Here is a 110,000-nt window from a genome sequence, read left to right on the forward strand (position 1 = left end):
GGATGGGAGCAAACAGAGATGTCCACATTCCACAGACTTGCTCAGGGATCACTCATCGCTGCGTACACACACAATTGAATGCGCTCAGGAAATTTCTGCTGTTATGGCTGGAGACGTCAGCGCCCTGTGTCTTAACCCTTCATCCATCCCACCATGGAGCTCATTGCTTACCCCACCATCATACACCCACCACACTGTTTCACCTCCAACAGGTAGCGTTAGGGGTGATTTCTGAACTACAGCAAGGCCCACAGGCCAGGGTCACTCAGTTACACACACCTGGGTCCAAATGTTTGGTGGGGTCCGGCCTGGATCAGAAGCATGCCGATATTTTCAAACATTCACATTTTTTTCAAGCAGCCAGATCAAGAAGACTCGTATTTTTGCTATTATTATTATTGTTATTATTATTATTAATAATAATAATAATAATAATAATAATAAGCATCATCAACTGACCATATGGTGACCACTATGATCTTTTCCTATGAACTGGTTGTCCATAATAAGAGAGCATTTTGCAGAAACCTCCTACCTTCTTGTCCAAAGTTGAGATCTGACAGGTCAAATTCATATTACAGAAGAAATTACAGAAACTTCTAAAGCATGAAATCTTATCTGTTTAGTCACCATGACAACTGTGGTTAGGACTGAGTTTGGGACAGAAGCTGTTACAGAACAAGAGTTCTGAAGTTCATCTCATCACTAACTCCAGATCAGAAACATCCTAACTAGACTGAACCTCCTAAATACTGTCCTAACTATGGGATGAACCCCAGAGGGTCTTATCTTCTGTTTAACCGTCCGTTTCCATCGTTTTCTACAGTGACCGGCAGCTCAGTTCACTATAACCAGCATAATCACGCTGCATTAATCTACACTGAGCGCGGTGCTTTGACACGTGAGGTGTTTTTATTGGTTTGCTCTCTTTGCCTTCAGGTCTTCCCGATTTTCTGCTGTGAGTGTCGAATCTTCTGCATATCCAACGTTATGAGTCGTTTCATGGAAACGTCCGTTTTTCTGTCCCAAGCGTTTACAGATACGTTACACTTGAAAAAACTGATTTATATCTTAAAATGAAACAAGCTATTTGAACCGTTACACCTTTTTGAGCCTCAATTCAGCAATATTGGTTTTTAAATCAATCACATTGAATTCCAAGCACCAGAGAACAGCTCGTCCTCAGTCATGTGGGAAGGCTGAGGCCTATTTTGAGGGAAAAAATGTTTGTCTGCCGTTTTAACTGCAATCATTTACGGCATTCGGCTGACGCTCTTATCCAGAGCGACTTACCATTTGATTGTTTTTTTTTTACACAGGTAGTTGAAGGTGATGTTAGGAGTCTTGCCCAGGGACTCTTATTGGTATAGTGTAGGGGGTTTACCCAGGTGGGGGATTGAACCCCAGTCTACAGCATAGAAGGCAGAGGTGTTACCCACTACACTAACCAACCAGTCAATGCGTGAGTATGACGTTTATGATTTAAATGACAATGAAAATAAATAAATATTATCAAACATATAATGAAAGTGCCCTGCGATGGACTGGTGACCTGTCCAGGGTGTATCCTGCCTTTCGCCCAATGACAGCTGGGATAGGCTCCAGCACCTCCCAAGACCCAGAAGGAGAAGCGGCTTAGAATCTCCAAAACGGTGATTTTACAGGAGAAGCAAAAAACCTACTTTACTTTTAATGTAAGTCAGTGGAACTGGACGTCTTTCCAGGTCATTTTGGGTCACTTCTTTTGATCCGTTCATCGTGAAATTGACACACAATGTAAAGGCCAACAGGCGTTTTTCAGATTATGTCAAAAACTGAAAAATGGAGATGCGAGGTTTGAAAACGCTTGAAATGGGAACGTTTCAACAACCTCAGCTCAGTCCTAGAGAGACTTTGGTTTTGAGTAAACAAACAAAAAAAAAACCGTCTTGAATCAAGTGCAATGCTTTAAATGAGCTACTTTCAGAACAGGGCATTTAATATTAAAAAAGGCCACTCATCTAATAATAAACCGCTTTATTAACTCCAAAAGGAAACAGTTCATATGGTGCGTTTGTCTTTTCCCTTTACTTTACATCCATATTACATCCCACACAAGATCCGTGGGAAACAAACCGCACCTCAGTCGTGGAGCTGTCCGTCGGTGAACTCGGAGAAAGGAAGAATAAAACGGCTTTGCCTTGACGGCGGTGACTCAGAGAGGCTGGGAGTGACCACAGCACAATGCATTATTCTGCAGTGAGAAGTACTTTCAGTAGAACTTGCGTGTTCTCTATTGAGGAGAACATGTGCGGTTCTGCACCAGCAGAGCGTTCAGTGGATGCTGATGTCATGGTTAAGGTGTGGTACGCTGTGTGATGTGTCCTGGCCATGCAGACGCTGTGACCCATTTATCCCTCCCTCTCTCTCTCTCTCTCTCTCTCTCTCTCTCTCTCTCTCTCTCTCTCTCTCTCTCCCTCTCTCTCTCTCTCTCTCTCTGCTCTGCATGCCCGTACAGGTGTCCACACAAAAGGCTATATCTGTCTCCACATACACGCCTTCCTCTCATGTGCATGAAGGTTAGGCACGAATATATGTGTGCAGCCAAACAGAAGTGATGTAATTTAACAGGTTTAACTATTGACCGATCTGCAACTCTCACTCTCGCGCTGACCCGATGACTGAACTGTTGACTTTGCGCTCTCCGAAACACAAGCTCAGTGAGAATGTGGCTGGACGGGGTGCGAACAGCGCAGTTTAATGAACTGAGCTCAGTCATTACTTCACCATTTCAGGGTTTAGGCCATATGGATCACTGACCACTCCCGAACTGGTTATAGTGAAAATAATTGGAGTTTAAACCAGAATTGCACAATTTGGCTTTGAGTGACCCTTTACCTGAATTATGTTTATCAGTGTTTATGAATGAGCATTTCATTTCGGCACTGACCAAACGGCCACGTCATGGACCGAAACTTCATTAACAACTATTTTTAGCTCATTTTGAGCAGAACTCAAAATCTCTAGCCATGACTAGCAAACAGAGCTCTGAACACACAAAGTCATATTTTCCGTTAAAACACAAAAAAAGTTACTTAATTACATAAAATATTTTTCAGGCTTAATGTTCCACAGTTCCACAGGTAATGAACTCAAACACACTATCTAGCTACTATATGACCAGCAAACACTGCTCTGAACACAAAGTCATAGTATTTTCCGTTAAAACACAAAAAAAGTTACTTGACAACAGAAAATGTTTCATTAGTGACGAAAATGTTTCACACTCATGTTTTTGGGCTAGGATAACTTAAAAACACTAACTAGCGCATGACTAGCAAACACAGCTTTAAGCACAAACTCAATATTTTCTGTTAAAACGCAAAAGTTACTTAATTCCAGAAAACGTGTTTGGGTCATTTCTTACATTTCTTAATGATTTTCAGACTCAAAAACATCCTCTAACTGCCCACCAGTGGGTATGATGGACGGTGATGCAGTCTCACTTATGCTCTAAAGGCAGGGGTGTGGCTAAAATGAGGCTCCACCTACCAGCGCTGTGTTTCGGTGGTGACATGAGGCCTCCACGCCTGAGAGTTTTCGCAGAATTTTCTGTTGGTCACATGACACCACAGTGTTGGAATATAAAGTGGCCTGGACCTCTGCGGTGGATAAATGACCACTTAAAGTGTCCTGAAGGAAACGTCCAGACGTTTGGCTGTCGTCTACTTTTACTTCACATCCTTCATGCTGCAGTTGCCGTGTTAGCGGAGGGTTCGCGGTGGGAGACTGTCCTCTGGGTGGGGTTGTTAACAGACCTCCACCCATCAGGATAACATCTGCTTGACAAAGCGCAGCTGATTAGACTCTTTCCTGGACAGATTGAAGACAGCAGTGTTGATGTATAGACTGGTCTGCATGGCTGTTACCGGTGTGACTGTTGAAGCAGTAGTTTTAAAACAGCAGAAAGTCTGACGTAGTCGGTCAGATGAAATGTTTGGTGCTTCTTTCATTTTGCATTGGAGCTACAAGGGTCTTCGGGGGACCTGTGGTCAAGGCTAAGACTGCCTATAGAACCACACGCACAAACACACACCTTATAAGCCACTTCTGGGTAGTGGGGGGGTGCTGGAGCCTATCCCAGCGGTCATTGGGCGGAAGGCAGGATACACCCTGGACAGGTTGCCAGGCAGATAGACAGACAGACACATTGACACCTATGGGCAATTTAGCATGTCCAGATCAGATCAGATTTATAGATATATTTTACACCCCCCCCCCCCCCCCCCCTTCCTTTGGAGGAGGACTTTATTCTTTATTTTTATTACACCATTAGAAATAAGGAAAGAAAAAAAGAGAAAGGGAAGGAAGAGAGAGAAAAAAACTCAACATTTACAACTTTTAAACTAATATAAGCACGAGAATAATCAAGAATAATAAATAACAGAGGATTGGGGTGTTAGGTGGTCAGTGCAGGTGTGTGTGTGTGTGTGTTAGTGTGACAAATGAAAGAGTAGATAGACGGACTAACAAAGATACAGACAAACATACGTGCGTATGTATATTGAATGTTTTCAGTGTAATCATGTAGAAAAGGGTTTAGCAGAATTTAATATTTCGTAGTCGTCGTATTTGTGCGTATGTATTTGTGTGTGTGTATAGATTGTGGTGTGAGTTGATATGTGTACTTGATGTATATGCGAACTAACTATAGCAAATATTTAAATATTCACTGAAATGAGGGGATTGATGAACAGGCTGAGACAGAAGTGGGTGGATTACGGTGTTAAGGGGTCAATATTTTTAATAAACGGTTCCCATGAAGGGCGGCACGGTCGCGTGGTGGGTAGCGCTGTCGCCTCACAGCGAGGAGGGCCTGGGTTCGATTCCCCAGCCGGGTGACTGGGGTCCTCTCTGTGTGGAGTTTGCATGTTCTCCCCGTGTCTGTGTGGGTTTCCTCCCAAAGACATGCAGTCAGGTCGATTGGACATGCTACATTACCCCTGGGTGTGAGTGACTGTCTGTGTCTGTCTGCCCTGCGATGGTGTATCCTGCCTTCTGCCTGATGACCGCTGGCATAGGCTCCAGCACCTCCCGCAACCCTGACTGAGAAGTGGCTTGGATGGTTGGTTCCCATGAAGTGTTGAATATGGCCATTTGATTCATTTCTATAGCACTTAATCTCTCCAGTGATATATGCGTTATGTCCACTTGGCCTGACTGCATGTCTTTGGACTGTGGGAGGAAACCCACGCAGACACGGGGTGAACATGCAAACTCCACACAGAGAGGCCCGGCCGGGGAATCAAACCCAGGCCCTCCTCGCTGTGAGGTGACAGTGCTACCCACCGTGCCGCCCCCCCTATAAAACCACGAAAAACCAAATAACCCTTTACATGCTTAACCTTTTACCGCATGGTGTTGCCACACGGCAACAAGCGCTTTGCTTTCACTCTCCGTCTTTCTACCAGTATCATTTGGGAAGCTGAAGGCTTCGTGTGTGAAACACTGCATATCTTTCTGATTATAATCCTGCCTGTTTAAGTTTGCTGCCTTCTTCTTCGCCTGGTTTCTGGCCTGGTTTCTGATGCACTCACAAATCGTGTGCATAATTCAATATTTATACACTTCAAGAGAAACTGAAGCAGTCTGGGGGAAGTTACCATTTCTTTTTCATAAATGAAACCACTGTAGATGCTATGGGTTTTATATAAAACAATAAAACATAATTGTTGCCATATGGCAACAGCATGCAACAATGGAACTGCAATCTGCAATGCATACAGTGGCAGTAAACGAGTACACTGTCATTTTCACATTGTTTTTACATTCCAAGCTGATTTTTTAAACAGTCGAGCATATGTGGCCATTATGCATGGAATGAGTTTCGTATTTGGATGATGAATATGATTACATGTGGTGACAGTGTATTGGTTGACGCATTATTATTCATGGCATATGCCAGATCCAAAGTTCCTTTGTTGCCTGCTGTTACCTTATGGCAACAAAATGCAATGTAATCCTCAATAAGTATTTGTTTTCGCTGCTTCATTGCTGCTTCATTTTCCTACTGATTATGTGGTTTCTGACACTGTCCAACACATTCGTTTATAAACGTAAACAAGAATATGGACAAAATTCAGGCTCAGAGATGTCTTATACTGTTTTTATACTGTGAAAATTCAATATTTGGCTGAACGTTTGTTTTTCAACCAGGTCATCATATTTTTTCATGTAAAGAAAGATAAGAAGGTGTGGACAATGGGTGAAACTTGATATGTGATATGAACGTCCATAACATGGGGCGGGTTGACCACCGGCTAAGTTTGGCTTTACACGACGAACCTTTTACACACATTTAGTTGCTCGAAACTTGCATTATACTCAAGTTCACTTGCATAAGGCATTAGGTAAAGCCTCCTTGACAGCTCTGAAACTCAGCTGTAAACGTCTGAAAAGGCAGACGCAGTTTGGACCCCCTACCACATCCTCTACAGGGCATAAACAGAAACACAGCATACAGAGTTCCACATAGAGGAAAAAATGGCTGGAATAATTGATGTCGTTTGATCGTTTGGTCAAACTTTTGCACACAACTCTACACACCAAATGGTGACATCCGACAAAAACATTTCATCCAAGTGAAATCAGTCAGGAGAGGCACGGTGACACCGTCGCCTTACAGCAAGAAGGGTCTGGGTTCGATTCCCCGGCCGGGCAACCAGGGTCCTTTCAGTGTGCATGTTCCCCCTGTGTCTGAAGTGGAGATGCTATACTGGCTCTTTCACAGCACTTAGAGCTTAAAGCTCTCTGCTGTTTACATGCAGCCTAATAATCCGTTAATAATCGGACTAATAGCTCAATCCCAACAAGAAAAACACCAAGAAATCTGATTGAAAGCAGCTGAAGACTAGTTTAGGCTCCGTCTTGATCTCAGCCAGTCATGGTTTCAGATTCGTCTTGGACTCAACAAAGGTGAGCTGTTCTTATAGCCCTAGTGACGTGAAAAAAAACAGGCATGTGCAAAAGTGTGTGCGCCCCTATGTCCAATTATGTGACTGTACGGTCTCCAGGCTTGGCCGACTAGCGGGACACACTGCATGTGATCATTAAATTGCCTTGTGCAGGTGTCAAGTTGCACAGAAACCGTTTCATGCAACTTGCAACCTGCAACTAGTTTCCGCATGTAAAACCAGCCCTTCTTTAAGACGCTGTTTCAGCTGACCGGCCGCTACCGAAGCCAAGCGTTACTCGCCACCGACGTCGGTGGAGCACGAAGTGGAGCGTCTCTGTCTGGCAGGTGGACATCAGCGGGGTCCGCTGTCCGTGTGAGTGGAGTGGGGGTCGAGGCCAACCTTCAGCAGGCCGCCCTTTCCAGCAGAACTGGACCCTTGCGTTCCATCTCCATGTCACCATTGTCTCCGCTCCATCCCTCTGTTGTGTTTTTCTCCTTTAACCGCTCTTTTGTTGTCTCTTTCTCCCCCCCCTCTCCCTCCTCCTCCCCTCCGATGGCATTTCGGGCCTCATGTTTGTCAGGACCCTAAATGAGTCCTGACTGGCCTGTGGGCCACTGGAGAAGCACAAAGGAGAGCGTTCCCCTCGCTACACTGGAGCCATTGTGGCCGCCGACAATGCACTAATTGGCGATGACAATTAAGCGCAGCCGACACTCAGGTTCAATTTGCCCTCTGCCCAATACAAATCACAGGCAAATGAGTCAGACCCAACGTCCACATAAACAACGGACACCCTCGTGTGCAACGCTGCAACTTGGACAGACTTTTTTCCCAGCTTTGTATCGTCTTTACTCTGACGAAGCTGTTGCTGGGAGCATGTTCTGTCGATCACTGACGGTAAAGAAAAGCCCTTTGACAACAAGTACAATACAATTCCATATATAATGTATGTCACAGGTGTTTGTAGTGAGGTCAAACTGGCCCACAAACACGTTCACATAATAAAGAACCTTTTGTTCATTGTATTCATACCAAAAAAAGAAAAGTTCTGGCATGAAAATTAAAGTCACTTGCATTCTGGAACATGCAGCAGGTCCAGATATGTGGGAAAGAATCCATTCAGGAGGAGACACGGAGGTGAATTTTCAACTTTGGCCTGTCAAACAATAAGAACTTAATGGAGTTTTGGATCGTCAGAGTGCCTCCGCTCCCGAGACGCACCGAAAACAACCAGCACTGCTCTACGGAGGCTACAGCACACACACAGGCTTGTTTTCATTACCTTGTCAGGACATGCGTACAGCTGCTTTAATTTCATGATGGATGGATCGACAGAAATGGTTCAATATATAGATCATTAAACACACACATATATACACATACACATTAAAAATATTTTAAAATACATACCTTACCAATTTGTAATATGTCTCGTGTATTATATATCGCTGCTGTCGGAAGAAATCCGCATATCTACATTTTTGTCATTTTCCAGTTTATGGCATAATTTGAGAATGCCTTTTGCTCTGTACATTGTGTGTAAATTTCACGATGTAAGAACCTAAAGAAACTTGGAAATTACTTGGAAAAAATTCTGGTTCCATTGACTTCCAATAAAAGTAAAGTAGGTTTTTTCCTTCTCCTGTAAAGTTATATATATATATATATGTAAGTATATTTATATGTCTTATGAGTTATATTTATGTAGGCACAGGTTTGTATTAACAGTACAGTACCTAGATGTAACAATAATACAATAATGTCCCATTCCATGTATTGCTATTATCAGAAATATCTCCATTTTGACAATTTTCCGTTTTTTGACATAATATATAAAACCTGTTGCTCTTTATATTATATACACATTTCATGATGAACGGACAAAGAGAAACGACCCAAAATGACTTGGAGAGACGTCTGGTTCCATTGACTTACATTTAAAGTAAAGTAGGTTTTTTCCTTCTCCTGTAAAGTTACTATTTTGGAGATACACGGTTTCCTTCCGGTGACAGTGACATATTATATACATGTAATCACATATATGTAATAATTTATATTACACACAATACTGTACAAGAGTCTATTTTAAGCTTTTTTCAGGAGATGCATATTTCTGAGAAGATTAGAAAACTAAAATAATCCAAACATAATGAAGAGGAAAGTCAAAGCAAGACAAGTGAAGGAGAAGAAAATTCTAAAGCTGGAGTTAAAAAAAAAATCATTAAATGATTGAGAAGAACAAGCACCTGGAAGACCTGGAAGACCTGGAAGACCTGGTAGATATCAAGACTACCACCGTCAGGTGATCAGCACTTACGGGAGATTACCCGGATCCCGGAGCAGAAAATACAACCAACTTCTAAGACTGAACTTAGGAGGTGTGTCTCCAGGTTTCTTTGAGAAGCTGAAAGTGAGTCTCCTGAAATGACTAGAAGCTGGAATAAAGGCAAAGAGCCACTGACTGAACACTGAACAGTGAAATTATACCCGCTGAAGCTTCTGCGTGACTTTCTGTTAAATGCGTTTTCTGCTCTTTTCTTCATGCTGAAAAACCTTGTCCTGACGCTCCTTTTTGACCGGAAAGCAAATCAATAAAATGAACTTTTGCACCGTAGTGTATACAGCCGTGTGCAAAAGTGCAGGCACCCCTGGTTAAGGTGTTTTGTTGATTTTCTAGAAGACCATAAGTTGCACATCCTTTACAGAGAACACACTTCTGCACATCTCAATACTGTTGTACTGAGTACCTGCTACCAATCCAGAGTGTGTCCTGCCTTCCGCCCGATGACCGCTGGGATAGGCTCCAGCACCCCCTCGCAACCCTGAGGGAGAAGCGGCTTAGAAAGTGTGTGTGTGTGTGTGTGTGTGTGTGTGTGTGTGTGTGTGTGTGTGTGTGTGTGTGTGTGTGGGTGTGTGTGTGCGTGTGTGTGTGCGTGTGTGTGTGTTTGTTTATTTGCTGAATTTAACATATTGGGGAAAACAGACAAACTGTGGCCTGTGCAAAAGTTATGGCACATTTTATATTTTATACTTTGTGTTTTTCCCCCATTCCTCCCAAAGTCCAAAGACATGCAGTCAGGCCAACTGGACATGCTAAACTGCCCCTAGGTGTGAGTGAATGTGTATGAATGTATATGTCTGTGTGTCTGCCCTGCGATGGACTGGTGACCTGTCCAGGATATATCCTGCCTTCCACCCAATGACTGCTGGGATAGACCCCAGCTCAACCTCAAAACCCAGAAGGATAAGCGGCTTAGGAAATGTGTGTGTGTGTTTTTTTTTCAAGGTGTTAAACTCAGAAAATGACTTGAATCCATGCAGAAAAAAAACAGACTCAAGGTTCTCTGTAGAGGTTGAATCACTTATAAAATCAACAAAACTTGGAGCTGTTCAACCTTTTATATACGCCTGTATTCGTCCAGAAAATGTACAAAAACAATCTCTCACACACACACACACACACACACACACAGGTGGAGGGCTAGGCATGTTCCGGCCCATCGGCAGTGGCTAGATCCTGGTGGATTACTGCGTGTCAGAGAGAGGCTTTAGAGCTCTGCAAGGCTGGGACAAATTGCTGCTTGAGGAGAGGAAAAAGGGAGGGGGCGGAGGAGGAGGGGGGGGCAGAGGGTTGACAAAGTAAACCAGGGAGGAGGCAACTGGGGTGGTCAACCACCGGCTTAGCAGAGGCATCTCTCCGTTAACAAACAAGGGAGGGCTACCTGTGAATGAGCTCCAGTCACTCAGATTAAACACCCCATTGGGTCTTCAGTTGCTCTCTTACGTCACGCGTGTTAAAGCGAAAGTTTGGGGAAAAGGCAGATTTACAGTGTTCACTTCAGCCCCCAAGCCCCCACCACCAGCCCACCAATCCCCACCACCCCCTCACTCAAAACGTGGTCGATCCGTCCAAATATGTGTGGTGTTTTCTTCTTTAGTGTCTGTAAAAACGAACAAAAGCATGGACGCCTTTCAGCAGATGACTGCGGCTACTGTTTCAGCTACGCAGTGTGTCCCCCGTGTTTATATAGGCCACGTAAGCAAGTCCACTCAGGATTACATAAAGGGGAATTCCACTTTCTGCATAATGACATCATTAGGATGTAAACAGAGTCATTTGGTGTGAAATGGTTCACTGTAGAGAAACTCAGACTCAGACGTCTTTACAGTGGTGGTGATGGGAACCAGGGGTCGCCATGACTACAACACAGAGATGGGCATTTTATGTAACATCCAAATCCACCAGTGAAGCTGCCCGTCTTCTGACTGTTTCTATGCAGTATTGATGATGGTAAAATTATAAATCTGAAAAATTATTTCGTCACACACCCCCCTACCTGTGCCCGTCCCCCAAGAGCGGCTTGTAAAAACACACGTTGAAGGCCAGTATCTGCCGACATCAGGCAGCATATTCATAACCATTCCATGTGGTGGTGGTGTTAGTGTGTGTTGCGCTGGTACGAGTGGATCAGACACAGCAGTGTCACCTCAGCGTCACCGCTGGACTGAGAATAGTCCACCAACCAAAAACATCCAGCCAACAGCGTCCTGTGACCACTGATGAAGGACTAGAGGATGACCAACACAAACTGTGCAGCAGCAGATGAGCTGTCGTCTCTGACTTTACATCTACAAGGTGGACCGACAAGGTAGGAGTGTCTAATAGAGTGGACAGAGAGTGGACACAGTGTTTAAAAACTCCAGCAGAACTGCTGTGTCTGATCCACTCACACCAGCACAGCACAGTCCATTTTATCAGCTCCACTTAAATACGGTTATGCTGGTTTGAGTGGATCAGACACAGCAGTGCTGCTGGCCTAAACACTGTGTCCACTCACTGTCCACTCTATTGGGCACTCCTACCTTGTCAGTCCATCATGTTAAGCTCATCTGCTGCTGCACAGCTTGTGTTGCTCATCCTCCAGGCCTTCATCAGTGCTCACAGGACACATTGAGATGTTTAAGGCGCTGTGTCTGATCCACTTAGACCAGCACAACACAAGCTAACACACCACCACCATGTCAGTGTTACTGCAGTGCTGAGAATGACCCACCACCCAAATAGTACCTGCTCTGTGAGGGTCCATGGGGGTCCTGACCACTGAAGAACAGGGTAACAGAGTATCAGAGAAACAGATGGACTACAGTCTGTAACTGTAGAACTACAAAGACCAGCTATACAGTAAGTGGAGCTGATGAGATGGACAGTGAGTGTAGAAACAAGGAGGTCATGCCTGACTGGTGTGTCCATTACTATATAAAGTGGTATGTAAAAGTTTGGGTGGTCCTGGTCATGACGTCTTGTTGGTTTTCTAAGTGAAAATAAGTGAACACGCCCTCTACAGAGAGAACTTTACACATTTGAATGTTTGTTTGCTGCATTTAACAATGAAAAATAAGACCATAAAAACGTGGCCTGTCTAAAAAAGTTACAGCACGTTTTATATTGCGCTTTATTTTTTTTCCAACATGTCAAATTCAGCAAATAAACAGAAACGGTGCAGTGAAATTTGCTGAAAGAAATGCCATATTTAAGATTATTCCCTGTAGAGGATGCGTCTCTTCACTTCTCAAGTCAACCAAATGGATAAACTGACCAGTGTTACAAACCTCTGCATGTAAAGAGAACTTCGGGTCGAAGCCTCGCTAATCAAATATATTCATGTAAAAAAAAAAAAAAAAAAGTTAGTACAAAAAGTCCGTCCCAAAATGCATCAGTTTACAAGAAATTACAAGCCTCGTGCTGTGGTCTCTGACAAGTCAAGAACCCGATACAAGCTTGTGGTTTTTAATGTGGGATTAGCAAGTGAGTCAGTGCTTGGACCCCTTTCTGGTCTGCCATCAGGTCCAAAAGGAAAACGTCGCCAGGGTTGTTTATAGGGCTCGAACGCAGGCAGTGATACATTTCTTCCAGTCGGGATGGTGGACTCACCTTGGACCCAGATCAGGAAAGAAGCTAATTCGGGCACAGTTCTAGCTCTGTTGCACCGAATCTGGGATTAATCCAGATTACGGATTAACTCTTCACACGACACGAGGATCTGGACTTGTTAAGTAACTCGCTTTATTGGCATCAGTGGCAAACAAACAAAAACAAAAAGACAAGAGGAAGAAACTAATACTGAAACACAAAATCTCTGTACTTGCATAAGAGGTCGTCTGGGGTATAGAGCTTTTGGATGCGAGAGAACGGGAAGAAGATCCAGAATCCGGCCCGGAAACAGTCAAATCGCAGTGAAGATAAATACAAACATAAATATAATAAATACCAATAAAATCATGCGCTGATATGAATATATGAGATGCAGCACTGCATGGTGAGCTGTAACAAGTAACGAAGTAAAAAAGAAAAAGACAACATTTGGTGCACTGAATGAGTGAAACCATGTATGTCCAGTCCAGTCCAGTCAGGTCCCGTTCCCTTCATCACACTCCCTTTCCAGTGTGTTTTAAAATCCCTGAAGAAAACATTACAACAGTGCTTATAATACAAGTTCAATCACCTTCTAGTCAACAAGTACTTCCAAACGTCAAGGCAAACAGTCCGTATGTGCACAATTAATCCTACCATCTCAGCTCAGCCTGCGAAAGTACAAGTCCAGCTCAGATCAAGCCAGGAGCTAATTTGGCTAGCCAGAGCCAGAGGAGCTTTGTTCTGACCAGCTAGCACAATGTTTCCCAACAATGTCAATGAACAATGCTGAGCATTATATTTCAGAGAAAGTGTCGCATTAATACAGCCACTGTGGTGCTGTGGAGCTTTATGGGATGGCAGATATTCAAACCCTTTGGTTACACCAAGCATTCTGTGCAAAGCATTCTGGCTCGTTTCTTCTGGAATCGAGATTGGTTAAGAGCAAAACGCTGCTGTCAGAACAAAACCTCGTATCTCCAAAATAGCAAGTTTACAGGAGAAGGAAAAAACCTACTTTACTTTTAATGGAAGTCAATGGAACCAGAATTTTCCCCCAAGTAATTTTGGCCCATTTCGGTTGGTCCACGCATCATGAAATCTACTCAGAATGTAAAGGACAACAGGTACTTTCAAACGGTGTCAAAAAACTTAATGTCAAAAATGGAAAACACAAGGTTTTGTTCTGACCGCAGCTTAAAAAGATGCGGGCTGTATTACAGAAACATGCCCTTAGTCCTAAATCAAGACTTGAAATGGTCAAAAAAAAAGATGTTTTAGAAATGTATTCTGTAGAAGTCGATCTAATCTTAATGCAGCACTTGTATCTTATCTTACAGCACCTAATCTCAAGTTTATCCCCAAACTACTCAATCAAGGCTGATTACCTGTCACCGAGGAATGGGCGATGCCTAAAGTGTGGAGATGCAAAAACATCACCAAAAAAAAAAAAACAAGGCAGAACTACAGCACAACGAACAGGAAGCTTGAAAACGTTATGAATATTGTGATTGTGCCTCCTGCTGTTTAACGGAGCATCATAGCTTCCCAGTTTCAGTTTCCATTTACAATGGTTGTAGCCGCCATGCCAGACATTCAAGTGCTGTATCCAGAAATTCCTTTATTGGGTTCATAAGGTTTAAGTGAAACCAGCATTTATGCTAACAATACTGGCGCAACGAATTCAAAACCTTGAGTTTTCCTTTATGTTTATATTTCCTTCCTTGTGGCAGTTTCACCTTTTGTTAACCCTTTATTATACCCTACCTGAACTCTAGGACACTCTCGTGAATTCCTGCCAGTTCGCCTATTTATTTTATTCATAAAACCAGGAAAAATCACATTTTTTTAACAGTACATACTCTCCCCAGCCCTCTTTTTCATTGTAAGACTAAAGCAAGCTGTTAGTGGAAGATATTAAAATGGCAAGACGTGTTTAGACAAAGAGAAATACATGCTAATTGGTTAGGCTGTTGTTTTGACTGTGGTAGCAGGCTAGTTACACAATTTAGCTGATTCCTATACAGTACGAACGGCCGTAAATCTATACCAATTTAGTACAACACATTAATGCTAATCCTGAACAAGATTTGTGCTTGCCTGCCGATTTCATTTCACTCGCAACGAAACAGAACTTGGACCACCAAGTTAGCTTTAGGCCAAATTCAGTAAACCAGCTTTATCACTGAGCAAAGATTTTCGAAAGATCTACATCTCAAACCTCGGGTATCGTTTGCTGCTATCCAAGTAAACAAAAGTACTTGAGCACTTATTTGAAACCTCAACAAGCATTTGCATATTCGAGCAACGAGTATTATACTGCACGTCACGGCCAGATAAAAATAATAACATTCTCCTTTTAACAGAAAAGCTAACATTGAAACAGATGGAAGGACAGTTTTTAGAAAATTCTGACTAGTTAGGATGCCTCTAATTGGATAAGCTTAATCTCCAACAGCTGTTCTCCTAAACTCTATCAAAACATACAATTTCAGAGCTGGGATGTTTCTGTAATATGGCCCGAATTTCTGAAGGCATTGTAGCATCAACAGCAAAGCGATACACACTCTTATGACATCTGTTTTGATCATTTCATCAGGAATAGACAACCCTGAACAACTGCAGTCTAAATCCGGACTACAAAACAGCTTCCCTGACCTCAGAGCAAGGGCCGATACCACATTCACAATTGTTTCTGAAGGTCAGTTAAGGGTTAGGCCCTGAAATGAACTTGGACAGTTTTTATCATCTTAGTCTGCTCCGATTATAAGATCACGTAGATCCCATTTGCAACAAACTTCAGTACTAAAGTACAATAACAGGAGAATGTCAACGGACCGATGCACTGGCTTTCAGTTTAAGGCAGGAAAAGTGTACGATACAGAGACAGGCTTAATAAATAGGATCAAATTCCGAGCAATTATCAACAACTGGCACAACACTTCTTCAATTCTCCACTGTACCTCCAACCAGACATACGTACCGCCGTCCACACGTGACCTCAAAATTATTCTTGGTGCAAATGTCACAAAAGAAAGAAGCTGCATTCAAGTGAGCACATCTGCTCTATCATATCAGAAAAAAAACAAACACTTCTTGTAAACAACTGTTTCGCAGAGCAGTAAACAAACATGTTAATTTTCAATATGGTAACAAAAGGTGAACTTCCACGGTGACCTAGCTGCATTTCGCAGGACCAATGATCGGCCTATGAGGGGACTCCATTGTTCCTTTACAGCGTCTAGAGTTCTTCTATCAGTCAGTACTGTGCACTAGAACAATAAATATTGTGTTATCCTTTAATGATCCTTCAAGTATCCTTCGAGGTCTTCACAATATCCAGCATCAATCGCTTAGTCCCCTACACATGATGATGCACACAAGGTTTTCTATGAACTTCTACACAGTTAGAGCGAAAGGAGTTAGAGTTGCTGGTAAGGTGTCCAGTAGGAGCCAAGAGTTGCACTGGCCTCTCCTCCAAGGGAAGCAGTAAAAGAAAGGTGGGGTTGGGGGATTTTAGATTGAGCTCAAAAAGGTCACTTAGCCTGGCTAGTTTGCATAGGGGGGGGGAAGGTAAAGAACTTCAGGCAAGAGCATCATTCTGCATTGTCAAAGCTTTGTCCCTTTGGAAAAGAACGATGAGAAGTGAGAGGTCAAATAAGGCAGCAAAAGCAAAATGAGTGAGACATTATTGCCAATGCTTAGTTCAAGTAGCCGGAAAACGGAGTGTGAATGCACACCCAGGGAGAGGCCCAACTGATATGGATCCAAAGCAGCGGTTGGTTGGTCGACGTGAGTAACGAGGCCGTCAGCGTATGGGTTTTCTTTTTGCGTTCTTCGCTAAACGGGCCCTACCAATGCTAAACAAAGCCCCAGAGCTAGGGACTATAATTTGGGACCTTGTGGCTGAGAGTCAGTTTGTAATCAGAGACCCAGAGGTTGGCAAAGGAGATCGAAGCTCAGCTGCATGTAGCCAGTGCCACTGAACAGTGATAAACTTTAGTTGCAGCTGTACAGGCCAACATGCCAATGCTGCCATTTGCTTCTTAGGTCTGCATGATGTAGCTATATACAAGATATAGCCATTTACAAGATAATAATTTATGATACTTTCCTTGAAAAAAGGTGGAGTTCCTCAAGGCTCAGTCCTAAACCCTTATGGCATTGAGCTTTTCTGTATTGTTTTGTTTGGGGAAGTGCAAAAGACTGACAAGGTGAAGAGAAAAATCATAGAGATGGTGCAGGAATGTGGAGAGGAAGATCTATCCATCCATAGTCACTGATAAAGTGACTCTAGGAACATACTTCTTAACGTCTCCATCATTCCGAAATTTTCCTTGATTGTTATCCGATTATTATTATCCTATTATGTCTTGATGATTAACATGATTCTATCATCAATACGAATTCCCTTTCGAAACAGGTGGGGTTCGTGAAGGCTCAATCCTCTGTTTTTATGACATTGAGCCATCTCCATCATCCATTGGTTTATCTGGGGTGCAAAAGACTGACAGTATGAAGACGTTGTGAAGGAACGTGGTGAAGAATATCCGGATGTCCATCCATAATTACTCATAAAGTGAGTCTAGGATAATACTTCTCGACTCATCCCTCGTAGGGCTAAGTAGAAGGTGCCAAGTACCTCCAAATCTGAGAGTAGCCAGGATGTCTGATTTTAGCACAGCTTGTTAATGGATTAGATGTTTTATTTGTGTAGAGAAAATTGCTTGAATTATTGGCCTTGGGCCCCCCACCCCACCACCAAGTGTGTTATTTGTTGTCAGACTACAAGAGCGTGTTTACGTGTGCCAGTATGTGAGCGCACTCCACTCTGTCTGCATTTGTCGGTTGGCCCAGCTGTCATTTGGTAGATGAAAGGCGAGGGCAAATTGGTATCATTATGAAACCTCTCCTCTTCAGGGACTGAAGTATTGTCTCTGTGTATCCATCTCTCAGGTGAGAGCGAGCAAGAGGGGAAAGAGAGAGAGAGAAAGAGTCTGCGGAAAGAGAGTCTCTGGAGAGAGTCGATTGAAAAAGGAAAACAAAAAGACCCTTCTGTTCCTTGTCGGCAAACACAGTGCTCTTCCGCAGGGCTCCACACTCATGGAGTCTTGCGCACACACAGAGAGATGCACAAGAAGCAACAGCTCTGGGCTGGTGGCGGGTCTGCTGGAGCAGCTGGAACAGCTGGAGGGTGGAGGCTGCCCAGCTCAGGTGTCCAGCTCGAAGCAGCTCAGGAGGTCGTCGTCTGCGTTCTCGCAGTGGCTGTGTTTCTTCCAGAAGGAAGAAGGCTTCTTGTGCAGCTCTCGGCGAACGCAGCGAGGACAAGGCTGCGCCCGCATGCGACACTCAGCGTGGAAGACGGCTCCACAGCCCTCGCACCTGAGGAAACACCAACAAACAGACTCACTGCGAACGCCTGCACACTGCAAACATGCTATCATTCGTAGTGTCCAACATACCGGTCCATCCGGAATATCGGCTGAAATTCTTATGAGGGTATCAGTTTTGTTATAGCCTTTATTCAATATGCCAAAAACAAGCACAGGTTAAGTAGCTTGAAGTAACACAAAGCATCATAACATTAGCTTAGGCCTGTACTGGGAAGCCCTCTGATACAGATAACTAAGGTTAATGGTTCAACGGTTTGTCTATCTTTTTTGTTCACTAATTTTAAAATGGTCCCTGGCCCTGAAGTGGAAAGGTAATGGTGTATGAACTGAAGCTTAATGTTTGTCAATTAAAAAAAAAAAACAATAATAGCACAGTTATTATTAATTTACACAATTATTATTAATGCGACTCAAACTTGCCCATTTGAGGGTTTGTGGCCACTTGGTTGCGGCCAGGACCTGGTGGCTTCTTCTCTAAAGCAATTGTAACAGCCTGATTTGCATGATGTTCTCACTTTGTTTTTCCTGAGAAACAAAGTTGTTTTGTCTAATGTCTGAAATCTGACACTGTGGTCTGAGAATGTCCTAAAACGTTCACCATACACTGTGTCTTTATGTACTGGCATGATTATCTGCCTGAAGCATACTTCTTAACTTCTCCATCATTCCAGAATTTTCCTTGATTGTTATCCTTATATATCCTTATGATTAATATCCTTATGTTTATTATTATTATCCTATTATGTCTTGATTATTAGTAAGACTCGAAGACGAATTCCTCTTTGAAACAAGAGGGGTTACTCAAGGCTCAATCCTCAGCCCTGATGACACTGATCTTTCTCTACATTAGATTATCTGGGGAAGTGCAAAAGGCCGACAGCATGAGGAGTTTGTGCAGGAACGTGGACAGGAAGATCTGGATGTTCATCCATAATTAGTCATAAAGTGAGTATGAGTATAGGATAATACATCTCCATTGCAGGGCTAAGCAGGAGGTGGCAAGTACCTCCAAATCTGAGACCAGCCAGGATGTGGGAGTTTAGCACAGGTTGTTAATGGATTAGGACATTACATTAAACAACATGCTGTGTGTCCTGCACAACTTTGTTGTTGACAGAGTGGACATTAGCAAGAAACTGTAAAGACTGGCTGCTAAATATCACTGGAAGTTGTTACTGGAGCAGAAAGTCAAAGCAAGTGACTTAAAGCAAAATGTTGGCACAGAATTTTTGAACAGATAAACCCACATTCCCACCCATTCACATCACAATGCATGTTAGTGGTGAATGTGTACTATATTGAAACTAAGGCATTTGACACGAGCTCCTCAGAGCACTAATATGGGGTCAACGTCTACTACAAATCTGTGCATTGTGGTAATAAACCACAGTTTATCGTATGGTTCCATCACCAGAGACCATAAAGTATTCAAAAAGCAGGTGCTGGATAATCAGCGTGGTGAGCAGGAGGAGCAGGTGTTTATGAGTTTACAGTAGGGTGTGTAGACACCTTCTGCTGCAATTAAATACTGGTAGTGCCTTAACAGAGTCTTCATATCACAACAGTTTCCCAGCCATGATGTGAACCACACCCATAAAGCTTTGGATACCTTCAAAATTACAGCACACAACACAGAATATCTACAGGTTCGTTACTCTCACACCTGCATACAGTTAAAAACTGACAGTTAATGTTGGGCAGATGTTTGGTCATGACTGTCATTCGGAATTTACTGGAATGTGTCAGCACTACAACCTTCTTATTATGGTCATAGTCTCAAGGTCAAGGTCTAGGCCCTTGGACTTAACCTTCAGTCTTTTCAGATTTTTGGATGCAAGTGTGGTTGAAGATCCTGAGATGCATGCTTGCCAAGCGATGGCTTCCTAAGTACCTGGAAGAAATACACTTTTTGGACGTTAGAGAAACTTTGGGTGTATATCTCCATACTGAAGAACTTCTTTAAAGCCTTTAAGTGCAATGCTTGTGGTGGGCCGAGGTCCAGAAGAACAAAACAGCCTATGGATAAAGACGACATTTGAAATTTAAAACATTATATGATTTTCTTGCTCAAGTATTTATAAAATACACCATGTAAAGTTACATATAGTCTAAAAAGATGATTTAACCAACTGATTGCAGGTGCAGGGCGGGGTTAAGGTAACTTCCTTATCAAATCAAATGTGCTCAATGAACTTTGAGCAGCCCTGCTCTATATTTAATAAACTAATGAAGATAGGCAAGCAAATCTATCAGGCACAATGAGAATATTTCCTGAAAGTATTGAGAAAATCTCAAGTGGTCAATTAGGCCAGTTTTTTTCTGACATCTGGTGACTGGAGGTGGATTTACTCTGTATGTTTTGGTCTGGATCTTGGTCTTGTCTTAGCTTAAAACTAAGGCGGGTGATATGTCGAAAATGTGATGTCAGAAAACACAAGGACCTTTTCATAATACATGATATGCATCACAAAATGATATTTTTCTAAAGTTTGAAATGGTGAAGCAAAAAAGGCAAAAGTGCCACTAAAAATACCATCAAAAACTATTTTCATACAATAGCATGACGATTCAGAAATACTGTCGTATTGCCTGGCCAGTCTGTCTCAGTGATTCCCTGCTCAATTAATTGTAATCAAACTTAGTGGTCAACTTATCCATCTCACAAGGTCTTTATGCTGCTATCCAACAGGAGCTCATCCAGGCGGGTCTGAAATCACACCGATGGGGAAATGTCTAGAATGTGTCTTATCAGTAGGAGAGGTGCAAAGGCACTGGATTAACTGTGCTCTGACACTGGATGGCCCCATCTGTGCTATGGAGCCTGGACATGCCACCATGCCATTGCCACCAGGGTGTGACTAACAGAGGACAGCAGCGGCTGAGTTGTCACAAGGTCCTTGAAGAATTCATGAGAAACTTTCCAGTGCAGGCCGGTGGGACAGGTCACTACCACTGGTAAATACAACATAGGACTGGAATAACTGGATTGAGCACTACGCTGTACTTCATTAGACTCCCAATTTGAGCTGCACCTTGCTTGTGTACATCCAATCTGCTGATCCACAATTCAGTTTAGCTATTCTCTAACCCTTCATGAACGGCTGGTTTCTGAACACAGAGCCCCTTTAAGCTGGTGGTGGACCACTCTTAACCTAGTAGTGACACTGAGAATGTATGAAAACCCCAGCAACACTGCTGTTCCTTGTACACTCATATCAGTGATGAGAATGGTCCACCACCCAAATATTATCTGACCAGTAATGTCCCGAACAAAGATGAAAGCGGCAGAAGATGGCTGCCCAATTGCTCAGATGGGCTACAGACTGTTACTGTGCCCCCATATAGTGAACCTATGAGACAGGCGGACCACATAAAGCGGCCAGTGAGCGGAAGTACAAAATTGATGTTTCCAACAAAGTGGATGGTGAGTGAATATCAATTAAGCATCCGACACGTTGGTTTTAAAATGTGCTGATGGTGAGTAACAGAGGAGCTGACCTCTTGGTGGCATTCTCCTGGAAAGGGTAGAGGATCTGGCCGTTTTGGCAGAGCTCACAGATGAAACCCTTCTCTCGGCACAGACTGCAGCTGTACACATGAGAACTGGCAAACTTAATCACTTTGGAGAGGAAGGGAGCTAGCTTGCCATCGATCACCTGCATGGAAGAGAGAAGGACAGGGGAAATAAAAAGAGATTGAGTGAGAAAGCATGGTGATACAATGAACCGTTATAACGAAATGGCACTCACAGATTGGCACTCATGAGAACAGATCTTCAAATGCAATGATGTGTCTCTACAAACAAAGACCTGAATTTTCCAGGCTGTGGTCTTTTCTGTAGTTCTTCATGTATTTTGAAAGCCAGACAATAAAAAGGCAGGACGGGAAAAAAAAGACGACACAGTTTAAATTTATTGATGGTGAAGAATTTTGAGAGTATCTCGGATTTAAAAAAAAAAAAAAAAAAAAGGATTCTTGAGTAAATCAGACTTTACCTCTAAATGAAGCGTTTTCATTCTGTACACGATGAGAAGAACTTGTTAACTGCAAAAGGCAATTATGCATAAGAAGAATCATGAACAAGCCAATAAGAAGTCTTAAACTTCAATGGAAGATGGTAAATTGTGGAGAAACACTGTCCACAAGGTCACCAGGAGTTAAGACAGATTAATAGCACTTAATAATAAGTGTCCATGGTGGGACCTTAGCACTGGTATCAGACTGGTACTCTGCATCATAAATTGCTACTGAGACAGAATAAGTTTCTTTGCTCCACACTGAGAAAGTCCTGCAATTATGACAATATACCAATGTGACCCTGAACACCAATTTCTTGTAAGACACTTGTACATAAACTGGCCATGTGTGGTATAGTTACCAGCAAATCCTGCATTTGAGATATTTTCCAAAACGGGGCCCAATGGGAACCGAGGCAAAAGAGCCACAGTTCACATCAGGAATCCAGATCAAAACTAATGAATGCTTGTGGGGCTGGAGGGGTGGGGGAGGGGGCTGGACAGGGCTCGAGGGTGGGTGGGAGAGCGGGGTAATTCCTTTTGGAGACCGTTTGCAAAAAATAATATGTGAATGCCATTTACCGGCCGGAGTAGTTAAAAATCGGCATTGGGCTTTGAAAGCAGAGGTTTGAAGAAGGCGCATTGTGGGCCTCTGAATGGGCCAGGGGAAGGGGCCCGGACCTCCAGTGCATATTCACCGAGGGGGAAGAGACAAGTGGCTACACCTGGCAGCGCTGTGGCGCACCAATTAAAGGGCCTGACAACATTCTTCAGCGCTTCCACAAGGAGCTGGCCGAAGAATGGCTGGAGAGAGAGTGGGGAGGGAAAGAGAGAGAGAGAGAGAGAGAGAGGGCCAGGGTGGATGGGGTGAGGTGGGGAGAGGAAAGAGAAAGAATAAAAGGAGGGACCACCACAGTCTCCCACGAAGCACATGCGCACACACATACACGAGTGAAGTGAGGAAGGTTGAAAAGGGCTTGTGTGGGCGAGGGGGAGTTTGAGCATTGCAGTCGTGAGTCTGAGACAGGAACTGAGAGGAACAGCCCAGCATGCGCTTCAGCAGCTGGTTACTTAACAAACTCATTCACTTGGCTTAGCGCCTTGTACCTATGCAGAGGGACTATCCAACTACTGTACAGGTCACTTGGTTCGTTCTGGAATCGATGGTGCAAAAACGTTGACTGCTGCTCAAACACTATTTTAGCAATGTTAAATGTTAATACAAGCAAAACCAACCCAAACATCACATCGGTCAATCTTAACAAGAAACTAAATTCCTTCAAATGTGGCCATTACCTCCCTACACTCTGATATTGGTGTTGTCCAACCATGCTCAAATCCAAATCTGGCGCACCTTGGTAGCCAAAAAGTAATAATATCCGCCAATATCCCCAAAAGCCACACGGCAGACATCTAAATACAGAATGTTGGAAAGCTCCATCCAACAGGGGAGCCTATAATGATTCATTCACCAGGCAACTTTCATTTTACACATAGTATCCATCCTGGGAAAAGCCCAGAGGCGGTACCCTCTCTGTCCGCCCACAAGGATCTCTGCTGCCCGACCCTGAGCAGAGAATTACACTGCTGGGTGTCAGGGGGCCGCTGCAACCCAGCAATCAAAGTGGCGGGAGCTAGTGCGCTCGCCGTCGCCTCGGTAACAATGATATATATGGCCCCTGATCAACTCTGACAGAAGAAGTAATTAAGCGTCTTAATAATTTAGCTGGGGCAGAGGAGTGGTGAGCCTGGGCCTGCCCTAGTGGAGAGGAACAGGGGAGCTGTTAATACACCGACTGTAACTTACTGACACCAAGCTAAGGCAGAGAAAATGGGCCTGAAGAGTACATGAACAATAATAAGCCTCGTGAAAAAAGAAAAAAAAACGATTTAACCTCTGCAACTAATCCAGTGTTTAATATGTAGCTGTATCACTCTCAGAGTAATAAAGATGAACCTTACTTGATTTCTACCGATCAACTGGTTTAGGGATCAATTGTTGGGCCTGCAAGCGAGCATGGATGGAGTGCTCACATGGGTCACAATGAACTGCACCAAAGGAAAAAGTTTGATTGGTCCACACCAAACAGGGTAGCACCCTTAAAGCCTAAGAACCTGTCCGTGAGTCCAGATATTCATTCCTCAGTACTGCAGCTCTCTTGTAACATAGTTCTTGAGATTTTAAGGGAGCTTAGAAGGTTTAAGGGTTGAAATGGTTTCTACACAGTTTGTACTTTCAAATGTGGTCAAATGCTCCTGAAATCAGCTCTTAAGATACAACAGAAGTTGACTGCAGTTTACAGACTAATGGCATAGGTGCCGGCCACTGCTTGAGCCTCGCGACCCCCCACCTCTCGGCTCTGTCCCGCATGCGCTTTGTTGTCCGCTGCCTAATCCCCTAAAAACCGCTGTTTAACGCGCGCTGCTTTATCCCCTCCTCATCCCGGGCCCTAATGTCCTCGCCTGCTCCATTAACCGGCAGAGAAAGGGCCCGGATTAGACAGATAAAAAGAGGGTGAGCTCTGTTTGGATAACACCCTCCCCGCCAAGCCTTGGCAAAACAGGATTACCACCAGTGAGCCAGCGTGTAAGGAAGTGTGTGGGCAAGGCAGGGACAGAGGGAGAGTGTGTGCGCGTGGTATCTAAGAGGAGTTTGAGGGTACATGTATCTGGACAAAGGAATGTAATGAAATGAAAGCACGGATGGGCGACCGCACGTATACGGAACATTTGATCACATTCGACCATGCAAGTCATGTGTCACAATATGTCAGAGAGGACGGGAAGGGAAGCGGGGCTCCATCGGTAATGAGCCTTTTCCTATCACGCCACAAGACCTCACAACTCGGCCCACCGCCTGGAGCTGACGGTGCAGTGATGGGATGTTTTAAACACAGGATCCAACACAGGATCACCGTGATGATCTCTGTGCTTGGTTAAAGTGAACAAATGAACAGGAGATCCAACGCAGATTTACAGGAAAGGAAAGCTTGCAGTATCCCGAGTGGTTGTGAGGGTTGACAGCTCGCCAGCAAGCACAGCGGGGAGTCCGTGTGAGAATCTGCAACTCCGCACGTATATGCGTGATGCCCCAACTCCGCTGAATGCCCCTTTGTCCCCCTCTTCCAGTTGTTTATAGGTCTTTGCCAAAGGTTGCAGTTGCAACTGGTACAATGCGCACAAAACAATTAGCATTTATATGGCACTCTTCATGCGGGCCATCTTTGGGCACTCTTCAGTCTCTTCTAGTTGTAAAGCCCAACAAAAGCCAGTGGCCAAACAAGGCCAGTTCCTGGGCAAGTCTTAGGCAAACAAATATGGCCAATGGGCTTGATGAATCCCCCCCCCACCTAAAGACAACCCTAAACTGGTAGCTGTTTGTTGTAAGTGAATAGGCAAGAGCATGTGCTTTGGGTCTATAGAGTTGCTGGAGTCTACTTGGAGATAGTTCAGCATTCAGTGACCTCGACATGGAGGGAGAACATTCCAGGGCCATAAAGGACCTGGCATTAAGCAGACACGCTAAAAGAAAATGGCTCTTTAATAAGGTAAGCCAATTAAGACCCTGAAAGAGAGAGCGATGTGACAGGAATGAGAAATGCCCAGATTTCCTCGAGGCTGAGGAAGTCAGCGAGGAGATAAAGAAAAGGCCTGGCAGTGAACGACAAGAATGGGGAGGAAAAACAAAAAAAAACAAAAAACAGCAGCATGCAAAATGAGGAGCTTTTTAGAGGAAGTCTCAACATAACTTATTTTACCAGAACCTTATAAACTCAAATCTGAGGTGGCTTTTTCAACATCATTCAAAACTGGTCAGATTTCTTCAGTCAGTCAGATGCCAGGCCTGGACATGAATGGGAGACGAATAAAAGGGAGACAGACAGATAGTTAGACAGAGAGAGGGGAAGAGATGCAGAAAGGGGGGAAAAGAACGAGGGAGGTGGTGTCAGGGAGTGGGACGCCGGGGAAAAATGAAGGCCTGTCACACTTTGTTTTTCCTGCCTGTTGCTTCTGAATGCTACTAATTAGTTAGCTGGGCAGGAGGGAACAGGCAAAGGGACTCTACCCTCCTGCTAGGAGAGAGAGAAAGAGGGAGAGAGGGAGAGAGAGAGAGAGAAAGAGAAAGAGAGAGAATACAAATACAGGCAAAAAAAAAAAAAAAAAAAAGTTAAGAGGGAGGAAAATGGGATGATAAGCTTTTTTTAAAACTTTGTGTTTGAGTACAAGTAACTGATTAATTGAAAAATAACGTGGATGTGTTGCTACATCAATGAAAAAAAACAGCCCACATAAAAAAAATTAAAAAAAACTTTTATAAAGCTAAATGCCTTCTGGTGACAAGCAGCAAGCAGGTGCCTGTTTTGCAAAACCACGACAAAAACAAACCTTTATAGTCTCCGGATTGAAAATCGCTTGTTTTGAAGCTGACCCAGCATTTCTTGGTGGCCGTGAGAGATTGTTTACTGCTTTGTTTCATGCGGGTCTCTTTTTGTTATAGCACTGTTTTGACAACTGCTCGCCCCTATGCGTTACGCAATAGTTTGAGGCTGGTCATTCTGTACATCAGTCATACAGCCACTTCTCGTCAAAGAAGGTGGTTCTTGGCAATGTGACAAAAGTTTGGAAAGGCAGTCTGGCAACGTTAAAGATCTGTCCCACTTGCGGTTTGAGGTTTTGCTTTAGTGCACAAACGTGGTGCATTTTCCGAATTCATCAACAGTGTACAAGCGCAAGTCCATTAGGGTCCAGAAAGATTTCCCAACTTCATGGAAAAGGCACTAGCTGAAGTTCTCTGTATGTTAACCGTCTTACCTGATCATTTCAAAACAGTGTTACGCCCTTTTCACACCCGATGCGACGTGGTGCATGTTACATTGTAACCACTCCGCAGCACTTATTTCACTTCAAATCACATCAAGAATTCAGTTTTGACTACCTGTCAAAGAGTTACAACTAGATTTGTTTATTTGTTTATTAGCCTAGATCATATATGTCAGGCTCCAAGTCCTCGCGGACCAAAATACTGCAAACTTCAACATGTTGCCTCAGTAGCACACCTGATTCAGCTCATCAGCTACATAGCAAAGTCTTCATGAATTAAATTCAGAGTGTTACATGAGGGTAAACACTAATATCCGCAATACTTTGGCCTGGAAGGTCTCCAGTTTGACCTGCCTGGCTTAGACAGTATATTATAGCACTGACGTTGCATTTCTTTACTGTTTCTGCATAGAAACATGTGTTGCACGCGTCACGTGCCAGAAATAAACCCAAAGCGTATTTTTGCACCTCACGCATGCAGCGCTGCGCCGCGTCATTCGGCATGGTTACCGCGTCTGGTTTGAAACTGGCTTTAGGACATCATCAACGCTTTACACTGTATGAAATACACTTAGCCCAGTAGCGTGAGGTCAGGTGTTACATAAGGTGTTTTTGCACATTTGAGACATTGGAAACATTTGGACACTTACCGCAGAGGACATGAATGCACACACAAACACACAGAACGCGATCAAAAACCTAAGTTACACCTATGAAGTACTGCACAAATTCAAAAACTACTCATTTATTCCATCTCCAGTTATAACAGCCAGTAGGCACAAGTGATTCTTTTTTCATCATAAGGGGAAAAAACGAAGCAGGAAACACATTTAGCAGAAAATGTGAATAAGAGTGTCATCAAACAAGTGTAATACCCCATTTATCAGTATTTAATGCACTCGTTTTTGCCTTTTTTACAGCTTGCATTCTTTTCCTATCTGCAGGAATATATTTCCACACACCCAAAGTTCAGTCTTAGAAGCTGGTTTAACATTTTTTGCTTCTCACAACCAAAGTAACACTTCCACTGATGTAGAGGTCTGGATGGTGGACCGTCCATTGCTCTGAGAACACCAGCAGCTTCTTTGTTTGATTTGTCTATTTGCTCTTCACAGTATGAGCTACTTGATTCGGCTTCTCACAGTGGAAAGATGAGTAGAAACACCTGTGGATGTTTTCCCGATCTGGAGCAGCTTGATTTACTGCTTTCGATCGAAGCTGAAAGCGTTAAGTCCATTTTATCTGATGGTGACAGTTCTGGTGGTCTACCAGGTCTACCAGGTGAGTCCCATTTTCTCTTGATCTTTTGGTCATTTTTTTGAACTCTAGTTTTTTCCCCCACTGATTTTTTTTCTTTCACCTTCCCCTTCCTCATGCAAATGGATTGCTTTATATCTAATCTCCTCAGAAACATCTGAAAAATGAATAACTTGTACTTAATGGCTTTTTTTTGACGGGAAATGTAGGGTGGTGAAATGCACAGCACTGTTCAGACAAGGTCCATGGTAACACATGGAGTGTCAGCATGCGAGAAGCTCTTACCTGCTGAAGGTCAGCCAGCGAGTACAGGTGAATGTGCTGTAGGAGGTATTCCCTTGGGAAAATCCTGCAAACCAAAAACAAAATCAGCAAATAAAACAAAATCTTCACAGCAGAGTTGCATCACAAATACATCACGTGGAAACACTGTACTGTATTACTGCACTGCACTGTCATAGACCTAATTACACTAAGATTAAGAGGACGCACAAACAAATCTACTCTCTCCCGTCCCGGGACAGACAGTATCCTACAGCTCTGTTTCCGTTTCCATGACAACATGAGTCCAAATGACTGGGAAATAGGGGTTAATTCAATTGAATTGGAAAAAGCCTGTGGAATAGGCATTTAAAAGCACTCTCCCTTATTACGGGTGAAGTGGGGCAGCTCTCGCCTTCTCTCTTTCTCTCTCACTCCATCTGGCTGGCTATTATGGCCCTCTTCACCCCTCTCCTCCCTTGAGCCTACTCTGCTTCCCTCGCTTGCTGTCTCTCTCTCTCCCTCCCTCTCTCTCTCTCCATCATTCGCCTACGCCTGCTCACATTACAACTCAAGGGTCCACGGAGGCATCCGGAAAGAGATGGGATGAAAGATGGGAGAGAGGGAGAGAGTGGGGGAGAGACAGGACATGAAGGGAGCGGGAAATGAAGAACACATAGGTAAGGTAGCGCTGAAGGGGATCGAACAGCAGGACGAGTGAGGCTGGAGACGGAGAAAGCAGATGGACGGTGTGAAAGACAGAGATGGATTCAATAATGAAGACACCAAGGGCCCGACGGCACAGACAGACATACCGAGCCTATCGCACCAGTTTTAGGATGCATTCAGGTGCAGAAGCCTAAATATGCCATTTCTCTTATTGGTGCGTATGCATTTTTAAAGGCTGTGCAGAAATTACACAAAAAAAAATGCAAAAGGCACCATAATAAAAGCAACTCGATATAGTAAAGCTTAGCCAAGCAGCAGCCAGTCGCATGGAATTTTCGTCCTCTCCTAAACTCAGGTGTAAATAAGTGGCCCAAACGCTTGTTGCTGAAAGACCTCCTTTCAAAATAGACGCAGGCGCAGCAGCTAGATGGAGGGTCAAGTATCAAACACACACTGAAAGAACATTTACCAGCAGAATGACATCAGTGCAACACAATAGCTTTATTTACCAACACAGCAACACTATTACAGCACAGCAACTCAACATGATTAATCTATTACAGTACAGTAACACGACTGTAACTGGGGATGCACCGACACCACCTATTCCTTTTGATATCAATACCTGATCCTTTAGTATCGGTCGATACCGAGTACCGGTATAATACTAACTCTATCTAACATAACTCACATAATAAGGCTTGATATTTACACAATTATTTAAAAATGTAAAAATATTTTATTTGGGTAAAACCTATGCTCTGCATTACACTCCGCTTGGCTAGACTGTTTACTTGTTGGATTATATTTATTAGATGCTTAAGAAAATGGACTTTTGTTTATGTACTGTATATTTACTATAGTATAGTAGAATATATAATTAGTAATAAGAGCCATGTTTAACAACTTAAGTAATTGTAAAATGTCTTTATTGTGCAAAACGGTTAAAAACTGCTGAACAGTTTAAGGTTAAACCTGTGGTGTTGACAGATTAGCGTACAGCAGTCTTCTCTGGCTCATAAACAGAGCTGAATGTTGTTTCGCATCCAAATTTCTCAAGCTGTTTGTTTCATACGTGCATCCTGTAAACTCGCGCTGCGTCTCTGAGCGGCAGTTCGGTAAATATCATCATCAGTGTCGGATGTCAGTATTAGCGGCTGTGTGTTTTTTCTGGCTTGGACGAAGCGACGGGCCCGAAACTCCACTGCTGAGTGATACAGCTGACTGAGGGAAGCAGGTGGGGCTAGCGGACGCACAGGCCTGGCTAGCAGGCTGCTATGCTAAAGGCTAAATCAAGGCTAAGAGATATCACCACACTGAGAGCCCGACGGTTCCTTCCCTTCTTTGAATAACATCAACTCTGACTACGAGTGACCACACAGCGCCAGATGCGCGATTACTGAAAGAAGCAGCTGAGCTATTCAGGGAAGATCTGATAGAATGTTCTTAACACCAAAAACTGCTGTTACAGATTCTGCCATGAGCATTTTTACTGCTGTCTGCTGTCCCACACCGCCGACTGTCCATGATACAGATCGGTGCAACTTTAATTATAACACAATATTACTATTACAGCACACACACACACACACACACACACACACACACACACACATTTTCTAAGCCGCTTCACCCTCAGGGTCGCGGAGGGTTGCTGGAGCTGATCCAGTTTGAAAGAGGATTTTTTTTGGTCATTCTTGAGTTATACAAGTCTTCAGCTGTGAGACCATACAGGGCTTTTGTTGTTGTATTCTGCGCTTCATAATGCAACTGGAGACAGACAGGACAGTCGCACTCGCACTCTCTGATTGGAACACATGCTGAATGTGGCTTGGTGGTGTTGTGCTGAAATAAGCATGGACATCTCTGAACGCCAAGGCAGCACATGTTACTCCAAAATGTCTTTTGGCATAAACGGTGCTTTCACAGATGTGCAATGCACCCCACACCATGCCAGACTAGCTTGTGAACTTTATCCTGGTAACAAAGTCGATGGTCCTTCACTTCTTTGGTTCATTATTTCCATAAACAAAATGAAAAGTTGACGTGTCAGACCACAATACATGTTTCCAGTGCACATCAGTCCATTTCAGAGTAGTTCAGGCCCAGAAACGTTGGCAGCGTTTTTGTTGACATTTGGCTTCTACTGCAAGGACTACAATCTTAACTTCAATTTGTAGGTGTAGAAATGAAGTGTTTATTGACAAAGTACTTCTAAGCCCATGTGATGATACCCATCACAGAAGCATGCCAATTTTAATACCGTGCTCTCTGAGGGATCAAAGGTGATTAAAGGCACCGAGTTGTGGTTTTTGGCCTGGCCTTTTAATGTACAGAGATTTCTGTGAATCTTTTGACTATATTTTACACGGTAAGGTGAGAAATATCTAAATTGTTGTGGTCAATTGTAGTTTAATGCGGTCCTTAAACTGCTGAAGCGAGCCTCGACCCATTCCTGCTTAAGATGAGGCCTTTCCTGGATGCTCCTTTATACCCAAGCATGATTGCATCATCTATTTAAGAAGTTTTTTTTTGGTTTATTAATATTTTACTATATTTTTACTTCACAAACTTTTTGGTAGATAAGGTAGAACATTAAACAGCTTGTCTTTGTACAGTTTTACTTCAAGTACAGGCCATTTGCAAATAACTGCTTTCTGTTTTTATTAGCATTGCCTGGTATTTTGGTTTGTAAATTCAATTCAAATGCTTGGTCAACAGCACAGAGAATCCATTACAGCCTCACAGCTGTAGGAAGCTGCATTGTACAGCAAAAGGAACCACCAACCCAGAGCTGGTCTCCATGCAGCACCCTCACTTTGGCAACTGTACTGGGGTCTGCTGGTGTTTCCTGCTTCAGCATGAGAGGCTGGGTAATTGGATCGATTAAGCATGCGGCCACTGGGAGTCGGTGAGGCTCCTCTCACAGCGCATCTCTCCGGCCCTCTCTCCGTTAATAGCTCACTCACTTCCACTCTGCAGCTGAGCTCTGTCATTAGTAGGCAGCGGTGCAGATGTTGGGGGGGTTGGAGAGGGGCTCGACTGGCAGCGCGCGAAAGGCCTCCTAATGACATGGGTGGGATGAGAGAGGGGACGAGCTGGCGAAACATACAGCGAGGGAGTAATTTAGCCTAAATGGGGGAGAGAGGGAGCTGGAGCGGCGGAGGATGCATGTGCCGAAAACGAATGCGAGCGAACGCGTGTGGTTATACGTGTGACGGAGCGCGTGTGCTGATGCAGGAATATTCGGTGGGTTCTGAACATGCACACTGCAGGCCAAGAGTATGGCAGCACGGAGTGAGCTCCCAAAATACTTTACAGTGAAGTCAACCTGCCAACAACCAACACAACACATGTTTATTGAAATTAGTTGGACCAAAGAAGTTTGTTCCAGAAGATTCCGTCAGTCTGCAGTGCTGTGCTCTTGGTGTGTTGTACAGAAAAAAGCCTTCACACTAGGAGTTAAGGAAGTCAAAATAAGCATGTTAATATTCATATTTGCTGTGAATCAAATACGGTTAGATTTCCTGCTAAAAAACAACAGGAATGATTTCTGTAGTTTTATATAAACACAATGAACAACTATCGTAAAGAAAATACAAAAACATCTGGGTAGATCTTGGACGGGGTGGGTGGTACGGGATGGCTTGCCTACCCTGGACGAAGCTGAAGTTAGCTTCGTATTCAAATTTTCCATTCCACCTTAAATGATGCAGTGGTGACAATCTGGAACAAGCGAAGTCGTCCTAACATTCAGGAACCGTTTGGGAACACTTCAGTTTTCCAGTAAGGTACGATACTGATGGGAAAAGAGTGGTACAGTGTGCTGACAAGCTAATACCACAAATACGCCAACTTATTTGTGAGGACATCACCCAAATGTGTCAGGTACTGAAGCACGGCCGGCAGCAGCTACTTCTCCTCACAGGATTTGAGCAGCCAATAAGCCCCAGTAGTGAAAGGGTGAAATAAATAATTTGCGTCATAGAGATGTAGAATCTGGGAGGTGGAGGTTTGCACTGGAGAGGAGAGGAATGAAGGTCAGTAGAGACAAGAAGGAATACATGTGTGTGAATGAGAGGGAGGCAGGTGGAAAGGTGAAGATGCAAGGAGTCGAGGTCGTAAAGGTGGATGACTTCAAATATCTTGGGTCAACCATCCAGAGCAATGGACAGTGTAGAAAAGAGGTGAAGAAGAGGGTGCAGGCAGGATGGAGTGGGTGGAGACGGGTGTCAGGGCTGATGTGTGACAGAAGGATAGCAGCAAGAGTGAAAGGGAAGGTTTACAAGACAGCAGTGCGTCCTGCTATGATGTCTGGTTTGGAGACTGTGGCTCTGTCTAAAAGACAGGAGGCTGAGCTGGAGGTGGCGGAGTTGAAGATGCTGAGATTTTCGTTGGGAGTGACAAGGTTAGAAATGAGCAGATCAGAGGGACAGTGAAGGTGGAGCAGTTTGGAGATAAAGCCAGAGAGGCCAGGTTGAGATGGTTTGGACATGTGTTGAGGAGGAATAGTGGATATATTGGGCAAAGAATGTTGGAGATGGAGCTGCTGGGTAGAAGGAGAAGAGGTAGACCTCAGAGAAGGTTTATGGATGTAGTGAAGGTGGACATGGAGATGGTTGGTGTGAAAGTAGAGGAGGCAGTGGATAGGGCAAGATGGAGGCAGATGATCCGCTGTGGCGACCCCTAAAGGGAGCAGCCGAAAGAAGAAGAAGATAGAGATGTAGACGGGTTCCAATCTGCACCACTAATTCTGAGTCCTGTATTTGCTAGGAGTGATTGATAAATCCCCTCCATAGGGTCAGATCATAGATGAGCTTGTAATTTTGTAAATTTAGGTTTATTATACACCGATCAGGCGTAACATCATGACCACCTCCTTGTTTCTACACTCATTGTCCACTTTATCAGCTCCACTTACTGTATAGCTGCACTTTGTAGTTCTACAGTTACAGACTGTAGTCCATCTGTTTCTCTGATACTTTGTTAGCCTGTTCTTCAGTGGTCAGGACCCCCATGGACCCTCACAGAGCACTCTGAGTGAGTGGATCAGACAGCAGTGCTGCTGGAGTTTTTAAACACTGTGTCCACTCACTGTCCACTCTATTAGACACTCCTACCTTGTCGGTCCACCTTGTAGATGTGAAGTCAGAGACGACAGCTCATCTGCTGCTGCACAGTTTGTGTTGGTCATCCTCTAGTCCTTCATCAGTGGTCAGCAGTGTTTTTGGTTGGTGGACTATTCTCAGTCCAGCAGTGACACTGAGGTGTTGGAAAAACTTCAGCAGCACTGCTGTGTCTGATCCACTCAGACCAGCACAACACACACTAACACACCACCACCACCATGTCAGTATCACTGCAGTGCTGAGAATGATCCACCACCCAAATAGTACCTGCTCTGTGAGGGTCCATGGGGGTCCTGACCACTGAAGAACAGGGTAACAGAGTATCAGAGAAACAGATGGACTACAGTCTGTAACTGTAGAACTACAGAGTGCAGCTATACAGTAAGTGGAGCTGATAAAATCAGTGTATTATATAGTTGGTCACAAATATGACCAATACTGTTATATTTTACAGACCAGTTAAAAACACAAAATTTAACTGTTGGTCTCTATATTTTCTCCTCCTTCCTGTGATGAAATGCAATGAATGACAGCAGCTTCAGCATTTGGAAACCGGCAGCTCAAAAGGTTAAGTACTGAAGTACCCATGCACATCCTTACAACATACCAATTATTCTGACGAATATTTGACTCTGTGGGCTCTTCTGGCCTCGGTAAGCCAGTAGCTGAAGGGAGTGGAGCATGGCAGGGCTCCAGTTGGCCCTACTCACAGCTCTGCCCCAGCACTCATTAGACCCCGCCATCATTACTGCACTAATCTCAGCCTAAACTGAGGCACGGAGGCAGGGTGTGAGTGTTTGTTTAGCTGGAGATGAACTTCCCCTTTTAATGTTTAGAAGAAGCTTAACTGTCCTGAGAGACAGACAGCAGAGTGGGCAGTACGAGGCTGGAAGTCGCGCCGTTACCATACGTTAGACTTAAGGTATGTCAGAAATGACGGTTTATCATGACCTACAAGACTGGAGGAGTTATCTAAGGCTCTGCAACACACACACACACAGACACACACACACAGACACACACACACTTGTTTTTATGCAATTTCAGGACATGGGGTCCAATATTTCTTGATATATTGTCGCTGTCAGAACCAAACCTCGTATCTCTGAAAAGTTAACATTAGAGAAGGAAAGACAGTCTAAACTTTATTATATCGCAGCTGTCGGATCAAAAGCCTCACATTTCCAAAGCGACAGGAGACTGTAACTTTACAGGAGAAGGAAAAAACCTCTGACTTTTAATGTAAGTCAATGGAACCGGAACGTTTTTCCAAGTCATTTTGGGCCGTTTCTTTTGGTCCATTCATCATGAAATTTAAACACAATATAAAGAGCAAAAAATCATTTTCAAATTCTACCAAACACCGAAAAACGACAGAAACAGAGATGCGAAATGTTAATGTAAACAAAAAATATGTAATATGTCCCAAATGTATTACATACGTCAACATGCCTATATAAAATGTGTCTCATACATGACGTATATACAAGTACCTACATGTAAAATCACGTCTCATACAAATTACATGCACATATAGGTGCCTACATGTAATGTTCCATATATATTTCTCACATTTGTGCCTATATGTAAACACCACCAACACCACCACCATGATGTCCACTGTGCATTACATACACACTGACCAGCCATGACATTAAAACCACCTCCTTGTTTTTACGCTCATTGTCCACTTTATCAGCTCCACTTACTGTATAGCTGCACTCTGTAGTTCTACAGTTACAGACTGTAGTCCATCTGTTTCTCTGATACTCTGTTACCCTGTTCTTCAGTGGTCAGGACCCTCATGGACCCTCACAGAGCAGGTACTATTTGTGTGGTGGGTCATTCTCAGCACTGCAGTAACACTGACGTGGTGGTGGTGGTGTGTTAGTGTGTGTTGTGCTGGTCTGCGTGGATCATACACAGCAGTGCTGCTGGAGTTTTAAAACACTGTGTCCACTCATTGTCCACTCAGACACTCACACCTTTTAGACGTAAAGTCAGAGATCAAATGATCTCTGTCAGGGACGCAAACCACTGAAGAACAGGGTAAAAGGGGGATATATAGTGGAGCTGGTAATTTTTCAGGTCCTATATATTGTCCATAAATTTTGTGATGAATGGACCAACAGAAATGACCCAAAATGACTTGGTAAAATTTCTGGTTCCATTGACTTACATTAAAAGTAAAGTAGGTTTTTTTCTTCTTCTGTAAAATTCAGCATTTTGGAGGTTTTGATCTGACAACAGCGATATGTGTGTGTGTGTGTGTGTGTGTGTGAGTGAGACAGACAGAGACAGACAGAGAGAGAGACAGCGAGAGAGACAGCGAGAGCGCGCGAGAGAGAGTGCGAGAGAGAGAGAGAGAGAGAGAGAGAGAGAGAGAGATAGAGAGAGCGAGCGAGCGAGCGAGCGAGACAGCGAGAGAGACAGAGAGAGAGAGCGCGAGAGAGACAGCGAGAGAGAGAGCGAGCGAGACAGCGAGAGAGAGCGAGAGAGCGAGAGAGAGAGAGAGAAATTTTGTCCTGAAAATGCACAAAAACAAACACACAGGCAAACGGGGGAGTTACGAGGGGAGTGTAAATGTATAAGTTCTGTGTTGTACTTCGTTGAGAAGAGAGAGTTTGTACGCATTCATTTGGCTCATTAATGAGCACAAATGCTCTGTGGGTACTTGGCCTTCCAGTGACGTTACGATGTACTTGGGGGGAAAAAATACTTTAAAGGCCAAACAGAAAAATGGAGCCCAAGGAGGACAAACAGCTTCAAATATTTTAAAACATCTGATAGAGCTAGAATGGTCTCAGCATTCGGCTTAATCTGGGCTAAAGAAAAGGAGATATGTATTGCACTGATGGGATGCCAGGGAGTTCCCCTTTATCTACTGTGAGATATGATGAAATCCTAATTTAATCCCTGGAGAAGTGCTGCTCTGCTGATTAGGCTGGTCCAGCCTATTTAAAGCAAGCATGCTATGTGAAAGGAAAACTGTACAGGTCTCCTTGTCGTGCCAGTCATACTGGGAAGCGTCCGTTTCTCTTTTGGGAGTTAAAGTCAATTTTATTTCATCTGTTATTTATTTATTAATGTCATTTGATCAAATAAGTTGTGTTGATAAACACTGTTAAAAAAAAAAAAATCACAGCCATGCAGTCTCGATAGGCAAACACTGACAGAGGGTCTTACTGATGAGCTCAGTGACTTTTTTTTTTTCCCTCTTGCAGTTTTCCCTTGGCACGGTCACCGTTGGCGATGCACATGGGTGCTCAGACCTGGATTTTTCTGTTATGCTGCTTTGTGACAACACCTGTTGTGAAAAGCGCCAGACTTGGTGTGGAAGAAGCCTGACCTCAACCCCATCAAACACCTTTGGGATGAACTACAGAGAAGCCTGTCAGAGCTGCAAAGGGGGACCAACACACACACACACACACACACACACACACACACACACACACACACACACACACACACATATATCTATATATCTATATCTATCTATATAAAATAAATAGTGATTTTCTGGATGTTTGTTTGTTTAACCATCTCCAAGCCTCTCCTTGAGGAAGCCCAGTATTATATGTAGTTAAAAAGCAGCTCCTGGTTTGACCAATCAGTGCTCAGTAAATTGAGCTCATGATGTAATTGATGATATTAACGAGTCTCTGTGGCGGCTGTGAAGGTGTCCAGGAAAAATATGGACCTGAGAAATTCTTGTTACTTTTTATAGTTTTTCTGTTTATTTGAATTATGAATACGACTTTATTCTAATGTATATTGTGATAAACTCACTGCTGAGGGAAATTGTTTAAAAAATGTTGCTTTTATATATATAAAATATATATACATCCATACATACATACACACACACACACACACACACACACACACACACACACACACTACCCTTTGTAGACGGTATCAAGGTGACACTGAGCCATAGCCAATCAGAATGGACCCAAAAGCAGATGCTGTCATCTTGGAAGAATAAGCTCAAAGCTCAAAGCCAGAGAGGTTCTATGCAAGACATGTACTACACGCTCATGTGTTTACTCATAGTGTTGACTCACTATGCTCACTGAGCCTTTTGGTTAAACCTCTCCAAGATTACACTCAAAGATAAGAGTCTGTCAGCAGGTAAAGGCTTGGCAGAAGAATAATGAGCGTGTTCATGTTTATGCGAACAATAGCCTTGGTCTTACATGCATGTTGAAAGCTCTTAGAAGTGGATGAACAAGGTCTCTGTACAAAAGAACCTATCCTAGAGAGCAAGCATGCAAATTCAAAACACATGGGTCTGAAAGTGATGTTTCCGTCAAATTTACATAATCTTCTCTCAGTCAGCCAACATGTGGCTTCTACGAGGCTAATGCAGATAACAAGCAATGGAAGCTTTCAGTTAAAGAGAAACCACATAAGCCAGCCCACACAGATTTCTTAACCCCTTGAATCACACACTTACTGTTGTTATTAGAGTAATAAAAGAAAATAATTCAGCCATTTCTTTAAATCATGTAATAAGCACTATAAAACATGGAAGGTATGGAGTTATGAGAGTGAGAAACTAAAGTGTGGGGCTGTATATTTAAGGGGTAGAGGTTGTCAGTTGTATAACGTCTGACCTGAAGTAAGTATGGGATGATTTAAGCAAGCATTTTGCACAGCGCCAGCCTGGTGGCTAAGGGTTTCTATTACTCATTAAATATATCAGCCTCATAGCTCCAGTGCAAAGGTAACTTGCATGCTAACTAGCCATTAAATGGCAAAAGCTGTTCAAACGGCTTGTGCAAACTTGTAGGCGCTGACAACATCAGAGTCTAAACCTCAATACCATTAATGTGTTTGAGATGACTCGGATCGCAAGAAGTAGAAAACCCAACCAGCCTCTAAGACTGGAAACTTGGATATGGATATGTGGAGAAATATCCTTGAAAAACTGAAAGCAAGCCTACAGAAAGGAATGGAAGCTGTAACAAATGCAAAAGGTGGACACAGGACCACTGGACAGTAGGTAAACAGAAAAGAGGTTTCTAATCTATGATTTCACTGTGTTAATCCAGCCTAAACAAATCAAACCTCAGACACCAAACATGTCTTGGCTGATGAGGGGTAAGGGGTGAATTATGGAAATTAGATTTTTGTCCAAACCAAAAATTAGAGAGTGTGTGTGTGTGTGTGTGTGTGTGTGTGTGTGTGGGCCTGCACGGTTCACAGAGATGCATTAGATCAGCCTCTGCAGTGTGGGCTGTGACAGCTCTCTCCTCTCCTTCTGCTGCTCAAAGTAAACACTCCCCATGCTCTCCAGGACCGCTGATGGGTGCCTGGCCCCCAGGCGATGGATGACCGGGGTAATATTTTAGCGCCACCGCCCTCATCAATCCTGTACTGTTTGGAAAGGCGGAGCATTAGCCGCTGCCGGCGCACAGCCTGGCCGTAAACACAGGGAACCCTGCACTGCCTCTAGCCGGGGTCACTGCCGCTGCTGCCCGTAAACACCTCAGCCTGATAAAGCCGCTGGCGCACTGTGCAGCTGGGAAAGCTCCAGAGGGGATGGAGAGGTGGACCACCGACAGATCCTCAGCCTGACCAAACCAAGCCGTGCCTCTGCCTTTGTTGACCGCTTCGTCTGTACTTCAAACAGGCACCCACGGCCTAGGTCACCGTGAAGTTCAAAAGACAGAAGAGGAAAGCGGCCTGGCTCGTTCAATAATTCAATGAGCTAAGCCCACATATATACTCGACAAGAGTGACAGCTGTGCCGTGACTGCAATTTGAGCATTTGTGTGAGTTCAGTTGCCAAATATAAAAAATGACGGTGGCTCAACTGTCTAAGAACGTTGTGGGTTGCGTCTTTTGCCTCCTTTCTTTGGGACCAGAGTTTGAATATCTGACATGGTTTGGGGTTCAAGAGATCAACACTGGTTAGATCCCCTTTTCTGTTGATCGACAGCAGTGCTTGTCATCTCTTACCTCACATACCCAAACTTGCTCAATCTAGGGACGGAAATTAGAAATCGCCTAGTGGACGATCGATGACTTTTAAAATCTTAGAATCACTACACAAGCAGTTTTAGACAAGGCTTGCACATTATTCAACACTTCACCCAGACAGAGATCTAGGACAATGTGCACCTGATATCTCACAGAAATAAACGCGATAAGTGCCAAACTGGAGCTTGAGCGATTTGCTATAGTCGTCGAGTCTGCACTGATCTGATTTAAAATGATCATTTTCATGGTCTTTCCATTGCTCAATAGCCTCCTCTGTTACGTGGGCTTACGCAGAATGTGAGGAGTGATTGCCAGCACAGAGAAGAATACCGACTGCTCCAAACCCAGCCAAGTAGCAGCCTCCGTCAAAATTCAGTCATCTTTTCTCATACAAACCCTTTGCCATTTTTGTTGTTTTGCTTGCTTGTGTCTCTCTTCCAGCCCAGGGCAGCTGTGGGCTGGAGGTTAGGGAACCGACCTCGTTACCAGAAGGTTGTCGGTTCGATCCCCTGAGCCGACAGGACGTCACTGAGGTGCCCTTGAACAAGACACCTAACCCCCAACTGCTATGCGAGCGCTGTGGATATGGCTACCCACTGCTACGGGGCAAGTGTGCTTGGTGCCCTCTAGTGTGTGTCTTCACTAGTGTGTATGTGGTGCCATCACTGCACGGATGGGTTAGACTGCGGAGATGAAAATTCCCCATTGCGGGACCAATAAGGTTCACTTAATCTGAAAGTATTTTTGTGCCCTCATTGGCTCATCGCCGTTCCTTCTACTTCTTGCAGAAGTGCTCACACTAAGATTCACTGCTTGAAAATATCGGGGCATCTGCAACAGTTTGCAGACTGTGAGAAAACTGCCTGAGGAACTGTTCAAATTAGACAAGCAGGTGTCATGGGCGTATCTAATGATGTTACCGAGGTTTTGCAGCAGACCCTCAAGTATTCATGTACCTACCTAGTCAATAATAAAATGCTACCTGAAATTTGAAAACCAATTGTTATCAAATCTCTTGGAAGTATACTTGTATCCATGGGGCGGCGGAGCTGCTGGCTACTGCCAGAGAGTGAGACAGGTTGTGACGCAACGTGGCCAAGTACTGTCTACTTTCACAGTGAGTGGAAGCCGGCTGGACAGGCAAATCGACCATCCACAAATTGCTGTTTTGTGTAATATACAGTATGTAGGGAAAATGCTAGTGTTCCAATATAATTCCTGGGTGAAAATCCAGTATGTAAATAATATCTAGTAATTTACACCATCCCTCATACCAGCAAACACAAAAATAGGTGAACATCCTCTTCAACTGCACTTTACCCTCTGAAAGAATCCACTGTTTGACTAATCCTTCCTTCCTCCTTGTCTAAAGTACACCATGCGTGATAAACTCTTTCACTTCTCCAGTTCTTTCTTCTCTTAGCGAAAGCTTAAACAAAACTAACAATAATCAACATAGAAACCCATTTGGAAATGGTAGTGGCTCCACAGTGTTTCAATGGGTGATATTTCATCACAGAGTGGTGTAGGCTTTTTCTACTTGTAGTGTGAATGTGTGAGGGGATAAGTGCGGCCGCATGGTCTCCACACATGAGAATGACCCTAAGGAGGGCACGGAGTATTCGTCATGGAGACAGGCCTTTTAGTGAGGAGCCCTTTGCGTAAACACAGTCCCTTTACATTTCCACTCAACCTAGGCCTCAGGAATCCACTTAAGATCAGACTCAGTAATCAGGCTCTACTTCTTCCATTTACCCTCTGTGGTCCTACAAGTGGTCAGTCCATACGTATCTTTTCTTTCAATGTCAGAATAAAAGCAAAGATGAGTTTTGCTGGTTACACCGAGAGTTCGGAACATTTGGTTGAGTGATAAAGCTGCTTTAGGACCCCAGTCTGCTGTTCATCACAGTTTGAGGAAAGGAAAAGGAAAAAATGTCAGGAATCAACCTATCATTTTGCAAAAAAGGTGATTATGGAACTGTGGCACACTTTTCCAGTGACAAAACAGGCCTGCAGAAATCAGCCCCTTCCCTAAACAAGCCTATAAAGTGATTCTAGACGTGGACAAACGCAAACCTGCTGAATACCCCAACCCAACTGAAACAGCTTCTTTTTGGATTGGTTTGGGAAGGCACTCACCGGCGGCGCAGGTCCTCTGCGACAGTGGCACGGCAGCTGAATAAGTAAGCCCTGAGAGACTGGAGTTGCTGCCGCAGTTTGAGAACGCCGGCCAGGGGTTCTGAATGCTCGTACAGGCACGGGTTCAACTGCTGCACATCCAACAAGGGCTCCTCATATATAAACTCTAGAAACTCCTTTGCCTGTTTGGACACCTGATCCAAAATGAACAGTTATTTCAGCATTTTTTAATGAACTTTCTAAGTACTTCTCTGTGTAAAGTTTTTGCAAATTTTCTATTTTAATTATACAGTATGGCATGTAGTACTGTGATGTAGCTGGTGTCAGTTTGATTATACCGTATTTATGCTCTTTGTTTTTTTTTGTGTTTTTTTTTGGTTTTGTTAAACATTTAATCTGATGCAATGATCTTCACTGCTCATTTCGACAGAGGTACGTCTTATAAATCTATAGTATCTTATGATCCTATAATCCTTAAGGCAGACATACTTGCAGATAAGATGTTAATATATTACTGTGTGAGACCCTCCGCCCCACACTGTACCATGCCCAAGAACTGAGCGAAGAGCATCTTTCAAAGAATCTTGGTCAGAGAGGCTGGGATGTCAGGACTCCGTATAACCCTAAGCTATATATTTGCACCGTGTTTCGACCTGGTACGTCAGTCAGGAACTGTGTGTGTGTATGTACCTTATGTTTGTTTGTGTCCCAGTTATGCAGCAGTCGAGCAGGAATGAGGAAGAGGTTGTCCTGGTGGCAGCTCTGGCAATAGTACCATCCACTGTAGCAGCATACTTTGGCCTTACCTCGTGACAAACCGACCGGCCTTTGACATCCTGCAAGACGGGAGAAGGACAAAAAAAAAAGACTTAGGCCTAGTCAATATGTATCCAGGTATTTCTGAAAATGCATTTTTCCAAAATTTACTTTCCTATTCACACCAACAATCTTTTCAGAAATCTCTCCTTTCGCACAAGAAGATAAAAAGACTGCTTTAATTACGGTGGTCATAGGCTTTTATCAATACTATTTACCCATCAGAAATATTTTTATATTACAATTATTATATTTTCTAGGAATATGTTTTATATTTATTTTTTTCTTTTCTCCGCAACTTTGGAGTTACACAGATGTATAAAGCTGAGATAATGCCTTTGTCTCTGAAAAAGACGGTGCCTTAAAAGGCAGCATATGTCGCTTCAAAATGTGTTCAACATTAATGGTGCCTTCATAAGAAAGCATGTTATAACCCCCACTAATAACCCCCCCATACCATAACGGACTTTTGAACTTTATGCTTGTAACAATCTGGCTGTTCCTTTTTTCTCTGGCCTGGAAAACACAACATCCATCATTTCCATAAACAAATCAGAAAGGTTGACTCATCAGACCACAAGCAACGCTTCCATTGCGCATCAGTCCATTACAGATGAGCTCTAGCCCAGAGAAGTCGGAAGTGTTTCCTGATGTGGAAAAAAATGTTTACTGTGCTTAGCACAGTCTTAACTTGCATTTATGGATGCAGCGACAGGTGGTGTTTATAGACAATGGCATTTTAAAGTATTCCCGAACCCATGTAATGACTTCCATCACACAACCAGTTATACTACCTTGTTATCTGAGGGGTCAGGAGCATTTAATTGTGTTTTCTGGCCTTGTCCTTTACTCAAACAGATTTCTCTAGATTCCCCAAATCTTTTGATAATACGATGCACCATAGAGAGTGAAATAAAATCCTTGCAATCCTTGAGGAATGTTATTTTCAAACAGTATTTTCAGTAGAAGAGCCTTGGCCCACCCTTACTCATAAAGGACTAGGCCCTTCCTGGATGCTGCTTTTATCTCCAAGCATTACTGTATCACCTGTTTAAGATTTTTTGATTCCATAATGTTCCTCATCTTAAATGAACCATGTCCTAAGTTTTGTGGAACATCTTGCAGGCATCAATTTCTTTGATGCCTGCAACATATTACATATTACAAGAAAACAATGAAGAATAGATTTATAAATCACTGTTGTCAGTTTTTCCTTTGCATTTTACCAAAAAAGGTTTGTACATGCATTTGCTTTGAACCAACTGCTGGAAACGTACCCAATTCGCATTTTGTTTGTTGTGGCAAATATGTGATTGTGAAAGCTAACAACTGTTGAATAAGCTCTAATAATGGTGATCTAGTGATCATGTAATAATTGTGACAGGCCAACATAGGCCTAAAATGCTGTTTTCATGTGGACTGCAGGCCAAAAACCGGTTTTAGAAATATCCACGTATCTTTGAATAGGGTCTTAGACAGCACAAACAAACAGACACAGATCCAACAATCAAGGTCAGAAGACAAATAGATAAAGCCCCTCATTAGCTATTGCAACAACGCCCCAGAGGCCAGGGTCAATGAAAGAAGTAAAGCTCACCCCATCTACTAATGTGCATTGTGTTTATGGAGCTGATAATGATTAAGAAAGGGTGATCACGTTAATACGGGACAGGTTAGGTGCTGTGTGTTAATGTGTCCAGGTTTATGGTGTGAACCTTGGTCAGACCAGGATTAGCAGACGCACTGCCTTTCAGACAAGCCGAAGATAAAACGGGCTTTGTGACTTTAAAAAAATTGTCCAACCACAATAAAGGGTACCTAAACGCCAAAGAGTGTCAAATACGCACAACAAGGGGATCCAGGGCCTATTCAATAAAAGCTGATAACCCCAAAGCATGTCTTGCTTTGTCTCCACCACTTCTTTCTTGTCCGTGTTTTCTTCAAACATTTGGTGCCTACAAGCAGGAGACTCATCCCACAGGAACCAAAACAGGTGATTGTGAGCCTGGCAGGTGTCCCTTATCCAAGCCATCTGGGAAAACCTGGCTGGGGACAGTGTGGTAGAAGAAAAGAGGAGAGAAAAGAAAAGACGGGAGGGCCGAGAGCAAGCAGGCAGACGCGGACTTGCAGTATTCTCGGTGGGGCATGGCGGCGGTTCCCTACTTCACAGGCGGAAGAAGAGACAGAGAGGAGATAGGAGATAAGATATGGGCGCAAAAACAAGGTGGCAAACAGTCTCCAAAGAGGGAGGCCTGCTGCTATCTACGGGAAAGATCTGCAAAAGGAGGAGCCCGAGAAAGAAAAGAAAACAAGTCACTGATTACAGCGTGTGCCAGCGCATGCTGTAGGTCCGATTTTGATGCATTGTCAGCGGGTAGGAATGAAAGGGACAGTATCACTTCACCGTAAGAAGGCTGGCTTTACATGGTGAAACTCGTGCAGCTGGTTGCAGGTTGGAAGCTGCATGAAACGAAGCCATTTAAAAAACAGCAAGTGGTATGCAACATCAGGGCTCCAGAATAACAGTGTCCCATTGACCTGGGGACAAAAAAAATAGCACGTGGGACAATGTTCAACCCTGCCAGCCGTCCATGCCCACCCTGAAAATCGTCTTTAAATTTGCTTTATAAGTAACACTCCTCCTTTTTTTCATATCACTCCGTTTGGAGTCTCTGAAAAACCTCAACTTGGCAGGCCATGTAGCCCTAACACTTTGTTCTATCTCAAAAAAAAAAAAAAAAATCGGGACACCCTACCCCTAGACGTGAGGGCTAAGGGCCAAGTGGTAGGGGCGAGGGGTGAAATGGGATTGGGCCTTGGTTTCCATTTCAGGAGTGTGTTTCTTTACAAGAAATAAACTGATGACTCTGTAATTTAGCTACCGAGCTTTTGATGCACGTTTGCTCATAACCATATATGTCTTTGTGAGCATTGTGTCTCTGAGGCATATAATTAAGGTACAGAGTCACTCGAGGCAAAAGAAATTTAGTCTAAAGTCCTAGTCAGTTAAACATCTCTGACTTGGAACCTTTTCAGTAGAATGATCAATACACAAAAAGCAATAAAATCAAATTCAGATATATACTGAAAAAAGTTCATCTTAATAACAGCGTATATATATGCGTGCCTTTCCTCGAGATTTTCCTTCCCCTCTTTCTGCTCTCTACTCATTCCTACCCATCTCCAAACCAATACGTAATGGGTTGTTCTAGCCAAGGCTGGAAGCTAGCATCATGTACTGCACTTCTCTGCCAATGTAAACCTGAGGTTTCCAGGGGCAGGGACCCCAGACTATAAAAAGGCAGAGGTGGTATTCCCCCCCTTTTGCTCTGCCGCTGATGGGTGGCTGATAGTAGGGCCGAGCCACAGGCCGCACAGTGGGGTGTCGTGTGTCACGGCTGCCCTGTAATCAGCGTCCATGTGCAGCAAGAACCCACAAATACCACCCCATTCCAAAAATAGCACATCGCAGAACCGCTCTCTTCATATTCACTTGTTGTTGAAACTATTATTAAGAAAGATTTCGCTAAAGGCATGGACTCGGCTACATAAAGTAAACAACATCATTTTAGGGATGTTTAACCCCTGTGAAGAGTTACTGCCAGCGATAATAAAAGCACCTTGTAATTTCTCACATGACTATGGAGTTAATTACGTAACCAAGTTCTTATATATGAGTAGTACATCACAATAATAACCGTAGGCTTCTGAGAGTTAGGGAGGTCAACATATACAAAATAAACCCTCTAGTAGGACTGTCCTTCCAAAACGTTATGAAACCAAATCACAGGACTTCAAGAACTTTTATAGATTAAGACATGAGTTTGGGTTCCCAGATCAAAATTTACCCTGTCCCGTCATCAAAACGCCTTAAAGCCCAAGCAATACAGGAGTTGTCCGATAATACTGGAACATTTCAAGGTGCAGGGAAAATGGTCAGTAAGAGTCAAAATTCCACCAATAAAGAACCAACATTTAATGGTTTCCCTGAGTTCCCTGATTAAAATCCATCCTGTTTTATCCTATCAAAATCCAAAAAGTTCTGTTTAAGGTCCGACAAACATACTGGTTGGCTGATAATACTGGCCAATATTAGGGTGCAGCAAAAATATCAGTATTGGCAAAAATCCCACCAAAAAAGAACCAATACTTAGTGGTTTCCTTGGTTTCCCTAATTACAATCCATCATGTTCCAAGCAAGTTTCTTTTTAGGGTCTGACCAATATATCAGATGGCTAATAACATTGTCAATTTTAAGGAGCAGGAAACAAAAAAAAAAAAAAGTAAAAAGTAAAATCCCACTGATAAGGAGCCAATATTTAACAGCTTCCCTGGTTTCCCTGATTAAACTTCCACCTGTTCCATGCCATCAAAAATAAAGCTCAGTTTGGAGCATGACTGACATTCGGTTGGCCTATTTTAAGGTGCAGCAAAAATCTTAGTGTCAACAAAATCCCACCAATTAAGAACCGATATTTAACATTTTTTTTTCTGGTTTCAGCCGATTTCCTGATCAAAATCCATCCGTTTCCGTACCTCAAACCTTGAAAGTTCTGTGTAAAGCCCAACCAATGTATTGGTTGGCCTATTATACAGCCCAATTTGAAGATGCAGCGAAAATATCAATATCTGTAAAAATTCCACTGGTGAAGAACCAATTTTAAACAGCCTGTTTTATGCTGCAAAGTCAGCAATAGACTTCAAAAAATGAAAGACCTAAACGGAATGGATCTACTGCCAGATAGGCATGTGAAAGTATGTTATGAAGAACGTGATGTAGGTCTTTCTAGGATGCTCCACACCACTTGACGCGCTAAAATTTGAATCTCTGTGGAGCCAAACAGAAGAAAAACAACAGCGATCAAAGAAGCCAGAACATGTACACTACATGTTTTAGTAGAACCGTCAACACAAAGAATGGATAAGAAACAACGGACTAATTTACGGACTGATTTACAGACTGACTTACCGAGTCAGTATATTCTCACTTCTATTACAGCAGTAGGACGGAACGGCACCAACCACAATTTACATTTTAGGTCATTTGGCTGATGCTCTTATCCAGAATGACTTACAATTTGATCACTTCACACAGGTCACCACCGTTAGTGTTAGGAGTCTTGCCCGAGGACTCTTACTGATATAGTGTAGGGTGCCTACACCAACCACATCCACACAAATTCCATCGTATACAATGATTAGAAGAACACATCATCAACTTTTTAATTGAACTTGTTTAGCTAAGCTTACGAAGTTGATCTCCAGTGATGCCACAGTCATCCAGGGCCCCAAGTCCAAGAAAGTGGGACTCTCTGGGAGGACAGGATTCCCCTCCTGTCCCCCATCACTCAGCATAACATGGGAGTCTTAACAGATGTAACAGTATTAGCGCTCAGTGTTCTCCTTCAATGAGTCTATTAAGCTGTCCTTTTCTGGCAGTTTGAAAAGATGTGGTGGTGTTTAACATCTCAAAAGGGAGCACATCCTAGAGTGAGGGTTCAAGGGAGACCAAGATAGTGGGAGGAGTTGGTAATGGCTAAATTGGGAAGAAAACCAGGGGAAAAAAGCAAACCCTGCTTAGCTAAAGTGATTATTTTCTGTCTGACCACATTAAATTATTGGCCAGTATTACGAACTGTCTGATTTTCAGGGCCTGGTTCTGTTGCTGGTGTGCTGGAGTGGACAGAGTGCCTCCGAGTTTGCTCTACGGTTTCAGCTTATGACTCCCAGAACACCCTTCATGGATGAAGTCCACCAGCAGATACAGTGCCCAGAACGTGTGTCACTTCTGGGAAGGAACCGGCCACAGCTTTAGCCCCACATTAGTTTTCATAGAAAACCCACAAGACGCAGCTCTGAATGTCAAAGCAGGTTAGAGAGCACATTAAAAACTGATGATTAGGTCCGGGTGCCGTTCAAATGTTTTTGACACCAGTACCGATACCTGGACTTCTTTTTCAACACCTTCTATAAAATTAACAAAAACGAAGGTGGGTGTGGTTTAAACCACACTGACCGCAATAGACCGTGGACTGATCAAAGAGTGCTGTTGTTAATTAGAGATTGGGCCGGGCCGATGCTCTATTGGTATCGGGACCGATATTGACATAATTCACTCATCCTATATTGGACGGAGAAGGCCAATCCACTTACTGATCCATACATCAGAACATGAAACACCACCAATCGGGATTCCAGTCCACGTCTTACCATGAACCCACGACAACTTCCGTCTGTGACTGAGTGAGCAAATGACATTAGCTGTTGGTTTTGACTAAAATGTCGTTTGTTTGGAGATACTAGGAATTGTAATGTGCGGAAGGCCAGCGTGCCGAGAAGCGGAAGTATGGCTGCGTCGTTTCACCTGAAAGAGAACCGTTTACAGACGCTTCCGGAAATGTGATCAACTTCCAGCAGACGACCCAAAGATAAAGCACAACTTCGCAACGTCACAACTAAAACGCAACGTCAACAATAATGAAGATGATATTTAAGTAAAAAGAGCTTTTGTATCAGAATGTGTTTCCATATCTGTAGTAGTCCATCACCATCGTTAATAACACAGATGCTGAACATAAATTAGACATTCAATCAGCAGTCTGGGTTTGGGAACAAGCATGGCTTATGGATGCTATAACTACTTTAGATACTGAAATTCAGAACCGAAGGTGAATTTCTCAACAATCACGGTACTGAAGTAAATCAATCGGTATGTGGAACTGCGGAAACGTCCTCTTTGCCAACTTCACAACTCCTCCTGGAGGCTCCTCAAGCAAACAGAAAATGACAGGAGAACATTTATGGTCTTTGATTTATGGTTGAACATATTTGCTGATGAAGGGGGAAATGAAATTCTAATCATCCCTTTAATACTGAACACGAATACTAATACCAAGACTTGATAAATACCACCTGATATTTTAGCTCCATTTTTAGCTTGTGCATGCACCAATTATATACAGTCAGTGGAGGTGGCCACTTTCATTCTTTTTACATTTACATTTATTTACATGTTCTTACATTTGGCTGACGCTCTTGTCCAGAGCGACTTACAATTTGATCATTTTACACAGGCAGGCTGAGGTGCTTTTAGGAGTCTTGCCCAAGGACTCATACAGCGTATAGTGTAGGGTGGTTACCCTGGTGGGGGACTGAACTCAGTTAAATGGAATGTAGTGGAGAAAAACCACCACCCCACCAATACCCACCCCCACAACTATATAAACAAGAGGGCTTGGTCTAGATTTCTGTTGTTACATTCACTGAAAGTCTGCCAAATATGCTAAATATCTGCATATAATAATGCTGATGTTTACAATAATGATCATATCCGGTGTAACAGCTATGTAAAGCTAATCAATAATCATCTTTAACCTGTCGTTCACACAGTGTGTACTATACGCTTGTTTTATAATTAGAGTAATTTTACACAAATCGCTGCTGTCAGAAGAACCTCGTATCTCCAAATTGGTAACTTTACAGGAGACGGAAAAAACAGGCTTTACTTTTAATGCAAGTCAATGGAACCAGAATTTTGTCCAACTCATTTCGGGCTGTTTCTTTTGGTCCAGTTGTCATGAAATTGACACATAATGTAAAGATTTACAGGTATTTTCAAATGATGTCAAAAACTGAAAAACGTCAAAAACGGAGATGCGAGGTTTTCTTCCAACAACAGCGAAATGCTCATCATCTACAGAATTATCACGATAATATCATCAAGATCAGAATTCAGCTTCAAAGTACCATGTGATGATGTAGAGCTTTACCCTATAGCTCACATGTTCCTTGATATGGTGATATAATCATCATTAATTAATGTTACACCCTAATATATGTGGTAATTATATCATTTATAATGACTACAACAAAACTACTCTCCACAGAGAGCATTTAACACTGCTAAGGTCCAGTGCTTCTCTGGCGTTCGTCTGGTTAAATACTGAAAATACCGCTTACTTGATGTGTTAGTATGTTTCTTCTGGACAATCTCGTTCATTTGACTCTCTACCGGACAGCAGGGGTCATGCACTGGACTTTTTTTGGATTCATTCACATGATCTCCAGCATTCGTTACCAGGCTGAAAGTCAAAAGGCAGAACCTTTTCAAGTGGCTTTCAGATTATATGCGTGTGCGATTAATCAGCCGATAATGGTCTGTTCAGAAAGCCGCAAAAAACATTCAGATCTTTGATTATCTGTGTGATTTAATTGACTATTAACTGAAAAATTGTAAATTTGAAGACCTGTAAAAAATAAAATGTTCGGTTAAAGTTCTAAAGAACTGAGATACGGATCACGAAGAGCCGAATCACCACGTGGCGCTTTGTTTAAGCCCTGACCTTGAACCGCAGCAATAAGCAACCGCTTAAATAAGGGAGATAATAATAAGCATCTAGATTAATGTTACCGCTCGTCAGGCTGCAGCATCATTTGTCATTAGCCAAGCGCCCAGATTAACAAACTGAGCTTTATTTTGAGCCAATCACATGGTAACCAATGAATGTAAGCTGGGCTGTGATTGGATGAGCAGCCAAATGAGCAACAGTTTTGAACGAGCTGCTAAATACTTCCAAATTTCAAGTACAAATGTAATGAACTAAACATGAGGCTCAGAATATTCCCGCGACTAGAGATCGTAACGCAACGTGCTGAGCTTTACTGAAGTTTGGCTTGTCTGAACACCAGCACAGAGAGAAAGCGAGCATTTACGATAAGGCTGAAAACGGGCTTCCTGTTCGCTAGCTTCCTTTTTTTAACTTTCCGTTCCACCTTAAATGGCGCAGCAGTTACAGTCTGATGTCTGTAACTATTTTAACACCATTTAAGGTGGAATGAAAAATTGAAATAAGCAGATCATCTCTGTTTTGCCCATTTGCCTCAACACACAACAACATGTTCCGTTTCCCATGGCTGAAGGCAACAACAAGGGAAGCGAAGTCAGACTTGGGAATGTTGTCTGGGACTACTTTAACCTTAAATGTAAGAAAACGCTTCCAGATTTTACTTATTTTAACATATCATTTTCTAACATTAACCGTCCTTTTTCTTTCGCTATCTGCTGACACAGGAACGACACTATAAGGGATTTTCTGGCCTCTTCAAGTCAACCCACTGTATAGTAGACATCACTTTGAATACATCGATGGAAAATCCACGAGGGAAATATTTGTCGATGTTATCAATACCCTTGAAAAACTGTTTTAGTCCTACCTATAATTAAGCGTAATCTTACATTTTACATTTACGGCATTTGGGCGACGCTCTTATCCAGAGCGACTTACAGTTTGATCATTTTTTAGTTAGGAGTCTTGCCCAAGGACTCTTATTGGTATAGTGTAGTTCAGTGGAGTGTAGTGGAGCTTACCCAGGTGGGGGGTTGAACCCTAGTCTACAGCGTAGAAGGCAGGGGTGTTAACCACTACACTAACCAACCACTAATCTTGTTTATAGCATGTATATTTGAACTAACCATAAAGTAGAATGATTTCCCAAAGGGAATGGTTAAATAAACAAACAAACAAACGGCGCTCCTGAGAATGAAAGACAGGTCATTTGCATAATGCTGGTTGGTATCGGCCATAATAAAGTGTCGTCAGCTATCGTCTCAGCCCAGAAATTCTACATCGGTGCACCCCTGGAGACTGAAAAAGAGAAAATAGGGGTAAACCTGGGGGTGTGGGAAAGCTAAGGTGTTTGATGTGCTCACTTCAGATCCACTTTTATGTCTAACAACAGCACAAACCCTAAAATGGTGCCTACTTAGGCACAAAAAGTGCACTTGTAGGTGCCGGGGGTACAATGGGTTTTTTTTTTTTTGGCGGAACAGGCGTGCCTGGCCTCCCAGAGAAGGTGCACGGTCCTTAGGGGAGAGAGGGAGCGAGAGAGGGTCTCTCTGTTCCACTTCGATTGAGGTTTCCCGCTCATGGCACTTTCAACCGTCCAGCCAGCGTGGCAAAGAAGCCGTGAGGTGGGGTGGGGACAGGGGGATACGGTGCTTTGCGGCAGCGCCGGAGTAAAGACAGCGGGCCGGACGCTTTGATGTGTCTTATTCAAGCTGACACCCTCTCCAAAAAAAGATGTGCACCACGGGTGAGCGCGAGGTTCTGCGAGTGTGTGTGAGGCGCTGGCCATCTTTTTGATGTAAACAGTGGTCCCTGAGCCCCCACCTGACCCCACACCTCCCACAAGCTCCCACACTCGCATCTATTGTCCCGTCTACAGCTGTAACCGTCCCATTTGATCTGCTGTCCTTGTACCCCTCGACAGGGTCCTTCTCCTGGGTTATGTGAAAAGCCCAAGCGTAAAGACAGAGTTCAAGCAAACTATGTGATAAGGCTTGAGAAAGGGACATGTCTATGTTTGTGCATGCGTGGAGGTGAGGGGGTCTCTCGAGCTTCAAACGGACAGTGCGCGTGGACCAACACAAAGTCCTGTTATTCTGCCGACATAATAGTTTGAATGAAGATTGCTCATTAAACGCTGGTCAGCAGCGTTTTGATGTGAGATGAGCAACAGTTAGCAATCACACAGCGGAGGCTGTAAAGCTGGACACTGGCTATACTCGTCTACACAAAGCAAATAGGGACAAATACTTACCGTTAAACTGTAGGCAAAAGAATCAGGTAACATTACATGTTGATGGTCCTTTTTAGATGATCTACAGATACAACCTTCCTGGTGAGGCTCAGTTGATTATTTAGGGTTTAGGTTTAGGGTTGAGTTAATAGAATCTAATCACACACAACTAAAAATTAAGTTGCATTTAATCAGAGCGGAAATTTCGGAGCCTTTTAGGCCTACAGAAAGGCCTCATGACTTCCGGGAACTAACAAATGCAGGTCTGTAATTTTGGTTCAGCAGCATCGCGTCATAATGAGAGTTTATACCGTTCAACACGGCGGAGCAGAAACCGGTCTGTTTATCCTCTGATCTTTAAAAGACGGCGGTGGGACGGACGTCCAGCTCACGCGTCCCAGAACACAACGTCTCTGCCTTCTTTAATAAGGACACGGGAAGGACGTTTTCCTGAGTCTGACATATTTTTAAAGGAAGTAAAAACACAAGTAGCCAAGTGGAAATTCATCTCTCTGACTGGACCTCACATGATGTCCGCTGTCATGGTAACGTTTACTCTAAGCGGTCCTAAGCGCGTGCACGTCATTTTGGATCGGATTACTTATAACGAGCGTGTAAATGAGGATTTTCCATTAGAGTGCTTGAGCAGAGTGAGCATAAACACCTCCGTCTTCATCTGCAATTGGAACGTATTCAATCAGATTGGCAACAATCTTTGCCTGTAAACACAGCCACTGTGTGCAGTTGCAAACAGCAATGATGTGGACACGGCCTCTCTTCCAAAACGTCTCAGCAGGACAAGCACAAAGAGCACCTTTCTGAACTCCTGGGAAGAAGAAGTAGAGAAGACGACTGAATGAAATGAAAAGTACAAATTTGTGTCAGCTTTTCCCATCTACAGGACTCTGCCAGGACACCGAGGAGGAGGACATGTAATCTGTTTTTGTAGCATTTTTCTTGCTTCCCCCCCCCCCCCCCCCCATCTTCGTGAACCCTCGAGTCCCAAAGAAGCGAATAACGCCGTCCCTCTTTCAAACCTAAACCCCCGACTGCGGCAACAGAGCCGGTGAGCGCAACCTTTTGTGGGTGCTAACAAATTGGGGGCAAGCGGGGTGAGCTGGGGGAAGGGGGGGGGGGGGGGGGCTGCTCAATCAAAGCCCAAGACAGCACAGAGAATGCAACAGTAATAAGACAAAACTCAAGACCCCCCTCCTATTAGGGGAAAGACCATCACTACCTTTCAGTCCCTCCCCCAAAAAGCCCTCACTGGGACCATTGTCCTGCTCGTCCACTCTCAAACAGCAGCTTCCCCTCACTCCAGCTCCTGTCCGCTCAGCCCTCCAAAGCTAAGCACCCCCCACACCGGATAATCCTCCTGACAGCTCCTCGGAGGCCAGGGATATTTGTTTAGGGAAAAACGATTAAACTGTAATACAACAGCCTGGCCCCTGACTCCCCCTTCAACGCCAAAGTGACTGACAAGAAAAAGCAGTCAAAAGGAAACTGGCAGCTATCCCAGAGAGAGAGAGAGAGAGAGAGAGAGAGAGAGAGAGAGAGAGAGAGAGAGAGAGAGAGAGAGAGAGAGAGAGAGAGAGAGAGAGAGAGAGAGAGAGAGAGAGAGAGAGAGAGAGAGAGAGAGAGAGAAAAATGGGGGCTGTGGAGAGGAATAAGACCAGTTGTGCTGTGGAAAAGAGCAGAAATGATAACAAGAGTGAGGAATTTTAGAGGAGAGTTAAAGTCAGAATCAAGCATTTTGTTGCCCGTGCGGTTTTGTGCTTAAGCTCAGTCAGCCGTCCCGCTTTCATCTGCGAATTCTAGGGCTTGTTTCAGGGCTGCAACTACTGAATGTATTCATTTCCCAAACACTACCTCAGATATTTGAGCACGCTATAAGAAAATTCCACTTTTACACAAGTTTAGTCGCTTGAAACCTACATGAAACTTCACTGCACTTGAGCTGCATTATGTGAAGCGTTCTCCACGTCGTTTGAATCTCGGCTGCAACTGTTGTTGCAGTCATGAAGCTTTCACAAGAAAGTAAAATCAACACTGAATGTGGCACATTATGACAGCAGAGGTGTCAATTAACATCTCGCAGCTGTCGGAACAAAACCTCGCATCTCCATATTTGCCATTTTCCGGTTTTTGATGTAACTTGAAAACGCCTGTGGTCCTTTACGACGTGTAAATTACACGAAGAAGGGCCCGAAAGACCTACATTAAAATTAAAAGTAGGTTTTTTCCCCTTCTCCTGTGATGATACCGCTTTGGAGATACGAGGTTTTGTTCGGACAGCACCATCATGCATTACTACACTGAAAGTCATCACCTGATTTAATGCATTACATTATGAACAGAGGACATCCCACCAACAGAGGACACAGCTAAAGCACTGTTCATCACTCAATTCAATTTTTCATTTGAAAGAAAACACACTGGGAGCGAAGCTCCCAAAAACAGTGCCGTATGGAAAGCGGTGCAAGTGCCCAAGAAGTTTAAAAGAGCAGAGGAAAGGAGAAAGCACATCAAATAAGATTAAGACGGGAAAAAGAAAGGTGGACGGCTAATGAGAAGCGAGGGGAAGAAAGGAAACAAAGGCGCATGAGAGTAAGGGAGCAGAATGTGAGTGGGAGAAGGGAAAGAAAGAATGAATGAATGAGGGGGGAAGAAAGAGAGAGGGGCAAAGAGAGAGAGAGTACTGGTGAAAGAACAGACTTGTATCCAGCTGTTCTTCTTTTTTCTATACACCGACACCTTTCATTCATTAATTCAAAAAAAATTTCATTCTTTCGTAGCACTGAATCCACCGAATCGAACAATCAGAGCCTGAACCGATCGGAGCATCCGGGCGCCTTTGAGCGTTTTATTTTTCCTGCTATTCGGGCCTATTATCGTCAGGTGCCCGCTTCTCTTGTTTAGTAAGGCTTTCAAATCTTCTGCATTAAAAGCCCAGTGGTTACAACCAAGGAGGAGGAAGGTGACTCATTCGTACCTTTTGAGGGGGTGGAAACCGCCCTGTGGTGGGGGGGCAGTGGAAGGTACCATTTAACAGATTAAAATTAGGCCTGTTATAGTTACAAAATCCCAGCTGACGACGGTCATACAAAGCCTAAAGTGGCCAAATTGGCAGTTTAGCCACTTTACTTGGCAGCTATGCTTATTTAGCAGCCACAGCCATCCGTAAGTGCTGTTGAATCGACACTGTGCACACATTCACAAATGTCTGCGTTGAAAAAAAAAAATTTGACGTCAGCTCAACTTAAAATGATACAGGATCTGATTACATGGCTTTGCTTGATTTGACTCAACTCGAGGTTTACCGACTCAAACTTCTTAGTTGAGTCAAAACTTCTCCCAGCTAATCTTTCTAGATCTGCGTCTCAGTTAAATAAACAAACCTGAATGTGTTTTCTTTCCACTCAGGTTCCCCACTAGCTGGCGCTCCTTCCATCGCACAGTCCCATCTGGCATATCTTCCTCTTGGGCTTCTGGATATGGACAGCTGTGGCACTGCCGGGATTCAAACTCACAACCACCTGATGTCGTGGGTGAATAATTAGAAAGTTGCACCACATGAGACACAAGCTTTAAAGTTAGAACTACAAATATTTTCTTCAGTGTTTTAAACATATTGTAGACACAAAATCGGAGCTGCTTCATGTGTTCCTGAGCCGTGCAGTGGACTAAACCATCACCCCAACAGGAGGCTGTGAGTTTGAGCCCCAGCGATGCCATAGCCATCCGTAAGTCTGTCCCCAAGAGGAAAAATGTCTAGCAGGATTGTGTGATAAGTCGTGGCTAATGGGCAAATGGAGTATAATAATAAATTCATTTTATTTACCAAACTGAGATGCAGAACTAAAAAAAAAAAAAAAAAATGTGCATAGACCATAAAACACATGCTCTGTTCATTTCAGGGGAGCTTTTCCAAAAAATAGATAAACGGAATAAATAAATAATTTGCATTTATTTCATGCAATTACTGAATAACTTGCCTTATGATTTGGTCACGTAAATTCAGATAGACAAACCAAAGTATACCCTGGAGAATAAGAGGTTAAATAAATGAAATTATACTTTTTATGGCTCTCTTTAGCATTCAGTGTGACAAATATGCAGTAATAAATATAATCAAATACTTTTTTAACAGCACTTTAACATGACGTGGTTACTGATGCCATAATACAACTTCATTTACAATTCAGTGCCAAATCAGTTTAAGCTTGTGGCACAACTGAACCAGACGCTTTCATTCTTCCCTAGCCAACATTTCTGCTATCAAATATTGGATACTCATTATCGGAAAACTCAGATCTCCTCAATGCTCCGCTCTATTATCTGCATTTAGAAATGAGAATATGGAGTTAAAACAGAGTTCCTCCCCTGCTGTCTACCTAACCTTTTGAAGCTCGCCACAACAAAGCAGACCACGGCCACCACAGGCAGACAGCATAGGGCTATGAATAATACCATGTTGTCATGAAGCAAAACATAAACAAACACGTGCAGCATATGGAGTCGGGGGACAGTGCCCATTTGCCAAATTACAGAGCAGCGGTGAGGATCCACCGCCGGCTTTGTAAGATGGATGCTTGTTTGTTTGAGTAATAGAAAATTATTCCGTGCAGTCTCGGTTAACCGGAGTTAAAAAGGCATGACGCTCCGGTGAGGTCATTGGGTGAAATAATGGAAAAACCTCAAGGCCTTCACAGGTCATGAAAGCAGCCTGATAAGACACTGCATTGTGCAACTGAAGAGTGAAAGGATTTGCACTACCATGGAGCCCAGATATGTTGATTGTACTGGTAGTAGTTTGCGATATGCCAAAAACCCATATCATGTTCAGTATATACTGATCAGGCCTAACATCATGACCACCTCCTTGTTTCTACACTCATTGTCCACTTTATCAGCTCCACTTACTGTATAGCTGCACTTTGTAGTTCTACAGTTACAGACTGTAGTCCATCTGTTTCTCTGATACTCTGTTACCCTGTTCTTCAGTGGTCAGGACCTGTGGGCAGCGTCCTGCGACCACTGATGAAGGACTAGAGGACGACCAACACAAACTGTGCAGCAGCAGACGAGCTGTCGAGCCGGACCTTCTTTTTGAGGATGTGCGTGGCATATGTGAAGTTAATATGTAAAGATGTATGAGTCCAAAAACCTTTATTTCAGGCTTGACATTACACGAATCAAGACCTAAAGGTTTAATTGTATTTGATAATTGTAATTGACTGCGAACTGTCAGTTCCCAAGCTAATGATGACACTAATGACACCACTTTCAATTAAGAAGGCTAAGCAGATTTAGGGTAAACAGGTCTTATAAAATGAAATGTTTGGACATGTTTTCTACTTGTGAGAGAAGTTAAGTGATACTTTTTTTTTTAAATCATACAACCGGTGAAATTCCACCTCCACATTTAACCCATCCGTGAAGTGAAACACCACATACACACTAGTGAATACAAACACACTAGGGGGCAGTGGGCACACTTGCCCGGGGGGGTGGGCAGCCCTATCCACAGCGCCCAGGGAGCAGTTGGGGGTTAGGTGTCTTGCTCAAGGACACCTCAGTCACAGACTGTCGGTGCTGGGGTTTGAACCGGCAACCTTCCAGTCACAGGGCCAGCTCCCTGACCTCCAGCCCACGACTGCCCCCAAAGCAGTCAAACATATTGATGATATGATGTGCAACCACGTTAACAGAGCGCTAACCTGCACATCTGAAGCTTTGGGCTGTCAGGCCTTTCTCCACAGCCAAGCAGGTGAGGATGCTGAGGAAGCTGGTGGTGACAGACTGCCGTTTAGCCCGCTGGGCCTCCCTCTGCCGCCGCTCCCGGGTTGGCTTGCTCCTCATCAGCACTCCAGGGGGCGCTAGCTGGTGGCTGCTCTCTCCCTGCGGCCTCTGGGCAGCCACAGCTGTGCGCAGGGCCTCCACCCAGTCCTGGGCTTTGGCTTCGCTCTCTGCCCGCAGACGAAGCACCTCGTCTGGGAAGATGGCCTGGAAGTAGAGACGGACAACTTAACCATACTTGCTTTAGGATACTCGCATTCCAAATAGATACTATGAAATTATAATGCGCAGCTAGGGTATGAGGTCATTTACAGCTGATTGGTTGATTTAGTGATTTCGTGAGTTTTAGGCATGTGAGATTTGACCTGCAGTTGACCAGTTAGCCTACAAATTATAACTCTGAGCTGTACATGTGTACAGCACACAAATTTGTTATCGTCAAGTCTGAAATATTTCCATATATCGCTCTGCTTAGATGTTGCCATTTCACTTAAAGGTGATGTAAACAAAGTCGCTCAGTGGTTTGGTGTGAAATGCCCCATTTTACAGAAACTTACCGAGTCGGAATTGTTCACAGCGGAGGTGATAGGAAACAGATGTTCCTTCACAGAAAGTTGTTACATAAAGCGGTTATGAATGTGCTGCCTGGTGCCGGAGACGTTGTTTTACAACAGTTTTGAGATCACGTTTTGGCCTAAAATACATTTTTTAAGACCTATTCATGGTGGAAGTACAGACAGTGGGCTGTAAAGCAAAACAGCCCCCAAAGAACACTTATCTTTTCAGATTTGCACCTATTTTACCATCACCAACATTACATATAAAAGCTCAGGAGAGACATACGAGTTCACTGATGTTTGTGCTGTAGACATTGTGAGCCCTGGAATCATCTGCATCAAACCACTTTGAATGACTTAACTTAGTTTCTACCTCAGTGTTTGAATTACACAGAAACTCTATAGAAAACCCATTTGAATTCTCCAAACTTGAATATCCGATTATACAGAACATAGTCACCATGTCCAGCGTCAAGTGCCTGCTAAAGGCTCTGGAGCAGCGCAACAGAGTTCTCTGGAGTGATGAAGCTCCATCCAAAACCTTTGGGAAAAGTTGGAGATCCTGAACTAAACATCCAACGTCAGTACCTGACTTGCTAATGCTCTTGTAGCTGAATGCAATCAAATTCTCATAGTAAATGTTCCTACATCTAGTGTAAAGCCTACCCAGGCTTTTATCCAAATTGGGATAAACTCCCTATTAAAACCCTTGATTTCTACGCAGTCTACAAACGTTTGGACACCATGTTCATGTAACCATATATGATTTATTCTAAGGGACTGTTAAGTATTCAAGTAAGCAAGCCCATCTATACCTGGAAGCGGGCGCAGGTGGCACCATCAGCCTCGTCCCGCTGCACGGCAAGGCAGGATGCTAGAGGGTACTGCAGAACCGGCTCATGGACAGGGCCTCGGCCCTCGGTGGGGAAAGCCTGCAGCTGAGTGCGGCTGAGCACAAAGGTGAAGGTGCTCCAGTTGTTGAGGTCGCTGAGCTGGTACAGGAGGCCCGCCTTAAGGACGTCAGCGCAGCGCTGGGTGAACAGGGGCAGGGCCGTGGGACGGACCGGTGGACGTGGGACAGCAGAGTTGGAGTCAAGATCCGTTTCGTGGGGGGTCGGAGGTTCCCCCTGACTGTTAGAGGGACGGGCGGCCAGGACGCGCTCCCAGAGGAGCCGGCGCCACTCCAGCGCCTCCCACTGGCAGGGGGCGCGCAGCTGCAGACGGGTGCTGTTGAAGAAAAGCGCCTGAAGTACGCGGCCGTCCTGTGGGTGCGGTGCGCCCACACCCTGGCAGTGCGACAGCGACAGGGCGGTGCATAGTTGCCTGTTCCCGCTGCTGTCCAGGCAATAGAGCCGCAGCTCGCAGGGCGTGAGCTCCACATGGCAGGCACTCCAGCGGCCCCACGGACCCTCCCTCTGTTCCAATATGCCCTGCTTGACCAGGCTGGGGCTACCCTCCTTGTTGGCTGGGGAAACAAAGTGTGCAGTAAAGAGAGAGAAAACATTTAAACACAACCCACTGATATGCAAATCAAACACACATGTAAACAAAAAAAAACATGGGAAGTATTTTAAAATAAAATTGGCATTAATTGACTTGGACAGCAATGCCAATCAGCTGATGGAATTATATATAGATTACTTAAAAATAAAAGCACTCTACTATATTGTTCTTGTGACACATGCATGGTAGGGATGCACCGATATGGGAAGTGAGGCCTGATACCAATAACCAAATTTTTTTTCACGTGCATACTGCGATACTGCTAAACTAGTCCCAAACGTATAAATTGGTTCTAGATTCACCTGGACGAGCACTAGAAAAACAGCATTTATTTCTGTAGGGTTACAAATGAGGTAAAATGAATAAAACAATAAGTGCAATGAATTTCAGGATCGACACCAAATGGTTTAAGTGGTTTGTCCCTTGTTGTATCATGCAAAACCTACATACTGATGAAATGCTGCCCAGCTGTCACTGACTTTAACGGGTCTGCCGATACACATCAACTACGCTACACTACGGATTCACTTCGAACTCCCAGCCAGCACCTTTAACCTCTTTCTGCAGGCCCCTTAGTGGACCCTTTTCCCTTCTCCTGGCGGAATGGAAATCGACTCCAACATTCATAGTTAGTAGTCGGCTCTGTGTATAAAATGTGCCTCTGTGTTGAGCTGCTAGTGAGCAACGAGGGTTAAAAGGGAGGCGAGAACCCCCAGCTGTGAAAACAACACATCTCTATAAAAGACAATGTCAAAACAAAAAGGACAGCATAAATGCAGCGGTTCCAACACAAAAAACACCACAATAAAAACACTTTTATACATGTTGACTTGCTTGCTAACCTATAAAGATGAAAATCCAGTTTGCTTCCGGTTTTGTAAGTCAGACACATTTACACTGAAATATATTCCATTCTAACATTACTGGGAAAAAAAAATGCATAGATCAACTGAGAGACCTCCAAAAACACACAGGACATCATATTAGTGGAAGCATCTTTGCAGTTACACTAATGTATGAATACGGTTAGACTGACTCATCATTACTTCATTACAGTCTCCAATTGCTTTACCAACACCCAGGCGCTCACACTGGTGTCCACAAGACAGTGAGTCAACAGTTCCCATACAGCCGTCACTTGCACAGTTAAACACGGGGTCCGACTCATTGGCCAGGGTGGTCCAGACACTCATTTTAATTTGATAAGACCCAAAGTTCCCAGAGGAGCTGCTCTCTGATACGACACTTATCAGTGATGAACACAGATGCTCGCATCGGTCGGTGATGGATGATATTTTGCTATGTGATAGCGGCTTGTCGAGTCGATGCAAAGGTTCTCTCACAAGAATTCCCTGTGACCTCAGCAGGAAGAAACATCATTGTTTGCAGGACCACTGTGCAAACAAAATGGGCGAGAGCGACCCCTAATCTGGGGCACTCCTTTTCAGCCCTTCCTCTGTCTGCTCATTTCTTTCACACAGTGCCTCCCCGTTATCTCCTTTCCTCTCTCCCTCCACGGCACCCTTCTTCCCCACATTTCCTTGGCCAGGGCACAAGCAGGTTTCCTTTGGAGCCTAAGAATCGTGGTGGGTGTTTGGAACTGGCACCTCAGACTCTTGGACACTCGCATCTGACAGAGGTCAAATGGAAGGCTGTTTAAAAGCAACTTCCCAAATGTTGTTCTTAGGTCTTATCTGCAATCTAACAGTCAAAACTGCAACTTCCATGTGCACAGTGCACATAATGGGAAGTTCCCTCCACTGGAGGTTGATAAACTAAGCATACTGTGCGCTGGGCTAATTTGAGTCAGTCAAGGAGGCATCATCAGGTGCCAGGAGGGCTGCTGTTCTTCGGCCTTCTGGAACCCTTTTCTGGAGGCCGTGGGGCTTCTCTCGCTCTCGGTACTTCAAAGGAACATTCGAGTTTGTGGCCATGGAAAGGGTCATTGTTAATTTCACGCTAGAGAAGAAGTGAGGCGCGCTGACATGACTCAATTAGCAAGCTGGCAATGTGCCGGTCAGCACTTTAACAAGGCCTGGAAAGGGTAATATATAAAAAGGGCACCAGGGACAAAGCTTAGTCATATTTTGCTAAAATCAAATGACATAGTTATGACCCCATCTGGTCCAGATACTGAGGAATCAGCAGCAACCTTCTGAATAAGCTGAGTAAGTCTACCCCGGATTGTCATATATGGTCATTTGAAGGGGCATTCCGGCCTAAGACTAACATTTAATACAGTTTTTGTCACAGGGTGAATCAAAAAGATTCGTCCGATTTCAAAGCTCCATATTTTTACAACTGTGAGATGCCGAAGAACCAATCACAATCCAATTGTAAGAGGGGGTCTTAGAGTTTCTGACTGGCTCCCTTCAGTCTGAGAGGAGATGAGACCCCTGAGCAGAAAGTGCTCTGCATTCTCCGCTTCAATAAGGGTGAATCTGTCTTCGACAGTGAAGCTCCAACAGCTCAGAAGATTCGTCGCTGGTTCCGCAGCACTGGATGATCTCCGAAATCGCACTGAAAGAGCCGCGAGCGCAGCGACACCCGACACGCTCAATCCAGTCTGGGATGAGTTTGACTGTGGGGTTGATGTCTTTACAGCTGGAGGAGGTTCAGACTGAGACCTTGTACAATTACATAATAAAGCTTATGCTCATTTAAACCGTTTACAGTTCACTGCACTGTAAATCATTTTAAAATCGGATGAATCTTTCTGAATCACCCTGTACTCCATCGCTCAACCCTGCATCCGTTGCTGAACAGCAGTCATGATTTTGTATCCTTTTTATTGTTGTTCATCGATGTTTTCTCACTACAATACCCAGCATGTCTACCACACAACCCTCCCACAGTGATAAAGAAATCCTGACTGCTAGCACAGTCACAGATGTAGAGGCTAATAAATAAGAATAAATAATAAATAATGTAGAGCTTCCATTTTTAACTAGCCAGCAAGAAAAACAACAGCACTTCATACAGCCCACCCTCAAAAATCCACCGCAACATGCAAGCAGTTTTTCAAATGTTCCTCCCACTTTTAAGACACTTCATCAGAAGGGGTGTTTCCCCTAGTCTTTAACCTCAAAAAGATCAATCTAGATCCCATGTGTCAAACACAAGGCCCGTAGCACAATCCTCTCCAGCCTGGAGAAGCATTTTAATTTTCTCTGCACTACAGTCCCCAGCATGCACTGCAACGTTATGCGCACTCCGACTCGCCTACCCCAACATCAATCTATGAGATAGCGGTGACACCTCAAGTGCATACGATTCTTCGCAATTCCACACCACTCGTATCACCAGACAGACCAGCTGCATTTTGGCTGCAGTTCAACCCACATAAATGCTTAACTTCAGCTCAGCAGCTCAGAAACTGAGCCCAAGTCTCAATTAACTTGCAGCAAAGAAAGGACGTCAGGTGTCTAGTTCAAGCAGATAGGTAGGTTAAAAAGACTGAGCTCCTGAGAACATTGAAATTTGAAAAAGTTCAAGCATTCATGTAATATTTCAAAGTCTACTACAAGTGTCTATTTTCCTTTTTTTGCATATTTAGTTTATCAGCGTTGGCAGATTATATACTTGAAAAATATTGGTTATGTGTATCCACACTTTCCATGTCGGTGCATCCCCACCATGCATGCGCCACATGGACGATCAGAGTGCTTTTGTTTTCGATGAACAATAGCTCAGGTTACAGCATAACATTAATTAATAATGAAATAAAAGCATTTTTTTTGCCCTACAGATTTATAGAGATTTTCTAACGTGGCATTTCACTCGTTGAGTTTGACCCCCCTGATCTAGAGACGACTGCGGCACATCTGTAGGATGCAAGCAGCGTGTTTTCAACAGATGCATTAGTTGTATTTTTCATTTTGGCCGGCATGTCCCTTTAAGGACTTTAAAAGAGACCAACCAACAATTCCTATTCAAGATAAACATTGATTGATAATCTTACAGAGTTCATTTTAATTAACTTGTATCAGTGGAGGACCAATAAACATGCAAATGAGTAGGCAAGCTCCATTGTGTTCCTGTCAAACAGACTGTGTCCTGCTTGAGGGCTACTAGATCACAATTAGCTTACGCTCTACGTTCTGCTTTTTTCAATTAGGCTCCCGCCACGAGCCTGACACAGTCCTCTGTCTAAAACAAGGAGACGCAACCTGCAATCAAAACCGATTTTCTGTTAAAACCACCAACACAGCCACACAGCCCAGCGCTCCCCGAGGGCTGTAATCAGACCGAGAGGGTAGAGCTCACATGATGCGACGATAAATGTTGGTTTAAACTTAGGGCTATAATCTTTGGCCATTTCGTATCAGGGGGGAAATAGGACCATCAATAAATGGGCTTTAGGCTCTACAGACAGAGCCTTAAAGGCCAAACTGAAACAAGAGACGCATTAACTCCCAGTTACACCAGGCCAATCATAATAGGGTTCGATATGTTTCAACCTCCCATAAAAGTAATGACCACTTGTAACTTACAGGACAGATTGAGCTGACTTAAAGAGAGCTAACATTAAGGTTTATTCTGGGAGGTTTCGTTCCAGTACAATGACGACAATAAAAACAGATCAGAAAATAAGCTACATTTATTTAAGCCTTTTCAATAAAGCTACTACAAAATGCAGTGTTTTCTCTACCATAAAGTAGCCTCAAGCCTTATTTGCAAACTCACAGGCCTCCTGGTTTGGATTAGATACACACATTAGGTTGAAACTGGCAGGTTTGCTTCAGAGTGTTCAGTTTTTATGTGGAACGAGCTCAATTTTTGGGCAAAGAGAAATTCTCAATTTATTTTCCCAAATGTAAATACGCACTAAACTCAGATACCAAGTCCAGCACAATCCGACTACTGATATCACACAGTGCGAAAGGATGAACTGGTTTGTGCCGGAGGAGCAGCATCTAACTATTTTTGAGTGCTTATAGTCCCAGTCAAACGTGCTCTGCCAGTCAATTTTACACACTGCTTGCTCAAATATCAGTAAAGCTTCAAGCGCCTTATGAAATAACAGCTAAACGAAGTGTTTTTAATGTTTTCTACCATTTTATTTATTGAAGTAAAGGTACTGCATAAATTTCGCAACCACTCCCATCACTGTCATTTATTCTGAGATTTCTTATTCCACGTGAACTGGTCATGAACATTCCAGACGTCCTCAGGTAAACTGGCATTGCCCCACCTCTCCTTTGAAAACTTATCCCATAAGAACGGTACGTAAGTCAATCAGCTTAAAAAGTGTTATTTACAAGTTATTTAAAAGATATCAAACTCAGGTATGGTGTTCCATTTTTTCTGTTTTCGCTAACTAAACCAGCGAGAACTCCCTTTTGACACCAACTTCTGGCAGCATTCTTAAGCCCTAATAATCAAGGGCAAAGATATTTTGACCGTCTTACAGACGTGAGCAGTATTTGATGAAGGTTTAAGGGACTATTAACACTATTCTTGTAAGTTTCTATACTAACGTGCAAAAGTCACAGGTACCCGAGTTATTATTAAAAAGCATGGTTTTTGCTTGTCAAAACAATGTATTTATTCTAATGATATTCAATTAAACATAAATACATTAATGAATGAATGAATAAATAACTAAATAAATAAATAAATTACTTAAAAAGTTTGAAAGCAAAATCTGATTGCAGATTTCTCCTGGATGCACACTGAGATGCACAAAATCATTGTTTACTGTATTAAGATTAATGGTATTTACTGTTATAATAAGTGTTTATTTGCTTAAAAAAAAATAGGCTACTGCCCAGATAAACAGCTTTTTAATTGCGATTTTAAAATTTTAAGCTGTCTAAAACTTTTGCACTATATTTTATCTGCAAATTGTTCTTGGGCCCAATATGACCTGTAAAGTGAAATTAAAATTCTTGGTCAAAACTGAAAATTTTAAAGAAACAAACATACTAAAAACATAAAAAGAAAGAAAAAACAAAATATTGATAAAATCTGCTTTAAAAAAAACAATGCATGAAAACACACACACACAAAATTTCGTAAGTATTCGTAAGTTATTACGGTATGTAGGGTATAGTACGCACCACGAAATCCAGCGTCCTCAACAGAGAATTTCTGGTCATTCAGGGCAATAAATTCCATTATTTTTTGTTTATAATTTGCACTTTGGCTCACATGGACTTTCTCCTTCCGTAGTTTTGCTGTATTCTGCATATCGAGTGGAATGTCGTGTTTTCAAGCGCTATCTAATCTGTCGTGGAGAAGCTCTTGAACGATGTACCTCCTCTTGCGCCTCCCTACTCTAAGGCATAGGCACATTCATTTTCCTCATACAAATTAACCGAGTACAACTCCTAACTATACAATTGCACATCTTGAAAAGAATATTATAGAGAACGCAATCCCATGTGTAGCGCGCTCACTAGATTTTTTTTAACACAACTTTACGCAATGATGCCACAGCACGTGGTTTAAAGACACCACATACACTCGAGAAAACTGGTGGCTTTGAAGAGTCTACCATCCGGGCTGAAATTAAAAACAGAAACAATAAAATGAATCGAGTTCATGTTACAAAATGAAATCCGGTGTAAAGAGGGGCACTGAGGCTTTTCCCCCTGCTGTAATCAACAGATCCATCAGCATTAGAATTTCAAGGAGGGAATGCAAATCTTTAAATGTCCCACAGGCTTTGGCTCTGCTCGGTTGGAGTCACTAGGGAAGGAAAGGGCATTCTACCGTGCAATCTATTTCAACTTCCTTCTTGTTCCCCCTTGGCACACTTCGACGACAAGTCGGCAATTCGCGTTCACCAGTCCAGACGATGTCACATTGAAAATGGGAAGTGACAAGCACTACCAGGCAGGTGTGACAAAGTCCTCTGAGCAACACAAGTGTAGGTTTTCTCGGAGGGTTGCAATTAATCACTTTTGTCTGAATGAGTGAGCACAGGCCTAAACCAATGAAATACCTTGAAAAAAGGTAACATTGCTTATATTAACGGTGAACTACCCCATACCGTGCAATTACCTTAATGAACACTGGCTAGAACAGTCAGCAGCGCTGAAAAAAAGACTCCAGGTCCAGGCTGCCATCCCTGCCTTGCCTCGAGCTGACTAATGCCTTTTCACTCGTATGCTAATCCTCTTAATATCAGGGGTAATTGGGACTCACTCTTTCACAGCATTGTGCCCATTTTGTCACAGAATTGCATTATCCTACTATTACCTTCTTTGTCGAGGATCTCTTTCAAATTCAGATTTGCGGCCTGCCCAAACAAATGGACATGGATGCAAACAAACAAACACATGCACAGCAAATCCAGGCACTCGCCTTGATGACACTGCTAATCAACCCAGCCCCATCCTGTAAACCATCCCCAATTTTTCGCTCTGTGACAAAAAAAAAGAAATGCTGCTACAAACAGCAGGTGAGAGGCAGTAAACAGAAGCGCGGACATAACGAAACGCAGGTGCGATGGGGGAAGACAATCAACGTAAAGGCGAGTGATAATGAGAGGTAAAAAGAAATGAAGGATGCAAGACCAAGGATACAAATAAACAGTTACCCCGAAATGAAATGAGGTCAGGAAAAAAAAATTAATAAAAACACAGACTGAATCCTTACCTTCCCTTTGGTCATTTAATGCCATGTTCTTGAGTGTGTTCTTGTCAACAGCTGGCACGCCGTTATCTGTGAAGGTTCGGTAGTTGACATCCGAGCGTGATCTGTTGTGCCCCCGCTTGAATCCCCCACCAGAAGTGTTGGTGGAGTTGGCGTCCTTGGCATGAGCTGCCAGATCGTTGGTAGAGCGGGCACGGTTCCTCTTCCCATTCCTTAGGCCAAGCACGCTGAAGGAGGAGGACTGTTCTGCCCAGGCTAGGTTACGAGGTGATATCTCTGGTTGCTCCCCAGTAAGCAAACCCCATACCCCACTGGAGCTCAACTTGTCCAGAGTCGAAACTTCTTTCAGCTTGGGCGGTCGCAGTTGTCCATCCTCTTGACCGCTGTCCAGGCAGTGCAAGTAGTCCTCGGTGGCCTCAAGGGCTGGACTGATGTCCTCAACCTCCAAGCCCTCCATTACCTCCACAGGCTTCGCACCAGAGAGGAGGTGGAGGGGCAGAGCAGGCAGACGGATTCCTTATGTGCGTGAGCCTGGGAAGGAGAGGATCCGGAGGCCTCAAGGCAACACAGATGGAACATCTGCTGTCTGGGGCCAAGAGGAAGCCTGGCAAAAGTGATGCTCCTCGAAGGCTAGAACCCCTTCCAGGACAAACAAGAGCTGTTTAAGACGACGCCGTTAATCAGGCAACTGAAGAGGCGCTGCTTGTCGTGCCAACCATCGCTGTCTGTGCTAGGCTAAGAAAAGCTGGAGGGTGAAAAATGGTTGGCAGTCCTCACAAGCAGTCATGGCACTGTTTAGCCTAGGTGGTGCCCCACATTCACAGATTCCTGGATGTCAAGTAAATCAGTGAAGTGAAGAAGCAGCAATTTCTAAATGAAAGAAAATTAAATGTGGCACGAGGTGCAACAGTCCCCCCAGGCATCGACATCCTGCGTCAAGACAAATAAGACACAGGTATGTCAGAATTTCTAGTGAACAGAAATATTAGAGGAGATCATTTACATGACAAAGCATGAAAAGCGTAACATATGAGGAGCTAGTCTCACAGAGCCAGATGTGATCTCATAATGAGAACGCATTCTCTGATACTCTGTTACCCTGTTCTTCATTGGTCAGGACCCCCATGGACCCTCACAGAGCAGGTACTATTTGGGTGGTGGGTCATTCTCAGCACTGCAGAAACACTGATGTGATGATGGTGTGTTGCGCTGGTCTGAGTGGATGAGACACAGCAGTGATGCTGGAGTTGTTAAACACTTCAGTGTCACTGCTGGACTGAGAACAGCCCACCAACCAAAAATATCCAGCCAACAGTGTCCTGTGACCACTGATGAAGGACTAGAGGACGACCAACACAAACTGTGCAGCAGCAGATGAGCTGTCGTCTCTGACTTTACGTCTACAAGGTGGACCAACAAGGTAGGAGTGTCTAATAGAGTGGACAGTGAGTGGACACAGTGTTTAAAAACTCCAGCAGCACTGCTGTGTCTGATCCACTCGTACCAGCACAACACACCACCACCACATCAGTGTTACTGCAGTGCTGAGAATGATCCACCACCTAAATAGTACCCGTGAGGGTCCATGGGGGTCCTGACCACTGAAGAACAGGGTAACAGAAGTATCAGAGAAACAGATGGACTACAGTCTGTAGGAGCATAGAAACAAGGGTTTTAGTGGGTCTTTTCCACCATGCTTACTTACGTTACATCCATGGGCTAACGACATGTTTGTTGTCAGCTGGACAGTGTTGACAAGCGCACCATTGCCCCTCTACCTTATTTGTTCCTATCCTAATTAGTATATATTTAGACCAAATACAAATAATTGTCCCTGGACGTTCTTGTCACGAGACCAAAAAGACTAAGAAGCTCAACGGTATGATAGAAGATAAGACTGCATATAATCCGCTCACGAGTGTAGAAAGTGTTTTAAATGCCCAGAATATTTAATCAACAGGTAATGTCTAAAACACCAGACAGGAATTTCCTACTATACATGCCTGAATTAACAGAAAATACACACTTTACCTGAGGCGGTTTTGGATCAGATCTTCTCCATGCACTTACTACGTTGACCATGGGTGGGGTTCTCTGGTTTGTCCACTGAGCACTGTTTGTTGCCATTTCTTTCAATGTAATACTGTCTACTGCCTTGTGTGCCTCTTACCGGCTTCCCCCTCTCCCACACTGACATCGATTTCCTCTGCCTTTTGCTCTCTGACTCAGGGTCTTTCACTTTCTTAAGGCCATGCATTATGTAGAGGGCATTACATCACCTCTGGCCAATGCCAGGACGGCGCGCATCCCTCGGGTGCGCATGAGGAAACTGGGATGTGGATTAATGGATATGGGATGGGCTCCGGAGCTCAGGAATTTGCTGCATTCTTACTCAAATAGTGACTGTGCTTCACAAGAGTGAGCAGAAGGGGAAATGAAACTTCTCGCAAGAGACCACTCGGGGTAAAGAGAGAAGCCCAAACACGGACATAAGCAAGGGGACACTAAACTAGGAATACCGAAGCCAGATACTGAAGGGCGATGCAAAGCACATCTTGGCAACAGATCATGTCGGGGCATTAACAGCTCTTAAGACAGATTTGCTGGCCCAAAACAGACAGAACATGGTCTGCTGTATTGGTTAGATTAGACCCAGACTACTCATGCTCTGACCTCCTCTAAAAGATGAGCCAATCTGACAGAGATGCAGACTCATTGCTATTTTTAGCCTTCTCGCAGCAGGCACTACCACCCACCACAGAGGCACGGACAAAGCAGGGCTCCACTCAGGGATGATGTGTGGGTCTGTGTATATGCCGTCTGATGAGGTGTATAAACAGAATAGCTTTCATTGTGAAAATCTTATGCAAAAAATTCAGCGTATTATTTTTCCAAGACTTACAACAAGCTTATTAAAACGTCCACAGATTAGGAACCGATAACACATTCAAATTTCCCTTTTCTGAAGGCCAGAGATGCCAGCCAGCAGCCCTGCGCCACACTCACCAACACTCAATCATTTGAACCAATGTTTTCAATAATATACAACATATCACTGCTGTCGGAAGAAAACCTCGTATCTCAACTTTACAGGAGGAAAAAAAAAAAACAGGCTTTACTTTTAATGTAAGTCAATGGAACCAGAATTTTTTCCAAGTAATTCTGAGCCGTTTCTTTTATTCTGTTCATCATGAAATTTACACACAGTGGAAAGAACAACAGGCATTTTCAAATCATGTGAAAAACTGAAAAAAGACGGAAAAAAATGGAGATATGAGGTTTTCTTCCGAAAGCAGAGATATATTGGTGTCAGATAAATGCATAAAATGAATTCGGTACACGGTACGAGTGTAAAATTACTTGGCAAGTTGTACGTTACCAAGGATGAAGTTAAATAAATTCAATATTCAGAATGCATCATCGCTGAAAAGTGACGATTTAGAGGTGGGTGACTAAAAAATTGTAAACAGATAATTGCTGTATGTAATTTCCGGTACATATTAGCTTAAAAAAATTTAAATATCCTATAAAATGTGCAGAAATATATTTCACAAACTAAAGCTACACTGTACGCTGGGTCAATAACAATGACATTTTTAAAATGACAAAAAATTTCTTATCAAAAATGACAACGTAGATTTTTCTACCGGCATATTTTTGATTTATATCTACATGCACTTTATATCTTAAACATAATTACTGTTGCCAAAGCTTTTAATTGCCTACTTCAGTTATTATTGGGGCAGTCGTGGGCTGGAGGTTAGGGATCTGGCCCTGTGACCGGAAGGTTGCCGGTTTGATCCCCAGGGCCGACAGTCCATGACTGAGGTGTCCTTGAGCAAGACACCTAACCCCCAACTGCTCCCCGGGCGCCGTGGATAGGGCGGCCCACCGCTCCGGGACAGTGTGCTCACTGCCCCTAGTGTGTGTGTTCACTAGTGTGTATGTGGTGTTTCACTTCACGGATGGGGTAAATGCGGAGGTGGAATTTCCCCGGTTGTGGGATCAAAAAAGTATCACTTAACTTAACTGTGCTGGTCTGGTTGCACCATTTGACTGACCGGTTGTGCCACCTGACTTTTCAGACCAATTTCAAAATAAACAGGCATCTGCTTAGACACCCATATAAACCTCTGTCCCTGAACTTGAGTTTACATTTTAAAATAAATAAATAAATAAACAAACAAACATCATCATAAAAGGTACACATTTTCAAGGTTCTCCTAAGGTCAGACCACCTGACACAGTAAACGGAACCACAGTCTTCACATTTGTGGAAGTAAGAACTTGCCTACAAACGTTTTTCAGCGAGTTGCGCAATTTTTACAGTTTCCTTATTTTGCAACAAGTTTTGCACTTTTAAGGTTTCAAACACATAAAATCGTGCTAAACTATTTTATTTAGCATTTCACACAACTAAATCACCTTTTTTGATAGTTTACTTAATCAACATATATCGCTGGACATTTGCACCACCTGACGTCTGTGAAATTTGGAGGCAAAAAGAAAAAAAAAAAAAAGCATTTTATACGGACGCACTACAAATTCTTTCATACAGAAGATGTGTTGCTGAATAATTTGACGTGAGTCATATTTATTAAATTATTGTTTGGAAAATGATGCACTTGGACACAAAAAAAACAAAAATCAGTATGACACCTTAAATAACTAAGCAAACTAAAATAAGTGGTTTTGAACAGAAGCTTATGCTACTGAAGGATTCACATTTTCAGATTTATATGGGTGTAGTAAGCAAGTACTGAGGGATACTACATTTACATTTACGGCATTTGGCTGAGGCTCTTATCCAGAGCGACTTCACAATTTGATCATTTTACACAGGGAGGCGAAGGTGGTGTTAGGAGTCTTGCCCAAGGACTCTTATTGGTATAGTGTAGGGTGCCTGCCCTGGTGGGGATTGAACCCCAGTCTACAGTGTGAAAGGCAGAGGTGTTAACCACTACCCTGTTTTCTGTTCATATTCTGACCGGCTTGTTTACGTCACCGAGAGTTCAGGGAGTTTGGGCAAGATGGGGATGGAGGAGTGTTTCCACTGTATAGCCTTACTTAAGGAATATCACACTCTTTCCAGACAAGTAGATGCTGTTACGTCGTCAAAAGGCGGGGACAGACTCCCTATTAACACTCTTGGCTTCAGAGGAAATGTGGGATGGGCAGCCATCCACAAACACTTGGTCATATAATGTGAACTGCCTAATAACGTCACGCTGACCTGACTTGGCATAACACAGTGTTCCGGGTTCAAGAGCGTCTGTGCACGTTTATCCTATATCGCAGAAGAGCTGTGGGATGAACTGTAGGACATACTGTGTAACCTGCTAACCCATCTTATCCATCTATTCGCCTAACGTCACTCTAACCACAGCAGAAACGAAAAGAAGATAAAAGGCATTTGTCCCTCCTATAGACAGATGTGACCCCTCACTTTTTCACAGTACAGCACACGTAACCTGTAGTTATATATTTCTCCATATACTGGGCCTCTAAGAATCTCATTGTTATGTGAGGACAGCACTTCAATATTAATCCTTAATACTTGCTACAGCTGATCACGTGCACTATAAAAATATAAGATCTCTCTAATTTCAAGATACAACAGAATCAGAGATGCACCTACATGCAAACTGTTTGCTGATGCTGATGCTGAGCTCCTTGTTTCTACGCTCATTGTCCATTTTATCAGCTCCACTTACTGTATAGGAGCACTTTGGATGTCTCTGCATACTTTGTTAGCCCCACCACCCAAACAGTACCTGCCCTGCGAGGGTCCATGGGGGTCCTGACCACTGAGGAACAGGGTAACAGAGTATCAGAGAAACAGATGGACTACAGTCTGTAACTGTAGAACAACAGAGTGCAGCTATACAGTAAGTGGAGCTGAGAAAAAGGACAGTGAGTGTAGAAACAAGGTCATAACGTTATGCCTGATGGCTGTATTTTGCATCGACGTGTGCGAAGACGGTAAGGCTGATGCCGATAAACATTCATGATACGGAGACACTGGAATGATGTCTGCCTGATTTAGCATCAAGGAGAAATAGAACACATTTCTATAGGGTTACAAATGCAGTGCAATCGATAAAACGCAGACATTTCGGCACAGCGGACCAACGCTGCCTAAACATTCTGCTGTGCGATGAATGTGGGATCAATATATAATATTTGAAAAAGTTGTAGCCAATTATATGTCCATACCGATGACTCTGCATCCTCATCACTTCATCAAGCATAGCTGGCTTTGCTTTACAGCCTAAATGACAGACTATCAGTAGCTGATCTGTAGTGATAAACTGAATATATGATAGTTTTGGTGCTTTTTTGCATTAAAGCTGAACTAATTATTATTATTATTATTATTATTATTATTATTATTATGATCTGCATATAGCACTGATCTCAGATCTGTTACTTTACTGAGATACTCCAGAAAAGGAAGAGAGGCTGCTTAAGTGCAGGTTTTATCAGGCCTCTGATGCTTTTACCCAGCTAACTTTTTCAGCAAGCCTCTTAAAAGGATGCGTTTAGTAGTGATAGTGCTAATAATAATAATAATAATAATAATAATAATACACGAGTATTGTGAGAATGCAGCAACAGCTGTACAGCAGTTAAGTCTAGCAAACCCTCGAGACTTTAGTTGGCTTCTTACGTGAATTTCCCGTTCCACCTTAAATGGTGCTGCAGCTCCATTCTGACATCTTATGCGCCTGAAAGTAACCGCTGGAGGATTTAAGGTGGAACGGGGGAATTCGAATAAGAAGCCAATTTCAGCTTCGTCGCAAACCCAGCGTTAAGACACTAACAGGGGGCGAAATGTCGAAGGGGAGTTAAAATCCAGCTTACACAGCTCCTAAAACACACATTTAGGGAAAGCGGGGTTAACCAGGCGGCCTGCCCGCCAGCCCAGACCTCCCTTCTCTCCGATGTTTATCAGCGACACAGCCGTGTTAGCTTTAGCCACCTAGCTTGCCTGGACAGCAGCAGGCTGTCACGAACATCCTTGAACGATGACATTTGCCTCCCCTGGACAGAAACGAAGCGCCGCCAGCACAGCCCCGTCCGCCGAAATGGCCTCAAACTATGCAGACGTTATACAGAAACCAAGATAAACGTCTTATTGTTCCATAAATCCCGTAAAATTGCGTAAAAAACAGCGACTCACCTGAATCTGTTTACAAACTGTCACATTCAGGTCCGCCCGCGCCGGAGGGAACTGGAGCCACAGCAGGAAGGTTCCGCTCCCTCCACACTGAGACCAACAGCTGTCCTTCTGCTATTTGTACAGCATCCAAGGAATTCCACAAGCTGTCCAGACACCCTTTATAATGAGTGAACTCGGCTACTTTCGGGGTCTCACACAGGCGTTCAGACACAGCTTGTGTAACCTCTGCAGAAAAGTCTGCTCGTACATCATTTTGCCACTTTTTAATCCCACAAACGGGGAAATTCCACCTCCACATTTAACCCATCCGAGAAGCGAAACATCACATACACACTAGTGAGCAAACACACACTAGGGGGCAGTGAGCACACTTGCCCGGAGTGGTGGGCAGCCCAATCCGCAGCGCCCAGGGAGCAGTTGGGGGTTAGGCGTCTTGCTCGAGGACACCTCAGTCATGTACCGTCGGCGATGGGGATCAAACCGGCAACCTTCCAATCACAGAGCCAGTTCCCTAACCTCCAGCCCACTGCTGCATGTACGCTATATTATACACTATAAGGACAAAAGTATTGGGACACCCACACCTATAGGAGCTTTTATGACGTCCAGTTCTAAGACCATAGGCGTTAATGTGAAGTTTGTCCCCCTTTACAGCTCTAACAGCTCGGAAGCTTCCTGCAAGATTTTGGAGCGTGTCTGCGGGAGTTTCTGTCCATTCAGTCAAAAGAAAATTTGTGAGGTCAGACACCGATGTTGGGAGAGAGGGCCTGGCTCACAGTCCCCGTTCTAGTTCATCCCAAAGGTGGTCGATGGGATTGAGGTCAGGGTTTGTGGGGGGCCTGTCAAGTTCTTCCACACCAGACTCACCCAGCCAGGCCAGGCCTTTATGGACCATTTCACATCTACCACTGTGGAGAAGGCACGTGTAGGTTCACTGGTGAGCAAATAAAATGGTTATATTTGTGTTGCGGACGTTGTAACCCCTGGTTCCCATGACTACCACTGTAAGGACATCTGAGTCAGTACTGTGCGTCATTTCACTTCAACTCTGAATGACTTGGTTTGCATCTCAACCACTGAAACGAGCAGAAATGCTGGCAGATCTCTGGGCCTCCCCTTTGAAGTGCAAAAGTACTTACTTTTTCTTGTGCTTAAGGGTCTGTGAGGTGTCACAGTTATCCTGTCATGGTTATTCTTTTGGTGGACAACTGTATCAAATGTAGATTTGTGTGCTTGAAGAGAGTTAGCTGTTCATTGTTCATCAAAATCATATAACATAAGACCTCAAAAATATAGCTCACGATACTTTTGATAAATTTGACTTTTAATTCAATTGCAAATATAGGTCCTCATTATCGTCGTCTTCTAAGCTGCTTCTCCGTCAGGGGGGGTGCTGGAGCCTATCCCAGCAGTCATCAAGCGGAAGGCAGGATACACCCTGGACAGGTCGCCAGTCCATCACAGGGCAGACAGACACATTCACTCACACCTAGAGGTAATTTAGCGTGTCCAATTGGCCTGACTGCATGTGTTTGGACTGTGGGGGGGGAACCAGAGAACGCGGAGGAAACCCACACAGACACGGGGAGAACCCTGGTTGCCCGGCCGGGGAATCGAACCCAGGCCCTGCTTGCTGTGAGGTGACATAACCCGTTTTGGACCTGATGGAGCTCAGCCTCAACATCCCCACAGGTAACACCTCTGCCTTCTACGCTGTAGACTGGGGTTCAGTCCACACCTGGGTAAAACACCCTACACTACACCAATAAGAGTCCTTGGGCAAGACTCCTAACACCACCTTGGCCTACCTTTGTAAAATGACCAAACTGTAAGTTGCTCTGGATAAGAGCGTCAGCCAAATGCCATAAATGTAAACGTAAAAGCACCAAACGTATCCTAGCTCACACTTTTGGCTGAACTAATGCTTTAAGAAGTGACAAAAAAACTGACCAAACCATCACAATACAAGCATCAGAAAGAGTCACGCTTGGCGGCCAGTCTGCAGATTTGTCTGGACATCATTAAGACTGTTTTCTGACAGTGGAGAGGCTGGACAGGAGGGCTGTGGGTGGGGGAGTGGTGCTGGGCAGAGGAGTGGATGGAAGATTGTTGGCTAATAGGCCGTAGGCAGCGGTGCTTGACGTCTGTTGTCCAGGGTCCCTCGCAGAAAAAGCAACATTATTCGAGTCTCTTTGAGGCCCCGGTGGAGAAATACAGTAATTATGATGGGGATTCGTTTAAACCTGTGATCTCACCCCCCCTCACCCCCCCCCCACCCCCCCTTCCCAACACGGTCCCCTTTCTCGGCGCTCATTGTCTTGGCTCGTTTAAAAAAGAAAAAAAAAAAGAGGCTCCTCTAATGAAGGACGTGGAGGCCCCGGCTAATGGCCTCAAATAAGTTCCTCTCGGAGCCATTGTTTGCGGGATAATAGCGATGGGAGCCCCAGCTGGAAACCCACGGACGCCATATTGCGCCTGACCCACATAGAGCTGCGCACGAACCCGCTAAATGCTAATGCGCTCCAGAAAAATGCAGTATCTTGTATTTTTGTCTTCCCGTGTCCCCCCCCCTCTTTTTTTAACTGAGAGTCCATTAATGGAGTCAGAGACCGGGCCAGCCCATTCGGAAAGAGAGGGAGGAGTACAGGAGAGGGGGGACCTTTTCAAATGGTCGCGCGATTACAAAAGGGGGTCAAGGCCCTCAACGCTGAAATGGGATTATGGTTAAATGAATGAGAAAGTATGAAATGTTAATCCCCCGGACATTCAGCGTTTACTTAGTCTAGCATTTGACCCGAGGTCTCATGTTCAGTGCTTTGTAATGGTTTAAGCCTAGCATGTCATACCGTACTCCAAAAAACGGTGCCCTGGCCAGTGAAAACATCTTGAATGTAGGCAGTCCATGTAATATTTCCCATTACGAGATTTTTGGAAGATTAATATGAGACGATTCAAGCAATTTCTTGATGTTCTAACTCTATTTTTACATCTGAAAAGAGTCCCACTGGTGTCCCAGCATTCACTGGAATGTATGAGGGCAGAACTAGCCTGTCCAGTGGGATTTGCGGGTGCATGCCCAGACCCCGAGCCACTAGGGGAGCGATTATACGAACTTCTAAACAGCTGTTTTGACTTTACAGTGCCAGTAGCAGAGCTGGTTTATGAGGAACCTGGCCACTTCCTATTTCCCTCGTTATATAAAAAACAGGGCGCCCGTGAGGGAATCTTCAGTGAATGGGAGTAAACTGAGCTCAAGGGCCAAAAAACGAAAAGTTAAAATAGTTTCTAATCACTCGCCGAGAACTTCTCTTTGATTATAGAAAGTAGACGGATGGATTTCACAAAAAAAAAAACTCGAGTTTAAAAGCTTTTAGAAATATAACAGCAGTGTTTTATGCTGCTCTGTGTTCAGGAAATGAATGTATTCTTTCACATTAAGGAGTAGTAGTCAGAGAATTCCCGCTCTGCAACGTCTTCCGGGTTTCTAAAACGCTATGGGTCTTATCCACAGCGACTTACAATTTGATCATTTTACACAGGAGGCGAAGGTGGTGTTAGGAGTCTTGCCCAAGGACTCTCATTGGTAGAGTGCTTACCCAGGTGGGGGACTGAACCCCCATCTACAGCATAGAAGGCAGAGGTGTTATACTAACCAACCATGTTTGAGCAAAATCATGGTTTATAAATGCTGAAACATTTTTAATATTAACTAATACATTCATTTCCTGAACACAGAACAGCATAAAACATTTTAGAGTTATAGGAGATTAACAGCACCTCATGTACGTTCATTACGTCAGTGAGCGCGAACAGCCAATGAGCTGCTCCGCTCGCCAGCCAATCAGCACTCAGTAGCCGTAATGCTAGTGTCCTAAAATGAAAGTATTTACCTTCAAATGTACTTATAAGTACATTTAAGTATATAAGTATAAAGTAAAAGGACTGAGCAGGTATTTAGAATAAAGAGCCAGACGGTCACAATATGACAAGTTTATTCTCGAAATTTTATTCTCGACATCTACTATTTTTATTTTTATGAACAGTGGCCCTAAAACGCCACTGTGTGCTGCACTGAATCGGTATGACCAATAGGCCAAAAACCAGCTCTAAACAAAGTAACCGCTGGGCCCTGATTGGTGCTCTGGCTTTGTTCTTCTTTCATTTTGACATGTTACGTTTTTTTATACACACAGAAACCAAAAGGAACGACAGATTTCTCAAAATGTAGGAGGAAAAAGTCGGATATTAGACTCTGAAATGTAGTGGAGTGAAAGGAAAAAGTCGCCCAGAACGGAGAAACTTCAGTACAGATACACCAAAAAATACTAAAGTACAGAAACTAATTACATTTACTCAGATACTCAGTTACTCAGTTACTCAGTTACTGTCCAGCACTGTTTGTTTGTTTTTATGAAGATATTGATTCATATGTCATTTTCTCAGAAGAACTGCTTAGAGCAGTGCTGTATATTCCAGCATCTCCCCCTCAGAGCTCTGCCTCTCATAGCTGAGCCTTGAGTGCAGAATAAGGCACTGAGTATTTCTTTATCTCTTTGAGATTAAATCACCCATATCAATCCCCCCTCCCTCTCTCTCCCTCTCTCTCCCTCTCTCTCTCTCTCTCTCTCTCTCTCTCATATTCCTTGACCCGAACCCCTCTCCTCTCTTTATTTCCCCCTCTCTCTGTTTGCGTGCTCTCTCTGTATTTTGATTATGTCCTCCTGCACTGATGACTAAATTATGATTGGGTTTAAGGATGGCAGGGCTTTCATCTGCTCAGTGTTGTTCCGCGCTCTCCTCTCCAACACAAAAGGGTCTCTACCTCTGCTCCGCTCGCTTTTGAAGAGTAGAGTGTCTCTGCTGTCCCCATGGAAACCACTGCGAGAGAGAGAGAGAGAGAGAGAGAGACAGAGAGAGAGAGCAAGAGAGAGAGAGAGAGACAGAGAGAGAGAGCAAGAGAGAGAGAGAGAGAGAGAGAGAGAGAGAGAGAGCAAGAGAGAGAGAGAGAGAGAGAGCGAGCGAGAGAGAGAGAGAGAGAGAGAGTGAGCGAGAGAGAGAGAGAGAGAGAGAGAGAGAGAGAGAGAGAGAGAGAGAGAGAGCGCCAGAGAGAGAGAGAGAGCGCCAGAGAGAGAGAGAGAGCGCAAGAGAGAGAGAGAGAGAGAGAGAGAGACAGAGAGAGAGAGCAAGAGAGAGAGAGAGAGAGAGAGAGAGAGCGAGCGAGAGAGAGAGAGCGAGAGGCCCAACAGTAACACAAAATAATAAGGAATTGTTCCAGGTGGTGTTTAGGAACTTTGGATGTTAGTGGTGCAACAGTACTCTTCAACTCCTCAGGACCACCAGTGGTTCCAAAACGCTCTTCGTCATGTTCTTCATAACGTTCATATTCCATAAGCTCCATTCAGAAGCTGGGCGTCGTGTGAGGCTGTAGCTCTTCTCTCCAGTCTAATAGACGGTGATGTCATTTTAAACCCTTATAATAAAAGAAGCTGAACTTTATAATAAAGAAGCTGAATAACACAAAGAGCGTCTGAGATTTTCAGCTTTCAGCAGTAAATTGCGATATGTGGAGATCATAAAACACAGGTTCTGTTCATCTGAGGGGAACTTTAAAAAAATAATAAATAAAATAAAATAAAAATCTACATCTCTGTTGTTGGGACAAAACCTTGTATCTCCATTTTTGTCGTTTTTCAATTTTTTTAAATAATCTGAAAATGCCTGTCGGCCTTTACGTTGTGTGTGAATTTCATGATGAATGGACCAAAAGAAACGGCCCAAAATAGCTCTGAAAAAATTCTGGTTCCATTGACTTACATTGAAAGTAATGTAGGTTTTTTCCTTCTCCTGTAAAGTGACCATTTTGGAGATACGAGGTTTTGTTCAGACAGCAGTGACATATTTCTGATACATTCTAACAATAAATATAAATACATGCAAGTATGACTTTTTTTCCCTCTTACTTCCTGTTAAAGATCCTACATTTTTTCTCCTTTATCAAAAATCATTTATTAATTATTTGTTATTTTCCCCCAAACACACTTTTACAGTGTTTAGGTCGTTGGTAATATTTTTGGTACCTTGTGTTTCGTTTACCAGTGAGGCTATTTGTCCTCACAGCCCATTTAACCACCCCCATTCAACCACCCCCAAGAGAGATAACAGTGGGAGTGAAACACAAAGAAGGAGACCCTCCCAAAATAAATAAATAAATAAACTATAAAAAAATAAAAGGTGTGTATGTTTACAGGTGTGTGTAATGGTGCCGTAACTCCTTGACAAGCTATGGGCCTTTAGCTTTATTACACACTTCTATACTCTGAGAATAGCTCCATCAGTCCCTGCAGTTACTGAACAATAAGCCTTAGTGTGAAATAAACCTGGACTGTTAAGCAGTTAAAGGGCAAACATCAGGAAAACCGAAAGGTTGCTATTTCTTTATTAAACAAAAGTGTGTGTCCCCAGTGTGTCCCCAGTGTGTCCCCAGTCCATATACACTACATATGGAAGTTAACCTGCAAAAAAACTGCCTGCTTTGAATATAATGTTTTTGTGATGTCACAAAAAATGACTAATTTAGATATATCTGCCTACAGAAGCTTAGCTCCGCCCACTCATATTCAAGTTATAAGGAGTGTTTCAGCCTGAACTGCTTTTTGAATGACATACAATACAGAGCAGCCAATCAGAACAGAGCTATTTTACACACACACACACACACACACACACACACACACACACACACACACACACACACGCACACACACACACACACATATATAAATTCTAAAGGATTCTGGTATATTGGATGATTGACATCTATTTTCGAGTGTGTCCACTCACTGTCCACTCTATTAGACACTCCTACCTTCTCAGTCCACCTTGCAGATATAAAGTCAGAGACGACAGCTCGTCTGCTGCTACACAGTCCCAGTCCAGCACTGACACTCCAGCAGCACTGCTGTGTCTGATCCACTCGTACCAGCGCAACACAAATGAAAGTGAAATGAAAAAAGTGAGGAGTTTATGAAACTGGAGTTTAAAAAATGACTAAGCGAAAATGAGACTCCTAATAACCACCTGGAAGACCTGGTAGACACCAAAACTGCCCCCATCAGATAAACAGCACTGAAAGCTTTGATCTCTGAGAGAGAGGAGAAGATCAAGCTGCTTCAGATCTGAGAACATCCACAGGGGTTTCTGTCCATCCTTCCACTGTGAGAAGACCACTCAGCGCTGTGGGTCTGAAAGGATGTGTAGCTCTTCAAGATGAACCTCACTGAGAAAAGGAGACGGACACACAGAACAAGGAAGCTGAACGATGGACTGACCGCCCCAGAGTCCAGACCTCAACACCACTGAATGGGTTTGGAAGTAAAGATTCAACTCACGTCTAAGACTGAACTTTGGAGGTGTGTAAAACAGCCGATTTCTCTGAGGAACTGAAAGCAAGTCTCCTAAAAAGAGAAGAAAAGAAGGTGCAATAAGGCCTCTGCGTTAGTTTAAGTCTACGTTTTTCCTGACACTTGTACTTAAAGGCTGTTTTAATCGGAACCTAAATATATGAAGGTGGTCTCTGACTCTGGCACAACACTGTCCATTTCCAACCGCTTGCTAATGCAGAGTTCCACACTCACAATGGGAGTCACTGACTTTCCATTTGATTTTAATAATGCTGCACTCACAGCAGCACGACAGCAATCTGGGCCACAGGCTGGAGAATGAGTCTCCGTTTCTACGAGAAGGATCCAATTTGCCCAGGACAATAGTGGCTGCCTGAGGGCTCCAATATCTTTCTTCATCCCCTGGCATTCATACCATCTCCGCCAGCTCCGCTCACCTCGGCCCTCGGGATTACCCAGCTTGGTTCTGTTTGTCGGTGCCGGCATCTAATCACGTCAAGGATCCTCAAAGGAGTGTATGTGGGTTCAGGAATCAGTAGGTACCTCATGTCGTACATTCGGGCCCCCAATAGGACAAATACTGCTGAGTTACGGACAACGAGAAAGGACCAACCAACCTACGGTCAGATATAGTTAGTGGAGTAACCTTCTGTGTTATTTTCATGAAGTATTAATCAAAATCAGAAAATGTTATTTTTCCAGCTCAGGGCCAAATCAGAGACAATATGAGCTGTTTTTTTCTAAAATATACTGCATTTTTTGCAGCCCGTTACCAGTTTTTTGCGGAGATGTGTCAATAGCATCGAAAAGCCTGCGACAGTTGAAATGCAGTTATGTTCGAACCCAAGTTTGAGGGGAGAAACATGCCTGAAACCCCTCCTTCTTCCATTCTAACGTCCTATGAATTCACATTCTCACCTTTTGCTCCCGTGACGAAGGGTTCGCAATGCCCACCGCCACCCCCTCCTCCCTGTTCCTCAGTAGTACTACAGCTATGAGGGGGTCTGGCCTTCTAGATCCAGACAGAGTTCTCAATCCGTCTTCCCTCATACTACCACCGCCATGTTGAACTCGCAAATGACTTTCTAGCAAGCTGATGGATGCTTCTGGTAACATAACCTACCAACATAAATGTTTTAAGACTACTTTTAACCAAAGATGATAGAATAACAGCGATAAGTTGAGTCACAGGTTTGACCCCAGAGATCATCTTCCTCATTAGGTTGTTTTATAGTTGGATTTGAAATAATTGAAGGTATAAAATGGGTGACAATTCTAATTGTATTCTAATTATTTTAGCCTAAAATAAGCAGGGGTGGTTAGCCTGACAGGGAGGGCATGTGGCGTGCAAATTATGAGTAACCATACCTTTATGTAAATTAAATGAATATATAAATATATATTCTTTTTTTTTGTAGAATTAATTTTGGTAATGGTTGAGTGATCCAGCTTCCCCCAATGAGCCAAATATTTTTTTTTTGTGTGGAAATCTGGGAAATAAATAAGAATATGTGCTCATCTGATGGTCGTTCTGCAGAAGACAAGATCAGGCAATTTCTTGTACATATCATAAAAAAATGGAACGTTCCTTTTTTGAGGGGAGCAGTTTTCCGTAACCAGAGGTGGACGAAGTACACAAACCATGTACTTGAGTCAAAGTCGAGACCCCCAAGGTAAATATTACTCCAGTAAAAGTAGAAGTTCCTCCCTTTAGACCTCCACTTGAGTAAAAGTACTAAAGTATTTCCCTTCAAATGTCGTTCCTTTTGGTTTCTGTGTGTATAAAAACGTAACATGTCAAAACGAAAGAGGCGCAAAGCCGGAGCACCAATCAGGGCCCAGCGGTCACTTTGTTTAGAGCTGGTTTTGACCTGTTGGTCATACCGACCCAGTGCAGCACGCGGTTCAACGTCAGCGCAGCAGCGTAAAACTTTGGGAGAGTCTGTTCAACATAAATGATGAACTAACCTAACTTTGTGTAAATAGAGCTCAATATAGAAATATGTCCACATATGCAGTCGAGACTGACGCGGCTTTTTTCTGAATTTCTACAAACACCATTTCATTTTATAGTAAATGAGTTTGGGCTGGTTTATGTTTATGAACAGACGCCTACAGATCAACATAGTAAAGGAGCTCATCTGTGATCCTGAGTTTAAAGCCAGTTTTTATTCAACTTAAACTTGGAACTAAGTTGTAAATAAATCTGAAACTGAAACTTTGCTTGTGTGTAAAAAGTGATTTCAGAGCCACTCGGTTCTCCCTGATGGAAACTGTTTACCTTCAGTGTTTTGTGCTTCTGATCATTTTAATAGACGTCAGCGTCACTAATTAATGACGTTCTATTAAAAGACTGGTTTACCAAGAGAGACGCTGGAGGACTTTCACCTGAAATGAGTTCATGAAGCCAGTCTGGTTATAAAAATGATAACAGGACATCAGAGCCAGAATTACTCTTTTAGTACTTTTACTTTATACTTAAGTACATTTGAAGGGAAATACTTTAGTACTTTTACTCAAGTGGCGGTCTAAAGGGAGGAACTTCTACTTTTACTGGAGTAATATTTACTTTGGGTGTCTCTACTTTAACTCAGGGACATGATTTGTGTACTTTGTCCACCGCTGCTGCTAACCAAATATCACATTTTGGCTGTTTAACTGTGAGAATATGTTCAGGTCTTCAATAGGATGTAGAGAATGGGTCACTTAAATGGCAAAAAAGGACTCGGATGAAGGACAAGTAGCTAAAAGCTAAGAAGTTAGTTAGGAAAGTGGCGAAGTCTCACCTCAGCTCGGCTTCTTTCCTCTGGCTAAAAGGGTCAAAACTCATCTCCGGCGTCTGTTTTGTGCCGAACTAAGATAGAATGACTGTTTTCCTTCTGATTTTCTCCAACAACTGAGGTAAAAGTTACACTAAATGCTAGTTTGGTTGTATTTATTAGCTTATAGATCAGCGGATAGCAGTCAGGATTGGCTGCTCAACAGGTACTGTGTGATGTATTTAAGAACAATGATGAACAAAATCATGACAGCGATATAAAATCGTGGATTCTGTCAAACCAATGAGGTACAGTACAGGGCGAAAGTTTCAGGCATCTAAGCAAATTTTTAAACAGTCGACCTCAGCAGTGAGTTTATCACAATATACATTAGAATAAACTCGTATTCATAATTCAAACAAACAGAAAAACTATAAACAGTAACAAGAATTTCTGGGGTCCATATTTTTCCTGGACACCTTCACAGCCGCCACAGAGACTCGTTAATATCATCAATTACATCATGAGCTCAATTTACTGAGCACTGATTGGTCAAACCAGGAGCTGCTTTTTAACTACATTTAATACTGGGCTTCCTCAAGGAGGAGAGGCTTGGAGATGGGTAAACACACTTTTTAACACTTTCTCAGCAAATAAACACAAACTACACAAATAAATAGATTTTGAAAAATGCGTCTTGGGTGCACAGACTTTTGCACAGTACTGTAGAACACTGCATAACACCACAAGTAACATATTATGCTTACGTTTTAAGGTGGAGTGCAAAAAAATCAATGACAAACACAGGACTGATGCAAAATCATTTACCAACTGTTTATTTTTATTTTTTTTGTTAGAATCAGACAAAAGACAGAAATCATGGTCCCACGTTTTTATTAGCAGAATATGCATGGCGACATGAAGACTTACTCCAGCTTTTTAAACTGTCCGTAAAACTCGATGTACTGAAAAGTTAGCAGAGTAATAGTTTCTCTACTCACTGGACGGGTCTTCGTAGGAGCGACATTAGGGATGCGATAACGTCACACACAAACATATAAGGCAGTGAGTGTTCAAGTACCCTGACGCAGACTGACTGGAACTGACATAAAACATAGATTTCCACTATCGCTGTAGTGCAAGTGCAAAATTAATGCTGCAATATTAAAACATGGTCTGGGATTGAACTTGATGCTTCAGATATGGATGTAGTAACATTATGGTTTCCATGGTGGAGCTAAAACTGTGAAAAGGGTTAGCACTGTGTGTGTATTACCACCCCCCCCAACCCTTTAACGAAGGCACTTTCACTTTTATTCCACCTGAAAGTGCACCCCTGGTCTGGTTGTAATGGTACGGTCCTGATTTTGGACAACAGCTGGACCAGGAGAGGAGGTTGACCATTGCTTGTGGTAGTGTGGGAGTTGGTGGCATGGGCCTTCTGAGTCAAGTATGAAGAATAGTGACAGCTTCACAATTTGGGCTGTTTCGACAGCTTGATGCTCAGATTTTCCGCCAGCTTGTCGAGGAACTCGAAGGTGTTCAGGTAGTCTGAACGCTGCACACTGGAGTCAGATACCAGAGAGAGAGAGAGAGAGAGAGAGAGAGAGAGAGAGAGAGAGAGAGAGAGAGAGAGAGAGAGAGAGAGAGAGAGAGAGAGAGACGCATATCAGACTCCTCCACAAAGACAGAACATGCTGCATTTCACTCTACCAGACTTCATTCATGAGGCACCATGTGGTGGTTCTAAAGTCTAAACCTTTAAATCTATAAATATTCATGTAAATTATGAATCTATGTAAATGTATTCTGCACTGAACCTCAGTGGTCAGCAGCACCCAGTATGGTCCAGTGGCTGTTTGAGACTTACTTGGCCAGGCCCTTGATGCAGATGGCCAGGTCCTTGGTCATGAAGCCAGCCTCGATGGTCTCGATGCAGACGGCCTCCAGCGCCTCTGCAAACACTCGCAGCTCATTGTTCTTATCCAGCTCAGCCCGGTGCAGCAGCCCCCGTGTCCAGGCAAAGATGGAGGCTGAGGAGAAACCCAGAGAGAAGTGTATGTGGTTTAGTGTGCGCATAACCTGGACACAGCCTCAGTCAGCTAGCATGTCCTATGAGTTGCAATGTATTGAATGAATTACAGTTCAAAAGTGTAGAAAAATCGTTTAAAGGCTTGGAACCACTGTTTTCAGTTATATTAACATTCATATTGTCTGTGATGGTCAAATCTGAGACTTTGGTAGGTGGATGGTTGGTTGGATGGGCGCTTGGGTGGATGGATGGAGGGATTGATGGATGGGTGGGTGGATGTCTGGCTGGGTGCTTGGGTAGATGGCTGGATATCTAGCTGGGTGGGTGGATGGTTGGGTTAATGGTTGGATGGATGCTTGGGCAGATGGATGATGAGGGATGAGTGAGTGGATAGATGGATGCTTGGGCAGATGGATGATGAGGGATGAGTGAGTGGATAGATGGATGCTTGGGCAGATGGATGATGAGGGATGAGTGAGTGGATAGATGGATGCTTGGGCAGATGGATGATGAGGGATGAGTGAGTGGATAGATGGATGCTTGGGCAGATGGATGATGAGGGATGAGTGAGTGGATAGATGGATGCTTGGGGAGATGGATGGATGAGCGGTTGGGTAGATTGGGGCTTGGGGATGGATGAATAGGTGACTGGTGGAATTGATGGTAGATGGATGAGTGTGTGAGTAGATGGTTGGTTAAGGGCATGGATAGTTGGGTGAGGGGGTGAGTGCTTGGGTAGATGGATGGTTGAATGAGTGGACAGATAGATGCTTGGGGAGATGGATGGATGAGTGGTTGGGTAGATTGGTGCTTGGGGATGGACGAATTGGTGACTGGTGGAATTGATGGTAGATGGATGAATGTGTGGGTTAGGGGCATGGATGAGGATGGATGAGGGGATGAGTGATTGGGTAGATGAATGGATAGGTGGATGATTCAATGAGTGTACAGATAGATGGATGAGCGGTTGGGTAGATTGGTGCTTGGGGATGGATTAGTAGGTGACTAGTGGAATTGATGGTGGATGAATGTGTGGGTAGATGGTTGGTTTGGAGCATAGATAGATGGGTGGGGGGTGAGTGCTTGGGTAGATGGATGGATGAGCGGTTGGGTAGATTGTTGCTTGGGGATGGATGAGTAGGTGACTGGTGGAATTGATGGTAGACGAGTGGGTAGGTAGATGGTTGGTTGGGGCAATGGATAGATGGGTGTGGGGGGTGAGTGCTTGGGTAGAGGATGGTTGGATGAGTGAGTGGATGGTTGGATGAGTACTTGGGTAGATGGATTACATTTTTGGGCACCACTCCAAATACTTGTGATATTTTATGGCCTCCGTCAAGTTGTTACAACTTGTTTGTCTGTGTGACTCACCGATGGGGTTGGTGGATGTCTCTTTGCCCTGCTGGTGTTGGCGGTAGTGACGTGTTACTGTGCCGTGGGCAGCCTCGGCTTCCACTGTACGTCCATCGGGACAGATCAGCACACTGGTCATCATGCCCAAAGAGCCATAACCTGAGTACAGGGAGACGGGAGTCAGTCTGACACAAAATACACTGAAAAGGCCTCTAACTGTAGACACACTAGATACCTTGCTGGCACAGTTACAATCAGACACTACAGCTCATCTTTATAGTATCAGTGGTGGTCCTATGGTGGTCCCTTTCCATTGCTGGACAGGGGGCTGACAAACTATGCAGCAACAAATGGGCTAAAGTCTGTAACTGAAAAAGCGCACCTATATGGCAGGTATTGCTTATGAAATGGCCAGTGAGTGCAGCTGCAAGGTGATCTAATAAGCCGGCAGTGTGTTTGTATATGTGTGTGTTCAGTCCCACCCTGAGCCACAGAGTCGGACTGGACGTCTCCATCGTAGTTCTTGCAGGCCCAGATGAATCCTCCCTCAGACTTCATGGCCTGGGCCACCATGTCATCAATCAATCTGTGCTCATAGTAGATGTTCTTAGCTTGGAACTGAGCCTTGTATTCCCTGAAAACACATACAGTACAGTTGTTTTCCTTCACATACAGTACTGTGAAAAGTCTAACAGAGGAAGTCCGTTGATTTTTCAAAATTTCTGCATGATTAAACGGTGAAGACATTCAGAGCGGTTTGATGTGAAATGCTCCATTCTAGAGAAACTTAGTGCTGTTCACAATGGAGGTGATAGGAACCAGACATCTGCCTCTAAAACCCCCTTTTTTATCCAGCGAGGTACATTCAGGATGTTTTAAGACCAAATAGTCCCCCAAAAAATGATTTTTTTTAGACTTGCCACTATTTTACCAACAGCTTTGCGTATAAAAGTTAATACAACTCATGTAGTTTCACTCAGGAAAGTAAATAAAAAGGCTTTATTTGTGCTGTAGATACTGTGACCCCTGGTTAGTTAATTGTTCCCCCTTAGATAAAGGCGGCAGATCCAGGGGTCCAGGGAATTATAGTAAACTGAGACGCTGGTGCTGTCGTCCCGCCGCTCGCACGCGGTCACTCAGGTTTGTGGACGGTGGACGGACGGATGCCAGACTGTTTCAGAGTGCTCTCGTGTCTGTGTGTCCTTCTGGTTCTCTCCTGTTAGTTAGGCTGTTATAGTCAGATCTGCCGGAGTCGTTAGCCACACTCTGGGAATGTTAACATTCCCTGTTTTATATACAAACAGACAGAATAAAACTAATTCCCTCTCCCTGCCTTTTTTCCCGAGCATACAACCGCCCACGTCCGGCCGGACACTGATGGACGACTGACTGTCGAGCCCTCCTGCTACCTGCCTCAGACCAGCTGCCCCAGCTACCTCCACCTGCCTTGGACCAGCTGCCCACCCTACACTGATGTTTTCAGACTCCCAGCTATTCCTACTACTAATACTACTGCTATTAATATTAGTAGTATAATAACTCTGTAGGTAGTCTGACCAGAGGAGGACGGGTCCCCCCTGGTGAGCCTTGGTTCCTCCCAAGGTTTCTTCCTCAGCTCTGAGGGAGGTTCTCCTTGCCACCGTCACCCCTGGCTTGCTCACCGGGGGTTTTACATTCATGTTAAAACTTTTCTGGAAGTCTGTGAAGCTGCTTTGTGATAACATCCGTTGTAAAAAGCGCTACAAATAAATTTGATTTGATTTGAATTATGCAGAAATCTTTAAAACTTGGTGGTATTCCCCTTTCCCTTAGTGTTTTTCCTTATTAAAAACGCCAACAGAATGTAGGCAAAGTAAGAAGAATGTCTTGTTTCTTGTACTCATGTTATTGCCATGTTGTGAGGGAGTTCAGAAGTCGGTTTTTATTTCATATGGCACTCACTTCTCGTAGATCTCCTGGAAGATGTCCTTGAAGCGGCCGTCGTACTTCTTGAGGATGGTGTTTTTGGTGCTGAGGAACAGTGGCCAGCCTTTGGACAGCGCCATCTGGAAGGAGCTGTGAGCGAAGTCGCGGATGGACTTGTCCGTGTTGTACATGCCCAGCGCGACACCACCGGTGCCTGCATACAAACATAGCAGGTGGGTAAGGTTAGGGTTACTGTGGTTGGGATCACTGTAATTAGGGTCTGGCAGAGGGAGCCCTCAGAGCCTTCTAGGACTTCTTAGAAGGCCCCGTGATTTCTGGGAACCAAAAAAATGCATGTCTGTAATTTTTAGTTCATTTATATTCAGCGGACTCACGCTTGTATTTGAACTCGGCCAGTGTTACAGCGCTACTCTGGTTTCGTTGTTAGGTTTAGGACGGGGAAAAACAAAAGGGTTTACATTTTTTTGAAACACCAGGCAGAAAATTGGCCAAACAGGAGTTTGTTTTCTCCTTGGTATCCATGTAGATGTAGCCAAGTGAGCTCTCCCATTGGTTAGAACTTCAAGAGCCGAAAAAAGGGGCTGAAGCATTAGATTAACCCTAATTATAAGCCCATAATTACAGTGGAGTAAACCAATCACATTCTAATTTCCATCGGGTGGGACCAATTTCTTCTGAGCTTATCACCAGAGTAGCTCATTGTAGAGAAACCTACAGACTCATATTTCTTTACAGTGGTGGTGAAAGGAACCAGGGGTCACAGTGTCTACAACACAAATACACCGATCAGGCGTAACATCAGGACCACCTCCTTGTTTCTACACTCATTGTCCACTTTATCAGCTCCACTTACTGTATAGCTGCACTCTGTAGTTCTACAGTTACAGACTGTAGTCCATCTGTTTCTCTGATACTCTGTTACCCTGTTCTTCAGTGGTCAGGACCCCCATGGACCCCCACTCACACCAGCACAACACACATGGGGGTCCTGACCACTGAAGAACAGAGTATCAGAGAAACAGATGGACAACAGTCTGTAACTGTAGAACTACAGAGTGCAGCTATACAGAAAGTGGAGCTGATAAGATGGACAGTGAGGTGGTCAGAATGTTATGCCAGATCGCCATTTTATGTACTACCCAAAAGTGAACCTACACGTGTCTTCTGAGTGTTTATAAATAATGCCGATAATTGCAAAATAATGATAATCAGGAAAAAGTTTTCTTTGGGGACTATTTTGCCTCACAACACCACGCATGTATCCCTCCGCCTTTAAAAACGTTTCTTCCTGAAACGATCATAAAAGCCACATCTCAGGAGCGAGGCAGAGTATTTGAAACCATTCCATGTAATAACTTTCTGTGAGGGAGCTTTTAGAGGCATTAGACTCCTCAGACGTCCGGTTCCTATCACTGGCACTGAGAACACATCTGTTTCTCTAGTATTATATTTCACACCAAACCACTCTGAATGACCTTGTTTCCATCGTAACAGCTTAGTTACGCAGAAAATTGGCCAAATCAGTGGAATTCCATCCCTGGTGCTCGCTGAACGCAAGTAGACTTCACCTCAATCCCATCAGTGATCATGTGTACCCTAACTGACCCCGTGCACTTTCATGCAGTAGGCATAGACAGGGAACGTGGAAAAGCCAAAAGGTCAGTCCGCTACCGTGCTTAACCATTAACCATTCCAAACAAAAAAGCAGCAGGTTTCACTTGCATCACGGTGTTCCTGGACTCTACAGGTGCCAGTCAAAAACAGAGCAAAAAATTGCTATTTAATCAGCTCAGTATTTGCTCACAGAGGGGCGCGGCGCACTTGCACAAAAGACAATCCATCCTTGTGGACAGAGGGTCACATACTGCAATATTGACAAGGTAAATATGCAACACTCGCACCGGCACCAGGCTGGTTGCATCACGTCATGCTACCGAGTCGTGATCGGCTAATTCTGTGCTGCAGGTTAAGTGGGAGGCATAAAAACAAATGCTTTCACTGTTTTGATCCGAGGCCAAATCAGCAGGCATCTCCGGTGGTTGGTTAGTGTAGTGGGTAACACCTCTGCCTTCTACGCTGTAGACTGGGGTTCAATCCCCCACCCTGCACTATACCAATAAGAGTCCTTGGGCAAGACTCCTAACACAGCCTTGGCCTACCTGTGTTAAAAAAATGATCAAACTGTAAGTCGCTCTGGATAAGAGCGTCAGCCAAATGCCATAAATGTAAACGGGTCACACGCTGCTGTTTCCTTACCTTGGAAATCATGGACGACAAACTTGAGAGGCTCCCCTCCATCCTTAGGCGTGTAGGTCATCTCCACTCGTCCGGGGCCAGGAACAACAAAGTCTGTGGCCTTGTACTGAAACCGGAGAAAAGAAACGCTTAGCTTCACATGAGGAAAACTGTGGAGCTGTCTCAATGAGAAAGAGTGACATCTAGTGGCCACGTAAAGTCAGCGCAAGTTGGAGGTAAAACAGGACAAGGGTGACATCTAGTGGCTGAATTAAGTCATAACAACACTTCATGGTTGAAGTACTATTTCAGAATTTATACCAAAAGGAAAAAATTCCCCTGTAAACGTGCAGACCTCCTACAGTGGTTTTTAGTGGAATTCCTTGATTTAATGACTAGGAAAAACTAGCTGGCTTTTCTTTAACAATGTGGCTAGCAGTCAGGATTTATTGACCACTGTAAGGATTCCAAAGAGTTTCGTGAATGTCAAGCCAAATCAAGTCAACGCTTATTTATTCAGCGCTTTTTACAACAGCCATTGTCACAAAGCAGCTGTCCAAAACATCCGGGTCCGAACCCCAGCGAGCAAGCCAGTGGGGTCAGTAGGATGGAAAAGCTCCCTAAGAGCGAGAGGAAGACTCAAAAGAGGAACCCAGCCTCCTCTGGTCCACACCAGATAGCGAAACAATAACAAGAGAAAAATGGGAATTTTATAATTAATATAAACACTGAATATAGAGAAAAGGAAAAAAGAAAGCAGCCTGTCATTGGACAGAAGTATTTAGATTAACCAGTCTTAACACAAGACTGACTGTAATATGTGGTCATTACAATACCAGCGATCCATGACCCCTTTAACCAATTCAGACCTTTTCCAGGGCAGCATGTGGAACTGTGACCTTTAAGATTAAGAGACCCTTATTAGTCCCACAACTGGGGAAATTCCACCTCCACATTTAACCCATCCGTGAAGTGAAACACTCTAGTGAACACACACACACTAGGGGCAGTGAGCACACTTGCCCGGAGCGGTGGGCAGCCCTATCCACAGCGCCCAGGGAGCAGATGGGGGTTAGGTGTCTTGCTCAAGGACACCTCAGTCATGTGATGTCGGCCCTGGGGATCGAACCGGCAACCTTCCGGTCACGAGGACAGTTCCCTAACTTCCAGCCCACGACTGAGCTACTGTGTTTCCTATCACTGCATAAAAGATGCTCCAGCCTGCCTTTATTGTTGGATGCACTGCAAGTATATTCCTAATAACGTGTCTCCCTGCAGCTTTGCTGGGGGTTAACGTCATTCAGTTCAGTATTGATAAGCAAATAGTAAGGAATGAAAATTATACTGTTAACCAAATATGCATCGTACTTCATGCATCCTACAAATTATACTCTCACTCAATTCGGTACATATTTTACAGCACGACTAGGAGAGCGTGCATGAGACTGCATGTCAGTAAATCAAGCAGCTCTACAAAATCTGAACAGGACTCTTTGAGTTCTGTTGACGAACTCACCGGTTACGATTCTGAGTGTTTTGGTGTGAAACGCTCTGTTCTATGTGCACATCAGCTGACGATGTGTTCACTGAGGCTGCGTTTACACAGCAGGTAAAAGTGGCCGAATCTGATTTTCTCCCCAAATCCGATTTTTTGTTTGCTTGTTCACATCGTCTTTTAAATGTGATCGGTATTCGACATCAATCTGAACCGATCAGCTCCCGAACCGACCCGCTTGTGCTAAAGAACAGAGCTTCACGAGGCTCGTCCAGAGGTAAACAATCATGACGACTTGCGAACGCCAGTCGCTCCCGGTTTCGTCTTCGCCAGCATCACAGGAGCGATTCCGAAGTTCCAGTGGTTGACAGCTGGGCTCATCGAGTCCACGGTTAAAAGGGCCTGGTATTCGGCCAGGTCTAATTCTTTGGTTCGTGTCCTCGGATTATTTAAACTGTTATCTGACGCTGACGCCTCGGACTCCTCCGGCCGCGTTTGGCCGTTTCATTCGAATCCTCTTCAAACTCGGAGCGGCTGCGATGAGTCTCCTCTATTTTTTGGTACAGAAACATCGGACCAAATGTTTCTGAGTCTCAGCAGCGCGAAATGATGACAAATGTCGAGTTGCACTGCCGTAAAAGTCGCATGAATTCCCACCTGGCTGTTCGGTCTGACCTGGCTGTTCGGATACGGATGGGATTTCAGCACCACACATGAAAGCGGCTCAAATCGGAAGACACATCTGTGTCACATATGAGGAAAAAGATCGGATTTGGGCCACTTAGAAAATCAGCAAAACGTTCTCTGAAGCCCAAACTTGTGCATATGACCGTATCAAGGGTTAAGAACTAAAGAGAGTTTGGAGAACTGCCCATGTTTGGTACATTAATGCACACCAGTGTTATCTGTGAACCTCAGGGGGGGAAATGCAGGATATGGGCTGCTGAGCTTGTGCCCATTACAGAAGCATGAAGCCTTCTGATGAAGACCTGTTGTGAATGTTGGGGCAGGAATCTGCCTCCAGCGTGGGGTCAGTAGGTGCGGCACGGCTCACCTGGTCTCCGTGGGCGTGTCTGCCGATGATGATGGGTTTCACCCAGCCGGGCACCACACGCGGGATGTTTTTGCAGATGATGGCCTCTCTGAACACGGTTCCGCCCAGGATGTTCCGGATGGTTCCGTTGGGCGAGCGCCACATCTGCTTCAGCTTGAACTCCTCTACGCGGTTCTCGTCCGGGGTGATGGTGGCGCACTTGATGCCCACGTTGTAGCGCCGCACGGCCTCTGCGGCCTCCACCGTCACCCGGTCCTCAGTGGCGTCACGGTTCTCTATGCCCAGGTCGTAGCTGCGCACACAAACAGCAGGAACATGGGCTGTAAATGACTGACCCCAAAACAATTCGTTTCAAATGTGATTCAATGCATCACAAAATCTCAAACTGTACACCAATTTGGCTTGATTATGATTCTTTAGCAAACGATTCAACATGTCAAATATAAAATTTCACAGTTTGCTGGGAAACGATTCAGTGAATCATATTTCACCACAATTTGACTCATTTTAAAACCAATTCTTTAGGATATGATTGAACGCATCATGACTCTCAGATTCTCAGCGTGATTAGATTATGATTCATGATGAAATGATTCAGTGAATCGGAAAACTCATTTCACTACAATTTGATTTGATTCTATTATGACTCTTCAGGAAACAATTCCATACATCAATTTTCTAATTCAACAATTCTTTAGGAAACGATTCAGTGCATCACTGGATCTCAAATTTACCCCACTTGGATTACTTTATGATTTTTTTAAAGATATAATTCAATGCATCATGAAATCTTAAATTTCACCACAATTTGATCTGAATATGATTCTTTAGTAAACGAACCAGCGCAACGTTCATCACAAGCTGATTTGATGAAGTTTCTTTAAGAAAAATTCCAATCATCATGAAATTTCAAAAATCTGATTTTAATTTGATCTATTTATGATTCTTTAAGAAACGATTCAATGAGTCTCAAATGTCACCACAATCTGATTTGATTCTATTATGATTCTCTAGTAAATGATTCAATGCAATTGATTACATTTCTTAAAAAAAAGATTTAATGTAACATAAAATCTCAAATTTCACCACAATTTGACTCAATTTAAAATTGATTTGTTAGGAAATGATTAAATGCATCACTGACTCTCAAATTCTCAATTAGACTATGATTCCTTAAGAAAGGATTCACTGAATCGTGAAAACTGACATTTCAGCACAATTCGATTTGATTGTATTACAGTTCTTTAGGATATGATTCAGTGAATCACGAAAGCTCAGATTTCGCCACAATTTTAACTGATTCTGTTACGATTCTTCATGAAATGACTCAATGCACCAGGAAATCTCAAATCACGCAACAATTTCATTGACCGATTTGATTCTATTGACTGTTTCTGATTCTATTATGATTCTCTAGAAAATGACTCAATCTAACTGATTATATTTCTCAGAAAAGGATTCAATGCATCACGAATGCTCAAATTTCACCACAATCTGAGTCGGTTTAAAACCGATTCTTTAAGAATTGAATAAATGCCTCACTGATTCTGAAACTCTCAAATGGTTTAGACTCATTCTGAAGAAGAAATGATTCAAAGAATCGTGAAAACTCACATTTTCCTACAACTTGACTTGATTTTATTATGATTCGTTAAGCAATGATTCAATGACTCACAAAAGCTCAAATTTCACCACAATTTGATTCAATTGGATTATGACTCTTTAAGAAACAATTCGGTGAATCATGAAAGCTCTTCTTTTTTTTACCACGATTTTAACTGAATCTATTATGATGTTTCATAATAAGTCTGAAAATTCACTTTCATTATTTTGGTATATATTTACAGTTACTCAATGCAACAATAAAAATAATACAGAACTTGAGCACTAAGCTCTTCCTATTATAAAGCTCACTCTACTCTTGTTATTACACAAAGCTCAGGCTAAACTTTCTGTATGACCACTTTAAGAAAACAGCATATAATTTATTCATTTATTCATAAACATTTATTATGTGGAAATCCTCGTCACATTACCATCATTATCGGCCCTTATTTCCACTGATGTGCTGCAAAACACCCAACAAGTCTCACATGTTGAGCACGGCTCTTAGCGACTGAGGCCACTGGGAGACCGCCGCTCGCACTGCAGCAGCACAGCACAAAGACATTCTGGGTGAAATGAACTGAGAACAAACAGCCCTGCACACCCGGCTGCTCACACTCGGATAATAAAACAGCCTCAGAAAGAAATAAGGCCTCTAAAGCACAGCAGGGCCTGCACATACATTATTAACTCCGCGCCCTGTGAGAAGGTTTTAAATCCTGAAAGAAATAAACTGGCGGAGGGATCATAAGTAACGCACGGGTGCAGTTCTGCAGGCGTATTTCAGCACATGCAGGAAAAACAACCGGAAAACAAGCATCTACCACCTTTAACAGCATGACTCTACAATAACACCACGGATACGAGGCTTCCGCCCCGCGGCGCGACGGATTCAGACAATAACCTCAGGTGTTCCTCTGCACTTAGTAATCAGACAGGCTGAAGCAGCTGCCCAGTGACTTCTATTATGAGCGTGTTTTGAGCCGTCAGACAAGAAAAGATACAATATTGTGCATCCGATCAAACCAGTGAGGCTGAGCGAGGCAGTCGTGCGCTATGGAACGCCACGTACCAGGACTAGTAACATATTAAAGGGCCGATATCATCGCCAACCGAATTTCCTCACTTCTTTGGAAACGGCAGGGTCTGATGAGGCACGGAAACATCGGAGCATTTTCAAAACAACCGGTTCACTCTTGCGATGTCACACAAACCACAGCATGTATGATATGTTGAAGAAATGAGGACAGCTTCAGTCGGGACTGCTATTCGAATGAAACACGAGTATTAGGGCCACTGGTCGAGGATAAAGTCATAATGATAATATTTTGATAATAAAGTTGTAATACGGGCGGCACGGTGGCGTGGTGGGCAGCGCTGTCGCCTCACAGCGAGGAGGGCCTGGGTTCGATTCCCCGGCCGGGCGGCCAGGGTCCTCTCTGTGTGGAGCATGTTCTCCTCGTGTCTGCGTGGGTTTCCTCCGGGTTCTCCGGTTTCCTCCCACAGTCCAAAGACATGCAGTCAGGCCATTTGGACTTGCTGAATCGCCCCTGGGTGTGAGTGACTGTCTGTGTCTGTCTGTCTGCCCTGCGATGGGCGACCTGTCCAGGGTGTATCCTGCCTTCCGCCCGATGACTGCTGGGATAGGCTCCAGCATCCCCCCGCGACCCTGACGGAGAAGCGGCTTAGAAAATGGATGGATGGAAGTTGTAATATTTCAATAATAAAGTTGTATTATAATATAAATATCTGTTGTTGGAAGAAAAGACTCATGATTTTAATATCGGTATCGGCATCAGAAGAGTACAAGTGGTATCGTACCACCTCTATAACGAACTGCATTCTACCGAAGCAGCAGAGCGAGATTAAGCTGAGTATTTCTTTAAGGATTTTAGACCAAGACTGAACGAAAGAGCCCTAATCTGCTCCTCACGCGAGCCTGAACTGATGAACCCATCTCACAGATACAGTGAGGCCTGTTTACTGTGACAGCGTCAGTAAAACTGCTTCTGTGCGTCCGGCAGTTTGACTTTTCCTGCATCGCCTGTAACTTCCTTGTTAGGTCCTCGTTCAGTCTATTGTGCTGAACCGGCCGTCACCTTTCCCCCAGTTCCCCCCTCCCCACTCCCCCGCCTCCCTCCGAGCAGTGAAGCACAGAGCTTTACAGAGCAACAGCAACAACAGTGATGAAACCTGATTACAACAGCAATCGTTTAGGAAGGTGCAGCTACTAGAATTACCGCACCTGTTGCTGTAAGCCTGTGCAAAGGTAAGCAGTGTTTACCAAGAACATGCGAGTTAAATATGAGGACAGAGGATAAAAGTGTCAAATGAGGGTATTAGCCTGTCCATCTGGCCACTTGTCCTGATTTCCTTTCATTCCCATTCATAATACACATACATAACGTGTGACTGTTACAGTACAAACACACAGAGCCATCCTGGGCCATTTCTATTGGTCTATTCACCATAAAAGATGTGGTGTTTTCAGAAGGTCTTGATATGACAGCGGTGACAAAATCCTAGCCAGGAGGCAACTATGAAGAATGCATACCATTAAAGGGCCCGTATCAGGGAAAACTTCATTTTCCAGCCTGTTTAGACTTCTCTGATGTCACAAAAACCAACACATTTATATTATATCCACACTACTGAGCCTCTATCAGTTTAGCTTCACCTATTTTCTCCAAAGTTTGGAGGAGTGTTTCAGCCTGGAGTGCTTTTGGATGAGGCCAATCAGAACAGAGCTCATTTACATAAGTGAGTCTCAAACATGGTCTGTTTACTTCTAAAGGACAAAGGGAGGTTAGAAAACGGTCGTATAAAAAAAGAAATTATGTATGTGTGTGTGTATATATATATATATATAAATATATATTGGCACTTCAACTCAGAATGCCCTCTATAATTGGACCACAGGCGGCAACTGGCCAAGATTAAAGGGCTCATATCATGAAGAAAATGCTCCTTGTTTTTTGTTGTTTTTCTGAGCTGAATGTAAACAATGGCGCAATTTTAAAATTGTATCATTCACTCAAATTTCTATATATGGAAAAGAAGCCAAAATAATTGTTTTTGTGATGTCACAAAAAAACAAACCCAAACAAAAACCACAACACCTTTACACATGGATATATGTAGACAGACCAAGGGCAGTTCAGAGCAGCCAATCAGAACAGAACAGTCTCCAAGGCACAGTCACAGAAACAGCCTGTTTAACTCTAAGTGAGAAAGAGGTCATGCAAAAATGAATTATTATATAAAAACACAAACCGCATATGTGGAAAAATTTTTATATAAGAAAAACGTAGGATACGGGCTCTTTAAAGCCCACTTGCACCAGTCAAACAGCTCAAACAACCACACGGCTGGCACAATAATATTAAAAAGAGTTATATTTAGAGAACGTTTTATTCTTGGGAAATATTATGGCAGATTTTTTGTACATAATTGTCCTCATTTGAAGAGGATAACGAATACAAGGTCGTAGTACGGATGTTAATTGGATGTTCAAAGGTCCGGCGCATTACCTCGCACCCATTAAAGTGACAACATCCTGCAACGCTGCCATCCGATCAATACGCTTATCAGCCTGATAACACTGTCAGTCTGTGTAGCAATTCAAGTTCAGGTCAAGTTCAGGTCACACGCTTTTCAGCCGCTCAGCATGACTTCTACTAGCCATAGTCAGAGAGCGCATTAAAGGGCCCATAGCCTACATTTTTCTCGTATTTTATTTTTTCCACCTGTGATGTTTGTATGGGCCAGTAACTCATTTTTACATTAACACCTCTTTTTACCCCTTCAACAAGCCATTTTTGTTTAATATTTATATGCAAACGAGCTCTGTTCTGATTGGCTGCCCTCATTTAAACACCAGTCTGGGCTGAAACACTACCTCAGCGAGAATGAGCAGGGCTAAAGGCTCAGCAGGCCAACATACAAAAGTGTGTTGTGACATCACATAAACAGCTACATGTGAAACATTCAGAAACTAACAACGTACTACATCCAAGTCTTACCTGAAACAAGCAAGGAATACCGTTTTCCATGATATGAGCCCTTTAACAAAAGCTGAATAACCTTAAGCTGGCGGCGCAGTTTGTTTTTAACTTGAACGGCCATTCAAGTCATGCATTCAGTCTGTACTACACTTTCTCCTCCACTGGGTGAAAAGGCACATCCAGTGAAGTTGGGAATAATTCAATACTTAACACGTGAGTGTTTATCACAATATACATCAGAATAAACTCGTATTCATAATTCAAATAAACAGAAAAACTATAAAAAGTAACCAGAATTTCTCGGGTCCATATTTTTTCCTGGACACCTTCACAGCCGCCACAGAGACTCTTTAATATCATCAATTACATCATGAGCTCAATTTACTGAGCTCTGATTGGTCAAACCAGGAGCTGCTTTTTAACTACATTTAATACTGGGCTTCCTCCAGAAAAAAATCCAGAAAATCACTGTTTATTATATAAAATCATTATTAATTAATATTTTATAAATGTTGTTTATTAAAATATTAACACACACACACACACACACATATATATATATATATATATATATATATATATATATATATATATATATATATATATATATATATATATATATATAACACACACACACACATACACACACACACGCACAGATAGCTGTTGTTGGAAGAAAACCTTGTATCTCCAAAATAGCAACTTTACAGGAGAAGGAAAAAACCTACTTTACTTTTAATGGAAGTCAATGGAACCAGAATTTCTTCCAAGTCATTTTAGGCCATTTCTCTCCGTCTGTTCATCATGAAATTTACACACAACGTAAAGAACAACAGTTATTTTCAAACTAGGTCACAAACGGAGATACAAGGTTTTCTTCTGACAACAGCGAGATATGACATGGGCACTTTAACCCAGAACATGTCCCACGTTAACAGTACCACAGGGACAGGCTGCAACTGGCCAAGATTAAAGGGCTCATAACACAAACAACCGAATTATCCTTGTTTTTTTCTGTTTTTGTTTTTTCCCCTCAGTTGAGATGGAAGTAGATATTATTCATTTTAAAATGGTACCACTGACTCAGATTCCTATACACGGCAAATAAGTAAAAAATAGCCTGTTGTGGATTTACTGTTTTTGTGACATCAACAAAAACAACATCTTTATGTAAACACTGTTAAAGTTTCAAACAGACCTTCTGACTTTCTTGTTTTTGTGATGTCACAAAAACCTTTTATGTATTCCCTCCTTATCAGGCTACAGCAGTTGGGTCCTGCCCTACCACCCTGACGTTATAAGGAATGTTTCCGACTGAGGCCAATCAGCCAGGTGGGTCCACTCAGCTGGCCAAGATTAAAGGGCCCATATCATGGAAAACCAACTTTTCTCCCTGTTTATAAGAAATTATAGGCTCTTATGTTGCACGTAAGCACTGTAAAGGTTCTGCAAAATGCATCGTTCACTGCCCAAGCCAATATGTGGAACCCAGGCCGCAAAAAAACAGCCTGTTTAGAATTCACTGTTTTTGTGATGTCACAAAGATCAGCACTTTTCCACGTTTCTTCCTACTCTGCAGCAGTTTAGCCCAGTCCATTCACACTAAAGACATAGTGCTGACTGTATTAAGTAATGAATACAAGGCAGCCAATCAGAACAGAGATCATTCACATATATCAGTCTTAAAGGCACAGTAACCAACACAAGTCGTGCTAGAAAGGATGAAAAGAGCTCATAAAAAATGAACTACGACCCCTATAAACGTCACAAATGGTCGCAACATTATAAAACATGAAGAATAACGTCCTGAAACCTGATTAAGTCAACAGGGAAATTAGATGAAAATGCATGATGACGGTAGAACTGCTGTCCTGCTGCCAGCGCGCCACACCCACCTGTGCAGGTCTAACTCCACGTAAGGGAAGATGAGCTTCTCTTTAATGAGCTCCCAGATGACCCTGGTCATCTCATCTCCCTGCATCTCCACGACAGATCCAGCCTTGATCTTCTGGGGCATTTTGGAAACCTGGAGGATGTTCAGCGGTCAAACACAGAAGCACATGCGAGTCAGTGTCGGCTGTAAAATGAATGAAATCCTCTCAGGGAGAGGCGGCAGGACCTGTGAGTCAGCATTCCCACTTAGCTGAAGGCGGACTTGAGGAAAGCTGAGGTGGCACAACAGGTCAGTGTGGTGAGACTCTCAGAGGCTGCTAGACTACTACAGCTGTGAGACTCTGTATAGCTGAATGGTTACAGGTGTAAATAAAGTCGTTCAGAGCGGTTTGGTGTGAGACGCTCTGTTCTAGAGCCAGAACCGTTCACACAGGTGGTGATAGGAACCAGACGTCCCCCTCTAAAAGCTGCCTGCTGCCAGTCTACAGGGTACTTGGTGCTACATATTCCTATTAACAATATTACATTTAAAACTCGTGTAGGTTTAGTGGCTGTTTTTTAACGTATTTACATCGTAAACATCGTGACCCCTGGTTCCCATCGAACATCGCCACCGCTGTAAAGAAATCTGGTAACACTTTATTTGGACGGTCCACTGTAGGTGCTTTGTCAATGCTCAGTTGGCCTTTAAGCAACATTCAACTAAATGAATGTATTAAATCTAACCCTAAACCCGAACCCTCAACTTAACCTCACAGTAAAACCTACATCTACTCCTAATCCAAACCCTAACCCTAACGTTGCTGATAATCAACTGAACATCACCAGAAAGTTCGTTAATGATTTAAGTCTCTATAGACCATCTATACGGGACCATCCAAATAAAGTGTGACCAGAAATCTCGGTGAGTTTCTCTGTTTATGTAATTTCACACCAAAACAGCCTACATGACTTTGTTTGCGTCTCAAAGACTAAATTATGCATAAAATTTAAAAATTCGGTGGAGCTCCCCTTTAACACCCATACAGAGACATGAAGCCAGTTCTGTATATAGTGCAGGACGGCAGCTACTACAGGTCTCACCAACCACGAAGAAGATTGGAAAGATTGAGGAAGAGAAAGTTACACATGCCCCGGTATGTGGGATAAAGGTCGCATCTAAGTACAACTACCGAGATCTTATCGTGCGCACACGTATGACGATAAGGGGATCCAGCTAATGTCACTCATTGACAGTCATTACCGTCAATGTAGCGGTAGCAGACGATTGATTATTCACTTATTCACCAGCTTCTTGCTCGAACTCTCCGTTCCACCTTAAATGGCACAGCCGCTCCATTCAATCTTCGTGAGGATGCAAAGGAAATCCTGCACGATTTAAGGTGGAACGGAAAATTGTCATCAAGAGCCGGCAAATATGAAATAAATTTTTGCGTGAAAAGCGATAACAGCACTGATTCGCTTCTGATAAGCATTTCCCTGCATTTATTCTCTCCTTCAACGCCGATTTTCGACTGAAATGACTGAAAATAGACATTTTTATTTATCCGGTTAGCTTGTCAGGCTAACTTAGAGCTACAGCTTATCGTTTTCACGCCGCCATAAAAATGAAGCGAAATTTATTTTAATAACAATAACTCCTTTTTCACACGGCCTACCTGGTTACTGTATCCTTCACAGTCCAGTCGTTGGTCAAACCCTCCTCAGTCTGGCCGCTACAGAACCGTCAACGCAGCCCACCGCAGCTCAGGACCTGATACCACTGGGCCTGGGGGCGGGATCTTCCCTCAGCCGAGCACATTATTGGACGGAGCGGTCCGACTGATGTCTCTTCAACCAATGAGAGACAACACGGAAAAGGAGGGGGGCCAATGAAGTGCGCACACACACACACACACACACACACACACACACACACACACACACACACAAAAAACGGTTGGGTACGACACGCGCATGCGCAGACAGTATTACTTTGAAATAAGCCTTTGGGCATCTAAATAATTAGATAAGAAATATTAATATTCTTACACATACATGGTTATATATCAAACAACAACCAAGCAGCTATTAATATTAGGTGTTTAAGAAGTCGCTTGGGGCCCCCGAGCCACAAGGGGCCGTGTTTTTTTATGATTTAAAATATTATTTGTGATATTAACAAAAAAAACGATAATATTTATAATTAGACGTAATTCATAACTTCATAAAAATGTATCAATTCATTAGATAATGATTTATTCAATACTTATATGGCCGATTTTAGAAATGTGTTCATGAATTATTTTTTAGATGCACTATTTTTAATCAGTATAATGAACTGTGGTGATTCTACTGCGTTCACCTTAGTATTTATTCATTTATTGACAAATTAATGATTTTTAATGATCTTTCAGCCTAAATTCAGCCCCACTGAGCTACTGCTGGTTGGGCCGTCGACCTCCTCCTGCACCTCTGTTCTTCGCAGTCGGAGCGCGCAGACCTGCGAAGCCTTCAGCCGCGGCAGCTGGTGTAATCCCGCTCCCGGACGACAGATGTCGCTGTTTCACAACAATTATAATCATTTGAGTCAATCAAACCGGGGAAACAACAGAACATCCAGCTAAAAACTCGCTCGCTATTTTTAGCGAATCCTGAATGAGGCTGTAGATCGTGCTGAACCTACAGCAAGTGGTCCAGAATGATCTCGTAACAACGACCATGTGCACTGATTACGCAATCAAACGAGCGCTATTACCCCAGTTCCTCTTCCAGGCTGACATGCTGTTCATCCCTGCTGTGTTCCACAGTGAAGGTGTTCTAGATAGGAATATAGGACTTGATGAACTAACTAACTAGGAAAATGTGGGAAGAGTTTTGTAAATGTGATTGGCTCACTGTATCTGCACAATTCCACACACACACCAGTGTTTCTCAATGGCAATTTTGTGCTTCAGTTTTCCCTCAAAACCAATTCCGCATGCCGGGCTTTCCCGATGGCAGCACCTTTTCTTCCCCAACACCAATTCCACACACTTCTACAGAGCCCTGATGATGACATCCTGTATATATAAACATAATGCATTTCGACGCAAAGCATGGGAACAAGATCCTAATGCGTGGCCACGTGGGAATGAGATGATTAAGTCGTGGCCATGACATGAGGAACAAGATCACGGCTTACTAAGTTGTGTCCACATGTTAGGATCTCGTTCCTGCGCTTTACTAAGTTGTGGCCATGACTCACTCATCTCGTTCCCACGCCTTACGAAGTCAGCATTGTTTTTAATTATGCAGGAGGTCACCAGCGGTGCTCTGTACGCGCCAAATTCCCCAATTCCATATACCCGTGTTCCCACTCCAAGACTAGTGCTTCCAAATCCATTCGCAAGTGTTCCTCAATTCCAGCACCAAGCGCTACTAAATTCCGGTTCCATTCAATTCCCAATTCTATGTGCCCATGCTCCCAAATCTTGGTTCCACTTAATTCCCAATTCCATATGTTCATGTGTCCAAATCCTGGTTTAATTCAATTTCCAAATTCATATGCCAGTGTTTCCAATATAAATTCCACACATTTCCCAATCCCAGCTTCATTCAACAAGGCTTGTTAATCAGCTGATGTTCAGTTTAGGCCTGTTAGAACAGATAAAACGCTATGATGTGCTGGACGCAGGCACAAAAATCCAACTCCTCAATTCCTATAAACCTGCTGCTGAGAGCTGCACGTTTTCCTTATTGTAGACGACCAAGGTTGGGAAATCCTGTCACAGATGGGTGTGACACAGTGGTCACCATGCTTGCTCCTAAGAGCTACCGCTGTACAGAGCTCATCTCGGCTTGATTCATTTACTGGTCATCTTCAGAAATCTTGGCCAGGATGTGTAACGTGTGGGTTGGAAGTGCTGCCAGAGGCGGTTTATGAGGAATCTGGCCACTCCTTATTTCTCCCGTTATATATCAAAAACAGGACGGCTAATCAGCAGATGGCGCCAGCGAGTGAGTCCTCAATGAATGGGAGTGAATGGAACTCAATGGCTAAAAACAAGAAGTTAAAATAGTTTCTAATCACTGGCCCAGATCTTTCCTTTAATTTTAGAAAGTAGACGGATGGATTTCAATAAAAAAAACAAAGAAATCTCACCTGTATGTTTCCTCCTTTTGACAGTAAACATGTTCTGGGTAGCTGAATGATGACTGATTGGTGAGCGGAGCAGCTCATTGGCTGTTTGCGCTCACTGATGTCATAGATATACATGAGGTGCTGTTTTAATCTCCTATAACTCGAGTTTAAAAGCTCTTAAAATGTAACAGCAGTGTTAAAACGTTTTGTGCTGTTCTGTGTTCAGGAAATGACTGTATTAGTTAATATTAAAAATGTTTCAGCATTTATAAACCACGATTTTGCTCAAACGCTCCATATCAACCCATTCATTTTGGACTCGCCCAGGAGCGCCCTCTAGTGTTTGAGAAAACCGGAAGACATTGCAGAGTTGAAATTCTGCTCTCTATAAGTTCTCTGGTGTTACGTTAATGGAGAGGGATCTGATCATCCAGACTTATTGAATCTTTTTGTGAGCATCTTTTAAAAACGGTTTATTAACACCTGGTAATTATTAGAGCGCTGATATTTTCTATTTGCTCTTATTCATTCATAATCACTAACTAGGCCAGCTGACTGATGAACTAATTGGATATATAAATGAGATAATTGAACTGATGAGCTTGCTAACAATTAGTCTACTCACTCTTTAGCAGAGCTCAGTAACACTGAGATTAATAACCGATCACATTGATTTATCAGTCTACTCAGGCTTTAGCAGAGCTCAGTAATGCTGAGATTAATAACTGATCACATTGATTTATCAGTCTACTCAGGCTTTAGCAGAGCTCAGTAACACTGAGATTAATAACTGATCACATTGATTTATCAGTCTACTCAGGCTTTAGCAGAGCTCAGTAACGCTAAGATTAATAACCGATCACATTGATTTATCAGTCTACTCAGGCTTTAGCAGAGCTCAGTAACGCTGAGATTAATAACCGATCACATTGATTTATCAGTCTACTCAGGCTTTAGCAGAGCTCAGTAACGCTAAGATTAATAACCGATCACATTGATTTATCAGTCTACTCAGGCTTTAGCAGAGCTTAGTAACACTGAGATTAATAACCGATCACATTGATTTATCAGTCTACTCAGGCTTTAGCAGAGCTCAGTAACACTGAGATTAATAACCGATCACATTGATTTATCAGTCTACTCAGGCTTTAGCAGAGCTCAGTAACGCTGAGATTAATAACTGATCACATTGATTTATCAGTCTACTCAGGCTTTAGCAGAGCTCAGTAACACTGAGATTAATAACTGATCACATTGATTTATCAGTCTACTCAGGCTTTAGCAGAAAGAAAAGCTAACTGAAGAGTAAACCAATGGTCAACTAATCAGTGAGTTTAGAAATCACACTGACCGATACACTGAGCATAATTTCCCTAATCACTTATCCACTTAACCAAATCAGACCACCACTCCTATGAGCTAATTGATGAGCTAACCAATCACCAATGAACTAATTGCCGATCATAGCGCAGGAGGCGGGGCTTGTCGGAAAACGGGTGGGAAAAAGCCATCTCGCCCTGCCACCGAGCACACAAAGCGCGCGGAGCCTCCTCCAGGTCCCCCGGTGCTCCCGCCACGTGAC

At 43.5% G+C, this 110,000-nt stretch overlaps 3 protein-coding genes across 5 annotated transcripts in view; 1 reads left to right on the forward strand and 2 right to left on the reverse strand.

Moving 5' to 3' along the window:
- Nucleotides 1-12,975: 12,975 nt before the first annotated feature.
- Nucleotides 12,976-76,717, reverse strand: plekhm3 (pleckstrin homology domain containing, family M, member 3). 3 transcript variants are annotated; one of them, XM_017703032.2, is made up of 9 exons: nucleotides 76,561-76,715; nucleotides 69,381-70,307; nucleotides 61,088-61,737; nucleotides 59,637-59,922; nucleotides 43,213-43,358; nucleotides 42,523-42,716; nucleotides 28,619-28,682; nucleotides 21,738-21,895; nucleotides 12,976-18,228 (listed from the first exon to the last, which is right to left on the reverse strand). In XM_017703032.2, exons 2-9 carry the CDS (start codon nucleotides 69,832-69,834, stop codon nucleotides 18,057-18,059), a joined length of 2,124 nt encoding a protein of 707 aa, XP_017558521.1. In that variant the 5' UTR covers nucleotides 69,835-70,307; nucleotides 76,561-76,715; the 3' UTR covers nucleotides 12,976-18,056. The 3 variants fall into 3 exon arrangements, with proteins under 3 accessions (XP_017558521.1, XP_017558522.1, XP_017558523.1); XM_017703033.2 differs by lacking the exon at nucleotides 76,561-76,715 and adding an exon at nucleotides 71,409-72,386; XM_017703034.2 differs by lacking the exon at nucleotides 12,976-18,228 and adding an exon at nucleotides 18,259-20,255 and having other exon boundaries at nucleotides 76,561-76,717.
- Nucleotides 76,718-87,539: 10,822 nt separating this feature from the next.
- Nucleotides 87,540-106,130, reverse strand: idh1 (isocitrate dehydrogenase (NADP(+)) 1). The gene is made up of 9 exons (XM_017702979.2): nucleotides 105,975-106,130; nucleotides 104,319-104,449; nucleotides 96,815-97,106; nucleotides 94,287-94,392; nucleotides 92,046-92,223; nucleotides 90,587-90,738; nucleotides 90,123-90,263; nucleotides 88,590-88,752; nucleotides 87,540-88,284 (listed from the first exon to the last, which is right to left on the reverse strand). Exons 2-9 carry the CDS (start codon nucleotides 104,438-104,440, stop codon nucleotides 88,191-88,193), a joined length of 1,248 nt encoding a protein of 415 aa, XP_017558468.1. The 5' UTR covers nucleotides 104,441-104,449; nucleotides 105,975-106,130; the 3' UTR covers nucleotides 87,540-88,190.
- A 3,735-nt stretch (nucleotides 106,131-109,865) lies between these two features.
- Nucleotides 109,866-110,000, forward strand: part of kcnh3 (potassium voltage-gated channel, subfamily H (eag-related), member 3) — a 223,997-nt gene continuing 223,862 nt past the window's right edge. The window contains exon 1 of the mRNA XM_017702980.2: nucleotides 109,866-110,000. This exon is cut by the window's right edge and continues 512 nt beyond it. The gene's annotated coding sequence lies outside the window, so the exon portion shown is untranslated.

This window comes from Pygocentrus nattereri, chromosome 6 (assembly GCF_015220715.1).
Source record: "Pygocentrus nattereri isolate fPygNat1 chromosome 6, fPygNat1.pri, whole genome shotgun sequence".
In the NCBI taxonomy this organism is placed as follows: Eukaryota; Metazoa; Chordata; class Actinopteri; order Characiformes; family Serrasalmidae; genus Pygocentrus; species Pygocentrus nattereri.

Coding starts and splice junctions, on each gene's coding strand:
- plekhm3 (XM_017703032.2), bottom strand. CDS start 69,834: ATGGAGGGCTTGGAGGTTGAGGACATCAGTCCAGCCCTTGAGGCCACC. Junction 61,738..69,380: donor ATTAAATGACCAAAGGGAAG/GTAAGGATTCAG, acceptor TTGTTTCCCCAG/CCAACAAGGAGGGTAGCCCC. Junction 42,717..43,212: donor GGGACACAAACAAACATAAG/GTACATACACAC, acceptor ATTTTGGATCAG/GTGTCCAAACAGGCAAAGGA.
- idh1 (XM_017702979.2), bottom strand. CDS start 104,440: ATGCCCCAGAAGATCAAGGCTGGATCTGTCGTGGAGATGCAGGGAGAT. Junction 92,224..94,286: donor TGTCGTCCATGATTTCCAAG/GTAAGGAAACAG, acceptor GTTTGTATGCAG/GCACCGGTGGTGTCGCGCTG. Junction 88,753..90,122: donor GACATCCACCAACCCCATCG/GTGAGTCACACA, acceptor GTTTCTCCTCAG/CCTCCATCTTTGCCTGGACA.